Source organism: Alnus glutinosa, chromosome 13 (genome assembly GCF_958979055.1).
Source record: "Alnus glutinosa chromosome 13, dhAlnGlut1.1, whole genome shotgun sequence".
NCBI lineage: Eukaryota > Viridiplantae > Streptophyta > Magnoliopsida > Fagales > Betulaceae > Alnus > Alnus glutinosa.
In genome coordinates, this window is record NC_084898.1 from 6,623,377 (window position 1) to 6,767,555 (window position 144,179).

At 35.3% G+C, this 144,179-nt stretch overlaps 8 protein-coding genes and 1 non-coding gene across 12 annotated transcripts in view; 3 read left to right on the plus strand and 6 right to left on the minus strand.

The window, feature by feature from the left end:
- Nucleotides 1–11,717: 11,717 nt before the first annotated feature.
- On the minus strand, nucleotides 11,718–13,753 carry LOC133854980 (probable membrane-associated kinase regulator 2). Its single transcript, XM_062291269.1, has 2 exons — nucleotides 12,214–13,753; nucleotides 11,718–12,051 (listed from the first exon to the last, which is right to left on the minus strand). Exons 1-2 carry the CDS (start codon nucleotides 13,733–13,735, stop codon nucleotides 11,996–11,998), a joined length of 1,578 nt encoding a protein of 525 aa, XP_062147253.1. The 5' UTR covers nucleotides 13,736–13,753; the 3' UTR covers nucleotides 11,718–11,995.
- Nucleotides 13,754–31,778: 18,025 nt separating this feature from the next.
- Nucleotides 31,779–34,287, plus strand: LOC133854251 (reticulon-like protein B1). The gene is made up of 5 exons (XM_062290348.1): nucleotides 31,779–32,173; nucleotides 32,910–33,090; nucleotides 33,168–33,309; nucleotides 33,695–33,764; nucleotides 33,857–34,287. Exons 1-5 carry the CDS (start codon nucleotides 31,951–31,953, stop codon nucleotides 34,024–34,026), a joined length of 786 nt encoding a protein of 261 aa, XP_062146332.1. The 5' UTR covers nucleotides 31,779–31,950; the 3' UTR covers nucleotides 34,027–34,287.
- Nucleotides 34,288–38,731: 4,444 nt separating this feature from the next.
- Nucleotides 38,732–54,840, minus strand: LOC133854240 (peroxisomal ATPase PEX6-like). The gene is made up of 16 exons (XM_062290335.1): nucleotides 54,081–54,840; nucleotides 47,765–47,886; nucleotides 47,569–47,657; nucleotides 47,458–47,493; nucleotides 47,172–47,265; nucleotides 45,515–45,563; nucleotides 45,319–45,419; nucleotides 43,732–43,796; nucleotides 43,078–43,574; nucleotides 42,897–42,984; nucleotides 42,651–42,791; nucleotides 41,757–42,319; nucleotides 40,197–40,335; nucleotides 40,053–40,121; nucleotides 39,820–39,963; nucleotides 38,732–39,539 (listed from the first exon to the last, which is right to left on the minus strand). Exons 1-16 carry the CDS (start codon nucleotides 54,296–54,298, stop codon nucleotides 39,426–39,428), a joined length of 2,529 nt encoding a protein of 842 aa, XP_062146319.1. The 5' UTR covers nucleotides 54,299–54,840; the 3' UTR covers nucleotides 38,732–39,425.
- A 15,057-nt stretch (nucleotides 54,841–69,897) lies between these two features.
- Nucleotides 69,898–74,402, minus strand: LOC133853715 (ABC transporter G family member STR-like). The gene is made up of 5 exons (XM_062289733.1): nucleotides 74,046–74,402; nucleotides 73,621–73,800; nucleotides 72,259–72,527; nucleotides 71,425–71,830; nucleotides 69,898–71,240 (listed from the first exon to the last, which is right to left on the minus strand). The coding sequence occupies exons 1-5, from the start codon at nucleotides 74,400–74,402 to the stop codon at nucleotides 69,996–69,998; spliced, it is 2,457 nt and encodes an 818-aa protein (XP_062145717.1). The 3' UTR covers nucleotides 69,898–69,995.
- Nucleotides 74,403–77,945: 3,543 nt separating this feature from the next.
- TRNAL-CAA (transfer RNA leucine (anticodon CAA)) lies at nucleotides 77,946–78,029 on the plus strand. The gene has a single exon. It is a non-coding gene; the product is annotated as a tRNA-Leu (tRNA).
- A 441-nt stretch (nucleotides 78,030–78,470) lies between these two features.
- Nucleotides 78,471–82,315, minus strand: LOC133854731 (uncharacterized). Of its 2 annotated transcripts, none has more exons than XM_062290992.1 (3): nucleotides 81,958–82,315; nucleotides 80,977–81,129; nucleotides 78,471–79,558 (listed from the first exon to the last, which is right to left on the minus strand). In XM_062290992.1, the coding sequence occupies exons 1-3, from the start codon at nucleotides 82,108–82,110 to the stop codon at nucleotides 78,818–78,820; spliced, it is 1,047 nt and encodes a 348-aa protein (XP_062146976.1). In that variant the 5' UTR covers nucleotides 82,111–82,315; the 3' UTR covers nucleotides 78,471–78,817. The 2 variants fall into 2 exon arrangements, with proteins under 2 accessions (XP_062146976.1, XP_062146975.1); XM_062290991.1 differs by having other exon boundaries at nucleotides 80,977–81,141; nucleotides 81,958–82,313.
- A 2,138-nt stretch (nucleotides 82,316–84,453) lies between these two features.
- Nucleotides 84,454–99,935, minus strand: LOC133854177 (potassium transporter 3). 3 transcript variants are annotated; one of them, XM_062290249.1, is made up of 9 exons: nucleotides 99,802–99,935; nucleotides 98,923–99,166; nucleotides 98,586–98,834; nucleotides 98,401–98,451; nucleotides 97,474–97,734; nucleotides 97,342–97,394; nucleotides 95,915–96,029; nucleotides 86,621–86,875; nucleotides 84,454–86,037 (listed from the first exon to the last, which is right to left on the minus strand). In XM_062290249.1, exons 1-9 carry the CDS (start codon nucleotides 99,802–99,804, stop codon nucleotides 84,935–84,937), a joined length of 2,334 nt encoding a protein of 777 aa, XP_062146233.1. In that variant the 5' UTR covers nucleotides 99,805–99,935; the 3' UTR covers nucleotides 84,454–84,934. The 3 variants fall into 3 exon arrangements, with proteins under 3 accessions (XP_062146233.1, XP_062146234.1, XP_062146235.1); XM_062290251.1 differs by having other exon boundaries at nucleotides 85,631–85,805; XM_062290250.1 differs by lacking the exon at nucleotides 99,802–99,935 and having other exon boundaries at nucleotides 98,586–98,844; nucleotides 98,923–99,064.
- A 12,257-nt stretch (nucleotides 99,936–112,192) lies between these two features.
- LOC133853672 (uncharacterized) lies at nucleotides 112,193–112,999 on the plus strand. The gene is made up of 2 exons (XM_062289667.1): nucleotides 112,193–112,401; nucleotides 112,489–112,999. Exons 1-2 carry the CDS (start codon nucleotides 112,211–112,213, stop codon nucleotides 112,832–112,834), a joined length of 537 nt encoding a protein of 178 aa, XP_062145651.1. The 5' UTR covers nucleotides 112,193–112,210; the 3' UTR covers nucleotides 112,835–112,999.
- Nucleotides 113,000–141,822: 28,823 nt separating this feature from the next.
- LOC133854033 (calcium-dependent protein kinase 1-like) overlaps nucleotides 141,823–144,179 on the minus strand; it is a 12,132-nt gene continuing 9,775 nt past the window's right edge. Inside the window, exon 8 of the mRNA XM_062290058.1 lies at nucleotides 141,823–142,331. Coding sequence (XP_062146042.1) covers nucleotides 142,248–142,331 — 84 coding nt within the window. The 3' untranslated portion in view covers nucleotides 141,823–142,247. The remainder of the gene's footprint in view (nucleotides 142,332–144,179) is intronic.

Sequence of the window (144,179 nt, forward strand, 5' to 3'; positions counted from 1 at the left end):
GTCATTTTCTGAGTTCCCATCTTATAATTTTTCACAATACTACAAACATTTAAAAGTTGAATTTTTTGTACTATCGAACGAATTGTCGTTGGAATTTTTTATGTACGTACGGCTGATTGAAGTGTTTCCTGAATATCACATCTTGTAAATTAACTGTTGACAATTTATGATGAAAAAAACAATTTGAATGGAGATTCTTTAGTTAAAAAAGTTCTGACCTGATATAAAAGGAAAGGTAATTTTGAGTTTTTGGTGTTTGAAATTGTTTGTTAAAATTTTTATTTTATTCTATTTCGCTTAAAAGTAAAAAACAAACCCAGAAAAATGTTTTCAAAGGAACCCATCTTTTCAACCCCGTGGGGAGATCAAAGACAATTGAGCAAAGACATTCCATCTTTACTGCGCGAAAGAATTGAGGTAAGTTGAGTTTAAAATTCATCTAGAAAACTTGAAAACTTTCTAGAATGATTGATAAAAGTGCATTTTAATAGTGGGCAATTGGCTTGTGAGGGGATGTTAATTAGGACTTAGGACTATAAATCGCTATTATTTTGTGATGTATTCGCACTTTGTTAAGGGCGGATTTTAGTAACCGCACACGGGTAAACGGTTTCTTTGTACTAATCGCTCGTGATGACATCTATTTTGCATTTTGAACTCTTTTTTATACTTTCTTTTGGGCTTTTTGGTTTTCTTTTATAAGTATGGACTTAATTTAAAATAATACTAGAAGTCTCTTTTGTGTCCCTCCAATAATAATGTGGTTTTTAAAATCAACATTGGGCTTATGATTAATCATTGTTGAATTTTGATAAAATTAAATGATGATTTTAAAAGCCACCTCATAATTGAAAAGACTTTGTAAAATTACTCCTTCATTTATATAAGCATGTTGTTTCTTTAAAGCTTTTTATGAGTTTTCTAGATGGGCTTAATCCAATTTTTGAACTAAATGCATTTGTAAATTATAATATGAAAATACAAATTGAATTGTAAACATTAGGCAATACAAATATTGATAAACTGAATTCTAATATAAGAACAAATATTACAGCTTGTGTGTTCTGCAAATCTGAACCGGAAACGGTGCTCCATGCATGTGCTACGGAGATGTTTGGGGGAGATGTGGACGGAAAATTCAGAAGTGCTCTACCGGAGGGAGGTTTTGGAACAACTTTTTGACAGGTTTACACCGGAAGAAGCAGACTTATACGCTGGGGTAGCTCGTCAGTTATGGTTCAGAAGAAATAATGCCGTGCATGGTGGAGTTTTTCTCCCCCGGCCCCCAACGACCTGATCCTTTTAGCAAAGAATCATGTAGCTGATTATAAAGGAGCTCAGGAAACCAATTTTGAGGGGAAGGTGCATGCTGCTTTTTGTCTTTCAATGAATATCTCGGTTGAACCGGTGGTTGGCGAGGCTCTTGAGACTCTTCATATGGTGGAATTCTGTAGAAACCGGAGTTTTACAAGTCTGATATTGGAGGGAGATTCTTTAATTATGGTACAGGCCATTAATCTTACAGGTGAGAATTGGAGAAGATATGGGAACATTATAAGAGATATTCGATAAGTTCTTGTTGGCTTCAATAGTTGGCAAACTTGCCATACAAAAAGATGGGCAAGCTCGATTGCCCATTTACTGGCTCAATTAGGATCCCATCAGGCTAGTTGTCACAAGATGAATTTTTCACTTGACAGCAAGCCTAGCTTTAGCCCCGTGATGGCCTTAGACAAAGCACACAGCAGTGTCTAAGCAGCCCAGCAACACCCTACCGAGGTTAGTTAGCAACAATCACAGCACAGCACGCAACCTTTTACGGGAGCAACACCTCCCAACCTTTATAATTCAACTCAACGAATATACAAGGAATGACAAGGGCCCTTACAACACAATGGCGCCCAAGTCTCACACAGCCACTAAGGCTTACAACAGAAACCCACAGAATACTCACACAGCACTCAGTGTTTCCTCTCAGCAGTAGCTCACACAAGACTAAGTTTGCTCCCTCCTCTCTGGCTATCCAGGAGTTCCCAGCACTCCTTAAATAGCCCAGCAACTTGTCTTTAGCCTTGGCAGTGTGGGGCAGCCACCTGGCCTGCGCCCACACCTTGTTGCAACATCAAACCACCTGCAGCATCTCACTGCCCACAAGTAATCAGCCCCAGCATGTCATGCCACGTGTTTGCAGCCACTAAACTGCACCAACAGCTTCCTCTGCCTTCCTTCCAGCCTTCTGCCATGCACTGTCAGCGCCCATCATTAGAGCTAAAGCCCTAGGCACATTTGAATTCGGCCAACCAGCTGCTGGGCTACTGTCAGGAGCCACAGCCTGTTCAACTTCGCCCATCCAGTGTCAAGGCCATTGTCAGGAGCCACAGCCTGTTCAACTTCGCCCAACCAGTGTCAAGGCCACTGTCAGGAGCCACAGCCTGTTCAACTTCGCCCCCTGCAGCTCATCATTTGTGCCTAGGCAAGGGCAGGGCAGTGCCACCACGTGGCCACTGCCTGCAGCAACTAGAAGGGTCATCCATCAGCAAAGGCACCAGGGTCTGGGCTGGCACCACAGCCCATACAGCATCAAGCCTGCTGGGCCAAGCACCTTGACAGTGTTTGGACCACACCAACCGATTTTGCCAAGCTCCCAATTTCAAACTGTAGCATGCCTCCCTCATGCTTGGGCTTGGTGGTCAGCAAGGGTGCAAGGCAACCCCTTGCTGCCACCAATGCAGCCATGTCACGGCTGTGACACTAGTCCTCATATTTGGATAGAATGCATTCATGTTTGTATTAGAGAGGTTGTGTTATCAAAGTTTCATCTCTGATTTTGTAGAGCTTTTGCTCTGGTTGATTTTCTTGTTATCAATGAAATCAGTAATATTTCTTTCCAAAAAATAAAATAAAATAAAATTGATTTTAATTGCTTTTAAAATAATTTCCATCACTCGATATTAGACACAATGTCAATCTAGTGTTTTAGTAACATTTCAAACCACCAAGCCAAATTAGCCAATACTAAATGCATGAATTACACATAAATAAAGCCCCAATAAAACAAAACTATTTATATATATAGGTAGGCGGAGGTGTATTATTTTGCTATCCACCCGCATATTTGTGGATAATGAATATGGTATATCCGCCTGCTCAAGGTTAAAGGCTGAAAATTCGCTCGTAACCCATCCAGACAAGCAAATAGAGAATGCGGAACGATTTTTAACCGTCCACCCGAACACCCAAAATGTAAATGCTTTTAAAGAAGAGGTTGGTTACAACCCATTTTATGAGATTGTGAGCTATAGAATTGACACTTTTATAATTACTCAAATGTAAAATATTTAGGATACTATAACTATTACATTTTTGTGGCTAAAATGATAAATGTCATGTGGACTATCACGTTAATTTGTAAACATTGTAAGTATTATATAGATTGTCATGTCAGTTTATAAGAAATTTTTAATATGAATTATTTGTAATTATGTTTTTCCAAGTTTTTATTTATTAGGTGTTAAATGGATTTTTTATTTTAAATTGTATGATCATGATCCATAAAACAAGGCTAGGGTCGGGCACGGGCACGGGCTGAGCTTCACAATTAGAGACGTGCTACTTGGGCTAACCTTAGCCCATGGACCTGCTATCTAGAGTGACGACCTATCATAACGTATATCAAAAAGTTGACTTGGATATCTCATATAAAGTTGACTTTCTTTTTCTTTTCTTTTTTTTTTTTTGAAGGAAAAGGAAAAAAAAAAAAGTTGACTTCCTTGCTCCTTTGCCAATGTGGTGTAAATTATAATTCCTAACCATTTTAGTCTAGTACATGGAGCAATATTGTACAATTGACCGTTCATTTTAAATAAATCGTTTAACTAGTGATGGCACGTTAAAAAGAAAAGATGAAAGTATGAATGAGTGATTGTTGGGATAGCCGAACCACCATTTTGGCTATATAGAGGTGCTATGGGAGTGATTGAACCACCTCTTTCACTGCAGGGAGTGGCTCGGCTACCTCCAAATAAATAGCCCAGATTAGGCCAACACATTAAAAAGAAGGAAAAAAATGTTTTGAGGAGTGATTATTAAAGTGATCAAACCATCCTTTTAACCATAAAAGTGATTTGCGGGTGGCCAACCCACCCATGGTCAAAGCATGTTACAACTAATTATTGACGGTTCTATTGGGAGGTGATACCACAATGCATAATTATAAATTGAAAAATGATTGGATAAACTCACATACATGAAGCAAAAAGACATTAATGACATAACAAGTATTTGTATCTAGTGCCCTGTGTGTATTGTTTGCTTCTTCTCTGGTTTGTACCCCTTTTGGGAGTTTTTCTAAGGAATGAAATGGAAGAAGACGGCACTGTGTTAAAAAATAAAATAAAAAATTGGGAATTGAGGCAGTGTTAAAGTGAATGAAACGTCTCTAAATTTCATAACAAATGGAATTGGATTTTCAACAATTTGTTATTTGGATTGCTAGCAATTCAAATAACAAATATAACAAAACTCTTATAAGGCTCACCTGTCCAAATCGGTAGGCGGACAATCTGAAATCTATTTAAAGATGTGGACTTTATAGAAAGTCTTTCAAATTTAGTGTCCAAATTGCTATCATTTTGCTATAAATCCAAATCCATAGTATTAGTAGCAAACCAAGGATCAAGATTCTTTCAAATTATTTATCTGAATTCTCACAAATTCTAGCAGGTAATTATTAAAGACCACTTATAGGACTTATTTGACCGGATAAGTGGTTAGACAGTCAAATTTTTATTTGATCAAGTGAGTCTCATAAATGATTTCTCACAATTACATGTTCAAATTCTCTCAAATTTAAACAAAAATAAAATAAAATTGAGAGAATCATAACCCACAAATCAAACCTCAAAATTGCTTGGAGTTGAAATCCATAATAAACAACTAAATAGTGAGAGAAATCAACGAAGACCAAAAGGCAGAGTTCTATGTTATCAACCCCGGAAACAGAGCCAATTCATTGATCCTGGAATGAGTGGGATAGACGTGTGGGAACCTAGCTTCCCAGGTGTTGGGTTCATGCACCATTCCATTGCAATTTCTCTTCAGCTCATACAATGAATAGCCGATGTTACGTGAATGTTATAAATGAGTATAAATATTGTGCAAAATAATATATTTTTATTTTATTTTATTTTATTTTATGGGTCGGAATCGAAGACTTCAAAACCAAACACCTTGCATTCATTTTAACCACAGAAATTCTAACAGTTTATCCTATGCCTACATGCATTGTGCCTGTTTTTACTCACCACCAAGCCGGCTTTTGATAGGATATTTGTCCCTCAAAGCAGTCACAATTCCCATGATTAGCTCAAACATGCTCCCATAAAATCTCTCTTTTTTAATTCTTTCTTCTTCTTTTTTAATTTTTTATTTAAGTGCTAAGAATATCCACTTAGAACTTCGGGAGGGCCAAAAATTAGGTAATTAGATTAGGTATTATTCACCTCCTTTTACATTACTTATTTATTTTCTTATATCCAAAACCAACCTTAAAAAGTTCTTTTTGGGGTTTTTTTTTTCTTATATCCAAAAAAATGGAAAATATTTTATGCAGAACTTTAGTGTTTCTAAGAATTAATCACACAAAATCTATATAAAAAATTTAAAAAAAAAAAAAAGTTTTAATGACACAAAGACACGCAGTCATTTTAATAAAAATTAATTAATTAATTAATTAATAAATTTTCGTCGTGGGATTGATAAGAAAAAAAAAAAAAAAATCATCTCAATAGTCAAATGAGATAGCATAAACAAAATTATCTCTTTTTATGATTATTTTTGAGAAAACTCTTTACTGTTATGTCGAGTCGTGTTATATATATAATAATACTACTAATACGATAATTATTAGATTAGATTAAATTAAAACATGGGTAATTGGAAGGAGCAACATAACAGTCCGGAGATGCTCTCCCCTCTCTCTGACTCTCTCTCTCTCTCTCTCTCTCTCTCTCTCTCTCTCTGTGTATCTGCCCACGTAGGTTGAGAGCTATTCAGTGCATTATCACAGAACATGACTACATGAGGGGGCAGAGGATATCAAAGAATCTTGAAATTTCTGTCAAAATAAAAGATAACGGATAAAAGGTTGAAAACTAGCCTCAAGGATTGGCTCAAGTGTAAGTCACATGGTCACATCCTCCCGTGCCTTACGAAACATCAGGTCTAAGATTCGATTTTTTTTTAGTGTAAATAATTTTTTGAAACAACGCTCGTGAGCGAAAGCCTGAATCTTAAATGACTCGTGAGGAGAAAACGCTTTGCAAGGTGTCCCGAAAATTTAGTTTGCTCCAGATACCTCGGTTATCAAAAGAAAAAAAAAAAATTGAAAATTTACTCCTATCTAATATACTACATACATTAAGGAAGGTCATTAATTGCACTACCGTTTTTACTACAAGTTTTCTTATAAACAAGTGTGGGATAAAAATGTAATTTTTTACCTTTTAATTTTTTTTCTTTTTTAATAATGATTGATCTAAGAGTTAAGAGGAACTGCTACGTCGACATTGTGAGATAGTTGTATGATAAAAATCTAGTTTCTTGCATTACCCAAGCAAAAAATATGATGACTTGTCAATTTAATTAATTAGTGGCTGACTTATAAAATATGTACTCTTAATTTATGAGATTATAATAAAAGATATACTAGCCCACACATTTTTCCTAATAGATTTGCTTCTAGGAGTACCATAACTTTTACTACGAGGCTCTTACAAACTTGACATGACCGTCCATAATTTGTGAAATAATTAATCAAAAAATTTAACTTGTCAATTTAATTAGTTAGTGGTTGTCTAGTTAACTATAAACTCTTTATTATTTTACCAATTATCAATTGCCATGTCTATCGACTATTTGTAAGGAAATTGCAATAAACACCTTACATAAATTTTCTACAAATGGATTAATAATCAGAATTTTTTTTTTTTTTGGGAGAGGGGTAGAACTAATGTTCCATTTGTTTCGACGTAAAATGTTTTTCATCGAAAAATATTTTCAAAATAATCATTTTTTTGAAAAATAATTTCCCTGAAAATATTTTTTGGTATTTAGCTCATATGAACAAATCACCAATAACAAAAAACAAACAGCGACAAAAAACAAAAAAAACAACTAGCATTGGACAAATTTCTACACGCCCGACTGAATTCCAGCAATACTGGCCAGTGCCACTAGATTCTAGTCAATGTCGTCAAAATCTGGCATAGTGGTCAAATTCAGGTTACTATCACCAGAATATGGCACAGTTGCCAAAATTCGAGGACTTTTGGCGAAGATTTTGGTTACCAACAAAATTAAAGAGACTTCTTTAGGTCAAACTGAAAAACAGTTTTAGTTCACCATCATCTTCAATTGCACGAAATAGGAAAAACCTACTTAATAATCAGTGTCAACGAGAGGAATCATTGCACATGGCTTTGATTAATGGTCCTTTCATTTTGTCAAGAAGCTTAATCATAGTGTATCCCATAAACGAGTTGAACGAAGAGTTTTTTCTTTTTTCTTTTTTTCTTTTAATTAACGCAGAGTTTCTTGATCGTGAAAGACACTATTTTAAGAATCATGTGTTTCTGCTCCCAACATTTTAAATTATGAAAAACCTAGCAATTCAATCATTTACTTATTAGGTACTTCTAATTAGAAATTTGATATTTTTTTTTTTTTAGGAAAAAAAATGATAAGGGCGTTCTCTATCTTTGAAGGATTCTGATCCTCTCCGGTTCAACTGAACTAGAGAGAAGTCGGTTCCTTATATTTGGGGGACATTTTTGTTAAAAAAAATGAAATTAAAAAATACCCTTCAACTATAACGAACCGGTTCCTATCCAATTCGAATGTGGTTGGTCTTGGAAAAGAGAAGAGAAATGATCCATACACTCATTTCTCACAACAGCCCCACAACAAGCTGACGTGGCTGGTAATATTTTATTATTTTTTTTGTTTTGTTTTGTAAAAAAAATAATAAAATATTACCAGCCACGTCAACTTGTTATGGGACTGTTGTGAGAAATGAGTGTAGGGATCATTTCTCAAAAGAGAATGGAGGGGAGAGTGAGAGTGATATATTTGCTCTTTTTGGTCAAAGTTGTTCAGGAAAAATAAAAACGAAAATTGATTGAGGTGCTATAATAGCTCTAATGTAAAAAAAATTATTTTAAATAAACGATTTTGAAAATAGAGAATTTTGAGGGTTTTTTTTTTTGTTTTTAATTATTTTTTCTAAAGAAAAAATATTTTGACCAGACATAAAGTTAAAAATTATTTTTGTGTTTGGATTGTTTGTTATTGTGAGGCCCACTCTATTTTGCCTTGTGGTAGTGCATTTGTTGTGCACCATGAGTAATTTGAGCATTTCTCTTTTATTTTTGAGAAGAGAACAAAAAACATAGAGTAATGTTTTTTGCACAACTCTTACACAACTTTTGCACAACTCTAACTACTTTTTTATACGATCAACTATTGGATTTGTATTCCTACATGTGAGCCCTAAATATTCAATAGTTGATCTTAAAAAAAAAAAAAAGGATTTGATTCCTGCAATACACCATCACAACAAATGTACAACAACCCCTTACATGAGGGTGGGTCCCAGTGTGTGGAGCCCACTCTCATGTGAGAGGTTGTTGTGCACTTGTTGTGTTGGTGTTGTAAATCTAACATTTTCCAAAAAAAATTGTTAGAGTTGTGCAAAAGTTGTGTAAGATTTATGCGAAAAAAAAAAAAAAAATTACACAAAAACATAAACCAAAAAGAAAAATGTTAGATTTACAACACCAACATAACAACTGCACAACAACCCCTCACATGAGGATGGGCCCCACATACTGGGGCCCACCCTCATGTGAGAAGTTATTGTGATGGTGTAATACAAGAATCAAATCTCAACGAAAAATCTTAACAGACGATCGTTACATTTTAAACCGAATCAGAATTTGAACGGTTTATTTAAAATAAACTACCCAAGTTATTGCACAACATACAATACCTAAAATATTGCAGGCGACAAGCACAAGAAATTTCCCATGCTCAATGAAATTGGGCAGTGAATGTGAACCCCTCTGCTGATGCAGTTCACATTGGCTCTTATGCTAACCGATTCAGTATGGTGTAGTGGGTAATAGAATTAACAAACACAACTTGCAATTCTTCCACAAAATCAAGAAAATTCAAGGATTTGTAGGTAAATAGAAGAAAATTCATCCTTAGGGAGTTTTTTTTATTATTTTATTTTTATTTTCATCGAAAAAACTAAGAATAATAACATCAACTTTGTGATCAAGCCATCTTTATTAGGCTTAAGTAGAAATAGGGTCACAACCATAAAGAAACAATTACAAAACTGTCATGTCGCAATCTCGTTTGAACTAAACAGAATATCGTTCGACATAAACCCTTCTGGAACAATTTCTTCAACTGAGACATCGATCAATGCTCTCGAGAATTAGTATTGGTGGCCCTCATCAACTCGGTTGAGCGAACTTCGTCCAAGTTATCGACTAAACTTCCTTAAATAGACTTTCTTGTATATTTGGACAGACAATTTTGACTTAGCGTGCATTTAGAATTTCGATTTCGTAGGTAAAAAGTGTAATTTTAAACTAAATTGAAAATAAATCGTTCGAAAATTGCGTTTTTAAAAAATTGCGATTTGAAAACATAGAAAACTGTTTTTTCAAATCACAGGCAAAATTGTGTTTTTTTAAAAATACAGAATTTTAAAAGCTAACTTGCGATTTTATTAAATATTTAACTGCATTTTTAAAAATTAATTTTTCAAATTGCACAATTTGAAATCGTAAATCCAAATAAACCATTAGTAAACATTAAAAATTAAAAAATTCTCATAAAATATGAATTTATAGCCCTTAAATAAAATTCCTAATGCCACCAAGATTGTTTTCAAGCAACATTAAAATCACAGAATATGGTTATTATAAAAGATTTTTTTTTTAAAAAAAAAAAACTATCATGAAAAATTCTGTACATACAACGTGGCAATTATATTTCAAACACTCAAATAAATAAATCAGTCAACAGATGGAATCTGTCCCCAACAAATCCATAATGCTGAAGACATGTTTAGGAAAAAAATAATAAATAATCGTGATAAAATAAACACGTGGCAGTGGGTGGAGAGGGAAGTACGCTATTGTGGGACCAAGAAAAATGCCACAAGGGACAGATTTGAATTGAATCTTTAATCTACGACACGAAAATGAGGTGCATCGACATCAATGACTTCGTGATTTCCAAGGAGAAAGAGTGATTGTTGTAAGTGTGTGTTGGAAGTAGAGAGAGAAGTAGAGAATCTCTCTCTCTCTCTCTCTCTCTCTCTCTCTCTCATCTGATCCTGACTCCCCTTTTTTACTCTGCGCTCTGCCTCTCCTTTAACATAAAGAAAAATACTTTTTACTGTTCTGGGCTTCCCACTTTTCCCACTTCTCTGACCAATAAAAGACACCATTTACCCCCCTTCACACAACAAATGATCCACTGCCCCATGCACCTTTCAATGGATTAACCCACATTTTATTATGCTTAACAAAATAAATAATTACCACTCACAAGTCACAAACCATTCCTAAACACTATACAAATTAAAAAAGTTTAACCTACCGGACCACTCACAATATATTTTTCTTTACAACTTCTTCCCATTTTTAAATGTATAAAAAAAAAATCATTTATAACCTACTATTTTTTATTATTTTTACAATTAAGTAATCAAACTTTTGAAATTGTCAATTTATGATATTTATCCTTACAATTTTTTTTAAAAAATTCAAGAATAAATATTTTTATAAATTCCGTTAAATTTTAACCAACGATTCAATCTTTGCAATTTTTTTTCTTAAAAAAAGGAGGAAGATTGAAAATTTTAAAAAGATTTAACGAAAAATTCTAACGAATGCTTGAAATTAAAAAAAGGATACCGAAAATTAACACTTTCTAAAGTTTTTGAGTACTTAATTATAAGTAAAGTTTTCTAAAAAAAAAATCTGAAAAAAAAACAAATCACAAATAGTGGGCATACAACAACCTTCCCATTGCTTCTTTAAACATTGGATATGATATCATGTATGATATCATGCTTTAGTGCTCCACAATGCATTGGAAAAAACTTTAGCTTCTAACTTCCTTATCCATTAACACAAAATATTTCTTTCACAACTTCACTTTTTGTGTTGAGATTTTGTAAACAATATAAGATAAAGAGTTTGTATTTGTAAAGAAATAATATTTTAATAACATAGAAAAAAAAAATTCATCAAAGAGGTTGTAAAACTGACCATATAGGTTACCATATTTTGCTGCGACCCAAAACTTCACAAAATTTGAAAAAAAACCCTAAAATTCGATACGAATCTAACACAAAATTTGCGAATTAAGATTTCAAAGCCTTACCCATTTAATTAAACAGATTGAATTGAAATTGACCTATATAATCTTATTACCGACAACCGTCAAGGATCGTCACTCTTTACCCAAAAAAAAAAAAGAAAAGAAAGTTGATTATAATGCTCATCATCATAGTATCAACGAATAGTAAATAAACACAATGAAAGCCATATGACTGGTGTTTCAGGAAGTGGGCTAAGTGCTGCTGCTACTGATGACTACAAAGTTATATATATATATATATAGAGAGAGAGAGATAGATACAAAGATTTGATTCTGCTTTCACTTTCAAGGAAAGATGAGCTTTACACATCTGCTCTACCACTCACTCGGTCGTCTTTCAATAGACATGAGACAACTCTTTTCCTCCACCAAATTTTCTTCTTTTTCGGGGAGTTTTATAAAAAGCATTTACAAAGAACAAAGCAGATATATATATATATATATAATATCTCATTTTCTTGACTTCAAAGATCGAACCGATCGTGACAGCAACTCACCACTTTAGACCAACCCGCTTCCTTCCTCTGCCCCACTATTTCTCATGCGAGGGATCGCTCACAGACCGTGACAGTAGAGAAGACTCCGAATCTAAGTAAAAACAATACAGAACAAAATATCACGTTTTACGATAATTGTTAATTAATTAATTAATTAATCAAGGTTTTTACTTTAAAGGGCCAATAATAAAGAAGTTTAAGAACACCAAAACAAAAGAATAAAAAAATAAAGGGTGGGATTTGATATGATTACCTCTCGAGGCATTGAAGGACCGCTTGCAATGCAGAATGGCGCTCTGGATCCCGTCTTGTTGCTGCAACAGCGAATCGTCTCTCCTTTTCGACGCAATAGGTCCCGTCGGCGCTGCGGCCACTGCCGCTGACGAAGCGGACCGGCTCTTCCCCAAGTGCTTGCACACCACTCTCAGCTTTTGACTGATCTTCACATTGTTGGCCAAGCCCTGATCAGAAGAAGCCTCCGGCTCAGCTTGGCCCTTCTCGGCCGCCGGCTTCACAGGAGCCGGCGTGGGACCCGGCGGCGCAGCCTTGGTTCCGGCGCCGAGGTTTAGCTGCCCCGAAAACCTCAGCTTCTCGCCGTACCTTCTGGAGACCCGAACGTAGAGAGGCTTAACCTTCTTCAAGTACTTGTGCATTACGTCCTTTGAGAAGCGCTTCTCGTCAGAAGCCGACTCTTCCACGCTGGCCTGCTTATTCTGCGCCTTGTTGTTCCCGGAAGCGCTTCTCGAGCTGTCTCTGGTGAACAGGGACACGATCGGAACCTCCTCCACCTTGAACTTCACAGTGAAAGACTTGCTCTGCGGCTGTTCTTGCTTTTGTTGCGTTTCTTGTTGTTGCTGTTTCTGTTGTTGCGGTTTGGGAGCAGTGCTGGCAACGGACCCATTTGTTGGCTCTGTTTTCTGGCCGGCTGCATTTGCAGTTGTTTTCGATTTCTTGAGGCCCAGCATGGAGACGCGGAACTTGGTGGCGGATTTCAACAACGAGACAGGGAATAACTGCGGCTGTTTGGAGTTGGGTTCGGAGGGGTTGAAAACAAGCGAGGAAGGCTCAATCGGCACGAGCCTTCCCTTGAAAAACAGGTCATCGGAAGGAGACAAAGACAGATTCGGATCCGCTCGGTCGTTGCTGGAACCAGAGGAAAGCGTGAAGTTGAACTCTCTCTCCTCTTCTTCTTCTTCTTCCTCTTCTTCATCGCTTTCGTTCTCGCAGTTGGTTCCCTCCTGTTCTCTGTTCTGGGTTTCGTCTCCACCTTCCGCATCGTCTTCTTCGTCAGGAACAGCGAACTCCAAGTCGAAGAACGGCCCATCGTCGTCGTCGTCCTCCTCGTCAGTCTCCGCCGTATTATGAGTCACCGCGGCGACGATTGTTGTCGCACCGGCAGTTCTCGCGGAGTCTCCGCCACCTCCACCACCGCCTCCGCTATTAATACCGCCGCTACCTCTCCAGTACTTGAGCAGGCTGAAAGCTTCCATGGTAGGGAGAGCCAGTATACAAGTGGGGGAAATAGAATCAGCTACTTGCTTTTTAGAAGAGAAAGAGGGAATGGGAACAGTGAAAGGTAAGGAGGGAAAAGGAGGGTTTACGACGGGGTTAGCTATAATGGGTTTGCAGGAGAGGTACTGAAACTTTGGGGTGGCAGAGTGAACAGAGTGGGTAAAGCTTTTACCAGAGAGAGAGAGAGAGAGAGAGAGAGAGAGGTGGAGCGATTTCTTGCTTTTTGGTTTTGTCTGTTTCGTAGAGGTAATTGCAGGGCTCATGTGAGACCAGTCCTCGGGTCAGATATAGAGACAGAGATAGTCAGAGTAATAAGAGAGATATCATAGATATACGAATACGAGTACGTACGGCTTATTGAAATACGTTTCTACTTTTTTACACCACCCAATTGCTCCTCCTTTTTCTTTTTCTTTTTTACTGATAATAAATACAAAATCAAAATTCATTAGATTTACCTGATTTATAAATAGTTTTTGTGTATGTCATCACACTATCAAATTATCATGCTTGTATGGCAAAGAATATAATCGAGTAGTGAGTTGTTAGTTTTGAAATTTGTAAAAAGTGATAATGTGATATAAAATAAAATAAAAATTATATAAAAAAGTAAAAAAGTTTTGTATTGTATTGAATTTTTTTATTTAAATAGTAATAAAAAATTATTGATGTGATATACAAAGTAAAAAAAGTGGGAATGTTTTGATGTTGATTGTTATTGAAAAATGTAAAAAAAAATTAAAATTAAAAAAAAAAAAAAAAAAAAAAAAAAAAAAAAAACAGTAACCAACTACTATTTTGTAATGTCCCGGAGCTTAACAAACAAGCCCATCATCTTTACTTATTTAACAGATTTCGTTACTGTAATATTAATTTAAATAAATTTTGTGTTATAATGTTATTGGCTCTTGCATGTTGACAATAAGGAGAAAATAGTATTTTTTATTTTTTTTTTGAATATTTCAAGGACCTATGAATTTATTTAATACCACATTCAACTATTTGTAAATCAAATAAACCACATGAATTGATTTTGTATTTTTTTTTTTTTCAAAAATTAGTTTGGGGCATCACTAAATCTAACTCTTTTTTGTTTTTTTCTTTTTTTAATTCGTGTTTGGGTCGATAAACTCAAAATTTATGGCGGGTTTGGATTTGCAATTGTTTTTATTTATTTTTTTAAAATTGTGAATATTCGAAAAAAAAAATAGTTTAGAAATTGCGTTTGGATTATATAAAAAAAAAATGCAAAATTGGTTTCAAAAAGGCAAAATAATACAAAATTCATGTTTGGATAGTAATAGTTTTCTGTAGTTGTTTTCAACTCTTTTCATTTTAAGTTTTATTTTTTTGAATTTATGTTTGGTTTGCAACCCAACTCATATTGAAATTCACATTCAGTTCGGTTGAAAAATTGAAAATAGTTGAAAAATATAATACATCCAAACAAGTGATAATATTATTCTCTCAACTCAACTAAATTCAATTCACTTTAGCTGAATTTGTTTTAAAAATGAATTCACACATGAAAACCAAGAAGAGATTAATACATGAATTATATTCAATTTAATTCAAATTCTCAATTTTATTTATTTATTTATTTGGTTTTATAGACCATTCAAACATAATTTCAAAACTTTTTTTTTTTTTTTGTATTTACAATTTTAAAAACAATAAAAAAGAATACAAAAGAATCCCATACCCAAAAGAGCCCACTATTTCTTAATGTTGTTGTTTAAATTATCATTGAATTTTGATATTAACTTAATTATTAAGCCTTCAATTATTGTATAAAGATGATAGAGGACGGACATTGACTTTCCTAAATTTTTTCCTAAATTTATGGTGCTTTTTTCTATTTTAGTTAAAGCTTTACAAATGTATCTTATATCTATTTATTCTTTTTTTTTTCTTTATATCATTTAAATTTTCCTTTTTTATCTCTTTTTTTTTAAGTCTTTTTTTTATCCTTTTTATTTAAAAAAAAAAACTATTAAAAATAGGAAAGGAAAAATAAATGAATTTTTTTGGGGTGAGCTACAATGCTTCTCAAATTTTTGGAAAAGCATTTTAGCTTAATATTAATTTCAAAATTGCTAAATATTACATCCTCATTTCATTTTAGTGAGATAAATGTACTAGTGCCTAGCCTATTTGTCAAACTTTATTTTTTATTTTTTTACCAAAAGATGATATAATAATTAATAATTAATAGACATTGCAACGTTAACCCAATAAGATAGGACTATGATATTTAGCATTACTTTGTTAGTTTAAATTTATAATAGATGAGCCAATACATGTAAGTTTTTGTGAATTCTATCAAAAATTTAGATAAAAATAAAGAATAGAAAAGTCAATGCAAGTTTCCTTTGGATATTAATTTATCTAAGAACTTATATAGATAAATACGGATATGATAATATTCTTTTTATCTATTCAATCATAATTTCATCTGAGAGCATCTCCAGTAATAATAGTTATAGTAGCTATTAAAAAAGTATAATTCTTTAATTTAACTATTATTTTTTTCTATACTCTCTCCAACAAATTTTCTATTATACTTTTATTTTTTAAAAATATTACTTTTTACGGAAGATAATGTAAAAGAATAAAAGAAAGAGAGAGAAAATAATAAAAAATTATTTGTAGGTTGAATAGTGAGAGCATCTCCAACAGAATAGGCAAATTGTGACTATTATGAGCCATTTTTTGTCTACAACAGAATACGCAGAATATAATTTTTCCTTATAGAGTAAATAGGCAAAAGAAATTCAAATATTATAAAACTATCAAATGTTATTTACATTAACAGAGCTATTACATCGTTTATCTGTTTAATGCTTAATTAAAAGTATTAATGACACATCAAAATAATAGCTTTACAAAAGAATACGTGTCACAATAGACACAAGCCATATACAAAAAGTTTACAAAATATGAACTACCCTCGAGTTCGTGACATACAACCTTCGCGATGTGATTCAATCGCAATACCTCAAATACATAGCCACAGAGTCCTCATCGACGTCTGCGGTACCTACAGCCAAAGCATTAAGTATCTACACGATCGTGGTAGTAGCCATATTCGCATAAGTGAAAGTATGAGTTCACCTTTATTATTTACACAACAAGCAATTTTTTATTGTTTTTTCTCTCTTTATTTCATTATTTCACACCGTCTCTCTCCCTCTTTCTTTCACGCTCTCTTTAACACAAAATAATATTATATTATTTTTTTTAAAAAAAAAAAAAAAGCAAAATAGAGAATCCGCTGAAGAAAGTATAGAAAAAACAATAGTTAAAGTAGAGAATTATTTTTTCAATATCTACTTTGACTGTTATTGCTAGAGATGCTCTGAATACGCTATTCTGCCTATTTACTATTAATACTAGAAGGGAAAAAATTATATTCTGCCTATTTTGAGACGAAAAATGGCTCGTAATAGTCAAATTTTACTATTAGAGCATCATTATTGAAGATATTGTAAATAAGTTCTTCTGCCTATTCTCTATTTACACTATAAAGAGTTTTTTAATATTTTATCTCTCTCCCTTTCTTTCACTATCTCTCTCCCTCTTTCTTTCGCACTATCTCCAACATAAAGAATATAATAAAGAATTTGTTGAAGTGTATATAAAAAATGAATAGTTAAAATAGAAATCAATTTTTATTTTTTTATTTTTAGTAGTTATTTTGGCTACTCTTATTAGAGATGACTTAAGCTTTCGTTAATTGTATCAAAAATTTAGATAATATATATATATATATAAAAAAAAAAAAAAAAAAATTCAATGCAAGTGTACTTAGGAAATTAATTTATCTAGAAACTTATATAGATAAATATGGATATGATAATATTATTTTCATCTTTTCAATCATAATTTCGTGTACGAAGAGGGTAAGCAGAGCATGGGTATTGGGACATTGGGTGGAGCTCTGTCCCTTTGGGTGAAAAGCTCTCCGGATTCACCGCTTTACCCGGATTACTTTTACATACGAAAATGACTGCTTTTTACCCACCAACTCCTCCAAAGGTCGAACCTAAAATTGGGTTAAATTCCTGATTAAAAGTCACGTGGCGCGCATGCAGAGGAGTGGGACCCAAAATTTTGTTGGACATGTCTCGTCTAGTCGTCTGATCTTAGATAATAATAATAATAAAAAAAAAAAAAACAAAATTTTTTTACTGCTTTGACCTCTATACCGGATTCAACGGGAATATGGCGTAATCTGAGCCATTGGATTGCGAGCTGTTTCCTCGAACGAAGAAACGGTCCGTAGACCATACAGGAGGGATAAAGAGAAAAGAGTGACGGAACAGAAGTATCGTGATGGAGGTATGATAGGTGATAGCAAGTAGCAACCGTTCGATATGTTGACCTTACTCTCTTTGGATGTACTTAAAAAGGGCACCCCCACGAAAGTGACAATTCAACTCCTTAAATGGGTCTAACAATCTGTACAGACTGTCCCTGTGACTCTGTGAACCCATGTGTTATTTGCCTCAATCAAGAACGTACCCTTTTATTTATTTATTTTTATTCCCTTTCCAAAACATGAAGAAAAGGAATTAAAGTTAAAAGAAAAAAAAAAGGGGAATCCAATTAGATGAAAATCTAGTCGCGGTTCAATTTACTGCGTTATGAACATAGAAATTTACATTTTGATTGACAATACTAGCTGACCAGCAAAGAGTGGAGAGAATGGTGAAAAGAATATGGGAGACTGTAGATGAAATTCTCTAATCTTGTGTGATCTCTAGATTATTAAGTGTCAAAGTAACAATACGCGAGTCTCCTTCTAAGATAATCGAAGACAGATTCATCTTGTTGCAGCCTCATGTAGTCTTGTTCCCTTAGAAACCCACAAATTTAATAAGCACAACATATATTATGGTTGTTGATGGAGTAATGACGCTCTAAATTATATATTTATCTAATAATTATCTTATAATGATAATATGTTAGTTTTAATAAGTAATTAGGGGTGAATTCGTGATTTTTTATGCAGAGGTTTGAACTTACATAAATAAATAAATAGATAAAAAAAGACAAAAAGGTGTAGAGTAGAAAGCTAAATTATCTAGCCATCTATGGGTGAAAAAATCATAACTGATGGGCCATAATATAGAATATAATATTTTTTATAAGGATATATTTTTTTTAAAAATAAAATAAAATTGGAGTTGCCAAAGACATCCAACCTTAGAGGTAGGTCTGCCCTTGGTCCTAATTAATATTTGGATCAATCATTGTTAAAAAAGAATTCAGGAGTTGGTTCGGACAGCTAAATATGAGATAAATTAAAAAAATAAAAAAATAAATAAAAAAACCCGAGTATTTTCTAGCATTTCTGATGTTGATGGGCATCCCTTTCATTGCCCATTCGATGTTTTGCAATGGGGTAATACTTGGCTGAAGCAAAGTTTTCGAATTTTTATTATTTACAAAATTGCCATGCTCAAGCAAAATTTTCGGATGAAATCCGGAAACTTTGCTTCAGTGTAGCACTGCTCCTTGCAATGTGCTCATTAGGGATGGAAGTAAAAAATTTCATTTTAAAAGGTCAATAAAGTGTCAAGCCTATTTTTTTTAAAATAAAATTTAAAATATAATAGGACCATTGCCCCGTTGGTCTTAATGTGGTTCCGCATTAAAGAACTTTTTTTTTTTTTTTTCCGAACAAATAGCATGTGCTATTATAAATGCTGCAAATAGTACATCTTGAGAAATAAGGGACTGGACCCTTAAACTCTAAGCCAGAAGGATCTGACTTAAAAACAGATGACTGAGCAGAGACATCAAACCTTACTAGAATTACATTTGAGCCTCTTTTACATTAACGCTCATTCTCAAATAAAAGAGGGCTGATCTAGCATCTAGTCAACACAAATTCCAGTAAAATCTTAGCAGTACACAAGCAAATTGTATAGAAAAAACAAGAGAATACACAACACAAAGCAGAAAACCAAAAAACAAAGCTGCCGGCAGAAATGCATGGGCAGACTCCGTCAGCTATAGCGGCGCGTGAATGACACACGTCACCATCACCACCCAGCCGTAGATCAGCCACCGTAGTCCCCATCCCCATTGAGCACAGCCAGAAAATGGTGGAGCGTGGCCATCACACGCGTCAAAAAGCAATAGGCTCTCCGGCGCATGTAGGCCACGCGCCGGACTCCGACCACCGACATGACCGATGCTTCAGGCAGCGGGAGAAAACGACGTAGGAGAACACGGCTGAGGGGCGCGTGTCTTGAAAAAAGCAACGGGGTTGAGTAGATCTAGTTCCGAAAATCCAAGAAAAAACAGATAAAGAACTGGCCAAAACCACCGTTAAATGACACGAACGGCCACCACTTTCACAAGCTGGAAACCTTGATTTTAGCTTTACTAACTGAGACAAAAAGCAAGAAATAAAAAACAAACACAAATACAAACCACCATAGCCTCAAAGGCTAGGGGAAAGTCAACCACCACCGATTCAACCGGAGAGAACAAAAAACTCCACAGCCTTAATGGTTGAGAGAAAAACTAGCTTCCACTGAGAGAACTAAGGGAGGAAAACAAAAAGACACCTTAGTCCAAGAGAACTAAGGGACACAGGGAACCGGAGGGAGGGAGGCCAGCCTCCCTCCCCCGGCAAGCAAACTCTTTCGAAGGTTTTCTCTAGAGAGAGAGAGAGAGAGAGAAAGAGTTCCAAAGGGAAAGGACTTGGTTGTATACTTGTATATGCAACGTGAGCTAAACACTAGGTTTAGGGTTTGGCCATAAGCACAAAAATTATCGCTTGTCTAAGCTTGAAGGCTTAAAAATGGAAAGAAATCTTAATTAACATTTTTGTATATTGTGAAAATTTTCCTAGCAGGAACTATCTGATCATAGGCCTAGTTGGAGTCAACGAAGATTTTATGTTATTAGACTGTTCGAATTTTATGTTATAAACTATTTAATAGGAAATTCAAATCGAAACCAATCGGGTTGGGAAAAGATGTTGAACCGAAAAGCAAAAGAACACTATATTACTTAAAAGAGAAATGCTATTTTGCATTCTCCCACTATTTTCTCAGCATACTCGGCTGATGTAACGTGCTTAATTCTTCCGCATAACTCGTTAGATGAGTATGTTGGAAGAATATAAAATAGGAAAAAGTCCACATACTCTTCCTCAAACTACCACCCAATTGACAATGTCCTTTCCAACCTATCAAAAAATTGTTAATGTCCCACAATGCCAGCAAAAAGACAAAAAATGAGCTTACAATTTTTTCAATAAACCAAGAATACCCTATAAATTCAAAATAATAATAATAATAATAATTCCTTTTTTTTTTTACAAAAAAAATTAATTAAAAAAAAAACCAAAAACTTCTTAACTTTTAATTTTGGCCGCCCTTAATTTTTATGTATTTTAATTTATTTATTTTTTAAAAAAATTATTAAGGATATTTTCGTTATTCGGGAAAATATTGATAATTTTTAGTAATTTAGGAAGGACTTTATCCAAATTAAAAATTTGAAAAAGACATGATCAATTAAGTAATAATTTGAGGGCTAAGTATAAAATATAATTTTTCATACTTAAAACATGTAAAAGGTAGCATGTATTTCTATATATTTTGGTCTGACGAAAAAGATATTGGGAAAATGCATTTTTAAACATAAAGGTAAGGCTTCTGGCTTTCCTTGTGCAGGGATATACAAAAGTAGGAAGGGGTTCGGGCCGGGCATCCCAAGCTTTCAAAAGGGCACTGCTCTTTCAAGTTTCAAAAGTCGGTCAAAGCCCTAAAGTTGGAAAGGGACGCCTGAACTTCAGCTCAAGTGCGTTCTAGGATGCAACCAATTAAGCTAACTCCTTTGCTTTTTTTAATCTAAAACTCTTACTTTATTTTCTATTATTATAATTTTTTTTTATTGTTTTTCGTGTTAATATTATTTGTTAGATTACGTTTAAATTAGGAAAAAAAATTAATTTTTATTGAAAATAAAAGAATGGGCAGTGAAAATGACTATTTCAAGTGTTAAATCCTTATCATATGCTATAACACCAAAGCTATTTTATTCCACATTCTTCAATTCCTAATAAAAGCTTTTTTTTTTTCTTTTTCTAATGAAAGTACCAAATGTAACCTTAGGTCTCGTTTGGTTTGCAGAATAGACTCTTGGAATGGAATGATTATTTATATGAAATAACTATTCTTTTATTTAGTAGAGACCTATTCCTAGGAATAGTTATTCTTATCAAACTAAGGAATAAGAATAACTATTTCATTCTACACTCCTTCATTCTCAGTAATATTTTATCAATGGTATAATCATTCCGCAAACTAAATGAAACCTTAATATTTTGGATGAGTCAATGCAACTATATGCATATTGTTATTATTGGGGAAATAATCAACTTTTAAGATACTTGGATCCAAAGTCGAATCGGGGGCCTAGCTCGACAGGCCAACCTGACTAGGTCATTTCGGTCATAGACCACCTCGGATGTTATCAGGACCTTATATGGCAAAACTAACTCAGATTATAGAAACTCGGATGAAAGCTCGTCTCGGGGCTGGAGCATCTCGGATCTAAAACTCCACAGGACACAAAACATCTCGGTATCCCAGATCTCGAGGTAGGACCATTTCGAATATTTCGAGATGACCCAAGATTTCAGATATCTCGGAACCACCCAAGGTTCAAGATATAAAGATCTTGGGTATTTCGTTCCCAGACGTGCAACTAGAGCTGCACCACGAATCCCGAAAAGATCCGCATATCCAAGCCCACATCGCAACCAATTGTAGATCCCTGGAAATTCGGGATTTGCAAAGTTATTCAGTTACATCCAAAACTTCTATAAGTACAGAGGTTTTCTAGGTATTAAACACAAATTGTCTCCTTAAAATTACTCTGAACATTTTCTGTCAAATTATATACCGACTTAAGTATTGAAGCAGGATTGTCCACATCCCCATATGCAGTTTTTTCGCATATCCCAAGAAAAGAGTGAACTCAGACGAATTGTAGAGAGACACGTCATCAGTTGGAAATAATAAGGCCAAAGACCTATCCCCCGACCCCCCCCCCCCCCCCCCTTTTCCTGTACAAGGGCCGAGCTAATTATATATGCATTTAGCTATCTATATAGTATAATAATAATAATAAAAAGAAAAAAATGAAGAAGTTTCATGGAATCATGGCCCATACCGGCCCTCTCCTCTCTCGGCCTATGCATTTAAGGGTAAAATGCCAAAGGCAAGCACTAGTGTCTAGTAAGGTAGAATGCCAAAATTTAGTGCAAATAATTAATGGGATTCTCAAAGTGACAAATATAGATGCCCTTTTTTCTCATCAAAATCAGGAAGATCTCATGATCCGGAACTCTTTTGTCTCTTGCTTACACAAATCCAATACAAGTTTGAAATAAGCCCCACATAATCATGCCGATCCATCACTCTCTCTCTCTTTTCTTTTCTTTTTTGTTTAGAGTGGCCCATCATTCTTTTTATTTTCCTTCTCTTTTTCTTCTTTTTCAGTTTTGTTGTTCGGCGCTGCGGCTCCTTTTTTTTTTTTTTTTTTTACTTTCGATAAGGTGGTTGCTCTTCTGGCCCCCCTCCTCAGTTTAGATATTTTGCGGGGTAAAGTTGGCTAAAAAAATAATAATTAAATAATCATTTTATCCCTCTAAATACAATAACAGGCTCCGATTTATTGCATTTGGATCCTCTCCGGTTCAAGGAAACCGGAGAGGAGCCTGGTTAATGTAAATGAGAGGGCAAAATAGTCTAAAAAATATGAAATGACAATTTTACCCTCATATTTGTAATAACTGTTTCTACTCCGGTCCAACTAAACCGGAAAGGATCCTTGTCCTGAGTTTTTGGCCATCCCCTTTAACATTTTGGAGAAAGAGTGTGTGAGCCATATTAATATTGTGGAGTCACCCACATTAAGTGGTTGACAATCCTTTTTCTTCTTTTATGCAAGTCCTTGGAGCTACAATATAAGGAAAAGGGCCTAGAGAATCTTTTTCAGTGTCAATGATAAATTGGACAAAGTTTTATTTTATTTTATTTTTTTTTAAAAATTTGTGTTGAAATAAATTCTTTCATTTTTTATATTCCTATTCAAATATGGGGAACAGGGAAGGGAGAAATTGCAACAAATAAAAACAGAAAATAGGTGAACAACTTAAACAACAACTTCGAAACCAGGGACGGAGCCAGGAGTTCTTATGGGCAGGGGCCGGTGGTAAAAAAAAATTATTGGTAGGGGCTAATAGGCTAAATTTTTAGTTTTTTAGCTTATATATATTTTTTTTTTGAGATTTTTTTTTTTTAACCTAAGAAATTTTTTTTTTCAAGAAAATTGGGGGGGGGGGGGCATGGCCCCTGCCAGCCCCCCCCTCCCTCCGTCTCTGTTCGAAACAAACAGAGAACGATACTAAAAACAAGTAACAAAGTAACTGGCGGGAATAGGACAATCAGCTTTGCGGAATATTTGTGTGGTAGCATTACTCTTTTAATAAAATGTGACTCTCTCATGCTTTTGAAAAAGAAACATATCAATTTAAAAACCGAATTAGAAGAATTTTTTCTAAACCATTTTAGATGGAAACTTTGCCCATAATAATGGATTGCCGCAAAGTCGTATAAATAATCAGAATCCCTTATAACTAAGCTGGTCAGATTGTGTGCAACTCAGACAGCCCCTAAAGATGAAAGTTACGAATCCACTCCTTTTGAATAACTTAAAGTGTAGTCAGGTACACTCTTTGCTTTCACCGCCTATTCTACAAATGATTTGGTTTAGGTGCTGAAAAAAAAAAGAAAAAAAAAAAAAAGGTTACCGCACCTATGTTGTAGTTTTTTAAGAGTCCATATTTAATTTTATTCTCTTTTTCTTTTCTCATCAAATACTTGAAATTAAATATAAACTCTTAAAAAAAATCCGAATTACATGTCATTCCAAAAAGACAATTATTAAGTAATTCTCCTTCATAAATGAGACTTTTATCTTTAGGGACCCAAAAAATAAATGATGGTACAACTTCTAAATCTTAAATGGGCCAGATTCAACAGGAAAATGGGCCCTATTCAACAGGCATTACCAACCAATGTGTCACATCGAATTAAAGAGAGGTGGGCTCAAATCTTAGGTGACGTGGTGTTCCCTCAACTGGAAAAAGCCCATTTTCTTACTACAATTCTACAACGCAGTCACAGGTCCAGGCCTTTTCTATGTAGTCCGGGTCGACCCAGGCCTATCAGAAATTTAATACATACAAAATAATATGAAAAAATGTTTGGGAGGATTATGAGATTTGATTTTTGTTTTTTTAATTTGTTTTTATTTATCAAACCATACCTTACGGTTTAAATTTTGTCGTTTTATTTCCTCGGGTCCAATTGTTATCAAATAGATAATTTTGTCTATATTCCATTAAATTTTTAACGTTATTATCATGTTATACCCGATCAAAAGGCAATACGCGTCCATTTTAATAAAAAAATTAAAAATTATGAATATAAATATAGAAAAAAAAAATAAAAATCAAGAATTACTACCCTCATATTGGCAAGAAGGGTCGTCAAACCACTTCAAAATTTTGGTGGTGGTTTAGGCTAAGACTTGTAATTTTTAACTCGACTCAAGAATTCGATATAAATTCAACACAAAATTAGAAGTTTTGAGGGGTTTGACCTGGATCACGTTTAATTAAATGGGTCGGGTTAGAATTTATTTATATAATATTATACCTATGTCTCGGGACGACCCTAAACGACACGCTACATTTAGAGCTGACAATTTTTTATACGGTACGTAAACACGACAAGAAATTGGCTAGTTAAGGTTGAGAGATCTAATTTGTTTAATTAAAATAGATCGAATTAGGGTTGATATATGTAGTCTTATAAACATGCTTCGACAAAACCTGAACTCAACATGCGAACATGAATTGCCACTCCAATTTTCGGTCACCCTTAAATTCGGCTGAGGGGGTGGCCAAACCACTTTTTTTTTTTTTTTTTTTTTTTTTTTTTTTTCCTTTTTTAAATTTTTGATATTTTATATTTTTAGTGAAAAGATGTGACATTGTGTTATTCATAAAAAAAAAAAGAAAAAAGATGTCACATTGTGACCGAGTATGACGTGATAATACCGTTAAAAATTTAACAAAGGTTGAATGAAAAGATTTATTTGATATGATTAGGTATGACATGATGGAGACCGAACAGAAAGATTTATTTGACAACAATTAGAATCTTAAAGATTGAGTAAATCCTCAGAATTTATAACTTAGAAAGTAATTTAATAATAATAATAAAAAAAATCATTACATTTTCTGAATCATTTTTCCAAAAATAATATTAAGGCCTGGACCATGGTACCCACAGCATATTCGTGGAAATGTTCTCAAACCAAACCATAGGCAATGGCCGCCTTAAGCTGAATGACCGAAATGGCCGTGTTGGATGAAACCAGACACCTCAAACGCCTCGAAGTTGAGGTGTTTACAACAGGGGTTATAGGGGTCAATAAAACAACGTAAGAAACTTTCATCATCGTCCTCGAGTTGGTTTTTTTGGTCGTTGAAGCTGTGCTCAACAGCACAAGTCTTAAATTAGAAGAGCTCGCTATGGCCTATGCTTCACATGATCGCCATTTCTGCTTCTCTTTGAGCTCCAAATAAGGTAATTAATCTAACTGCTATTCCACCACCTTTTTTTTTTTTTTTGTTCTTTCTTTCTCTTGTTCATTCTAGTTCATAGCTGATAATTTTTGTACGTACGTAGTGTTTGAATTATAGGAAAAGAAGAAACACAAAGGAATTTTTTTTATCTATTCCCAGATATAGTGCTAATTCTTATGTGTGAGGGGCAAATTTTGTGGCCATGAAAAGGCTATCATATCAATTTTTGTGCATGAAATGTTTGGATTATTGATATGCACCATAAAACAAGAATTTACAATGTTTTGTCCCAAAAGGGCCACGACCATTGAAGAAGAGGGATATGTTTAATGCAGAAATATAACTACATAGTAATTGCAACAAGCAGCTGCACACTGGTATACGTATGGGGGTGGCCGGCGGGAGGGAGCGGAATGAGATTCCGAGAAATTTGGGCAGCGCATTGTGAAATAGTTCATATGGGACCACCTGTCCAAATGATTTTGGGCTATCCGACCACGTACTCGGACAAGTGTCTCATATAAGCTCTTTCACATGTGCTTCCCTAACAATTGGGGCAGCAAATTGCTAGAGATCCCAATCGAGAGCCGGGGACGCATGGAAAACCTTGGAAAGGATTAAAATTTGGATGTTGTATGGAAAGAGCCACTCCCATGTTTATTTGTAGGCAGTTGGATTCATGAATATACGAGCATGTTAGCTCAGAAATGTTAAAATCCCACTTTCCAAATCGCTGTGTATTCTGTTTTATTCCTTGTCCCAGCTATTCATTAGGGTAAAAATCTTTCTGCAATATGGCCATGAAAGCTGCTGCAGACCTTTGATTGTTGTGTTGCATCATATCTTAGCCTTGTGAGGTAAAAATGTCAATATCCAATGGAGTGCTCTTGTCTGGAATACACCGGCAAGTATTTCTAGTTTTTACAGCCACTTTGTACTTTCCTTTATAATGTCTTTATTGGAGTTCTATCTTCAGCATCCATATATAAGAGCCTTATGACATAAAATGTTGTACATGATAGGAATTAGACAAATTACAGATCCCCAGTTGACGATTTGGAAAAATGAGTACATGAAATGATGTGGGAATGGGATACAATACGAGTTTAGGACGGATTAAAATGTGTTAGTATAACGTATGGGCATTGTGTTAAGTTAATGTATACTGCTAAGTGAGTGAAGCCACCAAAAGAAAAAAAAAAAAAAAAGAGGCTACCATCAGTGTCAATAGAGTGGGTCGCCATGGATGTCGGAGTCTGAAGCGTTGTGGAATATTATAATCTTGTTAGAGCTTTTGGATCAATGGTAAGCCCTTAACACAAATCTACGCATTGAGTAAAGAGAATGGGCATATTTACCACTCATCCCCATCTGCTGCAGTGACATTTGGGACTATTAGTTTTTCCATTTTTCTCTCATGATGCAGTTTTTGACTTCCTCTGCTTTCCAAGGATGAGTGGTTTGCAATTCTTAATTTTAGGTGAAATGGCAGAAACTATAGTATAAAAATGGTAGTTGGCATTTACTGGTTTATGAGTAAAGAGAATGGGCATATTTACCACTCATCCCCAGCTGCTGCAGTGACATTTGGGACTATTAGTTTTTCCATTTTTCTCTCATGATGCAGTTTTTGACTTCCTCTGCTTTCCAAGGATGAGTGGTTTGCAATTCTTAATTTTAGATGGAAGGGCAGAAACTATAGTATAAAAATGGTAGTTTTTTTTTCTTTTTCTTTTTTGGATGAATAAAAAAAATGGTAGTTGCCATTTACTGGTTTATGATAAATTAATTCTTCCTTAGCTATTGCATATTCAGCATCTTATCTGTTCCTTTTTTCATATTCCAATCTTTAGTACTGTTTTAATCCTTTGAACCACTGGATCCTAGTTCAATAGTTCCACTTGCTTATCCTAGCATATTACACCATCCAGATTCTAGTGTTGTGCACCTTAAGCTGCTTTTACAACAAATCAGAAAGCGATTTTATCTATTTTATAGTCATAAGGCAAATTCTAATTCTTAGGTTTTCTTATGCTTCACTTCTAAGAAACCACTGGCCACTTCCATTGGTTAAGCCTTCTCGCTTGGCATTGTCATGGTGGTTGAGTAGCAAAAACTGACATGCCCATGCCCACTAAATGTGATCAAAAGTTATACATACCCATTTCATTTGATAGAGAAAATGAGCAATTTAGCCTCAGCCTTCATCTGTTAATTTTTTTCCATCATTCCTCTTATTCTCCTGACTTCTCCTCCCCACCTTCTCTTTTCCCTGCCTACCTCCTTCTAGTTGAGGCAAATACTTTGGTAAGGTATAAGGTGAAAAGGTTACGAGGTGACTTGATCTCATGATTTGCTGCATAGGAGCAAAGTGTGGATACAAAGGGCAGATGAATTTGCCAAGTGTATGATATTGTTACTGTACATAAATTCCACCCCTCCCACATCTTCTATGCTTATACTTTGCTTTCTCCCAATTTAATAATTAATTTCCCATCCTTTTGGTTCTGAGAACTGAAACTTAGTAATTTCTTCCTTCACTTTCTGGGTGTTCAGGGTTACTTTCTGCATATTCTTTAATTCAATTAGCTGCCACCAATTTACAGAACTTTCAACTGAATTTACTATACTTATATCTGCATTTTTTATGTTAAGTATGCATAGATCTCAAAATTTAAGGGGTGAAAGTAGCTGCTTTGTGCTTTTTGTTGCTGAATTTTATCTGGCTAAATGTGTAAATCTTGTGGGGTTGTTTCCATACCCATGTGTATGCTTTTTGACCAGTGCTTTTCTCTCACAGAAATGGGATGTAGGTCCATCTAGATCATGCCCAAGTTTCTGAATCTGCTTTTGAATTTAGGTCTATTTTGTTGGTTAATGTTTAGAACATTCAGAAATTTGTTCTCTTTGCTGGCCCATGAGAAGAAACCTCTTCTGGATCTTAGCATTGACAGAATGGATGCTTTTTGGTGTTTGCATGTGCTTTGATTAAGAAGTCTACAATGATGGATGGGGCTATTCACACAGGCTTTTAGGCTGTTACAGTGTGGGAGTGATTGGCAATGGCACAGGCTGTTAAAGTGCAGTGCCTCTGTCTTTGAATTAGGCAGCATTCTCACTAACCACAATCAATTAGTCAAAACCATGTCTTCCACATGAACACTGTTGCAGTTCTAAAAGATTATTACTAGTTAGGTGGCGGCTGATAAATATCTGTAGAGTATGGTGAATATTGAGTAAATTACTATACCTTTTATAAACGACAATCTTGAAGATTAGCCGTCTCAGTTTATTGAACTGACACGTGTCTAGTCTCACATGCCTTTTTTTTTTTTTTTTTTATAAAGTATTACATATATTTTAGACATATATTAGTTTAATAAATTAAATTAGAAGAAATTACTCAATTTTGATAGAAAACTTTGTCCGCCCCTGCAATATGTTTGTTAGGCCATTTGAATTGTGATCTTTCTATGCTAATAGTATTATATTACAATCAAAGAACATGCTCATCTCAGCCATTTTTAAGCTCTTTCCTGATCATATTCCTAGACTTCCAGAAAAGACACCACTCATATATATATATATATATATATATAAACTTTTTGAGCTATTATTATTATTATTTTTTTTATTATTATTATTTATTTATTATTTTTCTCCTTTGATTGTGTGGCTCTGAAACCTTCAAGTCAATCAAGCGGGACCCAGTTCACACTATGGAAGCAGGTGATATGACGGACGGTCCAGACTCTATTGGTGCAATGAAAGTTAGGTAATCCTCTATCTAATTTTAATCTATAGCCTGATAGCCCATTTAGGGGGTTGAATTAGAATTAGGTGTAGGGGCAAAACTAAAAATATTTTTTTTAAGGGCAAAAATAGATTTTAGAGGGTCTATTTTATAAAAAAAAAAAAATAAATCAAATTAAAGATATTTTTAAAATTTGTAGGGACATAATGAAACCGGTGGGGAGCATAGATGCCTATCACATCTTGGAGGTGGTTCTAGGCCTATCACACCATGCAAATAGTAGAGGGATGAGATCCTTTACAATTTGGCATTTGGGTCTTTTAATTTAATTATTTAAGTGAAATTTGTATAGTTTAAGAGAGGGTTTTGGGGTTCAATTAAGTAGACCCTATAACCTCCTTTCTGTGGGTTTTACTAATTCATGCCTAATCATTTTTACATGATTTTATGAATAGTCAACATAGGTTGACATTTGATTATGACATTCTCTTTGATTATTATTTATTTGTTATTTAAATCTTATATGAGATTTAGATGTTTCTCTACAATTCTTAAGATATTTAGATGTTTCTCTACAATTCTTAAGATATTTAGATGTATAAATATATTTAAATTAATATAAATATATATAAATTTAAATTATTAAGATTTTATCGTATTAAGATTTATTATTTTTGAAACAAAACAAAATATAATAAGTATTGAATTCATAAAGATGATAAATGTTTATATGATAAATTTCTAACCTATAACTTCGAAATAAAATAATTAAAATTTCAACAAATTTACATAATGATACCCTAAAAATTCTGTAAAATCATGATTTATAAGTTTTTATTAAATTATTAATGAAACACTCCAAGATCATCATCTCATAGAGTCCCTTTGCCCATTTACACATAAAACCATAGGCTAAATAAACAGTAGTTTTCAATTTGATAAAACCATTGGCTAATTAAATGGTAGTATTAAGTAAAAAAAAAAGAAAAACAAAGGTGGTAGTATTGAATTTGCTCACTATTAAGCTATTAAAAAGAAGAGTAATGCTATTTAGTAGACTGTTATATGACTGTCAATATAATTTGATAATATCACAGTAAAAATCAACACTTGTAATAAAAAATAATCAAGGGTTGATTTTCATTGTCGTGTCATCCCAATTGTATAGTAGTCGTATAACAGTCTATCAAATAAAATTACTTTAAAAATAAAGGAATTATAAAAAAGAAAAGAAAAAGAAACTACATTTATTCCTTTTTAACTACTTTTTTTTTTTTTCTTTTTTTTTTTTTTTTGTGGGTTATGTCCTTCAATATTTCAATTTTGTTGTAATCTCTGCCCGATCAATTATTTGTATTATAAAAATACTCTTCTTATTCTTAAGATAAAATATTTTTTTAAAAAAAAGTAAGTCTTTTTTTATTTTTATTTTTTATTTTTTATTTTTTATCATATGAGGGTATTTTTATCACTTTAAATAGTGAAAAAGGAACATTGAACCACAACGATAAATTAGGGAGAATATTGCAAAAATTGAAACATTAAGGAGAACATTGTAAAAATAATGATAATTAAAGGGGGTTTAGTTAAAACTTAAATGTATTTAATTAAAAAATAATAATTTCCTTAATAGTTAAGGCTTCCTGGGCCAAGTAGTCCACGTGTTGGAAGATCAAACGCGTCTGATTATGTCATTTCACACTTGCCTTAACTATCACACAATGCGACCTTCCTCTTATCTGCTACCGCGATTTCAAACCCACCGCTGAATTTCCTCTCGCCACGTGTACCCCTGGCGGAGCCGTCAAATCTAACGGCTGTTTACCTCGGCCCTATAAAGTTAGCTAACGTCCTCTTCGTTATTTCGGATCCACACTGTACGACGGTCCAGATTTAATCAATCGCAAAGCTGTCTTGGCCACTATATAAAGCCCGCACCGAGAGAGTGAAGAGTTTCTTGCAGCTTCGAGACGTTTCGAAACGACAGCGTTAGGGGATTTTGGATCGCCGGCTAGAGTTTTGGTGAGAGAAAAGCTATGGCGGAGGAGCATAAGCACGATGAGCCGAAGGCGGAGCATTTGGTGGAGGAGAAGGTAACGGAGAAGATCCACAGCCACGGTGATGCGTCGTCTTCGTCGTCGTCGTCCGATTCGGAGGACGAGAAGAAGAGCCGCGCTTCTCCTTCGTCGATGGAGTCGAAGGTGTACAGGCTCTTTGGGAGAGAAAAGCCTGTGCACAAGGTTTTAGGTGGTGGCAAACGTAGGTCAAATTAACTTTTTATTTTATTTTGGGAAATGAAATTGTGCTTGAATAATAATTTTTTGTGTGTTTAATTTAATTTGCGGTGAAGAAATTTGGTTGAATTTGCTTCAGATGTTTTTTTGCTTTTAATTTCATATTTGATTTGTACATATTTTGCGATTTGTTTGGTTGCTGAGAAAGTGTAGTAGTATTATGAGATCCGAATCTGTCTTTATTAGCAATTTTTGGCTAATATTAGTGTGTCGGTCTAAGCAAATGGTACGTTTTAGAGTTAAAGCTAAGCTTATGTTTTAATTTTTGGAAAATTCTGCACTAATTTATGCTTTTTCGTGGCGATTGCGATTAGTTCTGCATCTATTGTTGTTATTAGTTGCTGAGATTTCCTTTTGAGATTTTGATGCGATCATTTTGGATCTAGATCTGGTTTTGTTTCGGAGTGGAGCTTGTGGTATTGATCAATCTATGTTGTTGAAAGTTAGAAAGGTTGTGAGGAATATAGTTTGATTGGCTTTCAAATGTTTTTGATGTCATTGGTTCTCTCAGAAGGTTCCCTCTTTTTAGTTTTGCAAACCCTTTTTGAGGGTTCATAAACTTCTTCAATTGTATTTTATGAATAATTATCATTGAAGCATTAGTTTAAACTATGATTATCAAAACTAGCTCTTACTGGAAATATGTAAATACCATTTTAAGGCTTGACGATGTTGATTTGATCGATCTTTTTATGCGACAGCTGCCGATGTTTTCTTGTGGAGGAACAAGAAGATATCAGGAGGAGTGCTTGTTGGCGCAACTGCTCTATGGGTTCTGTTTGAATTGTTTGAATACCACTTGCTTACTCTGGTTTGCCACATCTTGATTCTGGTTCTTGCGGTTCTGTTTTTGTGGTCCAATGCATCCACCTTCATCAATAAGTAAGGCTGCTGTGGTTTGATTGTTTCAATTTTTCCCCTTTTGGTTAGTTTGTTCTTACTTCCGTTTGATCATTTAGGAGGCCACCACGTATTCCGGAATTTCATATCCCCGAAGAACCAGTTCTACAGATTGCTGCTGCACTGAGGGCAGAGATCAATTGTGCTTTTTCTGTTTTGCGTGATATTGCATCGGGAAGAGAATTGAAGAAGTTCCTATCTGTATGTTTATATCTGTATTTGGTTTACTCTGTTGTTGATAGTTTGCATTGTAGCTCATATCACTTGGAGAACTTAAAGAGTGACCAAACAGTTCCACGTACATAACGGTTTGCCATACAATAACTGAGATGACGTAAAAAGTGAAAATCAGTCTTTCGATTAGAAAGGGCAGGCAGGCTTGTAAAAAGAAAAATTAAGGGTTAATTTCATTGTTGCGACTGTCGTATAGTGTACTAAATAGCATTTCTTTTGTTTTATTCAAGTATATGACTCAAGCTCTTGAGCTCCATAAACTGCGATCTTTGTTTGTATAGTAGTTTTGAGCTATGTTTTCTTATTTATTGTTTATGTTGACCCGCTATTTGGGAATGATATGACGAATTAGGTGATTGCTGGCTTGTGGATTTTGTCTGTTGTGGGGAAATGGTGCAACTTCTTGACCTTGTTCTACATAGGTAATCTAATGGGGTTGATATTATATGCATGCATTAGTTAAAAACATGAATAGATTAGCTCTTAACACACTGGTTTCTTGATTTTATTGCAGCATTTGTTTTGCTAAACACATTGCCGGTGCTCTATGAGAAGTATGAGCGTCAGGTGGACTCATTTGCTGAGAAGGCCCATGGTGAGATCAAGAAGCAGTACGTAGTTTTCGATGGAAAGGTTCTGAGCAAGATTCCTATGGGGCCATTGAAGGATAGGAAGAAGGATTAGAGTGGCAGACTTCATGGCCATTTTCAATTAGCTGACAGTGTGTTGTCAAAGGTGGTGTGAATATCCATGAATGATTGTCTAGAACCCTGTTTTCTTTTTGTTGTTCTAGGATCTTCGGGTTCACAACGTGGATTGATATGGGTTTTTTTTTTTGGTACTTGTTTTTGCTACATATATATGGCTCATTTTTAAATGGGTCTTGTTTGCTGTCGGTTACTTGGTTATATGATACTTTTATATATTGCATACTAATTAGTGCCATGTACATGCATTGGGTTAATTCTATTTCAAAATTGTGTTGGATTTGGCCCTTTGGGTGCAGTCTGTCAATCTTTTCCTTTCCAATTCTTGCTACTGGACAGTGGATTTTAGGTTAAAAGTAATTAGACTGCAAGTCCCTTGTTAAAGTCCTAGGCTTATTTGTTATTGTTGGGGGGATTTTAGTTGGATCCTAAACTCATACAAATTAATCTCTAAAAGTGTCATGTGGGGCATATATCACTATTAGATCTATAGACCAGTTTGTAAAAAATTTCTGTTTATTTTAGTAGAAGGTAGCTTCTTATTGTGTTTAGTATTATGAATTGATCCAGAAGACTAACATTATGGTCACATAATCTGGTTGTTTTACTTTCCTTCAAATTGTTGAATTATTTATTTTTTATTATGAAAAAAAATTTAAAAATGTGTATAGCTCACATACATACAAATTAACACATGACATTTTTATATATTAACCCAATTTCAAAAAAAAAAAAAAGTCGTCTTTATTTTTTATTTATATATATATATATATATATATATATATATATATATAGGGTATTTTTTTAAACGACACTTGGGAGATGCTCTTGGATAGGAATTGCTATATAAAGGAAAATGTTTGGATATTGCAACTTTTATAAAGAAACTTTTATAAATGTAGGTAATGGTATTGGTGAAAAAATTATGTAATAAAGTTTGATAAATAAATTTAATGGTTAAAAAAATAAAGATATTAAATTTGACAAGTAAATTTAATCGTTTAATAATTAATTTTGATAATTGTCATTTGATTATTATGCTCCTCGCAAGTAATTTGTGTACGATTGTTGGAAGAGCTTGGAAGTTTAGATCTGATTTAAATGAGTAATGCTATACATCATCCCCTTGTCCTTCTAAATTTGATGTGGCTCTTAAAATCACCATTGAATTTATGATAGATTATTATTAAATTTTGATTCAATGGTGATTTTAAGAGCCACATCAATTTTGAGAGGATAAAAGAAGGACAAGAGGATGATGTGTAGCATTACTCGATTTAAATAGCAAATTTTCAGGTTATATTTGGAGCTTTTAAAAATGCGATTTAAAAAGAATCATACCGACTTCCACCGACTTCCACTGGTGAATATAAAATTGTCAAGATATTCCTCTTTCAAACGTTGAAGATTTGACAAAAATGTTGTGGCGATTTTCGAAAAGGTTCACGTGTCCTTCTCGTTAGATTCACTTTGTTTTGTTTTGTTTTTATTTATTATTATTATTTTTATTCACTGGACGGCGATCGTTCTCTTTGTTAAATCCACCACTTTTTTTCTGTCCATCAATTAAGAGAAAGACAAAAAGAAAAAGACAAAAAAAGAAAAAGAAAAAGAACAACTCGTTTGAATGAAACAAGCGGAAGGCCGTAAAAGACGGTTTCCTATGTTCGTGTCAAGAAAGAGGACACATCTAAATCGAATCAGATTAGCACGTACTGTAGTAGCACTAGCAGCATGAATTTAATTTTAGGGGAAAGTACAGGCTATCATCTCAAGTTATTATCCCATTATCAATGATTTTTTCAAATTATTAATTGTGTTAATCTTTTCTTTAAATTATTAAAAAATGTTAATATTTTTTCTAATAACAAAAATACACTTCATAAAAATATTAATATTTAAAAAAAAAAACTAAAAAAATTATTAAAAAAATATAAAATAACAAAAAGTTAAAAAAAATAAATAAAAAATAAAAAGGTTTTTTTTTTAATTATTATTTCTATATAATTTTCAGTTATTTTTTTGTTTGTTATTTTTTTAAAATTTTTTTTGTTCTTTTCCGTTTTTTTAATTATAAAAAAAAAAATCGCTTTATCTTTAATTTTATTTTTTTTTAATTTGTTTTTTAAAAAATTATTTTTTTAGTTTTAGTATTTTTTTTTATTTTTTTTTTTTTGTTGAGAAAAATACATATATCCCCTCAAACTACCACTCAATTGTCAATGTATCCCCCAAACTACCAATTGTGTCAATGTCATCCTCAAATTACTAAAACAATGTTAATATCCTCCCTAAGACATCCTATCCTATCCTATCCTATCCTATCTTATCTTATCCTATCATATTATATCCTATCTTATTTTATTTTATCTTATCTTATCTCTTCTTTAGATATTATTTTGTTATCTCATCCTCTATATATATGAGGCATGGGTGAGAGAGATAGTCATGCATCTTTTGGGAGCTTCGATTGTCTCAGGTGTATCTTAGTTAATTTTAATGCTTTTCATTTTCTTTTGTAATCCGAATTGTCTTAAATTAATATAATGTTCTTAGTTTATTTAAATATTGTTTTCTTTATTGCTTTTCTTTGATTTCATGTTTAAATTAGTTTAAATAAGACAAAAATGTTCTTATAAATTTGAGGAAAAAAAAACTAAACAAAAAAAAAAAAATTTAAAAAGAAAAAAAGAAAAAAGGAAAAAAGAATATATATATTTAAAAAAAAAAACAAACGAAAAAGAAAAAAGAAAAACCATATTTTTTTTAAATGTTTAAAAAAAACCAAAAAATAAATGAAAATTATAAAAACAATTTTTTTTTTTTAAAAAAAAACAAAAACTAGTTTTTATTATTATTATTATTATTCTTTTTGTATAAATTTTTGTTATTTTATATTTTTTTAATATTTTTTTTTTTTTTTTTAAATAATTTTATGAAGGATATTTTTGTCATTAGGGAGACATTTGACATTTTTTGATAGTTTAAGGAGGGACATTGACACAATTGGTAATTTGAGGAGGACATTGACAGTGAAGTGGTAGTTTAAGGGGATTACATGTACTTTAATTTTATTTTTTATTTTTTTTGAATTTATAAGGTTATTTTTGTCTTTTTTGTTGGTCTTAAGAGGGGCATTGACTTTTTTTGATAGTTTGAAGGAGAACATTAACACAATTGATAGCTTGAAAAAATATTGACAATTAAATAGTAGTTTAAAAGAGACATATGGGTACTTATTTCCATTATTATAAAATTTGCCGACACATGTCAACATTTGATTAGAAAGTGTTAAAATTTTCTTTTAACGATTGACCTGCCTCCGGGGGCAGAGTTACCATATAAAGTAGGAGTCCGTGGCAACCCCAAAGATTTTAAATAGCCTTGTAAATTTTATTTTATTTTTTTAATTTTTTAATTATGGTCTTATAGGGCCGGGCCCGTCAAGACGTTTTGGGAAAAAAAAGCTCCGACAAGCTAAATTTTTAATATTAACATCAATTACTGCTTATTACTTTTATTTTTTAAAAATAATCACATTAAAATTTTTATCAAACAAACCCTAGAACATTTTGTCAATTGTCTGAAGATAAAGTCATAAAAGACAACTAGAGAAAAAAACAAAAAAGAATTAAGAACTATGTAGAAAGTTTGAGACTAAATATTTATTAATTATAATAGTTTTTTTTTTTTAATACTCACTCGTAGATGAATATGATACAATTCTCCAGAAACTAGATATTTATTGATGGAGACAAAAACAAAAAGACAAATAAAAGATTTTTTTTTTTTCATAGTTTCTCTATAGGTTGCAATGACATTAATAATCAATTTATATTCTGACTTTTATTTTAAGTTATTTTATTTGACATATATTATGCCCAGATTAAGATAGTAGGAAATTTATTTTGGGAGTGTGAGAACTAGGCGTGCCTTTTTTAGTTGAAGTACTAATTCACCTTGATTTTAGATATAAAATTCCTCCAAAATTTTTACATTGATTTTTTTTTTTAAATTTTTTTTTATATTAAATTGATATTTGTCTTTAAAAAGACAATTTGAAAGATAAATTCTTTTTATTGTGTTCACTACAAAGATGATAGTGAATGCATTTTATTCTATAAAAGATCGTCGTCGAGCATAATTCAAAGGAAATGTCAAGTTCTTTCTTGATTTTTTTAATGATGATGATAAAACCCCCAAGGTAAGGCCACTTCGTGTACCCACTCACCCACTCATAAAGAATAAAACTTCAGGTCCATGTAACACACTTCCACCACACCAATCAGTTAAATTTAGCTTTCACAAGGCACAAGGGGTGTGGCCATAAGAAGTTATTTGCATCTAAAGGGATTCAAACTTTAGACCCGATGGTTATGCCCTAAAAGTTCAGGTATTTACCACAAGCCAACCCAATTGTTTATATATATACACACACGCGTTCGGACACATGCAAAAAATCCTAGACCCTCCCCCGTCTCCGAATGCCTAAATGGTGTGATGTATTCAACCAAAAAATCAATCTCCATGCAACACATAAGCATTGGAGAAGGAATGAGAGGGTGATGACTGATGATTACTCGTTGTAAAAAGGTTATTACTCAATTTATAAACCTCAGAGCAAAACCTTAATAAAACTATCGATTAATTTCACCATCACACAAGTCCTTCTGAAAGAGAAGTGCTAAAGGAGCATTGTCGGTAATGCCATACATAAATTCCATTCAAAAGTTACACAATTTGAAAACAAAATTCCATTCACAATGAAGTTTACTAGTATTTTAATATACATATGACAAACTAAGAAAGACATTAGAAAAAGAAAAAAGAAAAAAAAAAAAGACATCATATAAAAGAAGTCCATACCTAAGTGTTGTTTGGCTTCTTTGGAATAATCTAAATACACAATACATTAACGGGAATCATTGCTACTTTGGATACTCAAAAGTCAAATCCCATCTTCTAAGTCCACAACATAGCACTATGTCCAAGCATGCATGCCTAAGAGCCCAAGTATCTCCTAATGCTTTCATTAGGATTCTCTCAACCTTTGGGGACTAGGAAATCTATTTCCTAACAGGCTGTTTCTTATTCTCAGAATCAAGCAGCAAAATGCAAAACAAGATCCATCTAAAGCATTATACAAGCATAACCCTAGCAGTATATAACTATAGGAAGTAACAGGTCCATGTTTGCAATTACCTGCAGTAATTAGGGCGTGGTCGACTGGACAAGCTTCTGTTTGTTTGTTGATTGCTTCAACTCCCTCCTCCCTATTACCAATGAGAGGAACTTTCTGGTCCAAGGAAAAAGGGTTGGCTAAAAAAGCGAATGCTGCTCGCATTAGTAAAGATCATTCTTCCGGCACTCTTCCGATCATAAGAAATAAGATAACTGCTGCTTCTTCCTCGAGCCCCCTTCCCCATACAAATCGTTCCACTGGTTCAACTCACCCATTATAGATCCTTCAGAAGCAAAGCTTGCAGCAACCTTCATTCCAAACAGCAGATGGTATAGATCACAAAAAATCTTCAATTGGCTAGGACACATAATCATTCTCAATCCTATTCCTCAGCATAAACATTAACCCTGAATCTATAATCCAGGACCATATCAAATTCAGGGCTACACAGCTAACAAAATCAATACCAAGGAGCCCAAGGGAAGATAACCAAAGTGGAACTTAGAAAATAAGTAACCGTGATGTGGCAACCACATAGCATTCACAAGCCAGTTTGATAATAGAGAGAGAAAGAGAGAGAGATTTTACCTGATTCTTTGCCTGCCTCAAGTCTTCCATATTCAATGGCCTAAGGGTAATTCCCCTTTCCTCCTGACGTTCTTTTATGCCTGAATCACCTCCTGAATTCTTAGATTGGACTTCTTTCCCTTCTGCAGCTCTCTGCTTTTTCTCCTGCAAAGAAGATTCCACAAGTATAATCTACATTGAAATTACTCTATGAAGCATTTAGGTAACAGACTTAAAACGGATACTACACGTACCAAATCCTTCAGTCTCTCTTGCTGTATTAGCTCTCTAACTGGCCAATAAGCAGCTGTCGTACACAAGTTCTGTTTCAGACAGTTACACCTAGTTAACAACACCTGATTACACATAAAAAATCAAAGCTTTTATCAAATGCAAACCTTCAGATCACTTCCTGTATATCCTTCTGTCATACTTGCTAGCTCCTTAAAGTCTAGTTCTTCTTCCACCTTTTCCTTTACCAAGAGAGTTCTAAATATCATTTCCCTATTCTCCATGGACGGCAATCCCACCATAATTCTGTTCATCGAAGTAAACATCATTTTAGGCAGAAATAAGTCTCACAGAAATTGTAGATTCATTAGTATATATCTGTTGGGTCCATATTCTCCAGTAAAATCTTATGAAGATAAGTTGAAGTATTGTTTAAGTCTTGATAGTACTACTTCATTGGAAAATCAAATGTGGAGATTTTCCTATTGGCTTTCATGCCAATAACAAGTAACATGCTGAGAAGACTCTCGAAAGGTGAGCTAAAAGACTTGTGGCAGGTAGGGGTGTACATGTGGGCCGTTATTAACTGCCTAATAACAGTTAACCACTTTTGTAGGCGGTTGGAGAAAACCTTTAACCGCCTATGGTGGTGAGGTTAGCAATTTTAGGGGTAAACAGAGACAGTTAATAACTGTTAACCGCCTACCTTATATATATATATATAAAATTATAATAATATACCAAAATGATGTCTTTTTGGTATTTAATACCAAAACAACGTTGTTTGATATAGAGTTTCCAGTTTCGTTTTGATATAGGGCTCGCATAAAGTTAGTGTTTAGATAATAGGTGAGTTTTGATATTATTGTTTTTAAACCCCCAGTTTTCTTGCGACGATTAGATTTAAGATAAAGATTTTGGGTGTATGTTGAACAATGATCTTAAGTTCACCATTCGTAATTAAGATCTTAAGTTGCTTAAAGATTCAACATGACCTAGAAATTTCAGTTTTCTTAAGTGCAGAACAAACTTTCTTGATCATGTTACAGTTGTTGAATGAGAATTCGGTAAAATGGTTAGAAGAAATTACTGTATGATTGATCAAGAATAGAATGTTCAAAATATATATACAGTGCCAAAATTGATTTGTTCATCTAAAGCACTAAACCTTTTTTTATTTTTTTTAAAAGGCCCAAAATAGTCCAAAAACCATTTTAAATAGGCCATAAAAGAGTCTCACGATAGGCCCAAAATATTAAAATAGGCCCATACCTAAAAAGCGGTTATGCAGTGCGGTTTTAGGTTTCACTAACTACTAATTGGCAGTTATTTCAAACTTGCTAACCGCCTAAGGCAGTACAGTTGCAGTTACTAAAATTTGATAACCGCCTAAGGCGGTTGCGGTTAAAGGCAATAACACCGCTCATACATCCCTAGTGACAGATTAAAGTAAAAGAATGAAAACGTTAACAAAGGCAGGTGATTTTAGTTTTTTGTTTTTCAAAACAGATAGCACTTGAAAAGGTGTTAACAAATGATCCCACTATGTTTAACAATGCAATCATCAGAGTAATGAGATTGTTCTCACAGAGTAGTAACATTGCAGTCTTCAGATTAAAATTGCATTCTTAAAGCAAATTTAGAATGGTAATGCAAAAATGTGAGTTGATATTGCATGGTAATGAGTCTACCGGCAAAACTAAAAGTCACCAAGTATGTAGAAGTACCTCCGTTCAAAGCGTCGAATAATTGCTTCATCAAGGTCAAATGGCCTGTTAGTTGCAGCAAGAACAAGAATGCGCTCACCAGGTTTTGTCAAGAGCCCATCCCAGTGAGTCATGAACTCATTCTTTATCTTCCGCATGGCTTCATGCTCTCCAACTCTGGTTCGCTGCCCAAGCATGCTATCAACCTCATCTACAAATATAATAGTCGGAGAGACCTTGGCTGCCAGTGTGAATAAAGCTCGAACATTCTTCTCATCTTCACCAAACCATTTAGAAGTGATGGTAGACATGGATACGTTTATGAAGCTTGCTCCGGCCTCCTTGGCAATGGCCTTCGCCATCATTGTCTTCCCAGTGCCAGGGGGACCAAATAGCAATATTCCCCTGCAAGGTTTTAGAAGGCCTCCGACGAAGAGGTCTGGTCTTTGTAAAGGGAGCATTACTAGTTCTTGAAGGGACTCTTTGATCTCGTCTAAGGCACCAATATCAGCAAAGGTTACATCAATCTCATTTGCTGGGATAACCTCTGGTCTAATGCGTTTCTCAAATTCATTGTCAGGTTCCTGTTAGGAAGTGATATTCAGAAAAACTTCAACATAAATATTCCCAGAAAGTAGTCAATGTGAAAATTATACACTACAGAAATTGGTGACTTCAGAAACTATGTAAAATTGATTACTATTATACAACAAAACGTATTCTCTCCAAATACCTTTTGTTTTTAAGATAAGTATTTGGGGTTTCACCAATTTTGTCCAAATTAGAGTCTCTGATATGTGTACACATGCACAGATGTGTAGGTTTTCTATAAATCAGCCACAATATCTAAATTTTTTTTTTTAAAAAAAAAAACAGAACAAAGAAAAATGGGAAAAAAGAAAAGAAAATCCTTACTGGAGCTTTTGAAGATGGAACTGAATTATTGCCATCTGTCTTTGGTACTGAAGCTGATGCTACTTCACTTTTGTGTTCAGGAGCTGTGCTTTCAGCCTTTGTTTCTGGCTTCATGCCTACGGCCTCTTCCCCTACTGCATTCTGTAATTGGTGGAAAAGAAGCAGAAACGGATCATACCGGTTAGTCTGGTTTTATACCATGTATGTTATTCTAAACTTCACATATAAACATAAAGTCTAACAGACCTTAGATGTTTCAGCTTGTGCTTCCAACTTTAACGTATCTTTGCCACTGGATTTCCCTTCGTGGAAGATACTCAATCCATGGGACAAACTGTTCCAGAGCAACAATGTGAAATTACATAGAGGCTAAATCATTGGGACACCATAAGAAATGCTAATCTACCATTAGAAATGCTAATCTTACCTATCAGATGATATAACAAGTTTTCCATTCCTGTAATCAGGATCCTTGTTATTCATTAAATGATAAGAAATTGCTGATACAACAATCTCTTCTATATAGTTACTGAGAACCATAGTGTCTGCCATACAGATTGTATCCAGATCTTCACAATCAAGATCATTTGATGAAAGTACTTCCGTGATGTGGTTTCTGTTATCCTGAACCTGGATCATCTTCATATCCTCCTCCAGTTGAGATTTCCAGCTGACAAGATGGGATTCATCTTCCGGAGGCCTGATCTCAATATTGTAAGGGAAGACAGCAGTAACTCTCTCATCCACATCTCCATAGTCATTGTCAGGATTCACAATTCGTGAACCAAGGATCAGCACTGATCCAGACAGTTTCTTCAACATTTTCTGGAACAAGTTATATGTCCTTTGCGATCTAAACAAGAAGTTATCAACATCCCTAAGATATAGCACAATGGGACTGGTTTTTGACACAAAAACCAAAACCTGCAAAAAGAATTCAACATGGATTTCCACCTATCAATATATTCACTAAGTAATGAGTGGGATTCAAACCAAAGGCCTAACTAAATAATCACTGGCAAGTACATGGTAGCAGGAGGCCCTTGACTTGCTGCTGGAATTCACAACAAAAAGACAGTACCTTGTAGAGAGACTGTATAAGAAGCTTCTCATCAAAGGACCAGCTGCTTGTGCGCTTGAGAGGAGCTAGAAAATTAAAGAAGAAAAAAAAGGCAAAGAAGTCAAAAGAAGTAGAAAGCATAAGAACCAATTATGAAAGAAACAAAGAGTATCTTCAACATCTTGTCCTCTAAATTTGATCAACTCGAAGTTCATAATTATTTTGAAAGATGAGCATGATTGACAGAGAAAAGACATGGTTACCTAAATCCATATTAATTAATATCTTTTTTGATAAGTAAGAAAATTTTATTAAAAAAGCGTAAGGCGCCCCTAAGTACACAGAAAGTATACACATATTAATTAATATCTTATCCATAGCATATCATGGATCATGCAGTGCGTCAATCTTTATCAGTTACATGAAATCTCAAGAGCATGTCATCGGTATCCCTTAAACAAACATACCAGATGACTTGTTTGAATCACCATCAGAGTGCTCCTTGATAGTGGTGGAGAATTTTTCTCTTGGAGTGGCAAGATTAATAAAATAATATTACTAGAAATAAAGTAAAAATATTATATGAAAGAAAAAGTTTCAAATGGGATTTTTTGTATATTAAAATTACCATTGAACTAAGAGGGAATATATGGAAAGTATGTCAATTTGGATATAGATATATACAAAAAAGAATACAAAAAATTCACGAATTTCCTATCACAATGGACTCGACAATGTTTTAGAGAAAAGAAATAATTTATCATGTGTTAAAATTTTCAACTATTCTTTCTTAATATAAATAACTAAATAATTTGCAAGAAAGTTATCATCTATCTTGTTGCAAGATATTACAGATGCACAAGCAAAAGAATGAAGAGAAAGTAAAGAACTATAAACTCCTAAATATTCCAACAAATAATTAGCATATTGTGTCTAGTCCTATGAAAAAAATTCTTTTTGATGAATATGTTCCTATGAAAATAATTCCAGCACTAAATTTAAATCCTAATACACTTCATCGAACTACACACTCACTAGCATTAATGTAATCATGAAAATGTTTAAATGATTATAAACATCTACCTTTTCAACAATCCTCTACCACACAAGGAAATGAATTATGTAATTATAAGGAAATGCATTTACAAGAAGCCTCCTTATAATACTACTTATTAATAGTTAAGTAGGAATTATAAGGAAATGCATTTACAAGAAGCCTCAACCACATAACACATGGGCCACGGGTCATGGCATGTTTACTGCCAAAGTGAAGAAAAAAGAATAATAAGAAGACTAGAAGAGGAGGAAGAAGAATTTACAACAATACCTTAATAGATTTTTTTTAGGAGATATTTTTTCCTTTTTTTCTTTTTTTTTTTTGGGGGGGGCGCAAGGAGTGGCGTCTCCGGTGCACAAAGTTATTAAACATTGCACATTCAAGGATTAAAATATGCATCATAGAGCATGACTTTGTATTAATACATTGCATCAATAGTTCAATACAATGTTTGTTTCATAAATGACAAACTACATTGTTCCTTTCACTTTCTTATATAACCACATAATGATCAGGAATCTTAAACAAATAATTCTCTTTGTTTAGAAAACCTGGATTTGCAGGAGTGCTTTGCGAAGTGAGGTTGCTAATATTAGCTGAAGCAGAGGCATTCCTACGAAGTTTAGGAGGATAAGAAGAACCTTCTGTTGGCCTGTGCAAGTAGTGAACAAGATAATAATTAAAAATACAAACCAATACAAAAAGAGGGAACTTAGTCATCCATTAAGAACATCTACCCTAGAATACCTTGATCCGATATCCACCCCACCGCCACTGCTTTGCCTCCGTAATGTACCTGATAATAAACTTCTTGGTCAGAGCTACAACATAAGATGAGAATCATAGAATATATGAAACATTCTCATCATATAATATATGGAATATATACCACTGATTGAGTCAAGTACGATAATACCAATATACATGTTATAGACTTCCTAAATATTGTAACAAATATATCCTAGCAACTAAACTTATCAGATTTTTCCATTCTGCGTGTTTGCAGAAAGCACAATTGACACTATTAAACAATCATTTGTCATGCGTGGAACCCAAAACTTCTCAGGCGAAGTATGGCATTTGTGATGTGATTGCAGAAATTGTACCAATGTGAGCCACACACGTGGCAGACCTAGGATTATTCTCTCTGGTGAAAGAGGTGGAATTAATAAAATAACATCATATTTTTTCTCATTAAATTGTTTTATCTCATGCAATTGATATAACTTATTCTTCCACTAAATTGACTGAAGTCTGTGCACACTTTGAGAAAAAAAAATACGAACTTACTTAGATGTCAGAATTTTTTCTTTGACAAAAAATTAAATAAGTAATCAATTCTTTATTTTGTTAAAATAAAAAATAAAAAACTGAATAAGTAACAGGAAAAAAAGAAAAGAAAAAACAACAAAACCACTACAACAACAAATGTAATATGCTTAGACAAAAAATCACATCGTGTTGCCCAAAGAAAAAAATAAACAATCAACATCATGAACGGGGCTAGGTATTTGCTTTCACTTAATTATATGCCTACACGCAAATAATAAAGCACCTAGGCAGCGTAACAATGTAGCAAGTTTTGTATTGTCAGTCAATGTGTGTGTGGCCTATATGGGGACCTAACACCATAGGCTAACAATTAAAGTAGTTAACTCTATCTATAACTTGGCCAAAATAACACAATACAATGAGATTAGCTAAGAGAAGGAGGAGGAGGATGAAGAGGAAGATTAGAGCTAGAAGAGGAAGAGAATTTATCGAATTCTTTGCTCCAGGCTTTTTAGTCCATTGTAATATGTATGTTTCAGGCTTTTGAATTCTTTGCTTGTAGAGAAGAGAAAGAAAGAAAAGGAAGAAAGTGGAGTCACGAAGAGAGAAAACTGACACGAATAGGAAGAGTTGAATTGCCAAAGAAGGAAGCCCTGAAAAACAGTAATGGGCAGGCAAAAAAAGTGTAAAAACAAGTCATGTCATGTTTTGTGTCATTCTATATAATTTTATTTTTTCAAGAGGCCAGGCCATCGTAAGGATTTTTTATTTTTATTTGTGGAAATTTTGTTTATTTCAAGAATTATGTTGTGCGAGGCCTTTTTTATATAATTTTTTTTGGAGTTTTTTTTTTTTTTTGTTGTTGGTGGTTGGGGGGGGGGGGGGGGTGGAGGGGTGGCTGGGGGGGTGTCATGGCTACACATGGATCCACATGTTGCTGTATGGGTTGGTTATTGCATTACAGGATTGTGGGCACAAAAGGTAATACGCAATAGCACAGAAAATATAGCTTCAACTAGAACTAATTATATGTAACAATGGTTGTATAGAACCAAATCTGTGAGGTTGATAAGAAAGCATTCACTACCCTTTGATTCACCAGAATAAAAAGAAACTCTCTTTTTCATTATACCTTTAGGTTCCTCCCTCTGCGGAAGGATTGAAAATGATCCAAATAAGCCAGACAGTCGCTCCAGTGTTGACTCTGAAGTAGACCTTTTAAAAGACTACAAACCAAGATCACCAATTGCAGAAAATAAAGACAGTCAAATATTGAACTCGTCATGCATCATGCATGCAAATCATTTCAGAACAAATTGTCATAGTTCAATCGTAGAGGATCATGACAGTATTGAGAACTTAAACATAATTCATACACCACACAAGATCACACTCAGAATCAATTAGGGAAATCTTACAGATTCTTTGTTGGCACTACCATATTTGCTCTGAATCTGTATAAACCCCAGCCATTAGAACTATTTGTAAAAAAGTTAAATTCAAACACAACCGCAGCTGTAGATACTCACCTTCAGGGAAAAGTCAGTTACATCTAACAGTAGTAACTTTGCATCAAAGAAATGGGCTAAAGCCTTGGCAAGCATTTGTTGGTAAAGCTCTTCAAAAAAAAGAAAAAACCAATCATGAATACTGGTTGTCTGAAAATTTTAAATGCATCATATATTCAAGCAAGATCAGGGAAATTTTCTAGTCCAGATAACCAACCTGCAGGTCCTGAGAGCAAAATAGCCCGACTTGCAGGAGAAAGATTTCGTATGTACTTAGAAACATCAGCATGCTTCAAATGGACATAGGCAGCACTTGTTAGCAAGACCCGTGTCTGCTCACTGTCATTGCAATTGGCCAAATAAGGACATAAGAATTTGCATAATTGATTAAAGGACAATAGTCTTAACAGTAAGCAAGTGTATTTCAGCATCAAGGATTTATGTGTTCATCCGGTAAGGACACAGACAACATTGTGAAGCTTCTATATGAGTTCAAACACTTGCCTACACGCAGCTGATGCTCTTGTAATACATTCACTTTTATTTTTACCATACAAGATTACATCATAATAGTAAACTTAGTGATCACTTTAGTAGGATCATCTTAAGATTGGATAATGGGGCCAAGCAAAGAAAGTACTTGATGCATCCGAATCATCTGATATTTACCCTTATATTTAATCTGTAAAACACGAAGTATATGTAATGCAATACCAAGGTTGGGAAACCGAGATCAGGTGTTTGGTATCAACTGTCACATATCAGTGTATAAGTTAATGTTGACAAGACAAAATCTAAACCACTTGTTTAACAAAAATGATAAGAATTTTAAATAAAATCCTGATATGCCATGTTATACATCCATCATGTTACTTTAATACAAAAGAAAATGAAGACTACTATTAGTTTGAGGGAGAGGAATCCTTTCCCTTCCTTATGACTTGCCTAATATCACAGTTGTTTGACCATATGATCAAAAAGTCATGCATGCTCCAAAAAACGTATAAAGAGATGAATAATTAAAATGTTGCATATCTTGTATAAGTCCAACCATTTAATCAATTATTAAAACGTGAGATACTTTAAATGATCTCAAGCTTAAAATAAATAAATAGAGAGAATTCCATTCCTAAAAGAATTATGGATCCAGATTCCCAGCAAATGTGAATGTCTCTATGGGACTTGCCTGTCCAAACATATGAGTGGGCAACCAAAAACTTATTTAAACAGGTGAGCTTCATATCAACTATCTCACATATGCTGTTTTTGAATTGCTAGCAAATTCAAGTAGCAAAATTGTAAGAGATATCTATCCTAGAATTATGGGCTTAACTGGTTAATTAAGTTGGGAATAAATACAAAGTAAAAAGAAAAAAAATCTCAATAGTTATAAGACCCATGGATCGTAGAGAACACAACAATAGCTTCTAAAAATAGAATAATTCATTGCTACCGCACCATTTTGGCAGCAGAGCAATTACTATATCGGGAAGGCAAACTATCCAAGTTCCAAAGCCCACTTCTTCATAAGTTCCAAAGCCCAGACACAATATAATAATAGAAGAATAAATATATCGAACAAAAGCAAGGCAGAAAGAAATTCAATTCGAAGACCAAAGAAAGTGGTGCTGCATGTGACCGTCAGGTTCTCGATCAGATTTAAAAAGTAGGGTTAAATACGTTTTGGGTATTTAGAGTTTTGAAAACTTTATTTTTTTGTACCTGAGTTTTAATTCGCATCACAAATGGTACCTTCGTTTTGAGAAAAGACCAAATTAGTACCTTAGCCAAGTTTTCCGTCAAAAAACTAATGGCTCGTCAAGTGTCAATCCTTAGTTTTAGTATAAAAAAATAAAAAATAAAAATCTTCAACATTAATTAAAAAATTAAAAACTTAAAAAAAAATTGAAAAAAAAAAGAAAATGAAGAGGAGCTACCCTCTTGACCTGTATGGGTGGTGGTTCGGCCACCCCATGGCAGAAAAAAAAAAAAAATAAAATAAAAATTCAAGGATTTTGGCCCCTGAGGGTGGCCGAACCACTCCCTTCGGCCTCCTCAGGCCGGTCAAAGGGGTGGCTCAGCCACCCCTTGACCAAAATGAGGGTGGCCGGCCACCCCCATGGTGGCCAAGGTTCTTTTTTTTTTTTTAAAGATTGTGATTCAAACTCAAGTACCAAAATATAAAGTTTTCAAAACTAAAGTCCCAAAATCATATTTAACCCTAAAAAGTATTACAACGCTACAAGATTGTGATTCAAGTACGGCCCACATAATCCTTACAGGGCCCATTATTATACTCCTTTAACATGGGACAAGGATCCTCTCCATGGCTCTCCACGAAAAAGCAAAATGCACTCAAAGCACGTAGAAAAATATCTATAATATTTTATTCTTTATACTAGGATTTGCACAAAACTCGTGCATCAATTTATTTCCATCGCTATGATGAAATTTTAATTTTCACTTATGGTGCCATTAGTGCGTGTTTGGAATTGTAATTTGAAAATGTAAAATATTATTTTTTCATATTGGAGAAAGGGTGTATTTTTTTTAAAAACGCAAAATTTTAAAAATTAAATTGCAATTTTAAAGGTTAAAACTGCATTTTTAAAAATCAGTTTTTTCAAATCGCACATTTTAAAATTATTATTTTCAAATCGCACTTTTTGAATTCACAAATCTAAACAAACCCTTATAAACAGACCCTTAGACTCGTTTCCGAATTCAATTAATAAAATTAATGCTAAAGAAGATTAAACAAAGTCCATAGATTGAATGCCTCATTAATTTACAGTAGATCAAACTGCCGGTGTGTACCTCTGATCACAAACCACTATGGGTTCGTTTAGCTACCACTGCTGGAGTTGGTAGGCAAAAACCTTCTTTCAAGTTTGAGGCTTGCTGGAACATGGATGCAGAATGTGCAGATGTTATAAGGAAAGCTTGGAAGGGAAGGGGGCAGGGGAGTGCAACGAACTTGTCCACCTCAATAGAAAAGTTGCACCAATGCAGGCGTGCCTTAACTGACTGGAGCTGGAAGAAGATTGGAGATGTGCCAAACCGCTTAAAGTCAAAATGTCTAAGAGGTTAGATCTCCTGCAACAGAACGAGCACCCAGGGATCTTGGAAGAGATAGAGCAGTTGCAAAAGGAGATAGAGCACTTTCTTGAGATGGAGGATATCAAATGGTAGCAAAGAGCTAAAAGAACTTGGTTCAAACAGGGGGACAGGAATACAAGCTATTTCCATGCCTGGGCTTCTCACCGTCGCAGGACAAATTTTATTGCTGCCATTCGGGACTCAACAAGGGCCCAGTGGTCTTCACCTGAAGACATTGGTAGAATTTCCATGCAGCATTTCCAGAATATTTTTTCCACTTCTGGGGTGCAGGGAGTTGGTGAGGTACTGGAACTGTTTCTGTTAAAGTAACTCCAGCTATGAATGAAGCACTTGTGCGGCCTTTCCAGTTGGAGGAGATAAAAGCGGTTGTGTTCCAAATGCAGCCATTAACGGCCCCTGGTCCGGATGGATTCGGTGTGTGTTTTTTTCAACAGCACTGGGAGTTGGTGGGGGGGGAGATCGGAGAAGCAGCCTTACAGTTCTTGAATAACGGTATTTTTGACCCCTCCATAAATCTCACTTACCTAGCTTTAATTCCTAAAAAGCTTAATGCAGATTCTGAGTGATTTCAGGCCAATTAGTCTTTGCAATGTCTTGTATAAGATCATTGCAAAGGCCATTGCCAATAGACTAAAGCTAGTGTTGGATGAGATCATTTCGCCATTTCAAAGTGCTTTTGTGCCAGGGAGATTGATCACGGACAACATTTTGGTGGCGTATGAGGCTCTTCACACTATGAGCAAGCGGATGAAAGGAAAGAAGGTATACATGACCATCAAACTGGATATGTCAAAAGCATATGATCGGGTGGAATGGGGCTTCTTGGAAGCGATGATGCTTAGATTGGGCTTTGCCGAGCAATGGGTGAAACTCATTATGAGGTGTGTTTGCTCGGTCTCATATGCAATTCTTCTTAATGGTTCCCCCCTTGAAGTATTCTATCCATCTCGAGGTTTAAGACAAGGGGACCCCCTTTCCCCGTATCTCTTTTTAATGTGTGCCGAAGGTATAAGCTCATTGTTATCTAGAGCTAGCCAAGATGGATCCAATCTCAGCAAGGGGCGTGAAACTTAGTTATCTCTTCTTTGCGGATGACAGTCTGTTATTTTGCCGGGCGAATTTCAATGAGTGGGGGGTTGTACTCAAAATTTTGCAGAGGTATGAATTGGCATCTGGACAAAAATTGAACAGTGAGAAAACCTCCATTTATTACAGCAGAAATACGAGACGAGCTTTTCAGGAGTTCATCCAGGACTCAGCTAGAATTCATGCCTCAACCTCCTATGAGAAATATTTGGGCCTCCCGGCTATGGTGGGCCGATCAAAGACGAGAACTTTCGCTGGAATTTTGTCCAGGGTAAGAAAGAAGCTAGAAGACTGGAAAGACAAATTCCTGTCGCAGGCGGGCAAAGAGATACTCCTCAAAGCAATGGTACAAGCTATCCCGGCATACTGCATGAGCATTTTCCAGCTCCCTAAGTCACTATGCTCGCAAATCCATTCCCTCATGAACCGGTTCTGGTGGGGAAGCAACTCGAATACAAAAGGGGAGCATTGGATGAACTGGTCGCGGTTGGGACTCTCTAAACAGCGGGGTGGCCTTGGCTTTCGGGATTTGGAGGCCTTTAACTTAGCTCTTCTCGCAAAACAAGGTTGGAGGCTAATCCAGCAACCCAACTCTTTGCTGGCCCAAGTTCTAAAAGGGAAGTATTTCCCTAAGGACTCTTTGCTGCAGGCAAAGTTAGGAGTAAACCCTTCCTTTACCTGGCGTAGCTTGATTAATGCTAGATCTCTATTGGAGAAAGGGCTGATGTGGAGGATTGGCAATGGACAGCAGGTACGCATCTGGGGAGATAAGTGGCTTCCATCTTCCACAGATCATCGTGTTCACTCCCCGGTCCAGCTCCTGTCTCATGATGCAAAGGTGGCTGAACTGTTGGACCCAGAAACGGGCTGGTGGAACTACAATTTAATCAATGCTCTCTTCTCCCCCACAGAGGCAGCTAAGGTGTGTAGTGTGGTGCCAAGCCCCATGAGTCAAGAAGATAAACTGGTCTGGCCAGGGTCTAAGAATGGGTGCTTTGCAGTGAGGAGTGCCTACCATCTTGAAATGGACATGAGGGTCCAGGTCACAGGGGAGGCTTCAAACTCGGGCGAAATTCAACATTTCTGGAAGATCATGTGGAGTTGGAAGTTTCCGCCAACGCTGAAAAATTTCTTATGGAAACTGGGCAGCAATATTCTTGCTACAAGGGAGAACTTATTCCGGAAAGGTATAGTTCACGACCCTTTTTGTCCATTCTACCTTACGACTGTAGAATCGGCTTTTCATGCATTATGGAGTTGCCCTGCTTCTGAAGCAGTTCGGCAAGAATGTGGACGCAGATTGCAAAAAAGGGTCCTTGCTGAGTGTGACGGGATGCAACTCATCCAATTGCTCAAGGTGAGGTTGGACACTGATGAGTTTATAGAAGCTATGTTGGTGTTGCGTTCGATATGGCTTCAAAGGAACGACTATGTGTTCCAAGGGAAGTTTACTCCGCCCAGTCAGGTCATCTTGAAGGCTAAGTCCTTGGCTGCTATTTGTTCAGAGACTCAACAGGAGGCCCTTCCAGAAAAGTTGGCAGTGGAAAAAACCCCTTCTCGGTGGCGGGCTCCAGGGGATGGATGGCTCAAAGTAAATTGGGATGTGACTTTGCAAAGTCAAACAAAGAAAATGGGCATTGGAGTAGTGGTCAGGAATGGAACAGGAGAGGTGAAAGCAGCATTAGCAAACGTTCTTCCATTGGTAGATGACCCCACCGCGGCTGAAGCTATAGCAGCTTGGTTTGCAGTGAAATTATGCGTGGATTGTGGGTTTCAGCTGGTGGTGTTGGAGGGGGATTCTATGACTGTAGTTTCGGCAATTAATCAGGCCTCACCTAACTGGAGCTCCTATGGTCATTTGGTCGAAGATATAAAAGTGCTGGCTCAAAGTGTGCATTGGGTGGAAATAAACTACGCTAGCCGAGTTGTAAACTCTGCAGCACATACCTTAGCCAAATGTGCTATTTTGCATTCTTTAGATGAATTGTGGATGGAGGAATGTCCTTCTTACCTCCAGTCTATTGTACTTGCTTTCATCTTTATCATTAATGAGAATCTTTATTCCCTCAAAAAAACCAACTTCAAACAAGCAAAACAAAACCTTAAGTAAAAAAAATAAAATAAAGAGAAATGCTATTTTTACCTCTCCCGTACATAAAAATCTTTAGGAAAAAATAAAAAAATAAAAAAATAAAAAATCGTTGAATTGGAAGAGTCGAAAACACTTCCATAATTTATGCAATTCCTTTTTTTTTTTTTTTCCTTTTTAAATCAAAGACGAAAATGGAAACAGATAGAATGTGAAATAAGGAGGAATGAATATTCACCTTAGATAGTACGGAAACTTTTCGAAGGTGACCTTGCTTTCTCTGCCGTCAACTATCTGCCGGAGCATCTCCTGCTCCATCCTCTCCAGAGTAACGCCACTAGAAACCGAACCGGCTCCGGTCCAGTTGGTCACGGTCTGACCCGAAGCCAACCCGAGCCCCAATCCCACTCCCACCCCCACACTCAACGCCGATAACCATACGCTCTTCTGCTCCATTTATAACCCGAATTCCACAGCCAAATGAAAAAACCAGATCTTGTAATCAAACGGCTATACAGAGTTCTAGGCTCACAAGTCACAACAATACGCTTTTCTTTTCCATTCGAACACCGAATTCACAGCCAGACACAGGAAAACTTTTGAGATCATGTAACCAAAACGGAGCACAAAAACGATCCAAAAGGTAAGAAAGATTAAAAAAAAAAAAAAAAAGAATTCAAACTCAGAAAGCAGAAATTTTGGTTTTCGTGTTATTGATTCAGACAAGGAATTGAAGAATCTCCGATCTAACCGCTTTTGCTCAACCTATTCTCTCTCCTCCTCTGATTGAAATTCTTTCTTTGTATTTTCTCTTTTGGTTTTTTAAGTGGTGGAGTATTAATAGGGAGCGAAAGAAGCGGATCTTTGGGTATTTATAGGAGTCGCCGGACGGCCGGAGAGTGGCCGGTTGAGTAAGTGAGCGAGAGAGGAGAGAGAGAGAGAGATGGCGGTGGAGTTTTGTTCCCGCTTTTTCAGGTCTCTCCCTCGGGGTTTGAGTTTTTAAAGACAGCAGAGAGAGAGAGAGAGAGAGAGAGAGATTCCAAAGCTTATTACGTGTCATGATTTTGAGGGTTTATGTTTCGGTTTGACAGTTTACAGATTGTGCTCTTGACGTATCCCTGAAGGTTTTTTTTTTTTTTTTTAAATAAAAAAATAAAAACTACACAGCATTCCTAGTAGCCTAACCAAATTTTACTCACCAAAATAACTAAAAATTACTTTTTTCTATTCTGATGAGCCACTTTATTAAAATTCCCCCAGCAGCCTCACCATTTTAACTAGTCAATATTCACTATTCCATTTAAATAATAATTTTTTCATATTTCTTTATTTTTTCTCTATATAATATTTTTATAAAAAATCATTTATATCCATGAAATAAGGACATTATCGTGTGAGAGATGGGAGATGAGAGAAGAAAATGAGAGAAAAAAGGAAAAAGTGTGCTAATCATGTGAGAGAGAAATGTGAAACAAAATTTGGTGAGTGGGTTGTTGAGTGAAAATACCTGGTCTAATTTGACTAGTAATTTCAGTCATCAAATTTTTTTGGTTAAAATGGTGAGGCTGCTGGGAGTGGTTTTTAAGAGTTTTCATCAAATTGGCTCACCAAAATAGCTAAAAAACTAATTTGGTGAGGCTACTAAAAATGCTAACCATCCCTGCAATTTTATTATTATTTTTTTAAATACTAGTATTTCTTTAAATTAGAGTAATTCTATTAATACATTACGTATCCATCAAAAAATAAAGTGACTTTTAAAATCATAATTTGATCAAAATCATAATTTGATCAATTACATGCAAAATGGTAATTTTAAAAGCCACCTCATTTTTTAATGAACACTTGATAGACACTTAATGTACTAAGAATTACTTTTCGAATTATCAACACTTTTTTGTTTGTCTCATTTAGCATCTTTTCTTAATTTGGACAAAAAAATAAGAGTTTGTTTGGATTTGCAATTTAAAATAATGATTTTAAAATGTGTGATTTGAAATAGTGGTTTAAAAATGCAATTAAGCATTTGGCAAAATCGAAGTTTAACCTTTAAAATTTTGCGTATTCAAAAAAACACCATCTTACATGCGATTTGAAAAAGCATATTTTCTACATTTTCAAATCGTAATTTTTAAAAACGCAGTTCTCAAACAATTTATGTTCTACTATTTGGTTTAAAATCGCACTTATTAGTTTTTGTTTTGTTTTTCATTTTTTTTTAAAAAAAAAAAAAATAGAATTGTAAACATATTTAAAATCCAAGACAAAGAGGAGAAGGAATGAAGAGAGTAATAAGAAGAAAGAAATTAAGATAATATAAATAGAAAGAAAAAAAAAATTATCATTTAAAATTGATGAAAATGTTAACCAAAGTTTTGGACTGAAAACAGATTAAAAAGTTGAGTTTAATTTATTTTTTATTTATTTTTTTTTAAAAAAAAAGTTTAAAAACTTGGGTCTTACAATTGAAATGAAAAAAATACACAATAAATGTCAAATACTCTCTTTAATAAATTGTGAGATAATAAATTTTTAATAACTATTTAAAAATAATAACTATCCTGATTTTTATATAGGATTGTGTAGAAAACTCTTGCTTATATATGCAGAGTGATATAGATAAACCTGTTGTTTTGTGTCAAAATTAAAATGAAATGAAAAAGAAATCAAGAACGAAGGTTGTATTAGAGTAATGTATTGAGTTGTCAAAATTTGAATTTTTTTAATTAAAGTTTTAAGAATTTTATTATTGAATTACCCTTTTAAAAAAAGGATTTGGGCATCTTTGAGTAACACATTTATTTTTATTATATTTTATTATTTTTGAAATGTTGCGTTGTTAAATTTGAATTCTATTCAAGTTTTATTTTATTTTATTTTTTTTATTTCAAAGGTGATACTCTACCTTAATTTATTTTTTTAAAAAAAAATTTCAGAAAATAGTAAGGGACCACCTTGCTAATGTGGCAAGGTAGTGAAAAGTTATATCTTTCGATGGTATTTAATCATTACTCTAAATTTAATATTAAACCATTGTCTGCGCCGAAATGATAAGCTTTAACTGTACCGTCGACAGTGGGACCCACAGAGATGCTGACGTTGGACGACACAGATGCAAGTGGACTGGAAAGCCGACAATGCAAATAGTCCCAGGTTTTTTTTTTTTTTGCAATTTTTTGGAAAATGAAAGAAGAAAGCCAACGTTGTGTTCAAACTTCAAACCGTCTAACATATTTTTCTGCCTTAAAATATTAAGTAAATAATTAAATTTATTATTTTTATTGTCTTAAATTTTCAATATTATTATTAATTTAACATATTATTAAAATAAATGTCCTAAAATTAAATTTTATTTTCATATATAATTTACCTCATATTTCAATTAAATATTTTAATACTTGACATACTTTAACATGCAACAAAGCGGTTACAAACGGGCCAAAACTAAAATTAAAAACACCTTCAAAGAGTAATCAAATAGGAATGCACCAATCATTGTGCTTGCGATTGTAGTTGTACTTTAATTATTTGATTGTAAAGCTTTATGTGCTTAAGAGTCGGATTTGTGCATAGTATTGATGCTAATGACATGACAGTAAAAATAAGTATTTGAATCAGCACTTATAAAAATAAATAAATAATAAGAAATGATTTTTACTGTTACGTCATCTCAGTTATATGTCAGTCATGTTGGTAACAAATATCAATCAAGAATAGCTATGCATTGGTGAGCACTTACAAGAAACTCTCTCTTTTTGGGTTGGTTGATGTTGGATTTTGATATTGGCTATATTTCGGTGACAAAAAGTTAATTATTGAAGAATTTGGAACTCAGATCACTTAGAAGACCTTCAGAAGAATATTGCAAGAATATTATTCAAACAAGCAAATAACTGAATAAGAAGAATTTTGCAAGAATATTAATCAAGAAAGGAAAGAGTTGTGATTTGAAAAATATTCTGCATAATTAATTGTTCCTAAATTTTTGAATTTTCTGTATAAAGTCCGGACAGCCAGAAGCCGTGTCTAGACACGATTGGCAGTAAGTTCCTGTTCTCAAGCATGTCCGGATAGCCTAGCGTAAGCAAGTCACAATAAGGTCATGTTCTCTAAGATGTCCGGACAGCCCGGCGGACGCAACTTCTAGTACAGCCCTGTTCTCCAACATGTCTGGACAACCCAGCGGACACATCTTCTAGAAAGTCCCTATTTTACAAGATGTTCGGACTCTCCTGCGGGCACAAAAGTATTTTCCATGCAAGTGTTCGGACACTAGGACTATCTGTCCGGACACCCTTCACATAAAAGTTTTTCTTTCTGATATGTGTCCGAACACGCGTTAGCCTGTCCGGGCACCGCCGCCTAGAAATCTGTTCCAGACTAATTTTAGGGTTTCTAAAGCCTATTTAAAGGGGCTTCTAAGAAGTCTTTGTTTAAGAATTCCGGTAGAGGATTCCATTGTGATAAGAGAAGGTTTATTAGGCTTAAATAGATTTATATATCTCTCTTAGAGTGTTATTGTATTTGTTCAACTATTGAAGTGTAACTAGAGAAGAGTTCCAGTTAAGGAAGATTAATTGAAGCACTCTCTAAAAGCACTCTCAAGAGAGTGACTACTGCAAAGGGTTGTGAGTACGAACTTCTTGTAATTAGCTATTTTTTTTTTTTTTTTTTTTTTTTTATAATTGGTTTCTTAGGTTTGGTTGCTCCGGAGTGATTTTTCTCTTTGGTGTAAAGAGTTTCCACTTCGTAACCAAATATCTGTGTTATTTATCTTTACTGCTTTATATATTTAGTTATCTATTTGGTTGAAGTCGTTAGAAGTCTATATTTATTTTTAGTTGACTTTATAAATAATTTTAGAAAGCTCCAATTGTAACTTAACTAGCCATTTTAACATGGATGGAATCAGGATATCTTTAGAAGGAGGGCCAAAATATGAACAAGAAATATATTAAAATTTAACATTTAATTAATATATAGAATATAAAACTAGTATCTATTTAGTTTTTAACAACTTATAAACAAAATAAAGACATAAAATAATTGATTCTTAATATATTTCATTTTTTAACTAAATCTCTTATCAAAATGAAACTGATGTTCTTTTAGATCCCGAAAATTATCCATCATTGAATATGTACCGAATCCTCTACTGTTGTATTATTGCATTTGATTTGGAGAATGGGAACCCTACTAAACACTGTGACCCTTAACCCTTTGGCATGGAAGTCTGCCCTGTGGGTGATAATAGTCCAAACTTTGTAGCATCATCTCTCCAATAACAATTCATAGGAAACAATTGCCACATATTGGCCAAAGTGGGGTTTGGTGCTTCTTCCCATCCCTCTTCTTTTCTTAAATGCTTATGAGTGTACATACAATTGCAATTTTATTTATTTATTTATTTATTTTGTTTTTTCTTAGGAGTCTATTATTGCCATTTACACTAGATATTTTCATGTTGTCTGTGCTTTCTCACAAATAAGTAAAGCAACTTTGCGAAAGAACATTTGGAAAAGACACTTTATATATATATATATGTTGAGCTTTTGCAGAAATGGTTGAACCTAGTAGGACTATGTTGTCAAAAGATGAAGCATTTTCCTTTAGACCAAGTGTAGTACTTTTTATTTATTTCGGGGTTTTTTTTTTTTAATTTTTTTTTTTAAAATTACTACTTATCCAAAAAGAATGAATTTAATCATTTTATTAATACTTTAACCCCCTCTCAATAGGTGAGACCCAACACATGGAATATTTAACTAAAATGAGAGTAAACCGTAGAGTCAGAGTTGAAACTAAGCACCTATACTCTGATGCCATGTTAAATTACTATTTATCCCAAAAGTTTAAATCGATAAAAAAAGAAAGATAAATTTAGCTATTTAATCAATACAATAATGTTAGTCTTAATACTCATTTATCACATTTATCTCACACCGGCTAACGTGACATGTTTTAAATGACTTTTCATATCAATCATTTAAAAAAATAAAAAGCATAAAATACTTAAAACACGTCATATTGACTGATACGACATTATGCATGAGTGTGATAAATAAGTGTGAAGTAGCATTACTCAAACGCACCATTTCATGGCGGCAAAACTTTTTTTTATTTTATTTTTTTGCCAATTTGTGTTTGTTTTTATTCTTTCCCAGATAAGTTCTGTACGTACGTGTCATTCATCAAATTGATATGTGGGATACACGCAGGGGCACAATATGTGTTAGTGCATCGCCGATGCATGTAAAGGCATTTCAAGAATCTTTTCAAAAATCCCTTCGCACCGATGAAATTGAATAGGAATAAAAAGTTTTTTTGGTATTTTCTGGCCACCCTTGTTTAAGAAATGAAAGTTAATATCTACTAAGATAATGACTTTTTCGCTAAAGCTTATTTGATGCACATGCTTTCAGTGTTGAAATAGTGGGAGAGAGTGTGGACATAATTAACTAAGAAGATGTGGACAGAAACCAAATGCTCTCGACAAATAAATCATGCCAATGTTTAGTATGATCACTTTGGGGATACTTGCAAAATTGCGTTGTCCCCGGATAGGAAATTTGACGATTCAAGAAAAAAACGTTAGTTATATTTGCGTTATCGGTTTAAATAAGGAACCAATTTGAGACGTTACGCTTATGAGTATTTTTATAATTCACCTATTCAATGTGAGTAATCCATCTTTTCAATATGAGATTAACTTTTTGGAGTTATGTTATTTAGTAGATTGAATGTCATACAACTAGGATGACGTGGTAGTGAAAATCAACCTTTGATTTTTTATTTTTTATTTTTTTATTTTTATTTTTATTTTTTTAATTTTACAAGTGCTGATCCCAAATGGCTGATTTTCACTGCCACATTATTGGACAAGCTAGATCCTTTCCGGTTCAAATAAACTTGAGAGTATCCAATTAGTGTAATGTAAAAGGCAAAATTGTCTATTCACATTTTTGTGAACAATCTTGCCATTCACATTGCAGTAATTGGATACTTTTTTGTTCATTTGAACTTGAGAAGATCCAAATCCCACATTATCAAGTTGTATAGCATATAACAGTCAATTAAATAACATATCCTAAACGGATTAGGATCCTATACAATTATTTGTTCAAATTTGAGAGAATTTGGGCAGGTAATTGCGTGAGACCACTTATGGGATCCATCTGACCAGATAAGTGGTTGTGCAACCCAATTTTTATTTGGTCAGGTGGATTCCATTGGTGATTTCTCACAATCACCTGCCTGAATTCTCTCAAATTCGAGTAAATAATTGTAGATGATCCTTATCCATTCCAAATGCTAGAGCTCATAGTTTTTGGGAGATGTATGGTGTTTACTGATTAGACCACGGCATAGTTCCAAGATGGTTTTGATTTGGCCAGCATATAAACAATTGAGAAGTGATTGGTGCACAACAAAAGATACATAGGGTGGGATCCATATGGTGAGACCACCACATGGATTCCACTCCATGTGTATTGTGTTGTGTAAGAATATTTTCACTAAACAATTATCCCTCCAACTCCACCACTATCTACAAGGTCATAAAAAATAGTTTTATTATCAATAGTAAAGAAAGATGAGTGCAGAACCATGCAGCGGTATTAATTTAATAAGTGTTTTTTTTAATAATTAAACTCAAATTAAGGGTATTTTTTTTTAAATAAGAAAATTATTTATAAATTTTAATTGGAATCAAGTTTTAGTTCTTGATGAAAGAAATAAAAAAAGGTAGTATTTTAATGGAAAATGCTAAAAATACTACTAGTGCATGAATCATTCCCCTATTTTAATTGTGGGTAAGGGGCAGAACCACACCCAAAATTACTTGAACAAACATGACTAAAAGTATGCATGTCTAAATTATTTTTTTGGTGCATACTCTAATGAATTTATGTTGTAAAATCAAAGAAAATAACAAGACAAGATAAATAGATTACAATATGTGAAACTAGTTCTTCAGTAACTATGGTTCTTCTTTATTATTATGTGTATTACGTACAGACTACTCAATACTCCATTTTATATGAATGATAATAATAAAAAAATACTCCATTTTATAGACATAGAATTATAATGGGAGGTTAAGGAATAGGAAATGATAGAACATGAATTAAAAGGCTACATCAATGTATTACATGAAAGTTATAGGAATTCTAAAATGTGACATGAAGAGTAATGTTTCTTGCACAACTCTAACAACTTTTTTTTAGATCAACTATTGAATATTTAGGGTCCACATATAGAAAAACAAATCTAATAGTTGATCATATATATATATAAAATAGTTAAAGTTATGCAAAAGTTGTGTAAGAGCTGTGCAAAAAACATTACTCAACAAGCAAATACGATTCTCTTTCTTTCTGGAATAAGAGTAATGTTTATTGCATAACTCTTACATAACTCTAACAATTTTTTTTTTTTGTTTTTTTAAGATCAACCATTGAATATTAAGGGCCCACATGTTGGAAAACAAATTCAATGGTTGATCATAAAAAAAATAGTTAGAATTGTGTAAAAGTTGTACACGAATCATTACTCATGGAATAAATAGTTACACAACATATACGTGGCATATATCTCTGAAGAGGGGCAGACCTACGTTTATTTTGGGGTTTTTTTTTTTGGCAACCCCAAAAAATTTTAAAGTCCTTACAAAAATAGAATTTTCTATATTATGGTTCAACAATGATGAATTTTTAATACTCGTTAGAATATACAGAAAATATAATATATTTTTCTAAAGGAAAAAAAAATGTCTTCCATGGATAATATTATTCGCCCCTAATTATAATGAGATGGTTCTAATTTTTATTAGCTCTATTATATTTTATGTATATTCTAACAATACCCATATATGCAGCTTTCTAAAGAAATCGCTAAAGATTGAGAAAGAAATTGCTAAAAATTTCACTTCAAAAATGATAATGGATGAATTTTATTCCATGAAAGATCGTCGTTGAGTATAATTCGAAGGAGATGCCAAGTTTTTTTATTTTTTTTATTTTTTTATACATGTTTATAGCAAACTAGAAAAGTTTTGTATTTGAAAGGGAAGTTATTTTTAAAGATGATTTTATAAGCACATAACTTTTGTATACAACTATGACTTATGACTTAGTATGAAATTAAATTTAAAACTTGTCTACTTGCGGCACATATAGAATGGCTATAGCTATATATTTATTTATTTGCGTATGTTCGAACCAAAAAAAAAAGAAAAAAAGAAAAAAACCCTAATTTCGCCCTTATTATTATTGTTAAAGCATTTTCAAAATTAATAAGTATATATATTTATTTTGTGTTTTGGGAATGTTTTAAATTGAAGGTATTAAAGAGCATTAAATGAAGCGAGTCTCATATGAGAAAAAGAGAAAGTGTCGTTGGCATTTATAAGGCCAAACACAGTTTAAGCATTTAAAGTAATGCTTGCGTGTATGCACTCATGTGAATACACTAGTATTGTGTAAAGCATTGGACACACTCATGCGTGTGGCAGTGGGTTGTAGGGCGCTAGTGGCACACATGACACTTGGCACCAAAGCTCGGAGCGATATAATCATAACCCTTCAATTTTGACAGTCAAGATCATTCGATCTAATGGTTTAATCTAGACTGTAGGATGCTTTTTGGGTAGATCTAGTGGTTGGATTTACTGGACCATTATTAAAGTAATCTATAAGATCAAATCAACTTTGATCTAATGGTTGAGATTAAATGATTACAATCTAATGGTTATTATTAAATAATCATTAATAGTTATTTGATCTGATGGTCAAAATTAAGTGTACGTTAAAATAACATTTTATGACGGTTGGATTAGCAATTATTAAATAACTTCTATTCAACACAATATAAAAGTAATTGCAGTCCAATTATTAAATATACATAACTATTTTCTCTCATTTACTGTTTTATTTTCTAATGCCTTCTACACTTTAAAATTTAGAGTTGTTGTCTCTTGCTACAATAGTAAATCTAAGGGTATTCGAGTTTAGTTTCGTTCATGCAAAACGCAACTAAACAACGTAGAATTTTTAGGCTCTATTGTATCCCGGAGAAATATTTGCCGTAACGTCCCATTGCATACAATTTCTAATGGAGGCAAATAATTTCCTAAGGAAAACGACATTGTAACGCACCTTAAGAGCATTTCGTCTTTAATGCTTTCTTTTACTTTTATCAGACAATTATGCCATTTGAACGTCCATTGAAGCTGATCTCAAATGAGAATTAATCAAGAGAAAAAAGAAGAAATATTCATTGAGTTTCAAGATTCTTTTGATTTTACTGTGGCCCACTGGCCCGTGGGGGAGAATTAACCATCAGTGCATGCAGAAGCTAACATGTCTTTTTGTGAGACGAGCAGCCTCACATACATGCACTCTCATCGGTGACGGCAAATCCTCGACCTCAGGTGTGCCCACAAGAACGAGCGTGATGGTTGCGACGGGGAACAGTGACACAAAAAACAAAGGTGATGATAGTATGCGAGAAATTGAGAAATATATATTTGTGATCGCAACAACTTGCCCACATCGGTTTGTAAGCGACAAGACGTGGGTGATATTGGACTGATGGCTGATGGGGGTGCATTGGGTAAAGGAGGATATGGAAAGAGACAGCGACTCGAAAGGAGCACACATGAGTGTTTTTATGTGTTAATTCAGATCAAAAAAGACCATGTTGGCATGGCCCAGTGAATTTATTTGTATGTGTATTTATTTGTCCTATCTCAACTCTGACTCAGCAAAAGGATATAAAGTACGAGGAATGGCAAGGGCCATGTTGGCCCAGTGGGAAGAAGCAGCAAGTGATCTGCATGTAGCATCAAAGTTGGACTATGATGAGGAGATCAGTACGTTTGGTGCTTTGAGATATGGGTTTTTAGTACAGTTTTCGATATGGTGATGTGTCAGCTCCTGATTGATCTTTTGAGGGCTGGTATAGGGGTTAGTTTCTATTTGGTCCACAGAGCAAGGAAGGACCTGTAAAACAGCAAAGCCACGCTAGGGGTTGGTCGACAGAGTCTCCTCCAATGACTAAGTCAGTTGGGGAATTGATGAGAGTGAGTAAATGTGATTAGAGTTAGGTATACCTATCTTTACTTTTATTTATAGTTCTACTCTTCTTCACACGTGTGTAAACATACACCCAAATCACCGTAGTAATGGCCACCTGACATGGCCAATGATGTACACAGTGACTTGATATGATACGGAGGCACCTGGTACGACGTTCTGAGTCAGGCGAGCCGCTTGACCTCAACGACATGTTAGGCATTTAATTTGATTTGATATTCTGAGTATGCGATTCCATTAAATATTGAAGATACTAATAAATACTAGATACTTCAATAAATGCGGGGAGCCCTTTGTCTTGGGTTCCCAACAGCCTCACTGATTCTGGAAGTTGAGATTAAGCCTGGGCGCTCAAACGAGTCCTTCTGCCAGGAGAGTTGATTCGCCATTCGGGTGCGGCTGAGTACACTGGATAATATCTAGCTGGGTGGCCCGTATAACCGGTGGGCCTAGTAGAGCCCAACTCGCTTGTGGATTCCATTTGAGCTTTGGGGATGATTATTCCCTAACAGGGTTGTTGTCATGTTCTTAATTCATTTATATCTATTCTCTTATTAATTAGGTTGAAAGGGACCTAGCTAGCTAACACTATAGTTAAGCCTATTGGCAATGTTGGTCTCAGTGAGATGGTATAAATATATATGAAGCGTATACTTAGGCCTTGGATCAAATGTATGGTATCAGAATTTGTTTTTCCTTGTTTACTTTTTGGCGCTGCTGAGTGCTAACGAGATGGTTAGGACTTATGGTTTAGGGTGGGTGTTGAATGATCACTTCTCTGTTTATCCCCATGCTTGCTGAATGTCTCTGTATTTCAGAGATTGATGACGACCTTTATTCTGAATCTTCAACTTTATGCAGGATTAAATGTGTCTTTAATTGCTTTCCCTCGCGCGCCATTTATCCCTTTGATTGTCATAAGAAGGTCCTGACAGTAACAACTATTTTCCCAGAAGAAATTGTTTCCCTAGAACCTCATCCTATATTTATACTATTTATCCTTGAAAAACTAAGCTTGGATTACAAACATGGTCTGAGTTTTACCAATTATTGACCAAAAGTAGGAAGAATAACGAAGAATCTGCATAGCTCATTTATGGGTTGTGCATATTTAGGTAATTATATCATTGTTAATGCTATGTTTGTTTTGACATAAAATAATTTTCGACGTAAAATGGTTTAGAAATTAGTTTTTAGAAAAAAATGATTTTTCTCAAAATATTTTCCGGTATTTGGCTCGTACGAAAAAATTACAACGGAAAAAAATCACCAACAACCATTTGTGTCAGATTCCGGCCAGATTCACTGGAATCTGGGTTGGTCAGATTCCGGGAGTATTGGCCAGATTCTAGCTAAATTCGTTAGATTCTGGCCAGTTTCGATGGAATTTGGCCAGCGAAAGTGGCTGAAACCTGGTAGCCGGAATTCGGCGACGGTGGCCATACGTCGCTGGAGTTCGGTAAATGGGAACCTTCCGTGGTAGATTCGGACTACCATCAAACTCCAATGCCCAGCGGTGGAGGATTCCTACAAACATGCCTGCAATAATGAAGAGTTTAATTTCGAAAAATGATTTACGGTTTTCAAAACCATAAATTGTTTTCCAAAAATTAAAGAGACTTTTACAATCAAATTGAAAATAATTTTGTTGACCATTATTTTCACCCTTACCGAACATTGAAAAATGCTGAAATCATTTTCCAGGAAATATTTTATACCGAAACAAACGAAGCATAAGTTGTAATTTCTATTTGTTGTGCATATCAATAAGATAAGAAAATGATTTTCTCTCTCTCTCTCTCTCTTTTGTGAGATTTCTTATTCATTGCTTTTCCAAAATCATTTATTTATTTTTTTTTTTGGGTTAAACACCTTATTGGTACATGTGGTTTTGCAACTTTATTTTTTGCCTCATGTGCTTTTATTTGTATCACAGATGGTGCTTGTGTTATGGGAAAAGACGGAAATGGTACATTCGTCTATTTTTTCATCCAAAACTAACGTCTGGCCAGGTCATCGGACAAGTGTCGGTGTAATAATGAGACACCTGTCCCCAGATGCAACGTCAGCGCTTACTTGGCTACCAATTTTTTTTTTAAATTTTTTTTTAAGGATTTTTTTAACAAAAAATAAAATAAAATTGTAGAGCCACCCCTTTGGGCCACATGGGGGTGGCCGAAACCACCCCCATTTGGCTTGGGGTGGTTCGGCCGCCCCCAGACCGGCCGGTATGGGGGTGGCTGAACCACCTCCGTGGCCCTTGGTGGCGGAGGTGTAGCATTATTACACTGACACTTGCCCGACGATATGGCTAGACGTTAGATTTAATTGGATGGAAAAATAGACGGAGGTACCATCTCTGTCTTTTCCCATAGCACAAGTATCATCTATGATACAAATGAAAGCACATGAAACAAAAAATAAAGTTGTCAAACCACATGTACCAATAAAGTGTTTAACCCTTATTTATTTTTATTTATTTTTATAGATATTATTACTATCAACAGTTTAACCCCTACCCTTATTCTCCCTTTTAGATGCCCCGCCCGCACTTGAATGCCTCAATAGCTTCGAGAATTGTTTCATAATCACCTAGGCTGTGGGCACAAGCATTTTATTAATATAAAACTACATGCGTGATTGTTTTGTTTTTATAACTAAACCTTGATGTTTTGTTTTGGGGCAACTCTGTTTGTTCTTATTAAAGTCTGTTACCTCCCAAATTTCCATAACATAAGCTTGCTGTCCAAAAATCTTCCTACAGATATTCTGCTGCCTGTAATAGTTTATTGGTGTTCACAAATGGCTTATTCTAACCTTTTTTTTCCTGACAGAAAAACCCAGCATTTTTACATTTTCCCCTGTAAATTCAGATGCTAACTTCTCAGTAATTAATAACTTTAGTTATTGTTGTCATGTCGATCATTTTTATGGATGTTGTTCTCAAATGCGAAGCCCCTGGAGATTAGATTAGATTACAAACCACACCAATGTGTTTCTTTGATATGCAGTCTCCTTCTTGAACACTTGCCTTTTCTGTTGCAGAAGAACATACTATAGGGAAGATTTCTTGGAAAGAATTGCTTGCAACTTAGGTGAAAGCTATCAGATCTAGGTGGAAGGTTACTGTATATATTAATTAATATTATCTTTTATTTGAAAATTAATTTTCTCACTTTTTGGGATGTAAAATTGTTGTCTTTTTAAATTTTGATTGGATTTTTTGTTGTTCAATGCTTATCACAAGGTCCAAAAAATCTCTACCTACACCATAATTGAATATTATTATTATTATTTTCATTCCCTCCATTATTTCCAATAATAGAACATTTAAAGTTGGAAAATGGATTTTATTTAAGAATGTCTTTACTATTATTTAATTCTCTTATTTAATACTATCAATTTTTTAAGACTTATTTCAAGAATAAAATGTTAGAGAATTAAATGATATTAATGCATTTTTAATTACTTATTACTATAATTAGCAGGGCCGTAATTAAAGAATGTTAACTACAATTAAGCTTTAAATTTTTTTTTTTCATAAATTTTTTTTTACTAATATTCATTAATTAGGGACCTTAGGCGACCGCCTAATTTTTTCCTATATAGAGCCGGCCCTAGTAGTAATAAGTTTGCTTATGTTTGCCGTGACTAATGTGTTTGAGGATATTTTTTGTTTTTGGTTTGTAAAATTATTATGATATGATATAAATGTGGAACTTATTTTTTTGTTTTGATGAGTATTTTTGTGTATTGAGTTCTCTTATAACTTTATGACTTTTATTTCTCAAGGGGTAGCTCAAACAGCTGGAGATCGACCACGTCTCATGAAGCGGAGGTCATTAGTTCGAATTCCTCTCCCCTTTTGTGTGAATATGTCAAAAAAAAAAAAAAAAAATTAGGACTTTTATATTTTTTGGTTTCCCTAAAAACTTTAGGATTTTTTTTTTATTACTATTATTCTCTCGAGGACTTTTAGACTTATAGTATCCTTAGGATTTGTAGTCCATGTAATGGATTTTATTAATTAAACCTTATTTTTTAATAATTAGGCTATTCATCTTCCTCGTGTCTTCAATGATTTAATTATTCTATATTATACAGATTAGTATCAACTATCAAAGTCTTGGTTTTCCTTGGCTTGATAGCTAATCCTTGGAATGTGACAACCTCTTAATTTGGCCATGATATTCGCGAGAGAGAGAGAGAGGCTGCTATAAGAGGCAAAGTCCACAAAATGTGGATTTGCTTGTGAATAGTGGAAATGAAAGGATTAGCCACCTTCCTCTTCCCTTTTGCCGCGAAGCCTACGGCGCCTATGGCCCCTTTTAGTGCTCCGGGCAAATAGCTTCACTTTGAAGCCCATGCCTTCCTCATCACTCTAAAAGCCCACACTGTCCACGTTGTTTAATTTTTTTTTTTCCTAATTAAAAAGTCTGGCAGGAGAGACCAATTGTAACTATTCTATCTGAGCGTGATCATAGTAGCACTTGCTTGCTGGGAGCTGCACAAGAGGAATCTAGACTGTTAAAACTGTATGCATTCATTCAAGTCTAACTGAACCATAGTATGACCCAATCCCATTAAGGTATTAGTGAAACTAAAGACGACTAATACTAATAGGATTGATGATTTCAATTTCGAGAGTTGAACTCTCACTCTAGTACGTGCCAAACCAGTTGAGAACTTTCCTTTAAGCCATTTAACCATCACCACCATCAAAGCTTTTGAAATAGTTGACTACACGCTGGCAGTTCACAAATAAATGTGCAAAAGAGACTTGTCGGGTGTGCTGTCGTGTTTTTTTTTTTTTGGGCTGTGAGTGTGAGTGAGTAGGAGGGTTTTAGAGGTTTTTATTTATGTTTGTTTGTATTTATAGTCGAGATAGCCATCGGGGAAAAAAAGTAACAAGCTTTATTATTCATATTCAAAAGAAATATTTTGAAATATACGGTATGCTTCCATAAATATATGGTTGAATAATGTATTAGCTACTCTCCAACTTTGGAGACAAACATAAAATTAAGATAGTAGCAAATGCAAAGAGATAACAGATTACTTCATTTTCTCTCATTCTTGGAGTAAAATCTGAGAACCAAGTAGAAGAAGAGACGATAAAGAACTCCCCAAGCCAGCAAGATTGCTATGTTAAACCAAATACTATCCTTCTCCCCTATATCCATCGAGAACAACACGTCTTGTCCTATCAGCATGCAATCTTTTCGCAGTGGTGAAATAGTTGTGTTGTGGAGATTGCTGAACCTCACCTCTCCTAGAGGACCTGGTGAAAGATCCTGTGGTTGCCCATTGTAGCATCTGTTTCCTTTGAATTCATTTGTCAACAATGCCTCAAAAGGGTATTTGATTGCTGAAATGTAATGCAGCCACCTCCAGTATATTGGTATTTGAGTTCTCTTCAGGAAGAAGCCACAAGTCAGGAAGAAGAGAGCTGTGGTGGCAATCACAACGGCATATCCTGTAATGTAGCTTGGAACAAGTGCACTGACAAGCATCACATAAGCATTGGTTGTAATGAGTGAGGCATAGAGGATTAGCCAGAAGTAGAGGATTTTGCCTTTGAGATGAAGGATGAATTTGGTGATGGCTGCAAATGTAAGACCTTGTATTGCAAAGAATGGGAGGTACACGATGAGCGAGGAGACGACGTAAGAAGAAGCGCGATAAGCGTTGTGGGATGTCTCTCTCATGAAGATGAATCTTTCCTGGATAAACGTCGGCACGGCATCGTTGGAGGAAAAGAAAACAAGGCAGACTGTAAAGATGTAGAAGTTGAGAAGGCGGTTGATGTCTTTGAAGGTACGGTGGTTGAGCTTTTCGAAAAGGGATGATAGAATGAGTGCCATTACTCCCAACACAATCTCCCGTGAAAGGAAGAGTTCTGGAGTTCGAACCACGTTGAGTGCCGTCCGCCATGAGAGAACCACAACCTCACGGATCCATGGGTTTGCATATTTGGGGCCGTGATACTGCTGCTCGTCAAGCACTTCTCCCACCTCAAATTGTTCATAAGAACTTGGTGCATAAGAGTCCATGGACGGGCTAAAGGCTACTGCAGGAGTTCTAGTAGGATTGTGTTGAGGTGTTGGATATTGGCTTGAAACTAGGCTTCTTGGTCCTCCCGGAGTGAGTGCACCAGGGGTCTGTCCGGGTGTTCTCGCCGGAGTCCATGACGGTCGATGATGAGGGGTTCCCTTGACACCATGGTAGATCCAGGCCGAGAAATCTTTGTAGAAATGAGAAGCTAGGCGAGGATTATAGACACCACTGTGCATTGGCGTGTGTACCTGTTATAATATAAATAAAATATGATTCAATTAATATTAGAGCCAGAGGTCGAACCCTGCTCAACACTTCACCGCTTATTTAAATTAAATATCCCATTTGTGGAGCCTCTTCCATTATAAGAAGTATGAGCTCACACGTGAGTGAGGGGAAGAGTTATAATATAAATTAATTTATTAGCAGTACCATTTTCCTTTCAAGTGAGTTGTCAAAATCCTCATCCTCTTCCTCATCATCCTCGTCGTCATCATTGTCGTAATCATCCCGTCCGGATGAGTCCGGTCGAGGTGTCATGTTCCCAGAAGAGAATGCATTATTACTACGGAGGCTGATCATGTGCCTAGATACAGCAGGGCTCTTTTTGTAAGGTGTCCGAGGTGTTTTTGGAATGGGGGTTTGGGCCACTTGATCAGGTTTGATGCCATCTTGTTGGTACTTCACTAGCGGGTCTAGCCCTACGGTTGATTCATCATACTCTTTGATCACATCGAGGAGATACTCGAGGCTGTTCTCTCCTTCTGGTAATGGCCTTCCAAATCCTGTTAGGTGAGCAGAAAGGGCAAGTGGGCTTCCCAAATATATCAGTCTTCCCCTATAATTACATGCGGTGGCTTAATAAGCATCGAGTCAACTTCCAAATCACAAAGAGTAATGCTATTTAATATACTGATATACGACGGCTATACAATTAAAATAACGTAATAGCCTATTAAAATAGTATTTACTCATAAGGTTTTGGTAGAAGCCAATAGTTTCTAAATGAGTAATGATGTTTGGTAAATTGTTATACGACTGTAGTATGATTGCGATAACGTAAAGGTGAAAATTAGCATTTGAATTAGCAATGGCTCGTAAAAAGAAAAATCAAATGCTGGTTTTCACTGTCATGTCATTCCGATCGTATAGCAGTCTACTAAATATCATTTCTCTTTCAAAATTCTCCTAAATTCTAGATTGTGCAGATCATGAACAAAATGGATTTTCCCAAAGTGTAAAATACTTGGTGTTTAATTTGTTTACCTGGCAAGGACAGTGATGCGGTCGAGGAGCATTTGAATGCGATAGGAAGGCTGGTGGATGGTCATGAGGACGATGCTGCCACCTTTAGCTATGTCCTTCACCTTTTCCACCACACTGTAAGCACTTGTAGAATCCAGACCTGAGGTGGGTTCGTCGAGGAACAGCAACGATGGCTTATGGATGATGTCGATTCCTATGGAGACCCTCCGTCGTTCCCCTCCTGACACCCCTCTTGTCTCCCCATCACCAATATATGTATGTGTTGCACTCTGCAAATATTGTATATTTTTCCTTTGAGAGAGAGATAGTTTTCCATTTTCAATTGGGATCATGTTTTTCTTTTCTTATGAGGATTTGTTTAGTTTTTCATTTTCTTTGTTAGATTAGGAGTATATCTTAATTAGCCTATATAAGGGATACACATACACACACTCAATAGAACAATTTAGTTTTGAAGTATCAATTAAATATTAGACTGTTAGTGTTTTGGAGTTATTAATCTGTTTGCTTATTTAAAGCTATTAAATCACAACTTTAATCATTTAATCAATACTTAAGCAACACCCTCACGTGTGAGCTCAAACTCTCTTTTAATATGTGATGTCCAACACGTAGAATATTTAATTGAAATGATGAGTAAATGATGAAGTCAATGTTTGAACTTAAGACTTTTGTCTTTGATACCATATTAAATCACCACTTGCCAAAAAACTTTAGCTAATAGGAAGAGGTAAAGTTAACCATTTAATTAAGGACAGAAATTTCCTACAAACTGGTCTGTAGGAAATTTCATACAACACACATATAAGAGTGACATGTGTTTTTTAAACATGTGAGAAACACATGTGTTTTTATTAATGCTATTAAAAAAGAGTAATGATTGAATACCACCCAAAGATACAACTTTTCACCACCTTGTCTATGTGGCAAGGTGGTCCCCTACCTTAATTTATTTTTAAAAAATAAAAAAACTCAAAAAGTAGTGGGGGACCACCTTGCCACATAAGCAATGTGGTGAAAAGTTGTATTTTTAGGTGGTATTCAATCATTACTCATTAAAAAAAGCATGTGAGAAGCTATTGCTATTGATATTGAAACATGTGCATGTGCTTCTCATATGTCAAGGGACACATGTCAATCTTATATGTAGGTTGTATGAAATTTCCTACAAACCAATTTTTGTCCTTTAATCAATACTTAAACAGGGACAACTATGGTCTTTCTTTTCCCTAATTGTTATTTTCTCTTTTCCTGAATTCAATTTTCAATCTTCAATCTTCAATTTTTAATTTTTGTTGCTATCATACATTGTCAGTACAATCTTAGTTCTGCTCGGTGTCAGAGAGAGAATTATATACATACCTGCAAGCCGAGTTGATCAAGGAGCTCATAGACTCTCTTTTTCTTCTCAGCCCTTGAAATGGAAGGAGGAAGCCTGACCTCGGCTGCAAACATGAATGTCTCAAACACTGTCAACATGGGGAAGAGCTGATCGTCTTGCATCACATATGAAGATACCATTTTCATGTAGCTAGTAGTAACCTGTATCACCCACCCACAAATATCTCCACCATTAATTCTTATTCAAGAATGACTAATGATATTTAACATACTGATATATAACTGCTATACAACTTAAATGACGTGATAGTAAAAATTAGTTTTTGGATCAACAAAAGCTTGTAATAAAGAAAAATTAATGATTGATTTTCACTTTCATTCATTTTATCTCAATTGTATCGTAGTGTACAGCGGATCAAGAGTAAATAAAAAAGAAGGATTAGTACCGGCTTCCCGTCGATTTGAACAGAGCCTTGTAGACTCCCTTGTGCAATCCGGCCAGCCAGAGCATCAAGAAAAGTGGATTTTCCAGCACCACTAGGCCCCATGATGGCCATAATTTCACCTTTAACGGCCTGGCCAGAGATGTCATTAAGAAGATACGCTTCTTTCTTGATCCAATGGCCATCCTTCTTCTGCTTCTTTATGACACTGTATGAGAGGCTGCTGAATTCAAGGCCGTGGCCGGGAACCGTCTTCCGGGGTGCCAGAGGCACAGCGTTTTTACCTGCAGCACCTAATTTGTCCATGTCCAAAAGGCTCTCAAGGCTTCTATTGCTTTCCAGCCGGCCGACCTTCGCCATTGCGATAATTTCCGTCGACTGCGGGCAGGCTTGGCCAACAACCGGTGTCAATGGACCTTTTAAGAGCTGATCAGATTGTGGTGTGAAAGGGTATAAAAGGAGGGAGACGCATACAAATGTGGACAAGAAGTGAGGAGGTTAAAATGAAATAAATAAAGAGGATTGGAATTTGGAGGGTTGTGAATATGTTTGAGAAGAAAAGGAAAGGGACGGCAAGGCTTAAGGACTTTCCCTTTGGGCTTCACTCTCATCTGCTTTGATATTGCCGGAATGTGTGTGGTCTGGTTTTGTTTCATTGTGCACTAGAGACAACTCAGCTGCTTTGATATTGCCGGAAGGTTTGTGGTCTGGTTTTGTTTCATTGTGGACTAGAGACAACCTACGGATTCAGGGGTGGCGGGAAATGAAGAGAGAGGGAACGTAGTGGGAAATGAAATGAGAGAGGAGGTTGTTGATCAAAATGGGTGCAGCCTCCATTTCCAGAACACTGACTAGGAGGCTCTGTAATGGCGGTGGGTCGCTTGTTGCTCTGGGCAGCCCTGGGTCCCTCTGCCACCACAACCACAAGCATTCTTCTCTTCTTCTTGTTCCTTCTCTAGCTCCGCCATCTCCGATCCTCCTCCGTGCCTGAGTCCCAATCAGCGTCCTCTTCCCAAGTTCACGGTATGTGCTATGTGGTTTTATGTTTTCTATTATCTTGAATTTCCCATGGTTCGTTGATCTGAGTTGGTGAGGGTTGGTTTTAGGGAATGAAAGAAGGTGGGAGTCCCACATTTTTTCAATAAATTTAGGATCGTCAAAACATGTTATCGTGTCGGGTTCGAGTCAATTTGGTGGACCCGTCAACTTGTTTAGGCCAACCTAAACCCTAAACGATTAGTTAAACTGGTTGGACGGGTTAACCCGCATAGCTAATCGGGTTATAAATGGGTTGAACATATTTGTGTCGGATATGATTTTGGCAACCCTATAACTTCGTGTTATGTTCGTGTCGAATTTACAAGTCGTGTCAAAAATTGCCACCCTTAATAGGGATGGTCAAAATTATTGTTGTTCCTCCATGGAGCTACCACTTTTGGCCTTGGAACTTGGCAGATTTTCTGAATTTGCTTCTAAATTATTTTCAATTGAAGTAGAATAATTTTGATTACAACTATTATTGTGATGGGTGGCTTCACAGCTTGAAAGTTTCTAAAACTTGAAGTCAGCAAATTTCATTTTTTTGTCAACCTTAGAGTGGCTCAAAAATTGTGCGTTTGGTTCGTAGTGAGATTCAATATTCGAACCGGGTTTTTATTCAAAAACCCATACCCGGATCCAAGTTGAATAAAACCCATGGGTCACTTGAATAAAGTTTGAATAGTTTGAATAAATCCATCATATATTTTTTTTAATTATTTTTTACCATACCAATCATTATACACAACTTTTCATACAATCCAATCATTTCCAATCATTTTATACTATTATAAAACACTTTTTTAAAACCCATCATATATTTTTTATTATTATTTTTTACCATACCAATCATTATACACAACTTTTCATACAATCCAATCATTTCCAATCACTTTATACTATTATAAAACACTTTTTTTCAATCTTCCAAATTCAACACCCAAACACATATTCAAAAGAATCTAAATTATATTCAACATCCAAACACATTTTCATTGCCTTGAAATCCGTGATCAGATTCTGAATATTATTCATATTCGAAATATTCGATACCCAAACGCACCATTAATTCTTCATGAACTGATTTACTTTTACATAAGTTCGACAGATTAGGATACTTATAGTTAGGATTGTAAATGAACCGAGCCATTCATAAATAGCTTGAGTTCGACTCAAATAAATTCGACTTGAGTTCGGTTCGTTTATTTAATAGAACCGAACTTGAACAAAAATTCAGTAAACAAACCAAACTCATATAAACTCGGCTCAACTCATATAAATTTGTATAAACTCGTGTAAATTCATTTTTTTTTAAAAAAAAAAATTTTAGAGATTGGATTGTTTAATAATTTAGGTAAGGTTATAACTTATAAGATATAATATAAATAGTCAATTTTAGGATAAAAGACTATGTATGATTTATTACACATACAAAATTAGTGAAGTTAATTTTTATAAGTTTATAAATGAAAATTAATTTATCTAATTAACTAGAATTATAAAAATCTTAACAATAACCAAACAACTAATGGATTACGATGAAATTACGAGAACATATAAACAAAAGAATGAATAAGTTAATTGAGTAAACAAGTTCGAGTTCGTTTAAAAAATAAATGAACCAAGTTTGAACATATCATCTAACTCGCTATATACGCTCGAACTCAGCTCATATTCAAAACAAAATTAAATGAACGAACTTTGAATGTACAATATTCTTAATGTGTCAAATTTGTTTTTGTCTTTGTAGCCATTTCCGTAACGATGAAACTTAAGAGTTATTGTATAGTATCTTAAGTTGACTACTATCTTTGACAATATATATCTTATATGTTGCAGATTAAAATGCTAGAATATAGACAGAAAAGGCTGGAAATGGAACCCCTTATGTTTAAGGCAAACCTTTCTGAAAAGGACTTGTTATTTGCATTTCAAGTTTACTGGGACCCACCCCATGTGAGGGGGTGTTGTACCCATGTTGTGCACCTGAAGTATAAATAGCATTTTCTTCCCCGAAAACACCCAAAAAGCATAGCACAAGAATGAGCGACAAGACATGGGTGATGGACTGATCATGGTTGCATTGGGTATAGGCCCAAAGCTGCCCTTGCCAAATGATTAAGAAAATTGAAGAGAATCCCCATGCTGATATATTTCATGTCAGATCATGCTGCTATAATGCAGTTACTAATGATATCTGTATTTATATAGTGCAGTTATTACTTATAGGTATTCATATTCACGCATTTATTGTGGTTATTAAATGCGGTTGTTATTCGTTATTCGTATATGCAGTAATGATCATTTTGAATTACTATCTAATTGTATATGCAAATTTAAATAATGCGGTTATTACCATATGCAAATTTAAATAAATTAAGATTTCACTTGTTACACAATTCATGATTATCAGCAAAAAATGATCATTGTTTTATAGAGTAATCAAGATTTGGATTACTCAAAAAAAAGAAAAAAATAAATAAATGTAATGAGGTATGACTTTGAGATGATGTTGAAAAAAATTTAACATAACTTAAAGAATATAAACTTACCGAATCATAAATGACGTCGTTTTAGTGTATATATATAAGGAGTACGCATGCGGTTATTAACTGCATTTATATGCTTAAAACCGCATCTATACATACAAATAACAAATAACAAATAACAAATAACAGTTATTATCCGCTTGTATTTTCACCCTTATTAACTATAACAGCCTAACGAGGCTACAATTATATGGGGATGAAGATTCCTGCCCAAAATTGCAGTCTAAGAGAGTAATTGGTGGGTCTCGTAATCTAAGCTGCCTGTCGATTTAAAAGTTTCTATAATTAATTAGTACTTGCAAAGAAGTACACGACAGTCAGGATGGCCGAGTGGTCTAAGGCGCCAGACTCAAGTTCTGGTCCTCGTGAGAGGGCGTGGGTTCAAATCCCACTTCTGACATACTTTTTTTTATTAACTGCCATAGAATTTTAGAACTTGTTTTTTCTTTTTAAATGTGTTGAATTCATATTTGGAGGTTGAACTTGAGTCAATTAATCTGGCTGGACTAATGTTCTCTCTTTGTACTAAATAATCTCCCCGTAAAGTTCGGAATATGGTCTAGATTTTATTTTGCTTCATAATTTAAATATTTTAAATGGTGTAATATTATATACACTATTAGATAAAACAAAATAAAATCTTAAAACCCGCTTGATGTTGTCTTGCCGGTGGGGGAATATATGGGCTTGTTCCTCATCAGGTTGGATGAGCTTATATGGAATTTAACGCGATTGTTTGCCAAAGAGGAAAGGGACCATCTCCAAGGCATTTCCCCCACATTTTGGTGCTAGATACCCAAAATGTAAACCACCACACACACACACACACATAGAGATCATCATCAAGAAATTTACAACCAAGTTTCACATTGCTGGAAATGCAAGACCCTTTGTGGAAAATGATTGTTCACATTCTCTCTTTTTGACCTCATAGCCTGTATATCATCAGAGACATGAACAAAGTAGTGAATTGATGCTCTCAAAATACAAGATTTGATGGAATAGCTCGTCACCACAATTCCTGATACTCTCTTGCATTCGGCTTGTGGAAGAATTACATCCATCCTTGTAAGGGGCGTAGTCCGGTCCTCGGAAGAATTGCAGCCCCACGGGTCAGCCTGAAGTTGTGCTCCATTGATAATGGATTGACCCATCATTGAACTATATATTAAGTACAACTTTATGAAGCTATTTCATTAAATCTAAGAACACAAATCCATTCCAAAGGCTATGCAAGAGCATTGATGGTAATAGATTCCTTGACCGTGTGAAAATAACACCCATTACCATCCCAAGAAAAATAAGCGGTAGCATCCTCTGTACATTAAAATGTGCTAGAGCAAAGACGACTGAGCTCACCAGTATTGCACAACATACAGGCATGTACTTGGTCAAGGAAGGAAGAAGGAAACCGCGGAAGACTATTTCCTCCCAGACTGGAGCACAAATAGAAACTACTACAGCATACAATGCCATCGCCACAGGATCCCGAGCCAAAATTGACTGCTCGACGCTTGAGAGGGTGACAGGTGTAGAAGGCAAAAGAGGTAGTAGGTTAAGGTTGAACTGTGAGACCCGGTTGACCAACGGAAACATGAAGCATCCCAGAATGACATCAATATGCCAGTTCCCTTTCAGACTAAACTTAAACCAATCAGGTGGAAGAGGCCGAAACCTAGACAGGCATCGATGAAGGATTGCAATTCCAGCGAGGCCTTCAGTTACATCGGTTATGAGACTGAATAAGGCTTGTCCTCTATATGTCAGAGATTCCTTGTTGAAACCTGCTACATGGGCCACAAATGGTATCATCCATGAGCCTATAAACCAAAACGCAGCAATCCAAAGAAGCATAACCTGCAGTATGGTCTCTGCCGTCCAAGGTACAGTCCACTGGCTCCCAATCACCCTAAACACTGCATTTGCAGCCTGCAAATTAATCAAGCCAGTTAGTGAACTCCTTGGTGTATCCTAACAAATATGTCATATGTTTACAAATAGGTTATTGCAGCATAACCAAAACTATTTTTTTTTTGATAAGTAAGAAAAATTCATTAAAAAAGCGTAAGGCGCCCATAAGTACATATAGAGTATACATAGGAGCAACTCAGCTAGCCCACATGAAAAATCCAAGAAAACCCATAAGAAATTACATACCCACAACACCCAAAACCCACATGAAACCCAAAATACAAAAGAAGCCCCCAACAAACACCCAAGATACAATAGAAACCCCCCATCAAACACCCAAGATACAAAGTAACCCCCATAATACAATAAAACCCAAGATACAATAGTAACCCCCCATCAAACACCCAAGATACAATAGAACCCCCCATCAAACACCTAAGATACAAAGTAACCCCTATAATACAATAAAACCCAAGATACAATAGTAGCCCCCCATCAAACACCCAAGATACAATAGAACCCCCCATAATACAATAAAAGCCAAGATACAAAGTAACCCCCCATCATTCAATAAAACCCCCAAACAAGAAAACCCCCTAAACCAAAGAAAACCCCCAAACAATACTCCCAAAACCCACACAACAACCCGAACAACCAACCAAAAAAACCCACAGACCCATAACTCCCAAACTGCATAACCAAAACTATTTCCCAGTCAAAAGTAAAAAAATGTGCCCCTTTCCCCGGATATAAGGCGAAAGCTCTCCATCAAATTACTTTGAAAGTGGAGGCAAAAGGGAAAAAAAATAAAAAGTTCATTTTAGGAACAACTTGGGGGTTACAATGGAAATATGACAAACAACCTCTTCTTTTCATTTCCTTCAATTTCTAGGTAACCATACAAAGTATATCTGTCATACAAATCCACTTATAAAAAATTTTGTATCAAAATTCCAATCCCGTACACAACTATTTCCTGTAGCCTATGTGGTCGAATTTGTTCAGGGTTTAGTATTCCACATGGAGGTATATATTGTACCAAGAATGGTTGGTCTAGAAGTCAATTAACTTACAGACCGTAGGTAAAACTCTACACCTTCAGATCTAAGGTCAACACAAACACCAACTGCCTCACAAATTCATGGAACAATGAACCAAACCACACAAAGGTCCCACTCCACTTGGATTAGTTAAACTGGAACTGTAGTTCTATAGATCTCCTCAATATTAAAATAAGACAACATTGCTATAAACCTAACAACTCTTAGATTTACTTTCTAATAAAAATCTCTGTCCAATTAGCCAGTCAATATTTAGTTCTTTTACATATCTCAAACACAAAACGATTCAAAGCACATACATAAGCCAGAAAATAAAGAATGGCATCAGACAGACAGACACCATAATATAGGATGAATCTTAAGAGAAAGTATTACCTCTCGAAGACTCGACGCCCAATCTCTTTTACCAGCACTTGACTTATCATTTTCTAAATTCACCAACTCCTCAGGCAGATAATGTTCTACAAATTCAGTCTTTGGAGTTTCTGAAGCAACATCTTCATGCCTAAAGCATGATATTTTCAACCTCTGCAAAATAATCTGGCAAAAAGAAAATCCTAAGCAACCCATTACTCTCACTAAATATAAACAAAACAAAAAAAAAGTTAACAAAAATGAACTCTGAGTTAACTAATTCACATCCAAAATATCTATAACAAGTAATCCCAATGTTCCACAACTAATGTTTCGAAACAGTAACTAAAGCTTACCTCAACCAATCCCTACACAAGTCTTTGACAAGACATAAAATTTAGCTTTTGTGTGTGTGTTTTCTCAGCAACCAAATAGGGATAAACACGAATTAGACATTCTTTCACCAAAAACTTAACAAAACTAACCCTAAACTCAACGAAGCCATATATAAGTCTTTAGCAAAACTTGAAATTTAGCATTTCTTTTCCAGTATTTTCTGAGCAACCAAACAGCTAAACGGTAATCATCATTCAATTCACCAAAAATCACACAGAAATTGAAAAAAAAAAAAAAAAAAAACAAAACAAAAGGGTGTCTAACTTCATAGAAAAAAAATAAAATTACAACTTTACAATTGCTATGTTTTTTGAGTGGGTCGAATGAGATTTAAAGCTCCGGAAAGTTTTGGTATTCGGGCATAGAGTTCAAGTCACCAAAACTTAAAACAATAACCAAACCTATATTCAACCAAGCCATATTCAAGTCTTTGGGAATACTTGAAATTTAGCATTTTTTTTTCCCTTTTCCAGTATTTTCTCAGCAGCCAAACAGAGCTAAACGCTAATCAGGCATTCAATTCACCAAAACCCAAACAGATACTGAAAAATAAACAAAAGGGTACGTAAATTTATTTAGAAAAACAACAACTTTACAATTGCTTACGTTCTTTGAGAGGTTGGAATGAGATTGAAAGCTCCGCAGAGTTCGGGTATTGGGGCACAGAGTTCCGGGTCGGTTGGAAACCCTAATCCGAGAGAGAGAGGGGAGAAGGAAGGGGCGGTGGGTGAGAGAGTGAGAGCACGGAGAGCTCAACATAGCGAGCGGGTGCGAATCAAAGAGAAGCTCCGAACACTTGCATCAAGAAGAAAGACAGATAGAGGAGGAGTTTCGGGGTTTGGGATTTGGGTTTTTCAAGGGGAGGGCCGAGGGGGGTTTTGAAATGCCGTTGTGAGATGGGAATGCGAAATATTTTTCTGGTTGAGAAAATTTTGGTTGCTTGGGAATTGGGGAATTTGGGAAATGGCGTTTAACTCGTGAATTATTGTTGTTATTTTATTATTTTTATTTATTTTTTTGGCCTGACCAAGATTATAGCTCCTGATTTTGACCCAATTTATTTTATTTTATTTATTTCATTTCATTTCATTTTAGAAGACGTAAGAACTGACCTCATTTAATTGGTGCTTATCCTTCCTTCTACTGTTGGTGATAATTCTATTCAAGTTTCGAATTTTTGAGTTGTGTCCGAACGTAATTATAAAATAATTATAAAATAATATAAATGAGCTCATCGACTTTATCTCACTAATTTCGTATTATATTTAAGAGTTGCCGGCCTAACATCACGTATTAGATTTGAATTGTTTCGAGGCAGGGGCGGAGGCACCTTTAAGGGTGTGGGGTCCATGGCATCATATGATGGTTTCGATAAAAATGAAATTCAATCACCCAAAAAAAAATTATTCTACTAAAAAAAACTGGATTATATAGTAGAATGAAAGATGTGTTTCTAGAAAATTATTTGCTAATTTATATTGAGAAAGAAATTGCTAAGGATTTCACTATATAAATGATAATAGATGAATTTTATTCCATGAAAGACCGTCGTTGAGCACAATTCGAAGGAGATACAAAGTTTTTTTTTAGATTTTTTTATGTATGTGTCTATAGCAAACTAGAACACTTTTATGTTCGAAAGAAAATTTATTTTTAAAGATGATTTTATGGACATGTAATTTTTGCATATAGTACTTATGACTTATGACTTAGTACGAAGTTAAGTTTAAGACTTGATTTGTTTTTACTTTATACGCGCGCACACATATAGAGGGACTATATATATTTTGTTATTTAGGTTCGGACCCCCACCAATTTCTTTTTGGCTCCGCCCCTGTTTCGAGGCATGTATCTTAACTATATAAGTTAAGCTAATTTGACACATTTAATTAAATATGTCAGACCTTTCAACTTTAACTTACTAATTTCATGTCGGGTTTGTAAATTGTGTAGAAAAATGTTTGTCTGTCCTCTACCTCTACCTCTAACTATTTTTTATTTTTTATTTATTAAAAAAGATATGATCTTTAAGAAAAATAATTTGGAAAGGTGGAAGGTAGGAAAATTATTTGTAATTTTGGGAAAGGGAGTATTTAGGTCTATTTCTTTCTTTTTATTCTCTTGTTAGGTGTAAGCCCTTTTTTTTAGGTAGTCAAAGCGATATCTTTTTGTTTAGGTGTTAGCGTATTAGGTAGTAATTAGCTCCCACGTCCGTATTGGAGAATTATTTTTGACTAACAATTACACCGCACATTAATTGGAAGAGGTCTAAAGTGAGATGAATTTTACACCATTTTTTAAAACCTTCAATTGACAAATTGTATGAATGTAATTTAATTAGGTATTGGAGGCATTGAAAACAATTGGTTCTCTAATTTTAAACGCGTGCTTTAACCTAATATAAGTTGACGGGTACATTTTGCCAGTTACCTATTAAAATAGTGGCAAATGGAGAAGGCAAGAATCTAGGAGCCCTTGTTGAAAAACTCTAAAAAAATTAACTCGTAAGGACCACGTTTCCACAACCGCTTTTCTCACCGTGAATTGCAGCAGATTTTAGTGGCTCCAACATCTCCTACTGGCAAGAGGCTTTCCTTTGGCAGCGCGTGGCCCTCACATGCCACTAGAGGCGGCTCCCACTCCCCTTTTCCCATCCGAGCCTTTGTTGTTGATTATCTTATTGTTTTTGTGTTGCTTTTGTTGTGTTTTGTATTGGGCGTTTCTGTTGTAACTTCTCTTTGTTTATTTTTGGTGTCCTGGTTTCTTGACATCCGTGCCACGAATCAAAAGGCGGATCTTCAGAAGCATTGCCTTCATGTACTTTCGTTTTTAATTTAAATTTCGAGTTGCCCAGCTATTGTTATTGTATTTTTCTTTCCTGAAGTATTTCTATTCATGAATCTAAAAAAAATCCTAATATATTAAACTGAAACGTGTCTAAAAGGAGTGTTTTTTAAAATCGCGCGCATTTTGAACATAGGTTAATTTATGAAAAACTTTCAGTTTACAGTCACGTATGTTATATGCTCACACCTTCGTTTTTAGAATTGGGTCCCATTCCCAGAGAAAGAGGAAGAACATGTGTAGACTGCCTGAAAACCCTAGTCAAACTCCAATGAAAATGAATTCCTTTAAGGTGAAGACCACTCTTGTAGCTGAAGCAAAATAGTTTTGCGTAAAGGCCATTTTTTATGAGTTCACGGACCCAACAATGGCTCCTAGATTCTTGCCTTCGTATGCAAGGAAAAATCCACTCAGAATAAATAAATTCATTTAACATTATAACAAAAAAAAAAAAAAAGAAGATTTGAGCATGTTTGACAAACCCAATTACCAGGAGATCTACATTTAGTACTAAAAAAAAAAAAGAGAAAATAATAATAATAATAATAATTGAACAAAATCTGGAATTCAACAGCAGCCTTTCACCTTCTACCATTTTGCCAAGTGAAGATTGCAGAGCGAAGTCTGTCAAACACCACAATTATAACATATAGCAACTGCCCACGGTGTCGGAAAAAGAAACTCCATGCAACTTTGGCCACCAAAAAACACGTGAGGCAAATAACAGCTGTAGATTCTGCTACACATGGTAGGTCATACCAACCTCAATCAAACAAATATGAGGGATGTTCAAGGCAACGGAAGGGGCGCGGCAGTTTTTACGCAAGAAAGAGTACATCATATTGACTGCAAACTTTTTCAAGAATGATGAATTCCATTTTGCTTTGATGTGGGAGTGACCTACAACATATGCTACCTCAGCATGCTTAGCTTCCACAAGCTCCAAGAGCTCTTCCTTGACATGTATATCCTTGTATTTTGTATTCAGCAACTCAAAACGAACCGTCCGCCTTTTGTTTAGATTGGTTGATTCCTGTCTGTTCATAGACTTCAAATTCAGCAGTAAAGCTGACTTGCTGCTACTTACAGTCGCAGAGGCCGAAGGGCTTGAGCTGCTGCTTTCTCCAAAGAATGCAGATTCTGACTTTCGCAATCTAGTTCCGAACTTTTCAGATGTCCTCACAACCGCCATCCGACCATCCACAGAGCCTTCAACAGTTCGGGGCCCTTCGGCTTCCAGTTGGATGAATTCTGCTATGCTCATCACCAGCTCATTTTCGAAATCATCTTCGCTGTTATTAACATCTTTGTAACCATTTCGGACAATGCAGCGGTAGATCCGGTGAGATTTGGGACCAATCCGGCCAATGAGATACCGTTCTTTATGGGGTACATAGGGAACAGGAACAGTTTTAACACAGACGAAGACAACCACTTGATAAAAGGCTGGTAAGTTGGTTAAGAAATGAGTAAACATGGATGGGATTCCAGTTGCCAATTCAGTGTATATAATGCCAATCCCAGGAACCTTAATGATCCCAAGACTAGGACCCTGTGTTAGTATCCATTTCATGGAAACCTTGTTATGTGCGTCATATAAATACTTCTTCCTGCACCCATAATGCCACACATACATAATGAGCAAGAAGAGTGCAGCAATCACAAAAGGAACCCATCCACCTTTGGGGATTCTCATGCAAGAAGACGAAAGGAAGATAATCTCAATAGATCCAAAGAAGAGGATAAATAAAAGGGACAACAGGAGCGTTTTATGCCATACAAGGTTAATGATCAGTGCCATCAACCAGGTTGTCACGAATGTTGCAGTCAGATATGCAATACCTGGTAATATCGTAGGAATTATTAGCTCTTCTTGCAGAAGAAGGGGGCAAGGAAAAGTCACAATGCAGAGCATATGATCAACAACAAATTATTATTCACACACAGGCTGATATCATAACCAAATGACTTTTCATTCATAAAGAAAATATTAGCCTAATACCTACTATAATATTTGGCTCATATCACAGATTTTAACAACTACCAAAAAAAAGGCAAGATCACATTAAAGTTGTCTAACTCCAAAGTCACCATATGTACAATTCAGCTAACTTTGGACAGAAAAAACCCAATATACTCTTAGAGAAAGCTCAAATATTCCTATCATGAATTATTTCAGTCATGTAGTTCCCTACTGTATACTACTTGACACTATCCCATCATATGCACAAGAGCATGTATGTAAATCAACTGGAAATATCTGATCTATATATATTTATCACAATATCTAGAGGATAACTCCAAAGTCAAACACAAAAAGAATGCAGACATTTGTTCGTTGGTAGACTTACCAAGAATACCCATGACAGAGGATAAATATATTAAAAAGAAGATTCTAACAAATGTGATGAAAAAAACAACTTACCATAAGCATTTGCAATGCCATTCGCATCACGGAAACCAATTGTTACAGCCAGATTGAGAATCATAAGGATCCAGTTTATCTCAGGGATGTATATCTGACCACGGATCCATCTCCTTGTCTGAACAACCTTGACGCGAGGGAAACATCCTAATGCGTGGCATTGTTTGACAATTGAGATTGTTCCAGATATAACAGCCTGACTGGCAACTATTGAGGCAAATATTGCCACCACAAAAGTTGGCCAAAACAGAAGATCTACAAACATGGCAAGAACATTGCAAAAACAACATAATTAAATATGGAATTCAATCTTGTTCAACATTGATTCAGTACAATAAACTGAAATCAATTAATGCAGACAGTAATAGCATTATGATATCCCTTTTCGATAAATAAATATTTGTCAGGCAATGAGAATATTTAATACAAAATAACTTGGATCTAGTAAAATATTATAAGGTATTGAGGATCTTTTTGACATTTTTAGGACTTCCCAAGTGATATCATGGTTGGACTCGTCTGAACAAATAGAATTACTTAGCAAAGCCTCATGCGCAAAATATGGTGAAATAAACGGAATTTCAATATGGCAAGCCCACTTGTTCAACAATTTTTCCATTATATAGCTTTCTTATATCATGGCAGAAAAATTATAACTGCTCTAGTCAGTCCATTTACATCATTTAGTGCTATGGGTGTAAAGAAGCTTAGGCAAGTTTGGTTATTTGTGTTTGGCTTAATTAATGGGTATTAAGCTGACTGAGCTAGGTCAGAATGACCATGTCAAACTCAGTTTGACATGGTTTGGTAGGGACAAGTGAATATTGTCAATAGCAGAACACAAGCTCTACTGATATAGACCAGGCTGCGTTCGAGTTTATGAAGAAAATGGGTGCTGACACTGGCATTCGGACGAGTTCATCAATTTTCTCTAAGAAACACTCTAGGAGTGGTTTTCTATCTATTTTACCTCAAATCCTTTATTTGTTCTTGGTTTTGGGAAGAATTGTTAATTTAGTATTGTTTGTTTTCCAATCCACTACACCTGCGTTGCATCAGTCGGTATCAAAGCCAATGTTTTCTTTCCATGGCACGATGGGGACATAGAAGGACAAACTGTTTTGCAAACATTGGTGATGTGCACGAGTGCAAAGAAGCAATGCGTGATGATCAATTGATGGTACATTTGCAACGCATGGAGGAGCAATGTTCTGATCAATTTGAGCTAAGTGACGCTAAAATTGGAGCACTTGATGAGCAATTTGCTGCCATGGATGGTCCAAACGGTCATCATCGTCGACCAAATCTGTGTTATGTGGAGGATGAAGACGAGTATAGTGTTGAGGGTGAAGCTGCCAATCTATTTGTGGAGTGTAGAGCGCGGAGGGAGTGTCCCATGGCACAAAGTAACCCTAGCATATGGGAGTCAGGATTCAAACTCGACATCCTGGAATTCCAAGGTTGTTTGCAATGAATTCCCTGATTGGGTAAGCGTTGTAGATGAGATCTTAGACTTCCAGGAGGTGCTTGATGATCGAAGAGTTCCTTTGGTGTCGACCAAGTTCCGGGGAAGAGCTATTGCATGGTAGTTGCAACTAAAGCAAACTAGAGTGCGGCGAGGAAAGGAGAAGATCAATACTTGGGAGAAACTATTTAAGCACATAAGGGTCGCATTCTTGCCCCAAAAGTAGGTGAGAACCATGTATCAACAATTGCAAAACCTTAGGCAGGGAGCAAGATCCGTGGATGATTATACGGCCCAGTTCTACAAATTGCTGGCTCGTGTGGATTTGGTGGAGTCGAATGATCAGTTGATGTCTCAGTATATTGAAGGTATGAGGCAACAATTCCAGGAATCTTTGAATTTCTTTGACCCTCTTAATGTGTCCAAAGTACACCAAAGGGCCTTGCACCTTGAGAAGACATTATTTAGGAGGCCTTTGGGATTGGTTGGAGGAGGAGGTAGTGGGGGTAGTAGTCGATGTAATCCCACATCGTCTACACATAGTGTAAATCCACCATCCACACAAGCTAGAGGGTAGTCAAATCCATAGCCTAACAAGGCAGCTTTGAGTAGCAATCCAAAGTGCTTTAAATGTGGTGAACCAAGACGTAGGATGGTGGATTGTTGCAAGGGAGAAAGTATGGTAAAGGGTTGTTCATTGAATTCGAGGAGGCAACAGACAATACGGTAGCTGATTTTGAGTAAGAACCTAAATTCAATGGTGAAGATGAAGTTGATGAGGAGATTGTAATTGGAGATGAGGGTCCTTTGTTGGTGGTTAGGAGAGCATGCTTTACACCCCGTAAGGCTAAAGGTGAAGATTGGAGGCGCAACAATATCTTCCAATCTACATGTAAAGGTAAGGTGTGTAAACTTGTCATTGATTCGGGCAGCTGCGAGTAGGGGTGTAAAACAGTTGATCCTGAGCGGGTATTAGCTGTTCGGGCTAGACTCATTTATGTAATAGTGAAGCTCGAGCTCAACACGAGCCTAAAATTTGTGTGCGAGCTCAGCTCGCTTAGGAAAATTTACTGACCAAGCTCGAGCTTGGTCATTTTGGTCGATCCTGAGCTCGAGCTTGGCCTGTATCATACAATTCAAATTATTTATTTTAGCAATAAAAAATAATTAAACCACATTTAAAAAAAATTAAAATTAAAAATATATATAAATTTTTTTTATATAATTAGACACTTAATAATAAATTAAAGTGAAGTTTATTATTTGCACACATATTGACATATTATACACAAATTGTACACATAATGCCTTTTATTAGAATCTTAAATTGTCTTTTCCTTTTGGTTTTATCTTGAAAGTTTAAAAATTCAAGAGTTAGAGTCTTACAGAGATCATGCAACTAATACTCTAGGAAAAAAAAGAAATATTGGTTTATTATGAAAATTTGGTCAAGTGACTCAAGTCCATTCCCATGTCCCATATAATATTTGCATTTTTCAAGATCTTTTATAATTATAAGACTCTAATTTAATATTTAATCTTAATACTTCATGAATTATGATTCAACAATTCATAATCTTAATAATTACATACTTAATAATTAAGTTAATATAGATATAAATATAATGATTGTATATTAGTATCATATAATCTAAATATTATCATATGATCTCAAACAAAAAAAATATTATCATTTGATCTTTGATATTAAACCATGTGAATCATGTTATATAACTTATAAGTATATTATATATAACGATTCTATTGATTCATAAGTATTTAATTATAAATTTTTTTTTAACAATAGTCAATATAAATATTAAGTTAAAACATTAATAATGATAATTATTATATTTTTCATATGGTTCTATATATCTAATGATAATAATACTTTGTTTTTAGATCTAATGATAATTCTTAGATTATATGATTCATATCTAATGACAATGTAATTCATATAATCCCAAATTAAGTTATTAGGATTGGTCGGTTGGTCCGATTTGAATTACCAATGTGTTAATTATAATCACAATTTAAGTGTTATCATTAGAATTTCGATCATATGATCTAACATTGTGCATTTGTGCTACGTAACCATTATATATGAATAATATGATTAAGTTTCAAAAGTGTCATTATATCATATGATTAATGTGAATTCATACTTATGTATGTAATCTATATACCTAATCATTGTATCTAAGGCTCTAGGTATGATTAATAGTGATTAGATACTTAAAATCTTACATCATACTTAATCAGTGTATCTAAGTATCTAAATATAAAATACTTAATCATTGTATTTGTATACTTATATGACATTATGTATTATAATTTATACTTATAGCTTGATTGATATATATATATATACAATTTATGATTATGAATTATGAATTATGAATCATATCATATCACTTGACTTATGTGATTATAATTTATCTATGATAACATTAATAAGTATAATCATTATAAGTCATAATTATCATAATTCCTAAAAATCTTTTAATAATACGAATATCATTTGATCCTATGATATAAGTATTATTGTATGAATGTATGATCATATGATTCATACAATCTAACAATTCACATGATCTTAGATCTTGGATCACGTGATGACAGTGATGTAATAATTCATAAGTATCGAATAACAATACTTATAAGTTATAACATTAGATATAGTGGATCAGTGATTACATGTTATATGCCACAATGTTATATTATTATATGATCATATAGTCCTATTATATTACATGAATAATATAATATGATTCATATTATATGAATCATATGACTAAGTATCTGAATTGTCATTGTATCATATGATTAAGTGATTAACAATTAAGTATTTATATTATTCACTTTTATTATTTTATATACACATTTGTATAACCAAACAAGTATAACCAATTAATATTTATGGACCATTTTTATTTGTTACTTAATATATATATACACGAGTCGAGCCTTAATAAACGAGTCGATCCTTATACGAGCGGGTTCACGAGTTTTAATCGAGTTGAGCCGAGTTTATATTGTTTAATAATCGAGTTTGATTTCGTGTTCATGAGTAACTCATTTAATAATCGATTCGAGCATGAATCAAGTTTATTCGAGCTGATCTTGAGTAAGCTCACGAGTAGCTCAGCTCGTTTGCATCCCCAGCTGCGAGAATGTACTTTCGAAGGAGGTTGTTCAAAAACTGAGCTTGGAGACGGAGAAGCACCCTAGTCAATAGTCACTATCGGTTGGAGTAGCTCAAGAAAGGAAACAAGGTAACAGTCTCTAAGCGTTGTCTAGAGTCCTTTTCTATTGGGGCTAATTATAAGGATAAGGTATGGTGTGATGTGGTTGCCATGGATGCTTGTCATCTCTTGTTGGGTAGACCATGACAATATGATAGGACTATTGTCCACGATGGGAGGAAGAACACTTACGTCTCCATGTTTGACAACGTGAAGAGTGTACTCATACCTAGCAAAAAGGTTGAGCCAAAACTCTCAAAGGGGGATGGTAAGAAACTCCTAGCAAGGAAGGAATTTGCAGATAAGATGCTAGCTTCCGGAGTTGTATGTGTGCTATTGAAAAAAGAGTAATAAGGGAGGAGAAGTACTAGAGCTAGTGAAGGGATTGTTGCAAGATTTTACTAACACGTGTTTCCGGAGGGATTACCACCTTTGAGAGGCATTCAACATCAAATTGATTTGACGGCGGGATCTAATCTCCCAAATCACCCGCACTACCACGAGTCCTAATGAACATGTGGAGTTGAGGTGGCAAGTGAAAGATCTATTGGTTAAAGCCAATATCTGGGAAAGCGCCCATGTGCAGTTCCAACATTACTTACACCCAAGAAAGATGGGTCTTGGCGGATGTGTGTAGACAGCTGGGCAATCAACAAGATCACCGTGAGGGATAGGTTTCCTATTTCACGGCCGGATGATTTGTTGGACCAATTGAGTAAGGCCACGGTGTTCACAAAGAAGGACTTGAAGAATGGATATCATCATATCCAGATTTGACCGGGTGATGAGTGGAAGATTGTGTTCAAGACGCGTGAGGGGCTGTATGAATGGTTGGTGATGCCATTCGGGTTATTGAATGCCCAGAGTAAATTTATGAGGGTGACAAACCAGATTTTCCACCATTTCATAGGCAAGTTTGTTGTGGTGTATTTTGATGATATCCTTATTTATAGTTCTAATGTTGATGTGCATCTTTTGCACTTGCAAGAGGTACTTCTTGTGTTGTGTAGGGAGTTCTTTGTTGCCACAGCCAAGTGTTCATCCATGACGGATTCTATCCTTTTCCTTGGTTATGTGGTGTCAAAAAATGGACTTCAGTGGATGAGTCGAAGGTTGCAGCCATAAGGCAATGACTGACCCCTACTACCTTAAATGAGGTACGGAGTTTCCATGAGTTGGTTTCCTTTTATTGCCGCTTCATTAACAACTTCAACTTCATTATGGCACCTATTACGGATTGCATGAAGGCTGGAAAGTTTTCATGGAATGAAGGGGCATCTGCAGCATTTGAGGTGATTAAGAAGTTTACTTTTTAAGACTTTTCTTACTTATCAAAAAAAAAAAAGAATGGAGAAGTTTACTACAACTCCTGTTCTTGCATTGCCGGATTTCACACAAGCCTTGAAGTTGCATTGTGATGCATCAAAGGTGGGCATTGGAGCAGTACTTAGTCAAGGAGGAAGATCAGTGGCGTATTTTAGTGCGAAGTTGAGCAGGTCCAAGCTTAACTATAGCACCTATGACTTGGAGTTTTATGCACTGGTGCAAGCTTTAAAGCATTAGAGTTCTTATCTTGCTTACAATGAGTTTGTCTTGTATTCTGATCATGAAGCCTTGAAGCATCTTAATAGTCAAGACAAGCTTTCAAGGCATCTTGGTTGGGTGGCATATGTACAACTGTTCTCCTTTGTAATAAAGCATAAATCTGGGGCATTGAACAAGGTGGCAGATGCATTCAGTTGGAAGGTGCTTCTATTGACTACAATTAGGACAAAGGTACTTGGATTCGATCTTTTAAAAGATTTGTTACTAACTTATCCATTATTGGTCCTATTATTAGTAACGAGGCAGCAGAATAAAGGATGATTTCCTATTACTTGACGGATTCCTTTTCAAAGGAAACCAGCTTTGTATTCCAGAGGGTAGCTTGAGATTTAAGATCATATAAGAGCTGCACAATGAAAGTCACATGAGGCGTGACAAGACATTTAAATTGGTGGCAGATCAATTTTATAGGCCGAGCATGCGAAAAGAAGTTGCTAAGTTTGTGGAGGGTTGTCAGATTTGTCAAGTGTCTAAGGGTACAACTATAAATGCGGGTTTGTACATGCCACTTCCAATTCCGGAGCAACCCTAGATGAATGTAAGCATGGATTTTGTGTTGGGCTTGCCGAGGACACAACGAAGTAATGATTCCATCTTTGTTTTGTTTGATTGGTTCTCTAAGATAACTCATTTCATTGCTTGTAAGAAGAATTCCGATGCTGTAAATGTGGCACAACTGTATTTCTGGGAAGTTTATAGGCTACATGGGTTGCCATTGTCTATAGTTTCTGATCAGGACACACAATTCCTTAGTCACTTTTGGAGGTGCTCGTGGAGATTGTCTAACACCAAGCTAGATTTTAGTAGTGCCTATCATCCTCAAACCGGCGGAAAAACGGAGGTGGTCAATCGGTCTTTGGGAGGCTTGCTTAGAAGTTTGGTGGGTGATCATTTGAAGTCGTGGGATCGAAAGTTGTATCAAGCGGAGTTTGCCTACAATCAGTCTACTAATCGGAGTACCGGGTTTAGTCCATTCTTCATTGTGTATGGAATTAATCCTTGGGCACCATTGGACCTATCACCGGTTCTTGATTTGGCAGGTGAATGCAAAGTTTGAAGATTGAATTGGTCAACTTCAGGACGTTCACAAGGCGAAAATTCAGAACTTGTAAGATTCAGTGACAAAATACAAGGCAAGTGCCAATAAGAAGAGGCAAGTTGTGGAGTTTGAGGAAGGTGATTTTGTATGTGCTATCTTGACAAAAAGATAGGTTTTCAGTTGGGGAATATAACAAGTTGGTTTCTTGCAAGATTGGAACAGTGAAAGTCATTGAGAAGATCAATTGAAATGCATACCGGTTGAAGCTACTGAGCCACATCAAGACATCCGATGTATTCAATGTCAAACATCTTGTTGCTTTCACAGGAGATACTTTTGATGAGGATGTGAATTCGAGGGCTAATTCTCTCCAACCTAGGGAGGATGATATAGACCAGGATGCGATCGAGTTTATGAAGAAAACAGGTGCTAACACTGGTGTCCAGACGAGGCCTAAGACTCGTCGGAACGAGCTTGTTAGGAAGGCTTTTGGAAGGGGTCCAAAGAGCCTCGTTCGGAACATGTTCGGACAAGCAGAGTCTAGAGAGCCTCGTTAGGAGTGGCATTTGGAACAGGTCTGGGCGAGCTGATCAACGTGAGTATCAAGAGAGCTCATTCGGTAGTTTGTTCGCTACACGTATGGACAAGTAATCAACTAGTAGCATTCATTTGCTGGTTCAGGCAGAGCCCCGTCCGACCGAGGATCGATTTTAGGGTTTCCATTAATTTTATCCCATTGTTGTCCGAACGAGTAAGTAGGCCCGTTTAGAGGAGATCGCGCCAGTTCGACAAACCGACTTTATTTCAGTGTTATAGCAGGTTTAGGACTAGTCACTATAAATACTTGTTATAGGCAATTACAGCTGCAATTTATTATTATTATTCATCAATTTTCTCTAAGAAATACTCAATGAGTGGTTTTCTATCTATTTGACCTAAAATCCTTGATTTGTTCTTGGTTTTGGGAAGAATTGTTAATCTAGTATTGTCTGTTTTGCGATTCACTACACCTACGTTGCATAATCTACCCACCTCCCTCTCTCTCTCTTCCTTTCCCCACCCCAAAATAAAAATAAATAAATAAATAAATAAAAACTCTTGGGGAGCTGCAGAACTATGAAAGCAAAATGAGTAGTAGAAAAACCAGAACCACACAAATGACTCCATCAAAGCAAGGTGTAGAGAATGAACCATTTTCCAGAGAGCCAGATTGTTAGAAATAGAAATATGCACAGACAACCATGCAAACGCACGTGCAAATGTTAGCAAATATTTGCCACAACAGAAACATTTTTTGTTTTGTTTTTTGTTTTTTTTTTTTTTTCTCAAATTTTAATAACTTTGGTTATGCTATTTGTTTATGCAAGCTAAGAAACTGTCATGATTCCAACATGTCAGCATGACCAACAAAATAAACAAACAAAATTATATATATTTGCAGATGACTTCTAATCATTTTGTTGTATCTCTGTTCACTAGCCCAAGTGCAACTGTCCAACCATGTCAAACCTGGTGTTCCTCACACTTAGCTGATCTAGCAACAGAATCCAGCTCAAGCTCTAGCTCACTTCTATAGCCCACAAAATAACTTGCAATGGACACTAGTTTGCAACCAGTTTGGTTTATCTACTAGCAATTGCTTTCGATTTAAAAAAAAAAATTAAGGTCAACCCAAAAAAAAGGTAAGAAAAAAGAAAGTGCATGCACTTTCTATTCTGAATGCTCAGCTGTTCGGGTGACCAAGACCATCAGATGTACTGAATCTGGTCAGGAACCTAACTAATTATTATTGAAGTGTAAATGAAAGAGAGAGGATAAACAATCAGGAATTAACTATCCATGGTGTAGCCTAAGGGATGCACTAAGTGGCATTCATCAGGGAAAATATATCCCTTTCCCTGAATGTGCGGAACTCTCATTTACTCCTTCAAGAAACTAACCTGGAATGGAAGCATAAAAGCTTCTAGACACTGCAGAAAAATTCTTTGTAAGAAAAGCAGCCTGGCCCATGTATTGAAGTATTAGACATGGGTAAATAACACTAGAAAATGCACCCTGCACAAAGTGAAAGCTCCTCAGAGTTTTACTTGTAGCAATGTTAACAAATTAAAGAGACAAATGATGAAATCGATATAAACAACAACAACAAAAAACAAACAAACAAACAAACAAAAATTCTGACATAAGCCACAATAATAACAAGCACAACCTTTATGAGGTATGTAAAGTGGCAACATAAAATTTAAGCATAAGCTACATTAATACTGTTAAATCCATTTGTTCCAAAAGCTTAAGTTGATAGAATATGGTGAATTTATTTATTTAATTAATACTTTAACACTTCCTATCACGTGTGGGCTTAAGCTCTCCCTTAACAAGTGAGGCTCAAATACTTGGAATATTTAACTGAAATGGTAGGTAAGCTGTGGAATCAGAGTTCGAACTCAAGACTTTTGCTTTGATACCATGTTAAATCAACACTTATCTTAACAGCTTAAACTGATAGAAAATGGTGAATTTAACAAGATATATTTCAAATAAATAGAAAAAGGTAGGGTAGACCAACTCAAGGTATCTTCAATAACTTCAATGATATTCTACCATGACTTAAATCAACAAGATCTTTCCATTTTGATCTGAATTTCCAAGATTGTAACACTTTGAGAGTCTGATATGCTTAATCCTGTGCGGAATTATTGTAAAGTCCATGGTTCTAATGCTTGAGTGATATGCGCTATCATTTACCTCGACTCCTAAGTACTTATGTGAACCATGGATGAGGAGGCAAAAGAAAAACTGACTGGTAAGCTAGCTAGAAAAATTTATTATCTAAGAGAAAGTAAACACAGGCCTGTACCAAGAGCAGTAGAAGTCGCATGTTTGGATTAACTGGTACTCCTAAAAGTCCAGGGAACCAATAACATCTAAAACTCCTGAATACAAGTTTTAAGTAATTGCTCGATTAAATCATTCAGTATAATTGGCGTCACTACAGTTTTTTTTTTTTTTTGGCATCAGGCTCCTAATTTTCTATCAATATCAGTTATTGTCCAAACAAATAGGTCCATCAAAACGTTTAAAGAGGAACAATGCCTCCTAAGCTAGAGGCTAAGTAGTTTAAATGTTTAATGCCAGCACATTTCCATACTGGAAATGAATTATTCCAAAATGTTTTCTTTTAGACAAAACTGGAAAACCCAAAGCCTCAATCAGAACTAAGCTTCAGAAGCTCTTAACAAAATTATCCATTTAAAGCACTGAAATGCATAAATGGTCATAAGTTCTTTCTCATGGCTTCAACAATGTCACCTAAAAAGGTTAAGCATGGAAAACAGAACCCTATTCTGCAATCAATCAAATTGCATACCCTTATTGATCCTGCAGTGAAGTAGCCAAGGTCTGCAAACATAGCTTCTGTTCCTGCAGTTGACAAAAAGCCTAGATGAATTAACAAGTTCAAATCTTAGAGAACCAGAACAGATTCCAAATGCCCTTTTACCAGTAATGCATAGTATTATTCCTCCAAGAGAAATCCAACCATCTTTTCCTGTGTCCTTAAAGAACTTGTAGATATAATATGGAGAAAGAGCCTGGTATATCCTTGGATTCCACTTAATGACATTGTAGATGCCAATAATGGTGATCAATAGTAACCATAGAATTATAATGGGAGAAAACATAAATGCCACCTTGTGCCCACCCCGGTGTTGCAAGACAGAAAGCCCAACCAATAAGACACAGGCAATAACAATTACCACACCTGTGTAATTATGTAATTATTAGTAAATTGAATGGGAGTTTAAAATAATAATAAAAAAATTACAGTAAATTGAAAGGAAATAAATTAATGCAAAGAAGGAAGAATGTTATATATTCATAAAATAAAATATTTTTCGTGCAAGAAACAGTCTACTCGGGAAAATCCCCTTCCCCCTCTTTTTCTCTCTTCTAGTTGTGCTCCATTTTCAGTATTGATGCTGAATGGACCTGAAAAGAGATTTATGCAAACTCAAGCTCCCCTTGCCAACAAGTCTTCACTCACTTATGCGAGAAACATAACCATCACAGAGACCATGTTTTCATATTGTATGCATCCCATGCATTATATTGGGAGCTCGAAATAGTTGGGCTCCAACAAGTTTATAGCTCTCCCTTATAGTCATCTTTGGTTCTAATCATAACATTTCTTCTAGCATTTTACTTCATAACTTTTGAATACAATCTTCCTTGTAATAGATGAGCTCAGTACTTATAATAAGACAATACCATTACTCAAGTTGATGAGCCCCTTTTCTTTTTTCTTTTTTTAAAATAACCATTGAGTTTCAAAATTCATTGAGAAAATACTAGCATATTAAAATCTATGCAGACATTTATGTGTGTGAGTGTGTGCATTATTTCTTTCTTTTCTGAGAGTCATACTCACTATTATTCATATCTGTCACTCGAACTTTCAGCCCTTCAACGGATGAAAGAACTGCCAAAACCAGATATCTATTAGCACAGGTATCTAATAAAAGGTATGCAACCATGTAGTGATTGCAAACTCATCCAGTAAAAGTCCCGGTGGAAAACTCTAAGAGAAAATGAGGAGAGAGAAAGCGCGTTTACCAGAAATTGCAGGTGTGAGGACACCAATGCTAATTACCATGCAAGCACCAAATAAAGCAACAAGCAGTAAGCTGGTTTTTGCTTTTTTATGCTTCTCAATAAATCTTTTGATTGGAGAGGAAGGCATATTCCTATTTGAGTAACCCAGGTTAGGATACGCAAAAAGCTCCTCATCGGCTGCTTGATAATTAGGAAGCAAAGAGCATTTTGTGTTTCGGCAAAGGAGTGAGTATAGCACCATAATTCCTCCTGCAAAAGACTAAGCAGTCATAGATAATAAAAATGGAAAACAATGAAAAAAACTTGTAGCATCTTTGAAAAAGCTATAAGCTTTTACCTTCACCATTATCATTTGCACTTAACATGATAATGACATACTTCAACAGCGAAAGAAGAGTGAAAGTCCAAAAAATCAAGGAAAACACCCCGAATACTGCATCCTCTGTTTGATAATGAAGCACGCCCCCAGAAAATGTACTCTTATAAACATAAAGTGGGGAGATGGTCAAGTCACCAAACACTAGACCAAAACTACGATATACCAGAACGAGAGCTTCTTTATGTCGACCTCTACCATCAACCTGTTTGAGCATAAAACCCAAAAAGAAAAGAAAAGAGTTGAACATAAATGTTAAGTACCAAACTCCACATTGCAACTTGCAACGCGGGTTTGACAATTATTAATTCGAGCAATGCCATAACGATTAAGATCAACACATATCACCAGTTTCCAATACTATCTTTTCGATATGAGTAACTAATCCTATCATACTGCAAGATTCCATGAATCCCTAAAAGCATACTAAATATTTATTTTCCTAATTCGAAAATACTAGATAAACACCAAATCAATCTTTGTTTCGTGGTTGTCAATCACCATATTTTGAAAAGGAATACCTAAAAGATCGACATCTAACCCAAATTTCACAACGTTATTGGTCAATAGCCTCATCAAACTCCAAGCAATAATTGTGCTTAAATCTCATTCCAAATTGCTCAGGCTCAGAAAGAATTGAACGCTATTCTTGCACTTGGCTTAAACTCGTTAGATATAATAAAAACTTAATTAGATGATAAATACTACATGAAGCAGCCAAAAAAAGAAGAAAGAATAAATTAAAAAAAAAAAACGAATTAAGCTCTGTGATTACTCGAAACAAGGGACAAAGAAAATGGCAAGAATGAACTGGTTTTGAAGAGAAAGTTGAACACGTACCATGGCTGCTTTGCTCCTCCTTTCTGAATTCTGTGTCTCTGAAAAGCTGAAAGCGAAATGCTCGAAACGAAGGCGTTTTGGGTGTTAATACAATATATAAATATCTGCGTAGAAAGTTTCTGCAACGAACAGATCGGAATCTCGCGGGTTAAAAGGACGGTTTTTGTTTTGTTTGAAGGGAAAAATATAAAAAATCCCCTCAACAAACACCCCATTTTAGAATGGGAAATGATTGTTGGGGGACGGTCATCCGTCCCCCAACAACCCATTAATAATAAAAAATTAGTTTTTTATTAAAAAATTGCTTCTGATAATAAAAAATTAGTTTTTTATTAAAAAATTGCCTCTGATGTCAAAATTAATTTTTTAATATTAATGGGATGACAGGGGACGGATGACCGTCCCCTGTGTAGAACGGCTCTTTTAGAATACTTCTATAAATTTTCAAGTGGACTACTATAACCTAATAAACTATTAAAGTATTAAGTATGTCAAAAATATTACTTTTGTCGAAATATTTTTATAATACCCTTATTCTCTGATACCATACTGTCACGATCCGCCTTTTACAAAAAGACGAAAGTAAAAAATTTCAATTTTTGCACGTGCTGTTAAAAAAATTACTAGAGTTATAAAATAGTAGTAGAATATATTTAATTATTTACAAGATTTAAACATAGCTAACGCATCAGAGCTTCTAATGAAAATACATCATATTATAAAGGAAGTGTAATTAGGTAATTACACATATAATAGCACTTGTACCACGCATGACACAAATAAAATACAACCAAGATAGCAAAAGTATTATCATTACAATTCAACTGAAATATAAATATAATATATATCCGAATAATAACGCAATAGACTACTACATAGTAATCCACAAAATGGAGACGACACATTCTCAAAACCCAATATCAAGATCTGTCTAACCCTCTGGGAAATCCTGATACTCCTCATCCTCGTAACATGTATTAATATTTAACATAGGGAAAATAATAATACAAAAGAAAATGCATAAATGAGTCAACTGTTTCCAATAATATAATGAATGCAGATATGTTTATAATATGCAATACAATGTATAACTTCATAATCACATACATATGCAATATATAGTCCACGTCGCGAATCATAGACATAAATTGAATATAAATATAATCATAAAGCAGTAATGTGACAGTTTTATATGCAGTGTCTTAATTAATCATCTTTTGCACTCCACTCGTGATGAATCCATAGGTCCGGTATAGTGTGTTCGTTCGGGATTATTGTCCCCTCACTTAACTTTTATTGATTTGTTATTGGAAACCAAAGGTCCAAGCGTCCGTTATTTATTAAGTTAACTCGGGATCCAACATTTCCACCACTGGCCTATAACTCCCTTTGTCTACCAGCTCTGTTATTAAGCAGTTTAATTAAAATAGAAAATATGTAAATTCACATGCATAACCAAATAAACAAAACAGTAAACACAATATTAAGGAAAAGTCCACCAACATCACCCTCAGTAAGTATAAAGATACTTACAGTTTCGTTCACAAGATAATTCCAAGTAACTGCATAATTACATTTATGCATTAATAAATTAATTAAAATAACACTTAATGAACCTACTTACTTATTGTCTTATTTGAACATCATTATAAATATAATTTTATCTAATATTTATAAAACATCTTATACACAAATAAACATAATGGTATAAAATATTTTTATTTTGTTCATTTAAGTTGAACAGAATAACGACATTAATATATCAAATGTCAAATATTAAAATAGCATATCAGTGCTATAAAAATATTCATTTTTCTAATAAAACCTATTTCCCATTGTTTTTAAAATATCATTATATATTTATATACATATAAAATCCATACATATTGATATCCATTAAATACATAAATATATACATAAATAATCATATCTCTTAATAATAAATATCTTAAAACATCATTTTTCTCTTTTTCCTTCAACACACACACAGTTACACATTTAAACACACACATACATACACATTTTAAACACAAACACCCACTGTTCTGTCTCTACCCGAAGCGCACACACAGCACTTCCCTCCTTTCTCTTCTCATTTAACACCAAAACTCCCCCCTCACTCACTGCTATACCACAAAACACACACAACACTTATCTCCTTCACTGCCGACTCACACACATACACAAAACACTAACACATTCATTTCATATCCAACACACACGTTTCCCTCTTCATATACCCCTACTGTCAACACTAAAAAAAACACACACCAACCTTCACAAAAATCTCTCCTCCATTCACACACTCACTGCCCGACATATCCATACACATACACACTTCTGTTCCATCAACACCCACTCTCATTTCTGGTTGGCCGAACCTCACAGCACACGTACACATGAGTTTTCCCTCACGTCCAGCACACACATGCAACATCCAATTTCTTCTCTCTATTCTCTCTTTTCTTCTCTTTAAACCACCTACTGCCCTCTCTGGCCGAACACACACGCACTCTTACACATTCTTTTCTTTTCTTTAACACACATACAGTCCACCATATACCCAACACAGCAGGTTTTATATATATATATATATATATATATATATATATATATATATATATATATAAACATACATATATTTACATAAACATATACATATACACTATATCATAAACAGAAGTCATTCTTATGATTTATTCTTCAAGTATAAACATAAATCAAAGATCATTACCTACTGGCTTGCTGTTCTACTGATCAGAAGATCCTTGAAATCACTCCAGAACTGATCCACACCAAAGAAGAGAGTTGCTATCCAAAAATTTTCTGTTTTTGGATTCAAAAACAGGGGCTGTTTGGTGGTTCCAAATACTGAGTTTGCTGGAATTTGAGAATGATTTAAGGCTTCAATTTTAGTTCTAGGATTACTGGAAACGAAAGAGAAGTAATGAAACTTTAAACCAAAGTTTTAGCACTTCAAAAAAGGAAGAAGAATAGGGAGAAAAACAGCATCGTTTCTTCACTAAAATTTTGGTTTCTCCTTCGCATCCGATTGCACCCATGCATGGCTTATATAAGAACTTGGATGGTCAAGATTAATCCAGCACTTCACGTCCTCGAGGGTCAGATTAAGCAGCAAACTGTCCTTTGAAATGATTAAGAGAATAAAAATCTAATCTTTAAGATTTTATTTATCTTATCTTAAACAAACTAAGTTATGTATGAACTAAACATTGCTAATTGAATTAAGTAAACACGTTTTTTAATCCCTTGAACTCATCTACACAGAGTGGGTTCAAAGATATTTGTGAATTAAATCATGATTTGTTGCTTATAGGAACACTGCGTTACACTGCAATAGAAGGTTGCTTGATCGACTTTTTAGTCCCTCGATCGACTTTGATTCAAAACGAAATCGCTCGATCCATTATTAAATTGATCGATCGACTACAATCTAATATTGCTCGATCAAATGTAGAATCAATCGATCGACATCGATTGGTTTTGAATCCTCGAGTTCAATTCTCCACCCGATATATATATATATATATATATATATATATATATATATATATATATATATATATATATATATAAAGATCTTTTGTTAAAAAGCCAAGGGATAGATTAAAAAAATTATCATTAAGCATGTGATTTTCTCGGTTATTACATCCCACCCCCTTACCGAAATTTGGTCTTCGAAATTTACAATCCTAATAAACATGTTACTAACCAAATAACAGTTTAAGATATATGTATATTTCTCGTTACCTATTTGTCTTCAATATTGCTGAAGACACTCTCCAGTGGGGATGCATGAATCTCCATTGCTAGCTCAACAAATAACTCAGGCTGATCCTCGTCATCTGGTGCAGGGGCTATACCCTCAAGAGGAAAATCTCTACCCATAGTTACAAAAATCTGAGTCATACGCTACAGAATCATCTCGTTCATCGCCTGATTATTATACAAAGTTTGCTGTAGAAAAACCAACTCTCCTATCGGATCAAATACACTCATAGGGATGGGTCCTAACATCATAGGTTGTGGCACTTGTGGTAACACAGGAATATAATCAGTTAGAAATGGGTCCTCAGGAATAGGGTTGTCGAGCGGATCCATCCTGAAATATATGCACACACAATTGTATATCACTCATACAAACCAGATATTTCAATCACACACTGCAAAGAGTTTTCCAAACCTTAAAACAAATGTGGGTATTTGTTCCTTATTTCATTCTCAAGTTCCCAAGAAACTTCCTCTACATCGTGATTACGCCAGAGGACTTTAACTAAAGGTATAGTCTTAGTCCTTAGTTGTTGCTCCTTGCGATCAAGAATTTGAACTGGCAGTTCTTCATATCTGAGGTCGTCTTGAACTTGCAAAGGCTCAAAATCCACAACATGTAGTGGGTCATGGAGATGTTTTCTTAGTGTTGACACATAAAGACGTCGTGTATTCCAGATTAGGCTGGTGGTAGTTCGACTTTGTATGCCACAGGGCCAACAACTTCTTTAATTTCAAATGGGCCTACAAACCTTGGGCTCAGCTTCCCCTTTTTGTTAAATTGCATAACTCATTTTATTGGTGATACCTTTAAATACACAAGGTCACCAACATCAAATTCCAATTGGCGACAGTGTTTGTCTGCATAACTCTTCTGTCTACTCTGAGCTGTTAACATTCTTTCTCATATAATAGAGACTTTGTTCTTCATGTCTTGTATCATCTTGTGACCAATAAGGTTTTTTCTCCAACTTCATCCCAATACAAAGGAAATCTACATTTGTGTCCATATAGTGCCTCATATGATGCCATACCAATAGTTGCCTGAAAACTATTGTTATAAGCAAATTCGACTAAAGGTTAGGTGTTGAATCCAATTATCCTTAAAGTCGAGTACGCATAATCTCAGCATGTCTAATAAAATCTGGATAGTTCTCTCTGACTGACTGTCGGTTTGAGGATGATAAGCAGCACTTATATTCAGCTTCGTTCCTAAGGCATTTTGTAAACATTTCTAAAATTGCGAAGTGAAACGAGCGTCTCTGTCTGATACAATGTAAATGGGCACTCCATGTAATCTAACGATGTCTCTAACATACATCTCAGCTAGCTTCAGCATTGGATCGGTGATATGAAATGGAAGGAAATGCACACTTTTTGTAAGTTTGTCAACGACAACCCAAATGGAATCTTGACCACCGGGTGCCTTTGGCAAACCTACCACGAAGTCCATAGCAATTTGATCCCACTTCCATTCAGGAACACTAAGAGGTTGAAGGGTCCCTGCAGGTCTCTGATGTTCAGCTTTTACCTGTTGACATTTATGGCATTGAGCCATGTATTCAGCAACGTCATGCTTCATGCCATGCCACCAGAACTTCTTCTTCAAATCTTGATACATCTTGGTGTTCCTTGGATGAATTGTATATCTGGATTTGTGGGCTTCATCTAGAATGTCCCTTCTTAATTCTACGGGATAATTGCATCGTTGGTCCCTGTGGTATGCCATAATTATTTTTTACTCCCTATGGTTTAAAAAGTTCATGAGAGTAAGCAATAATTACAAATCGATCCCTGGCGTCAAATTCCGTTAAATTTTTTAACAGATTCCGTCAAATGTCATGTCAGCGCCACGTGTCTCCAATAAGATAGCGACACGTGTCCATCTTAATAAAAAATAAATAAATAAACTTATTTTTTTAAAAAATTAAAATTCAAAAAAAAAAACAAAAAAAAAACAGCAAGGGGTGGCTGGGCCACCCTTTTGGGGGTGGCGCGCGGTCACCCCCAGTGGCCGGGGGTGGCTCGCAGCCACCCCCAGTTGCTTGGGGGTGGCCGTGGGCGACCCATGCCACCCCTGGATCTTAAAGGGGTGGCTGCGCGCCCACCCCATTGGCTGGAGGCGGCCAGGCCACCCCTTGCTTCCCGTTTTTCTTTTTTTCTTTTTCGTTTTTTTTTTTAAAAAAAAAATAAGTATTTTTATTTATTTTTTAATAAATTTATATTTTTTTATTATTAAGATGGACACGTGTCGCCATCTTATTGGCGACACGTGGCGCTGACGTGTAGAGTTAACAGATTTCGTCAAAATGGTGGACGAAAAATCGACCCAGGGAGTAAAACATAATTATTGCATAGGACAGGGACCTCCCTTGAACTTTTTAAACCATAGGGAGTGAAAAAATAATTATGGCATACCACAGGGACCAACGGTGCAATTATCCATAATTCCACATCGTTTGGTATTATCATTCTAGCATCGCCAGTCCTCAATAAATCATCATCTATAAATAGAAGTTAGGGACGTCGCCTCGCTTAGCCTTTTCCATGAGTTCTTGTAACTTGAGGTCATTCTCTTGAGCTTCTTTGATTCTATTGGAAATCAGGGGTCGAATAACCAGAGTTGCTAGGGCAGCTTACTCCTCCTTTGGCGTAACATCTAATTGGATCATCCCCATTTGTTGAGCAAGTTGATCTAGAGTAGATAAAGAGTTCAAAACTTCACTTCGTGACTTCCTGCTTAACGCGTCAGCAACAACATTTGCTTTTCCCGAGTGAAGCAATTGTAATCTTTAATGAGCTCCAACCATCTACGTTATCTCATGTTTAGCTCCTTCTGCGTAAAGATATACTTGAGACTCTTATGATCCGTATAGATTTCAATTATCTCACGGAATAAGTAATGTCTCAAAATCATCAAGGCATAGACTATTGCTGCAAGCTCGAGATCGTGAGTGGGGTAGTTCTTCTCATGGTCCTTCAATTGCCTAGATGCATAACCAATTACCTTACCACGTTGTATAAGTACGCAACCCAGTCTTTGGAGAGATGCATCGCTATAAATAACAAATTTCTCTGACCCCATGGGAATTGTGAGGACAGGTGTAGACACTAACTTCCGCTTTAGCTCTTGGAAGTTCTCTTTACATTCATCGCTCCAAGTGAAATGAGCATTCTTCTTGGTCAGAGTAGCTAAAGGACCCGAAAGCTTGGCAAAGCCATCAACAAATCTTCGGTAATATCCAGCGAGTCCGAGGGAACTCTGAATCTCCGGCACATTAGTTGGTCGTTCCCAATCCATCACTGCTTCGATCTTGCTTGGGTCAATCGCTACTCCATCTTTAGAAATCACATGACCTAAGAATGTGACTTTCTCTAGCAAAAACTCACATTTCTTGAGTTTGGCAAAAAGCTTATTTTCTCTCAGAATTCCTAACATCGTTTTCAAGTGCTCTCCATGATCTTCACGATTAATGGAATAAACCAAATGTCATCTATGAACACAACTACGAACCAATCAAGGTACACGTGAAATACCTGGTTCATTAGGTCCATGAATACGGATGGCGCATTGGTCATTCCAAATGGCATAACTAGAAATTCATAATGGCCATAACGAGTATGTATTGACCTTTTTGGAATGTCTGCTTCCTTCTCTTTGAGTTGATGATATCCGGATCGCAAATTGATCTTAGAAAAGACCGTAGCTTCCTTAAGTTGATCAAAAAGATCGTCAATCCTTGGTAATGGGTATTTATTCTTGATTGTCACCCGATTCAGTTTGCGGTAGTCTATGCACAAACGCAAAGATCCATCATTTTTTCTGATAAACAACATTGGTGCTCCCCATGGTGAGACACTAGGGCGAATAAAACCTAGGTCTTCCAAGTTTTCAAGTTGTATCTTCAACTCTTTTAATTCAGATGGCACCATATGGTAGGAGGTTTATGAATGGGTTGGTTCCCGACATCAGATCGATAGTGAATTCAATCTCACGGTCAGGCGGTAACCCTGATGTAACTTCTGCAAATACGTCTGGATAGCTGCTCACTATGGTATATCTTCTAGTTTGCGCTCTCCTCCATATTCAGCTTTGATGTAGGCTAGAAATGCCGGCACACCATTTCTAATACTTCGCCTTGCTTGAATTGCAGATAGAATAGGTGGTGTGGCTCCTAGACAAGTCCCATAGAATTTAAACTCTACATCACTAGGCAAATGAAATACAACTTCTTTCTGTCTACAATCAATTTGAGCATAGTATTTTGACAACCAATCCATCCCTAGAATAATGTCAAAACCTAACATGTTTTAAGAGAAGAAATTCCAAATGTTAACTTTAGAAAGGAATGTTGCATTAAAAACAATTTTATCTACATATGAACTGTACATAGTCACATACTAAAATCAGCTTACTTGCTTACTAAGTGGTGGAATTACGTTTACTTTCTCCACCTATAAAACATCTATGTTGTTAAATATCTAGGTTTTACAGATATGCGAGTTAGGTTTTTGAGTAAGAAAGACCTTGAGGTAGACGCGGCCAATTAGAGTAATGATATTGATCTTGTTACGCTTGAGGACATATTACAGAAGATCAGAGGTTGCTTGTGGTAAATAGTACTGTTGAGTGATGATGAGTGCCAAATATTGTGTATTTGGACCCCTTGATTTGCACTAGTTAGACCTTTAGCCTTGTTATTTTCTAATGTTTTGGTTAGTTTTTGTGTTTTCTGTTTCTGTAGGACAATAAGAGAGGAATGACAAATTTCATAAGGAAATGACTGGAAATTCAGAGGTCCTGAAAAGTCGATCGATCAAAACTTTACCCGAAGTCGATCGATCGAAATTTCCTAGAACCTGCTTTTGCAGAGCGCGCCAGAACACCCAATCAGAAGCCAAAAAGCGGCTCTCCTTCTGATTTTTGTAGCAGAACACGCTGGTTTCGTGTTTTTGGTTGTCTCTAGCAAGAGAGAAACCCTAGAGGAGGGTAGAGGAGTCATTTTACATGGGTTTCTAGCCCTAGTTTTCTTCTATAAAAGCCATAGCCATGCCTCCTTGTTGGGAGAGTAGAGAACAGTAGATAGGTTTAATTTCGTGCATTTTGTAGTGTATTTTAGTAGTTTTTGTTCTCAGACACTTTATCTTTGTAAAGCTTTTCTTTTATTTCCATGGTTGTTCATAATGTTCTTGTGGTGTTCTTAGTCATGGAAGGCTAGTAACCTCAACTAAGGTTGAGGATGAAACCTTTCCACTGATGACACTCACACTCTTGATGTACCACTTGCACATTTAATGATATATATCATATTAGTTGTTCATGTTCCATTCATTTAATGCTTTATCTTTTGCAATTAATGTGGTTAGTGGTGGAAATAGGACATTTGATGTGTTTCAACCGATGGATACATTGTTTTATCGGTTTGAATGATGATATCCATTGTGATTGAATGATACATTGGATGATTTGATTTCAAATTGGTACTCTTTGTGATTTGTCTTTGTGTTGGATTCATTTAATGGTTCTAGGGTTTATGGTTGAGAAACTTGAATGACACCCTAAGCTTAATGTTCTTTGGGTGTTCAAGTGGAAACTAAGAGTGTGAGTTGTTGGATTTGGTTAGGTGGACTCCTTAGCCTTAGTTCCTTTTAATTTGCGTATTTCATTCCATCTCTTTTATTTAGTCTTTTGTTCTTGAATCAATCTTCAAACCTTTGGAACTAGGTTAAAATGAGGTTGATTAAACAAGACACCAATATTTGACCATTTCCCTGTGGATACGATCTCGTACTTGCACATACACTATATTGCAAACGATTCGTGCGCTTGCGAGTATTAAAATTTGCACAGCAAGTGACACTGTAGACTTAATGTTTTGAGATATGTTTGTGTATTAAAAGTTTAGCATAGAATTATTTAATAGTGATGATGTGTATATTGTAAGAATTTCAATTAATGTAATGATTCTTAGTAAATGCTCTTGTTATAATTATTAATGTTGGTAGAAATATCATATGCTAGCTCTCGCTATTTAGTATTCGCTTTGAAGAGTAGAAATCACTTGGTTCTTTTTTTGGGGGAATTAGACGGGGAGGCGTACCATGAATTTAATAATCAGTTAATTAATTTTTCGGACCATTACACTCTCTCCACTCGTTACACACGCCTCAACTTCAGTTCACATGCTCACGTGCTTCACAGGTATCATTCACTCACGCACATATGTTGGATCTACTGACCCTATCCAACCCGGATAGAGCACTTGGCCCAGCCTACTGATCCAGATTCACTCGACCCGTACAACTTTCGGTCCAAGTGGCCTAGTGAACCGCCCATTGTTGGCCAGGTCAATGGCCCTTATCGTCCCACTTTAGTGGCCTTGTTGGTCCAATATGAACAGCTCTTTGTTGGCCTAGTAATCCGACCACCGAGTCGATGCTAGCCACCATGCCAATGTTATCGCTTTTTTGTCATTTGCCACCGCACGTTTGGGCTTATCACTGGCCACCCTCCATCACAGTTCACTACCTGTAACCGCCTGGCCCATAGTTGACCGCCCTTAGCCCAGATCTTTGACCACTGTTTAGCCCAACTTACCAACCAACACTCTGCCCGGGTTCGGCTAGTTCTCCTACGTCGAGTTTCATGCCCAAATTTCCTTTGGCATCGTACCTAATTCTGACCCTTAATACAAATTGATGCCCAAATTTCCACTAGTACTCCTACCACACAGGAGCCCGATCTGATTCATCTAAAAATTTGAGAATCAAACTCACGCTGAGATTTCTATCCTATATATATATATATATATATATATATATAAACCTGCCTTAACACATAAAATGACAATTATTTATCTTTCCAAACTCAAGCTTTCACCTGGAATTTGAAGAAGATGTTAGAATATACATGATATTTTCCATGTTTGCCTTGATATATTTTTCCTTATAAGTGGTGATAATAATTATTTGTATGTAATTAAATCTCTAGCATTTTATCACATTTTCTAGTCTACCTGATCACCGTACCTACCACATTTTTTTTTTTTTAATTTTTAATTTTTAATTTTTAATTTTTAATTTTTTTTATAAATAGACTATGTAACATAATTGTATAATCAAGTTATAAATTCAATAAAGATGTAGTTCTATTGCACTCTTCTCGGTAGTAGACGTATATAGGCCTCTACGGATGAACCACTTCAAATTTCTGTGTTTTATTTTTCTCTCTGCTTCCGCTTTTCTCACTCATCTTATTTTAAGGATAATTGTACCGTTGGTCCCTGTGGTATGCCATAATTATTTTTCACTCTCTATGGTTTAAAAAGTTCGTGGGAGGTCCCTGTGATATGCAATAATTACGTTTTACTCCATGGGTCGATTTTCCGTCCACCATTTTGACGGAATCTGTTAGCCCTACACGTCAGCGCCACGTGTCGCCAATAAGATGGCGACACGTGTCCATTTTAATAAAAAAAATATAAATTTATTTAAAAATATATAAATAAACTTATTTTTTTTAAAACAAAACAAAAAAAAAAAAAAAAAAAGGGGCAGGCCAGCCACCCCCAGCCATGGGGGTGGCTGCGCGCCACCCCTAGTGGCCGCCGAGGGTGGTGCGCGGCTACCCCCAGCCCATCACGCCACCCCCATTGGCCGAGGGTGGCTGGCCTGGCCTTTTTTTTTTTTTTAAAGTTTATTTATTTATTTTTTATTAAGATGGACACGTGTCGCCATCTTATTAGTGACACGTGGCGCTGACGTGTTGGGTTAACAGATTTCGTCAAAATAGTGGACGAAAAATCGATCCAGGGAGTAAAACATAATTATTGCATACCACAGGGACTTCCCATGAGCTTTTTAAATCATAGAGAGTAAAAAATAATTATAGCATACCACAGGGACCAACGGTACAAATTATCCTTTTATTTTATTATTTGATTAGGTCTGTTGCCCTTAACAAGGTTTTGAATTATTCATTTTGAAAACCAACCACTTGAATCACCCCAATTATACGGCATGCATGCAAAATTGCAGTACGTTCACTCGGTTTGGTCTTAGTCATATTCGGGACTTGGACTCGATCAGCGTGCAGAGCTAGCTTGTGTTTAGACTTTAGACTTGAGACCAGCAACACGACATAATTACACGTGAGACGACAATACAAAGAAATTAAGCATTATGGTTTCAAATTTTCTGCTTCTTGAGCTCGAGATATTCCAGAAATAAATTCATGATATATATATATATATATATACACACACACACAAACAGGTATGTCCAACGACATTGAACAGTACTACATTATTAAATTGACATAGACTTCCCAGTCCCATGGGTACTCAAGAATGTTCCAATCCTTGGACTTAGTCCCACGCGATATATGGGAAGAATATGGCTGGATTTGACATGGTTTGAATGATTAGATTAATTTCCTGGGAAATTTCAGAGAACTTCTTATTTTATTATGTTCAATTTCTTTTCCTGGCAAAAGATGGTGAAACTCATTGGTACTTGCCTTGAATTAAATAAACAATCATAAGTTCTGCTATAAAAATAACCCCCAAGGCTAGCTAGCTCTCTACAGAGTGTACCCTTTCGAGTTTATGAGCAAGTGTCAATGGCTGATGAACCTCCTGTGACTCGTGTCCAAAATGACATAGACAAACTAATTGATATCAACAAGAAACAAGAAGAGCAAATCCGGAGCACAGAAACAAAAGCTATTCAGCTCACCAACTTGTATTTTGTGTTCCAAGGAGTCATCCTCACATCAATATCTTCTGCCTCACCAGTGAAATGTCATAACAGGTGGATTCCCTTTTGCCTCTCCCTCATTGCGGCCCTTCTCAACTTAGTTTCTGTTTACGGCACCATCTCTAATTTCTTGAAATATAGCAAAGAATTAGACCAAAACTATGAAGACCTTCAAGTGATGAGAGATACTGGGAAGACAAGAGCTGAAGTAAATGCGGTAGTTCCCGGAAGCTCCCCAAGTCATCAAGGTGGCGTCAGACGAACAAACTCCAGATCACCTAGAGTAAATGATCTACCGCTCCCAAGTTCTCAAAGTCCACAGGAAGGCGTCACACGACCAAAGCCAGACAGTTATAAACAGTGGAAGCGCTGCGTTCTTTGTTATGCAGCCATGGCCTTGCTTGCAGGATTCAGTGGCATTATACTTTACGGTTGCCATGCACTTCTCTGTGACACTCCCAAGGATAAATGCGTCAAACTTTGTTGATGCTCTCTGTCTAAAGGACACGTCTTTGTATTGTTAGTGATTGTCAACTTCAACTTCCATGCATCCTCTCTGTCTAAACGACACGTCTTCTTTGTATTGTTAGTGATTGTCAACTGGGCTTCCATGGCCCTCTGTCTAAACGTTGCTGTTTCCATGCATGTCCTTGTATTGTTTAGTGATTGTCAATTGGGGTTCTGCAGTTGCTTGAGGCGTTTTGTGTGACGGCGTTTTTGAATCAAAATAATAAGCAAATTTTTGTTTGCAGTCAGGTTCTGAGATCTGATCACTTGTTCTTTTGGTCTTGATTGAATAAGCTAGTCTCAATTAATGTCCAAAGAATTAATTAGTGATTTTTTTTAATGGTTTAATTTCATACCTTTAACTCGAAATAGGTAGTTGAAGTCCAACATTTTGTCCTTTTTGACTTTAGGGAGCCTTCAAATAACATTCAATAATGCTAGTTCCTTCATATATATGGTCTGCAATAATTGGCCGGTGTCTTAATAAACTTCCCATGCATAACATAAATAATAGTGAAAAGACATGTTTAGCTGGTAGATGTTTTACAAGCACGATGTAAAAAAACGGTCCCATCATAGGGTTATAAGTAGATCATTTGTACGATCACGCTCAATATTAATATAATTTTCATTCGATGTCTCTGATTGTTACGTTGTATGCTTGACTCTTCTTGTGCTTCATATATAGTTTCCTATGCTTTCAGGAGGTAGCAAATCCTCATAATCATCATATGGTTGGAAATCAGAATCCTTCACTACATGCTTCCTAATAAAGTTAGGAAGAGCCATAGAAACCAACTCAATTTTCACTTGTTTATTATGTGATTTATAAAACCAACAGGAGAGTTATCAATGTTTAACTCATCCTTCAAAGTGGCTTTTGTGGCTTTTCTTTTGGACTTTAAATAACTTGGGCAATCAGCTCAATATGTTTGATTAGAGCCAAGACACTCATGAAACTTGCTGCATTGAGTACTCTTCTCTTTCTTATCCCAAAGATTTTTCTTAACTTGAGAACTCATGGTAAGGGAATAAGAAGTATTCATAACAAAGGGGTCAAGGACCTTACTCAAGAATTAATCCAAACATAGTGGACCTACTCTGATACCAATTGAAAAACAATATTTAGACCCCAAACAATCACCTAGAGAAGATGACTAGGTGATGTGCAACAATAATATCAAAATAAAAATATGTAGCACAATTGCCACGTGCATTTTGACACGTGTACGGCACTGTACACGTGTCAAAATGTTTGCCACGAGTATTTTGACACGCGTCTTACGCGTGTCAGATGTGCAAGACTCTAATTGCACATTTTGACACGTGTATTGAAATACACGTGTCAAATTTGACACGTGTATTGAAATACACGTGTCAAATTTGACACGTGTCTTGCAAATACACGTGTCAAACCGTTTGACACGTGTATTTGCAATATTCGTGTCAAAACGGTTTGACACGTGTATTTAAATACACGTGTTAAAACGTTTTTTTTTTTAAAAAAAAAAAATCCAAATTGAATTTTTAAAACTTAAATTTGGGATTTTTTTTCAATTTAATTTTGTTATTGTTTATTTAAATTTATTTGGGTTAATAAATTTTTGTTTTTTTTTTTCCAAATTTTATTATTTTCGACCACAAAAATACAAAAAAAACAAACGGTACATTATTAGAGAGAGAGAGACGTAGAGATCCAGAGAGAGAGAGGGAGGCAGAGAGAGATAGGGAGAGAGAGTAGAGAGAGAGACATAGAGATACTGAGAGAGAGGCAGAGAGAGATAGGGAGAGATACAGAGAGAGAGAGAGAGAGAGAGAGAGAGGTAGAGAGAGAGAGAAAGAGATAGAGAGGAAGAGAGAGAGAAAGAGATAGAGAGGAAGAGAGCGATAGAGAGAGAGACCGAGAACACTGTACCGAGCAGAGAGGTGGAGAGAGGGCGGTTCACCGGCAGGAAGGGCGGATGCGCGGTGGCCGGAAGCTGGCCGCTGCGGCTGTGACGGAGAGGGAGAGAGAGAGAGAGAGAGAGAGAGAGAGAGAGAGAGAGAGAGGGAGAGAGAGAGAGGTAGAGAGAGAGAGACCGAGAACACTGTACCGAGCAGAGAGAGGTGGAGAGAGGGCGGCTCACCGGCGGGAAGGGCGGATGCGCGGTGGCCGGACGCTGGCCGGCGCGGCTGTGACGGAGAGGGAGAGAGAGAGAGAGAGAGAGGGAGAGAGAGAGAGAGAGAATTCAGATCGGAAATGGGTTTCTGAAACCCATTTCCGATCTGTATATATATATATATATATATATATATATATATATATATATATATATATATATATATATATATATATATATATATATATATATATATATATATATATATATATATATATTTAATCTATTATTATATTATTATATTATTTGAATTTTAAAAATTATATATATATATATATATACACACACACACATATATATATAAGCGGGAAAAAACACATATAACCGGGAGAAACCAAACAATTGGGCACGTGTACTCAGTACACGTGCCCAATCTGGGACGTGTATTTAAATACACGTCCCTAATTGTTAAAATTCTATTTAATTAAAAAAAAATAACAGTTTGACACGCGTATTAAATATGCGTGTCCAATTGTTTAAATTATATTTAATTTTAAAAAAATTATATTTGGAAAAAAATAACAGTTTGACACGTGTATTAAATATGCGTGTCCAATTGTTGAAATTCTATTTAATTAAAAAAAAATTATATTTGGAAAAAAATGACAGTTTGACACGTGTATTTAATACACGTGTCCAATTGGACACGCGTATTAAATACACGCGTCCAATTGGACACGCGTATTAAATACACGCGTCCAATTGGACACGCGTATTAAATACGCGTGTCTAATTGTTGAAATTCTATTTAATTAAAAAAATTATATTTAGAAAAAAATAACATTTTGACACGCGTATTAAATACGCGTGTCTAATTGTGGACACGGTACAATTAGACACGTGTATTAAGATATCGGTACTGTAGACACGCGTCCAATTGTTGTGATTTTTGTAGTGACAATTAACAAAACAATTATGCAACAAATTGAACAAAGAAAACTTTGTTGAAGGAAAATATAGCAAACCACAAAATAAAGATCAACACAAGGATTTTGTTGACAAAGTGGAAACCCTTTGATCAACATATCAAAAGTAGAATTACTACGGGGAAGCCAAATCTAGAAAACCAATCACTAAAGAATATTCAGAGTGTAGGCATAATAAACTTAAAAACTCCCTTGTAAAATACTAAGACCATATGTACGTAAACAAACTCCTCGCCCTCCCTGTCCACGTACGGCAACTCCAGCTCATCATTGGCCAATCTTCTTCATATGATTTCCTTATCAACCCACCGATAGACTTCAAACAGTTGAAAGTATGATGAAGGTTGATTTGGAAAAAAAAAATAAAAAATCCAAGAGAGGTAAAGCAATAGAAGCTCTTAACAATGACTTTCTTGGCACACAACAAAGGTGAATCTACGCAATGTATCCAAACGTTCTAGAGTCTTAGGCTTCATCTACAATAGAATATCAACATCTTTATAAATAGAAAGGATGGAATATACCTCCTGCCTGTAAAAACCTCTTCAATATTATGCAGGAAATAACACGGTGTCAGGATTTGTAAATGCATCGATAGGATGCCTTTAGAGTTTCTTCATTGGGAATAACTTCAGTTCGGACTTGGCAGAAACCAAGCCCTTTATGCCCTCTAACAGAAAACAGACACATCAGCATATTACACCAAATGAAATTATGAAGAACACACACGAGCAAAACCTCCCTTTCTCAAATCAATCGACAAGCAAAGCTCTCATTACTGTTCAATCTCCAAAGTCTGGTGAGGCAGGGACGGTCCGGCAGTTCCTGTGGAGCGCGGTTGGCGCCGATCGGAGTTGAGAACGCCGGAGATGCGCTGAATGGGTTCGAGGGGGGGAGATCGGGAGAGTGAGATTGGGGGAGAGAGTGAAACAGAGAGAGAGATGCTGTCGAAGAGAGAAAGAGAGATACCGAGAGAGAGAAAGGATCCGATCTACGGTGGGCCAGCGTCGGAGAAGCAGGAGGCGACGTCCGGTTATGGGTCGTCGACCGGTGGCTTGAGGCGCGATTTTCGGTGGAGATGCACTGAATGGGTTTGAAGGGGGGAGATCGGGAGAGTGAGATCGGGGGAGAGAGTGAAACAGAGAGAGAGAGAGAGATGCTGTCGGAAAGAGAGAGAGAGAGAGAGAGAGAGAGAGAGAGAGAGAGAGAGAGGAACAGAGAGAGGATCCGATTATGGGTCGTCGACCGGTGGCCGGAGGTACGATTTTCGGTGGCCAGAACCGACTTCTGGTGAGGCAGGGACGGTCCGGCAGTTACTGTGGAGCGGGGTGCTCCTCCGACGCTGGCCCACCGTCGATCGGATCTCAGAATCTCTCTTTCTCTCTTCGACAGCATCTCTCTCTGTTTCACTTTCTCCCCCGATCTCACTCTCCCGATCTCCCCCACTCTCTCCCTCTGCCTCACCGTGTCCCGATGAAAGGAAAGAAAAAGAACAGAAGAAGAAAGAACGAAGAGAAGGGAGTAATCGATTCAGTACATCAGCAGCATTTCAGTTTTTTGGTTTTTATTGTTTTTAGCTGACGTGTCGACTGGTTATTGGTGGGCAAAAAACCCATGTTTTCTGCCATGACCGGATAGAAGGGGCTCTCTTCTTCATTATAAGCTTTGAAATTTGACAGTATTCTCAACGATGCTGTCAAGTAGGCTCTGAAAATCACATTTTATAAGCAGCTTCAGGACATCTATTTGACTATCCTTTTGACGGTCTTCTCATGTAGGCTCTTGAAGTCTTTTATTACACATCTCGTTAGGACAATGTCTGACGGTCTTCTAAAAGTAGTTCAAAAAAATCCCATTTCTAAGCCTTAACTTTACACACTAAAACACTTAGGTATTAAAAGGTTTACAATCCTAATTTTGATCTTTGAAATGAGCCAATATTACTTAGTAAATGCTCTGGTTGTAGTCAATTGTATTGATAGTTGCAAAAAAAAGTAGAAGAAGAGAGAGATATATTTCCAATGCTTTGTAGTTTGATTATGAGAAGTAGAGGTAACTCTTTGGGTTAGTTTCTTATTAAATAAGCTTGAGGAGGTTACGGTGATACTTTAAGTTAATTGCCAGTTAATTAATTTTGGGGTCGTTTAATGATTGATTATGATATATATTGAACCATGTTGTTGGGATTATGTTCATATATGCATTGTATGTTACAAATGTGTTTTACATTCAAAAGAAAAATACATTTTAGGGAAAATGAGGTTTTGAAAGAAAGGATTTTCGAAAGGTATGTGGTTTGAAAAGAAAAGTGTGCTTTTACAAAATAGTTTGTAAAAGTATGACTTTTGAAAATGGAAAGGCTTTGTGATGATGTTTGTCTATTTTTTATTCAATGATGAGAGTGAGTTAAACTATTATTCTACTGCATCGAGTGATGAGAGAGAGTTCAACTCTTATAAATTTTGAATCCAATGATGAGGGGGATTTAAACCCTTATCCTTTTGGATCCAATGATGAGGAAGAGTTAAACCCTAATTTTACTACAAGCCTATTGGGGATTGCTTTAAGGAGGTTAAAAAGTACTTTTAGTACATAGAAACCTGTGAGAAGAAAAAATGGGTCTATTTGGTAAAAACCTCAAAAATTACTTCTTTGACTTTTTTGCTCTAAAAAAAAAAAAAAAAAAAAAAAAAAAAGGCCAAAATGCATTTTTGAAAAAAGCTTGAAAATGAAACTTTTTCTAAAAAGCTTTTTTTTAAAAAAAAAAAATTTATTATTATTATTATTATTATTATTATAAAAGCTCTACTTCCCAACACAATTCCAAACTGGGTTTACATCCAGTGATGTGAGGGAATTAAACTCTTATCAATTTTGCATCTAGTAATGATAGAGAGCTAAACTCTTATTAATTCTGATTAATTTTCTTAATAAGTGGGAGTTAAGCAATTATCCTTTTGGTTTAAGCGGTTAAACACCTTAGTATATGTATTTGAGCTTATGCTATTTATGTTTGATTAATATTTTTTTTTTTTTACATTATTACATGATATCAAATGTTTTACATGCTTCAATTTACGGGGTATAAAGTTATATGTATGTAGAAAGAAAATGAAAAGGAAAACAGAGTTTGTTTTACTAAGATGTAAAAACCCTTTATAATACGCATGACTTGCAAAACATATATGACACTATATATAAACAACTTTTATGAAAACTATGTATTGCAATAGCTTGTGACACCTCATAAAGTTAGTTCCACATTGGATAGGTGAATTGCCCACTTTTTGTTGGTGGATTTAGAGGTGCTCATGGGAACTTAGTTCAGCATTGGTTCCTTATTATGTGAGACAATGTTTTATAAGTGATTCTAGGTAGTTTCAATTGCAACTTCGGTAGTCCTTTGAAGCAATAGCGCAAATATGGTTAGCATTTTTCTTGGGTCATTATACGCATGTGCTACCATGTCTCTTTATAATACCCCAAACATCAACTTAATGATGCTAAGGTTGGTTCTTAGTTGGTAAGGTGTGAGATTTTAGACTTTTTTTTTTTTTTTTTTATGAATTTCCTGCTTGGCCAAAAGTTCAAAGTTGGATTAAAAAAATCGGTGAAGAACATTCAAAGTTTCCATCGAACGTTCGATGCATGTCTGGCAACACTTAAAAGATAGACACCTCAACCCTTTTGTGTGACCTTGGAGCCAATTTATACCCCGTATTTTCACCCATAGCCTTATTTTTGCCCCTTCAGTTCAAAAAAACCTAGAGAGAGAGAGAGAGAGAGAGAGAGAGAGAGAGGGAGGGAGCGAGAGAGGGAGCAAGAAGGTGCACTATTATGGCTTATTCTTCAAATGAGGCAACTTTCTTAACCTAACCTTTTTTTAGTAGTGTTATTAGACTACCATCTCGTTATTTATCTGCCGGTTGGTTTCATTACCTTAGCATCTTAACTTGTGGATTTAAGCTTCTAGGTGTGTTATTAAAGGAATGATGGTTAGATAATGCATGGGTAGTTTATGTTTATAGTTAGGTATATGATATCTTGTTAGTATTGCATTATTTAGTTACTGTTTGAAAGGTTAGATGTAAACCTATGAGTTATTATGATGATTTATGATGGATCTAAAGATGAGTTGGGTATTTGATGAAGTTGGATGAACTTTAATGTGTGTAGAGATCAGATTTATGCTTTAAATAGTGTTAGGAGCCATATTAGGACCTTGGATCGTGAGAATCTAGGACCTTTATTGGAAATGGAGGTTCTTCAGGCTAACGAACATTCGGTAGGGTTGCCAAACGATTGACACGATAACCGAACGTTTAATGGTCTACCAGAATGACCATTCTGCCCCTCATTTAGATTTAAGGATATTTCATTTAGATCAGGGACTGATATAAGATCCTTTCATAGATTTTGGTGTTGGAGAATCCAGAGACGGTTTCCAAGGAGAATTAAGTGATGGATGTAAGCAAGCTACCCTTGTGTTGGTATTTTTAAAAATATTGACTCGGTGCATTTTATGTACAATGCTTTTAAGGAAAAACATGGATTACCTTTTCAGTATTTTGAAATGTATGAAAAGATTCTTATAAAGGAAATGTGTGATGTATATTGCTTTTAAAAATATTGTCTCAAATGATGCATGAAATGTTTTATTACGTTAATATGTGATGAAATGCTTATGCGGTTTATGTGTAAAAGTTATGAGATAGAGATGAAATGTGAAATGATTAATAAATGAGGCACTGGTACCGTGTGTCTGTTTTAATAATTTTACGGTAGTGCAACGCACCATTAGTTAGGGTGTGGTCACATTGCTCGATAGCCCTAAGTAAAGGGGGTTAGGCTGATAGGGTTCCGGAAAGAGGGGTTGAACAAACCAATCCTTGTCGAAATGTAATGTGCAGGACAAGGGATACTCTAAGAATGAAATGATGATGCTTACAAAGGGAATGTTTTCAATAAAATGTTTTAAGAGAATAAATTCCAAATGTTAACTTTAGAAAGGAATGTTGAATTAAAAATAACTTTATCTACATATGAACTGTTCACAGTCACATACTAGCACCAGCTTACTTGCTTACTAAGTGGTGGAATTACGTTTACTTCCTCCACCTATAAAACATCTATATATGTTGTTAAACATCTAGGTTTTACAGATATGCAAGTTAGGTTTTTGAGTAAGAAAGACCTTGAGGTAGACGCGGCCGATTGGAGTAATGATATTGATCTTGTTACGCTTTGAGGACATATTACAAAATATCGAAGGTTGCTTGTGGTAAATAGCATTGTTGAGTGATACTGTAGACTTAATGTTTTGAGATATGTTTGTGTATTAAAAGTTTAGCATAGAAATATTTAATAGTGATGATGTGTATATTGTAAGGATTTCAGTTAATGTAATGATTCTTAGTAAATGCTCTTGTTATAATTATTAATGTCAGTAGAAATATCATATATTCTCGCTATTTAGTATTCTCTTTGAGGAGTAGAGATCACTTGGTTCTTTTCTTTGGGGAAATTAGACGAGGAGGCGTACCATGAATTTAATAATCAGTTAATTAATTTTTTGGACCATTCCACTCATTACACACGCCTCAACTTCAGTTCACATGCTCACACACTTCACAGGTATCATTCACTCACGCACATATGTTGGATCTGCTGATCCTATCCAACCCGGATAGACCACTCGGCCCAGTCTACTGATCCAGATTCACTCGACCCGTACAACTTTCGGTCTAAGTGGCCTATTGAACCGCCCATTGTCGGCCCAGTCAATGGCCCTTATTGTCCCACTTTAGTGGCCTTGTTGGCCCAATATGAACAGCTCTTTGTTGGCCTAGTAATTCAACCGCCGAGTCGTTGCTAGCCACCATGCCAATGTTATCGCTTTGTTGTCATTCGCCACTGCATGTTTGGGCATATCATTGGCCACCCTCCATCCTAGTTCACTACTTGTAACCGCCTGGCCCATCGCCGACAACCCTTATCCTAGATCTCCGACCAGTACTGTTTAGCCCAACTTGCCAGCCAACACTCTGCCCGCGGGGTTCGGCTAGTTCTCCTACTTCGAGTTTCATGCCCCAATTTCCTTTGGCATCGTACCTAATTCTGACCGTTAATACAAATTGATGTCCAAATTTCCACTAGTACTCCTACCACACAGGAGCCCAACCTGATTCATCTGAAAATTTGAGAATCAAACTCACGCTGAGATTTCTATCCTTCCGCACCATAACCATTTCAGCCTATATATATATATATATATATATAAACCTGCCTTAACACATAAAATGACAATTATTTATCTTTCCAAACTCAAGCTTTCACCTGGAATTTGAGGAAGATGTTAGAATATACATGATATTTTCCATGTTTGCCTTGATATATTTTTCCTTATAAGTGGTGACAATAATTATTTGAATGTAATTAAATCTCTAGCATTTTATTACATATTCTAGTCTACCTGATCACCTACCACATTTTTTTTTCTTTTTCTTTTTTTTAATAAATAGACCATGTAATATAATTGTATAATCAAGTTATATATTCAATAAAGATGTAGTCCTATCGTACTCTTCTCAGTGGTAGACGTACGTAGGCCTCTACGAATGAACCACTTCAAATTTTTGTGTTTTATTTTTCTCTCTGCTTCCGCTTTTCTCACTCATCTTATTTTATTTTATTATTTGATTAGGTCTGTTGCCCTTAACAAGGTTTTGAATTATTCATTTTGAAAACCAACCACTTGAATGATCACCCCAATTATACGGCATGCATGCAAAATTGCAATATGCTCACTCGGTTTGGTCTTAGTCATAATTGGAACTTGGACTCGATCAGCATGCAGAGCTAGCTTGTGTATCTGCAATATTATAGATCTAGAACATTTAGACTTAGACCTCAGCAACACGACAAAATTACACGAGCATTCTCTGTCCACTAGCTAGTTAGTTCTTGATTCCAAACCTTTTTGGTGCATTTACGAAGTTACCTTGGAATTCTCATGATTGAGACGACAATACAAAGAAATTAAGGATTTTGGTTTCAAATTTTCTGCTTCTTGAGCTCGAGATATTCTGGAAATAAATTCATTATATATATATATATATATATATATATATATATATATATACATACACACACACAAACAGGTCTGTACGTATATATGTACCTACAATATTTGGCATATATGTCCAACGACATTGAACAGTACTACATTATTAAACTGACATGCATTGAAAGACATCCCGGCCGGTCCCATGAGTACCCAAGAATGTCCCAATCCTTGGACTTTTAGTCCCCCGCGATATATGGGAAGAAGGTGAAACTCATTGGTACGTACTTTCCTGGAGTTTGTCGAGAGCTTTCTGTCTGAATTAAACAAACAATAATAAGTTCGGCTATAAAAATAACCCCCATGGCTAGCTAGCTCTCTACAGATCGAGTCTACCCTCTGGAGTTTGTGCTTGTAGCGAGAGAGCAAGTGTTAATGGCTGCCCAAACTGACATAGAAAAACTAGAAGCTTCCAACAAAAAACAAGAAGAGCGAATCCAGTCCACAGAAACAAAAGCTATTCAGCTCATCAACTTGTATTTTGTGTTCCAAGGAGTCATCCTCACATCAATATCTTCGGCCTCACCAGTAAAGTGTCATAACTGGTGGATTCCCTTTTGCCTCTCCCTCACTGGGGCCCTTCTCAACTTAGTTTCTGTTCACGGCACCATCTCTAATTTCTTGAAATATAGCGAAGAATTAGACAAAAACTATGAAGACCTTCAAGTACTGATGATGGATAGAGAGATGACAGGAGCTGAAGGAAATGCAGTAGTTCCCGTAAATTCTTCAAGTCATCAAGAAAATGATGCGCAGCTCACAAGTTCTCAAAGTTTACGAGAAGGCGCCACACGACCAAAGCCAGACACTTATAAACAGAGGAAGCGCTATGTTCTTTGTTATGCAGGCATGGTCTTGCTTTCAGGATGCAGTTGCATCATACTTTACGGTTGCCGTACACTTCTCTGTGACACTCCCTAGGACAAATGCCTCAAACTTTGTTGATGGTGGCTATAGAATTTGATGTTTATTGTACTCTATTTTCTCTGTCTAAACGTTCCTGTTTCCATGCACGTCTTTGTATTGTTAGTATTGTCTTGGGTTCTTGTTGGAAATTAATATGTGAACTACTGAAATTGAATAAAGCAAAAAATAAAAATGGTATGAAATATTACTTTTAGAAAAGTAGTTATACACATCAGACGATGCGTAAGTGCGTGCGACGACCGGTGCAAAATACAACTAGCACATGTGTACGTACTCAAAATCCTATCTAGTATAAGAACAAGATAAATACTTATAAAGCACAGAAAAAAACTTATAGTTTTTTAATGTGAAACAAAGGGTAATTGAAAAAATAGAGGAAAAGTTGAAATATTCAAATTAAAAAAAAAACTTAAATTTTCGTGAAATAATTTTCAACAGTTTTTGTAGCACTTCTTTTTGTCTCTTATCATCTTGTGGTCTTGATTGAATAAGGCAGAATGTCCAACGAATTAGTCAGTTAGTCTTTTTCATGTCTGCTTCCAGTTCTTCCGCGTGTTATTCATGCTATAATAGCAATTCGTGTTTTTTTTCTTTTTTGATTCAAATTAGCTATTCGTGTTGACGGGGGGGAGGAATAGTAGTACTTTTTTTTTTTTTTTTGAAGAGAATGTCAATTAATCCATTCAAGGGGGTAAACAAAGTTACAATCATACTGAGAAAAACTCAGAACATTACAGGACTCAAAACAATACAGAGATCCCAAGCCAAATACCCCATAAAGCTATGACTAATTGCTACAGATAAACCTAGCCAACAGAAAGGTGCCTATGCGTTGACGGAGGACCCAACATTACTTGCACTATGGAATCGGTCACAAACAGTCTGTGCAGAAAAGCTATGACTAGATTAGATTAAGCACAGAGCAATAGCCAAATACAAGCAGAGATTAAGAACAGGTAAAAACACCCAAAACCAGAAGCTGACGTCGGAAGGAGCACCGTCGGCGGCGCGTGGAGCACACGCGCCGTCACCGGCGCCGGCGCGTGAGAAACACGCGGCAAAGACAGGAGAGCCGCAACAGTGGAAGAAACGCCAGAAGTCCTCGGCTCCAACCAGAACCGGCAAAAGATGCAGCTGTGGCACACACGCGCAGTCGAAGGGAGGAAAACCCCAGGCGAGTGCATACCACGCGCCGGTGACCAGTGAGCGTCTCGGCCGGAGAAAACGGTGAAAGGAACAGAGGACGACGACGGGAGCGACTGGGGGGCGCGTGTCGTCAGCACATAAGCGGAACAGAGCAGATCTGGCACCAAAGAATATTGAAAAGTAAAGCCCCTACCAGATCTACCCACCGGCGGCACCGACGGAGGCTCCACCGCTTCAGGGGCCTCAGAAAGGGTGTACCTGCCAAGCAAAGCAAAAACAAGAAAACAGAAAAAGAAAACAACCACCATAGACCAAACGGCTAGGGGACTAAAACCACCACCGGAACAAGTCCGTGGGACAAAACTCCACAACCCTATTGGTTGGGAGACTCTAGCCTCCACTGGACCAACCCAGGGAGGAAACAAAACCTCTAGAGCCCCAAGGGGCGAAGAGGACAAAGCAAAGGCCGGGAGGAGGGGGCGCTATGGCCCCCTCCCCCGGCAAACAGACTGACTCTGGAGAGGTTTTTTGGAGAGCTCTGAGAGAAAGAGAATTAGGCACTTTCGGTCACTCTCCCGAGAGGCCAAAACCACAATAGTAGTACTTTGTTGTATTAGTAGTTATTCGTGTTGACCGGGAAACATGCAAGGCGACTCAATATAAATTTTTATGTGACAAAACTTCATTTATAATCCTTAATATTTTATCAATTTAAAAAAAAAAAAATGAATCTAAATTTTAAAAAGTGTCAATTTAAAATATCTATCTTTTAAATTTTTTCAATTTTAATTATCCGTTTAAATTAATTTTCCGTTAAATCCTATCAAAATTCTCAAAATATCCATGTATTTATTTTTTAAAAAAAATTATAAAATACATATTAAAGTGCAGTCACATTTGTTTAGTGGAATCAATTCTGATTGATAGTATCGTGTAATATTGTCACGTACCCTATGCCCACTACTTAAGCATGGGCTTGGATTTTAACCCTAGCCCTAGGCGTTCTCCCCATGGCTGTGTGGTGCAAAGGTAAGAAGAGTAATTTTCTCCCGTTGGTTGTGCACCCTATAGGATAAGATTGGGAGTCTTTGTTCTTCTATGACTCCAGTCCGAGTTTAACTGTGGCTCCAGTCTTGGTTCATCCATGACTCCAGTCCTAGTTATACTACAACTCTAGTTTTTCTCCTAAGCCAATCATGATTGTAAATTTGTAAATCCAAGTCTATAAATAGAGGGCCATAATGAAACAAGATTTATCAATTCACTGATTGATAAAATTCATTGATTCATAAGTTGAAAAACTTCGAGACTTAAGTTTCACAAATATTTTTGTGAAAGGCACAATAACGTGCAAACGGGATTGTGAGAAATATTCAAGTGAGAATATTTGTTTTTCTCAAGGTTATGCTTCTACCTATTCTATTGATTTGAGAATAGTTTGTGAGTACATACTCACGGTCATAATTAGTCATGAAAGAGAAGACCTAGAGGTTTAATCAAGAACAACAAGAACGTGTTCTTGATCATTCAACATGCAAGGAGAATCTCAGCCAGAGAAACATAACCCTACTTGCCTAGGAGAGGTCGAATTCAATTTTAAGTACCACAAACTTGTGTAATTGTGTTATCTAGCCTTATTTATCTAGAAGCAAAATTCTTCCTGGGATCGGTTTTCGCTACGCTTACTCTGTATGTGCATGATCCCTAAAGTTTTGCAAGTTTTGGTTTGAGATTGTGCATGGTGATTTACTCATGATGTATTTTTGTGTTCTTTGAGCATTTGTGATGTCTTCTTTGAGAAATTTGTTTTCTTTTGCATTGCAAATCTGGTTTGACAAATGTCTCAAATATGTTACTGTCCAATATGGTTATAATCTTGATTGCATTCACATTTTCATATTCTCTAAATTTGGGATTTAAGACCTTTGATGCCTTTGGTGGAATTGAGAATGGATTTTTTATGCAAAGAGGATTAGAATCATGGTTTTCATGCTATTTTCATGTAATGACCCGCCTTTTATAAAAAGGAGTAAGTGGTTATATCTAATCAACCACGTGACATTACTACACCAAAGACGATAAAATCTCACAGCGGAATATATGCGTTTTTTTTTTTTTTTAAGAAGAGAACGATAATTCTCACATGACACATTAGAGCTTGTCTAAAATATGTCAAAGATAAATAAATATGAACATGATGTTCTTATATATTAAATACACACCAAAACAATAACATATGGGTCACAGGCGGCACTTGTACTACGCAACCATAGTATTAATATAATACAAACCATAAAGAAAAATACTACATATTGAAGGAAAATGCATAAGGGATAAGTCTGACTTACACAAAAGATAGATTAAACAAGGCAATCTATCTCGCTAAAGAGGCAATAGATAGCCTCATCCATATATATCAGGGTTGACATAAAGATCCTAACCATCTTGACCTTCTTCCTCCAATCCTGCAAATTATTTATGTGATTGTGGTCATTACCACAATCCTATATCCAATTAAGTGAGTCAACCGTTTCAATAATATAATAGTCACTAATTTCTTTAGAAGCATATAATAAGAAAATATATAATATAACCTTATATATATATATATATATATACACATCTATAAAACAATGATATGATGCATGTAATGACAGTTTTGTATGCAAAATCTTATTTATTTTCTTTCACTCCACTCGTTTAGAGCCGACACTCGCTTAACGGATATTTTGGAAGCCAACACTTCCACCATATAAAGCTTATTTGTTTGCTGCTGAAAGCCTATGGTTCCAGACGACTAAAAGCCTAAGGTTCCAGTCTTGTTTATTATTAGAATTTTTATGAGAACCTAAGGTCCTACTGGAAGTCATCTCACCCCCTGCTACTCACTAGCTTTGTTATTAATATATTCATTAGTCACAACAGTATACACAATATGCAATGTTCCATTCACACACATATATTTAAACAAATTTACAATCATTATATTATGAAAATCAATATCATATCTCAGTAAGTAATTTATACTTACACTTTTCCACTTTCAGAGAATATCCACACAAGTGATTATTGCAACACAGTTTTGTACATGTGATAGTGAATTAGTATGAATTGCTAAAAAGATTATTTTATCGTTTTCGCCACTTTTGACTTTTAAATAAATTATTATAGCTCCTAATGTTATTTTAGACATTATGTTGGTGTATGAAAATAGGTAGAGAGCATTACCACATATTTTCATATGGGTATTACTACGACATTTATATAGTTATTGCTTAAAACACTCTTAAACTAAAGCAGGCATCATATATAATAGCATTAGTATGCTTAAAAGTTTAATAATTTTTTTTGTATAAAAATGGACATAGTATCCCATTAGTATAATTAATAGGTACAATATTTAAAAACACACGGGGGGTATAACGACATAATTATGGATAGTTCCTATTATATATATTATTTGTAAAATTTTGGCAAAATAATGGCATAAGTGTAACTAATGCTTAAAAATATTTTAAAACTTTAGACAACGTAATGGCACATTTATAGAATACTCAAATGATTTTGAGCATTATAATAGTATTTTTGGTAAACAATTATACTACTTTTTGAATATAAATCTAGAAATACTCTTTTAAGCCTACATTAAACTTAAAACAACATTATAACCTTATAGTTATAAAAATTAAAAAAATATGCTTTTGAGAACTCACCACAATGCTCCTAAAAAGAGATTGAAATAATATACCAAAGTATCCCAAGACTGTTGACCGAGAGAGAGAGTTTTGAGAGTTTCTATTAATTAATTTGTTAAAAAGAGAAGTGAAATGGACATGAGAGCTCTTCCTTTTATAAAGGTTTGAGAGGCTAGGATTAGTTTGCTTAATTGTGATCAACGGCTGGGGAGGAACTTCACATGGGCGTTGGGTTTATTAAAGAGAAGGAATAAAAAGTAATCATTGCTTTGTTAATATCCCTTATCTCTAAGATTATAATAGTTAGGTTCTAACTTAAAGAAAATCAATTATTACTTCTATATCCAAGACTCTTAGTAATTAGTTTGTTTTTATCTTCATAGTGGTTAAGGGTTGGAATCAAACGGACAGGGCTTTAAATGAAATATCAAGTAAGTCATGATTGCTTTTAATAAAAATATCTGAAGACCATTAATTTTAACTGCCGCTATGTGAATACTCTCCTTGCAGTTCTAAGTGGATCGATCGCTATCTCCAGACCAGTTATTTTTATTTTTATTGTATTATGTATGTATTGCTTAGTATATGTTTGGTCGTAATATAACTTTTAAATAATTATTTTCTTGAGCGTTACTTTTCATGCAGTTTAAATTCTAGGATTGCATTCATCAACTTTGTGTGCACTTAAGGTTTGGTTTTTTGAATTGAGGGGTTTCGTGTTTTTTTTTATGTTTCCATGCATTTTGGACTTGACTCTCTCTTTGTTGTAGGCATATGAGTCAGAGTTTTATACTCATTGGGTCTCATTTACCCAACGTACTCTTTTGTCATTCAAACACTTGCTTTGCATTATGCATAACTTGTCACCATCTAACAGTGTTGATTTGTTCATGACATCATTCTCAAAGTCCTACATATTTGTTCATGGTCCACTGCATCATCTTGTCCTCCATTGCATTCTGCTTGGACATTGTGTACGACTTGGGAGAGTCCAAGATTGTCAAATTGTTTTGCAAGTAAACTATGTTTAAGGCTTAATTTTTCGTGTGCATTGCTTCACACATTTTGACCCAACTCATAATGTTGATCTTTTTGATATTTATGCATGTGTGTTGTTTTTGTTGGAAATAATTTTAGATGGTGCACAAAATTCTTATTGAAATAAAATAATATCAATCTGAAAATTAACAATTAAATAAATTATTTTTACATAAATAATTAGTTGAAAATGTTATTGTTGATACTACACCATATTAATCTGAAATAATAATTAAAAAAAAAAAAGAGTAAATACAGTACAAGGAATTAAAATTAAAGCAATGAGAGATCTCACAATGCTATTGAATCACGCAAGAGCGTTGTCTTTAAAGGTTGATTCGTGCCTCCCAGAGTATATAAGTCAACACCAATAAAATGATAACATATGTCACTCTTACTAAAAATTATATTAAAAATATACATTTATAAAACTAAATTACTCTCTGCAGTCAAATTTTGCCAAAACACTTTATGGATTCCGTTAGTATGTGTGTATATATATATATAGAACTAAAAATTTAAAGAAACTAAAAAATTAGAAAATTTTTATTGGGATGGCTGCTGAGCCACCTCTTTTCTTGTTTTTTTTTTTAATTTTTTTTAATTCCTTTAAATTTTTAGTTTTATATTTATAGTTTTTTAAAATTTGTCTTTTTAAAAATATATATATATATATATATATATATATATATATATATATATATATATATATATATATATATATATATATATATATATATAGTTTTTTATTAATTTTTTTTTTAGATTTTAAGATAATAATTGTATTATAGGAATATTTCAACAAAAGTGACATTTTTGACACACTTTGATAGTTTGATGGGCCACATTAGTGCACTTGAAAATTCAGGGGGCTATTCTAATATCGGCTGTTAATTCATGAGACTTTTTTTTATATTTTCTCATCTATTTATTAATGATATTATCTATTTATGTTCGTTGGATAATTGATTTGACACCATTTCATTGTGATGACTACATATGTTGCTAATTTTATTATAATGAAATTCATGCCAATGTATATTTGTCAATAAGAATATGTGAACTCATATGTTGCGATTGATATTTGTTGATATATGGATGATATATTTTATTTCTAAATCAAAATGCAAATAATGAGTTTGTCTTCAACGTTTTCAGAGAACAAGTACAATGACACGTTCCATAAATCAAAGTTTATTAGTGATTTATTAGGCTGGTTTGTGGCTGTAAGTTGTTATTTACCTGCATTTGTTTTTTCTGAAGTTTTTGGTTGTAACCGAATGACTGAAGGGGGAGATTATTAGGTCTTAGATATTGCCATTATCCGGTGTCCAAAACATATGCCTTTTTATTTTGTGGCATTGGGTAGTTTTGGCTTTAAGTTTAGGGTTAAAGACAGGAAAAATTCAAGATTGTAAATGTTTTCTAAGAATGATTCAAACGGAGTAAAATTGTCATCAATTTTTATTCTGACATCCGACGAAGACAAAGATGGTGGAGTTCGAAAGCCGATTCAAAATGAGTCAACTTTGTATTTCACAAACATTTTCCAATTCGGACGTTTACTCAATCATAATAAGCTATCAACAGAAGTGTGACGAGCTTAAGGAAGAGCTCTGTGACCTAGACCATAACGTGACCTTCCTTACGCTTCCTGTGGAAGATGACTCTTGAGAGAACATTGTACACAGACAAACAGCCCCACTAGCCTCCTGCTGCAGCACCTCCAGCTTCTCATTGGACAATGTTCTATATGTGATCCCAACCTTACCAAATGTTCTAGGGCTTAAGCTCATCAAAAGACACAATGGACACCCTATTCTATTTATAGTATTGGAGAAAAACCAGCTGCAATGCATAAAAAGGAGTGATTTTTATTGTAGGAATTCTCGTGGTGTAAGGACGGCCAGAAATGCGTAAGAATGGATTCTAAAGTTTCATATATGAGAGCTTCTACACATCCTCCCCTCATCCCCCCCTTATCACCCTTTTATAATAAAAATCAATTTTTTTAAGGAAAAGAGGGTGATAAGGGGAGGATGAGGGGAGGATCTTTAGCATTTCAATTCCCTTCATATATTGCTAACTTTTAATGATAGCACAAAGCATAAGCACAACCAAGTGAATAATTTGGTAATGGTGCTCTTATACACCATATGCACAACGAACTATCCTAAAGATTGACTTTTAAAAGAACATGGAAAGATCATGCTTAAAAAAATAAACAAGAGAGGCATCTTACTTTTGATTCGGACACTCCTTAGCTATTGGGCAAAAGTTATTTTTCTTCTTGCTTCTCCAAATGCACAGCTGCCTCTAAGATTCTTGGAACCTTCAAGTCTTCTCCTCAATGACTGAATATGATCAAGAGAGTGGGCTCTTAAAATAGTATTAAGTGATATGCATATAATGCATGCAAGCTCCTCTATTTATAGGCTTGGGATTACTTAAGGAGGTGGGAATCCTATTCCCTTTAGTAGAAGACCAAAGGGGGGTTGCAAGGCTAGGGATAAAACCCTAGCCTCTTGCCTCCATGCAAGACGCATAGGGTTAGGTTTTTATCCCTAGTCAATTCCAATGCCAAATAGCACAAGCTAGAAAACACAATATGTGCGCCCTCTGCCTATGGATTGTGCTAGATGTTATTTCAAGCACAATCCCTTACTTACACACCCCATGATAGTGTCCCATACTAGATCATGTTTTAAAAATAAAACACAACCCAAATAAATAAATATAAGTCTATCACCATGGTCAAATTACATCAACTTAAAGAGAGACCCAAATGGAAAGATAAAAACTAGCACAAATAGGCTTGCGACACTTGTCATCTAATAACTTGCCACAAGTACTTTCTATTAATTACAATTGAATCCACTAAATAATAGTAGTTGCACTCTCATTTATATTTTTTATTTAATCAATTAATTCCTTAGAATATTCTTAAATCTATCTCAAGGATAAAGAATTATTCCATTAAATTTATGTCAAGGAGAAATTACTTATCTCTTTTCAAACAAAAGACTTGGATTACTTCTTAAGAATAGTGTACCCATAATGCTAAATATAATCACCTAACACACCGATGATTTTTACTCGTAAATGCATCAAAGTGACCTACACTTCACATTTGAGTTCACAATTCTCTCAAGATTTAGAATCAATGTCATAAGAAGTCTTGGAATTTCACATCATCCTTTTGACAATGTTTTAAGAGAATGACAACTTTGGTTTGTTCAGTGCATTGTATCTGCACCAACAGATCAATCCGAAATCACCACTTCACTTGATCAAGATAGATCATTATGATTTATGTGCTACAGCCCTAACAAATGGAATGTCCAATTCCATTACTGAATGCGAACATTAATTTATAAATAGCAGGATTTATGGTTTTAGATCATCTCTGTGATAATTTCATTAATCACGCTATAAATTATATTCAATGCAATCTACGAATCAATTACATGACATACTAAATAATAAACATAAAAGAAACGCATCTACATAGATTATATGTCCAATGCTTTTTTAAATAAATCAATGAATAAACAACTTTATTTAATTTAAATAAAAAAGTCTTACAAAATAATCGGAGTTTATGACACTATCATGAACTAGTATTTTACAAGGGTTTGTAAGTTTACTATGCCTATACTTTGAATCTTTTATAATGCGTGATTTCTTGAGCTTGGCTGTTACGAAGTGGTTTTACCTTTGATGTGTTCAAAGGATTTCTACTTTGTCAACAAAATCTTTGTGTTGATTATGTGTATGTTTATCTTTGTGGTTTGCCATTGTAAATATCTTGAGTTGCTACTGCTAAGCCAAAGCTATGATGTTGAAATACCCTTTTAGCTCTTACCTATTAATTACTTGGGTTGCTTGTTCTTTTGTGCTCCCACATGCTCGCTTTTTGTAAAACAACATTTTACAAATAGAACTATGAGCCAACGATTCAATAAGTAAAAACTCCAACAAACCAGTATGTGATGTGAGCTCTTTTTGTTTTGGTAAAATCTTCATTCTCTTTTGTTGTACTGAAAAACATTAGGACTCATTTGGGTATTGGATTTTTTTGTATTATATTCTATTACATTCTACTACATTCAAAATTATGAATACCGAAGAAATTTGTTTCTAAAAATTATGTTTAGATGGTTTATAGAATTTGAAACAAAATTTAAAAAAGATGTTTGGGAGTGTGAATTTAATTTAATTTATTTGGAAAATACATATATGTAAATTATTTATTGTTATTATTATAAAACTAAAAAACTGATTTTTTTTTTTTTTTTTTAAAAAAAAAAAAAAACAAAACAAAATGAGGGTGGTTTTCGAACCACTCCCAAAAGTGGCTTCAGCCACCTTCGGGGTTGGCTCTAACATGGGTGGTTGAGCCACCCCCGAAAATCACTAGAGCCACATTAATTGCAAGGGTGGCCAATCCACCCCCGGACACTTAAGGGTGTTTCAACCACCACCCCCATACGCCTAAGGGGGCCTTGGCCACCCCTGGCTTTTTTTTATTATTATTTTTCGATTTTTATTATTTTATTATAATTTTTGAGTTTGGTTAAATTTTTTTGAGTTGGATTAAAAACGTGTCAAGTAAAACCCGAGTACAATTTTAACTTAGAAAACCACGTCAAACAACTTTTTCAAATATAGTAAAATATAATTCAATATAATACTACACCCAAACATGCCCTAAAATGCTAAACTTCATTTTTCTAAAGTCAAGCTACAAACTCATTTAAGTAAAAATACTTCTTTCCTTTGAAAACTCAATAAGGTTATTTGCTTTTACTAAAACTACCAGTGAAAAATCATTTTCTTGAAACACAACGAGAGAGAATTTTTTGCCTACTAAATAACTAAATCATTTGAGTAAATCATCAAATGATGCATTAGGTATGTAAAACATGGGCTCATACCGCAGTAAAACTATTCCATATATTTCTAATACATATATACGCATGGTAAAACACATTTCATGCAATAAATTTTTAAATAGTTTTGAAGGGGGTTTATGTACCTATCTAGCTTAAATCATTTGTCACTGCACCTACGTACCCTTTCCTTTGCTAATTAGTCGAGGCTTATCAACACCATAGGTTTTACTATGCTCCTAAGTCTCTATGAACCTCCTTGTGAAACCTACCTCACTAAAATCCCTAAAACTTCATCTCTTCTAAGGAGAAACCCTATTTTTCAACTCTGGGTCATCTCGGTTGAACATGTTTCAAAAGAAGGTTTGAACGGGAAACTCTGTACCAATTTTGTTTGAACAAGATTCAATCGCAGTTGCGATTGTGGCATTCTGCGACAATCTTTTTTGAATGGAAACCCTACTGTTCAAATGGGATTATACTGCCTAGCATTTTTTGACATGAAAACATACAAAAGCCAAATTTGTTATGTATTAATCCCTTCCTCCACATTATACAACATATTTCTAACCAAATATACAACCTCAAAACATTAACCATGATATTAAAAATCCAAGTTTTTCTAACAAACCCTAAAAATCACATATTTTATCAAAGACTAGCTTTTATTTTTCTCATTTTTCTCACCAAATCACAACACAATAACAATCAATACCATTATCGCTTACCCCATAAACATAAACACAACCCAAATAATCAATTCTAAATCACAATCACAAACCTCATCTAAAATGACGGACCCTAGTATCAATAAAACAACAATAATCAAACGTTTAACTTCAAACTTTGTATTAAAACGCCAAACAAAAACAAAACCACATTAAACTTTACTAACAGCATTAGTCCAACGAACTATAACAACAAACTCCAAAAACATGAAATTAAAACGAAGAGAAAGTTGGGAAAACTTACCTCCTCAACAATTTCTTCAAGCTCTCTCTCTCTCTCTCTCTCTCTCCCTTTTCTCTCTTTCTCTCTCCCTTACTCGAGATGTCTCTCCCTCTTAGTCTAGACGAATAAAAGGTAAGAAAATATTTGCCCCTTCAAGCTTTTGCATTTTAAACTTCTCGGATTCATGCTGTTAAAAGTGATCTCATTCAAACGTGATTTTAACGCATTCGAAGGCGATGCGCTAGTCCACATTAAATTCACGTCAAATCTCACCTACTCTACATGTGTGATCAATCCTAACTGTTGATCTACACCTACCACTCCCACACGTGATAACACGTGGAGATGCAATCTCATTCGAATACGATCAATCAAGATTCAATCCTAGCAATTCAATTCTTGTAAACACACAATCCATATTGACACATAGAGATTCATTCTCATTCGAACACGACACCACAGAACCAAAGTTTCTTAAGCTTTTAACTTAAAAACTTTACCCTTTTTTTATCAATTACCTATGAGTTTTTTTGTGCTTTATTTATTTTCACTAAAATACAATTCCATTGAACTATTTTATTTATTTACTCTTAATTCTCCATTTTCTGTTAGCATTTAAACCACATCGGGTTATACAACCCTAATGGCTGCCACCCCATAATCGGCCAAAGGGGGTGGCGACCCAAACCAAGGGCTTAGGTGCAGTTTGACCTGTAGTGTCCAAGACATATTGTAGTAATTAAAATATGAAAACTAAGTAAATAATTGATTAAAGTTAATTTAGTGTCATTAAAATGCAAGAGAATAGTTTTAAGTCTAAAGAAAAAAAAATTACAAACAAAAATAGAAAATAGAAAATAATAAAAAAGTAAAGAAGTAAAAAAAAATAGAAAATAAAGAAAAATAGGAAATAGAAATAGTATAAATGAAATAAGAAATTAAATAAAGAAAAAAGAGAGCTAAGGCATGTCGGCCATTAGAAGGAGGGAGAGAGAGAGAGAGAGAGAGAGAGAGAGAATAGTTAAAGCCTAGAAAAGTCAAAGACAAACAAAATATAAAATAGGAAAGATTCAGATACATGAAGAATTAAAAATAAAAAATTAAACTAATTAAGTGATGTGAGGCGACCTACACCCCACACCACTTTGAGGGGCAACAAGTGAGGTAGTGAGGCGCATCCCGCTTAAAAGAAATGAGGCATACTGCATCTTTTCTAACAGACCGAGAAGCAACGAAAAAAAGAAAGAGAAAGGGGTTCCTCATTTCTTCTCTTCGAAAAAGCACGATCTACAAAAATCTAATGGTCCGAAAACGTGATCCTTGCATTCGGATCTAAGTTTTTACCGATTGTTTTGAGATAAAACACTAAACTCGTGTTCTTGAGATTTTGGGTTAAAATCTTAAAATGTGAGTTTAATCTAGTGTTTTCTTTAGGTAATGAGTTACTTGGAACTTGCTTGAGGCTACCCAAACCATGGGTTTTGGTTTTGTGAAATTTTGGTAAGTTCCCTAAAATCTAACTTTCGGGTATTTAATTTTAGTGGTGCTTTTATGTGATTAACCTTTAGTAAATGCTATTGGGTTAATAATATTGGGTTTGGGGTAGTGTTTTATAATTTTGGATTTAATTTTGGAAACTCTAATTTGATGGATTAAATTAATTTATGGTTTTTAAAGTGTTTAAAATCTAAATTGTTAATTTGTGGATTAATTGTGGTTATAATGATGATTAATCCCAAATTAGCTATGGATTTTGTAAAAATAAGTATTTATGGGTTATGTTCTAATGTTAGTAAAAATAAATAATTATGGATATTTAGTTTAAATAGTATTTACGAGGTTAACCCTAAGATTTTCTTATGGGTTAATGTTATTTTAAATGTGTTAATGATTTAAGTTAATAAGTTAATAATTATTGTAAAAGATTAATGAAAATAATATTAGAGTTAATGATATTGAGAAAATGTTAGTGAGAAATAATTTAGAGATTAGTGAATATAAGTTTAGTGCTAATATTATTATAAAAGTCTTAGTGAAAATAATTTATTGGTTAGTGAAACTAATTGCAGGTTAGTAGTTAATTAAATAGTGATTTTAATATCTAACTCTTAATAAATATTTTGGGTTAGTATTATTTGAGTTTTAGTTAGTGTTTAGGATTTATGGGTAGACATTTAGAACCCTTAAAATATTTTGGGTTTTCCATGGGTTAGCTCTTGAGCAATTTAAGAGATAAATGTGAGTCCAATATTAGAAGTTGTCAATAATGTGCAATGTATTGTTTTTACAGTGATACATTGCAAGGTGGTGTCTAGGACTTAAATCCGTGCAGCCAAGATGAGTATTCTACTCACTGAGAAATATTATTTTCATATATGATGAATTGCAAAATATATATTGTTTTACAAACTTGAACCAACTGTATGTTGATTATGAACTGTTTTGGATGATTTGAGTACTTTTGAGTATATTGAAATTATGATGATGTTTTGAAGAATGGATATGATATATGGAGTTTAAATGAATGGAGTCACTGTATGTTATGGTTGGAAGTTTTGAAAACTATGATTGCAAAGGAACATGGATATGATTTTAGAGTGAGTTAAGTAATGCAAATTGTTTAAGAAATGAAATGTATATTGTTTTAAGGCATGAGGCATAAGCATATGAATGCTAAATGTACATCGAAGTGAGGTTTATAGTCCACGGGAAACTATGCTTGGGTTAATTCCCATGAGGCTTGGATTAATTTCCATAAGGCTTGGATTAATTTCCATGAGGAACTTGGGTTAATTCCCATGAGGCTTGGATTAATTTTCATGAGGAAACCTACATAAGCATGTATAGCATTGTTTTTATGAGTGTGATGTTTTTATACTAAGAGTAGTTTTGCTAGACGTATTAGTATGCATAAAAGTCTTAATGGAAAAGAGCTTACGTATATTTCTATCGGATGGTTGCATGATTTAAATGCTATTGTTTTCTAAGTATCACTGAATCAAAAGTATTATAATAGGTGAGGATGTATGTAGTTGTTTCCAACAATGGAACTTCTACGTATAAGCTTAGCTGCCTAGTATGCTTTAAATGTTTTCTATTAGTCGGTGTTTGCTATATCAGGTATAGGGGCTTTCAAACAAAAGTTTATAAAATTGGTGGCTGTTATAGTGTACGCATGACTAGAAAAGAAAAGTTGGTTCTTTGCGAAAACGTAGTGAATAGTATACCTCTGAGGTCTTATTGTATTTGTTTATGTAGGCTCATAATTCAACCTATGCGGATGCGGCAACCCCCGCAACCGTACAGACGTTTATACTTTGGTTGCAGGTTTTGCGAACATAGATATTGACTCGTCGACCTAGCGTGTGGGACGCTATGATTGGAGCATATCGCGACAGTCATAAGTCACGGACTCATGGGTAGTCAGCATTTTTGGTATTTTATTTATGGCTCGTGTCCTACGTGACATACGTATTACTGAGCTTGTATTTTAGTATGTAATTAATGTAATATGTTTTATAAGCCTTAAATAGATAGACTTGTAAATGGCTTTTGTTAAAATTAACTGTTATGTATTAGATGTATTTCCGCTTATGATATATGTTCCACTGCATATTGATTATTATATTCCGCTGTTAGATGTAATTCTAATTATCAGGTACATGTTATGGGGCATGTAACATATGTTGGCTGAGTGACATGTAGTCGTGCCACTGTGAAGATCCGTTTGTATGTTTTCAAAAAAAAAAAAAAAAGGGGTCGTCACACGACCACTTCCAAATTAAATTGTTAGGGGTGGCAGAACCACACTCATGATTATGAGGTTGGTTTGGCCACCTCCTCTAGCTAGCATGGGATAATGCTTGCCCAAACTTGTGTTTCCTTTTTGGAAAAAATATATTTGAGCCTCCTGAACTATTAGTCATTTTTAAAGTAGCCCTACGAACTGACAAGTGTGACACTTTGATACATCAAACTACCATTGTATCAAAAAGGCCACTCTGTTAGCTTGGTAAGTTATGTTGGATGGTAAAGTGGTCATGTGCAAGCTTCGTCTATTATGTTGAATGGAGGCACGTGATCATTTTGACCCAAAAAAAAAAAAATCCTAAAATACCAATTTTTCTTTTATTAAGAAAAAAAAAAATCGATTAATAAAAAAATTTAAACAAAAAAGAAGAAGAAGAAAAAAAGTCTACGGGTGGTTGAATCCCCTCTCATGGTGTGAGTTTGCCACCCAAAATGAAAAGAGGGGTGGCCTCAAGCCACCCCATGGGTTGGTAGCTAGAGGTGGTGGGGCTCCTAAGTAGGGATGAAAATGCAGATGCAAATGTGGTTATTAGCAATATTCGCATCCGCACAACGCGATTATCACTTTTAGGTATCCAAATCATGCGATTACTATCCACATCCGCATAATTATTACGTTTATTATCAGCTATCCGCATATGAGGTAACGAGCATTTTGATTATTATCCAAATCTATATGCAAAATTAAGTAATGGGTTATTACTACATGCAATCTTAAATAAATTAAAATTTTCATTTGTTACATAATTCACGATTATCAGCCATAGAGGATCATTATCTCATAAAGTAATCGAGATTTGGATTTACCCAATATATATATATGAAATGCGGATGTGATTATTAACCGCATCTGCATTCGCATATGCAAATAACGAATAGACGCGGATAGCGGATGCAGACGTTTATTATCCGCCTGCATTTTCACCCCTATCCTTAGGGGTTCCCCCCTAAACGTTACCCGCATCCGCATATGCAAATAGCAAATAGGTGCGGCTAGCGAATGCAGACGATTATTATCCGCCCGCATTTTCACTAATATTCCAAAGGGGGTTCCCCTCTTTTTTTCCCTTATTATTATATTTTTATTTTTAATAAAAGTATAATTTATTTTTTTTTTTTTTTAATGTGACATGGCACCAACGAACATTGCAAAATTGTCCGGAAATTCAACTGAAAGCCCATTTCCAATTCGGGAAAAACTTATGCAGTTAAAACAGAAGAAAAAACAAAATGTGTCCTTTAAAATGACGCTTTCACTCAATAATTTATCTTAGATTTTCCCAAAAATTGGGGTGGTTCAACCAATCCTATCTTCAGATTTTTTTTTTAGGTCATTTTTTTTTATTGATGAATAATTATAAAGGACAAATCTAGTTTTCTATAGTCAAAGTGAGGGTATTTTCGAAAATTTTTGATCAAATTGAGTATATGACTAGTTTTTCCATCCATTCTAACGGTTAACGCTAATAGAGTGATCCTAAAAACGAAATGATAGTTTAATGTATTCAAGTGTACACTTGTTAATTCGTAGGGCTAGTTTAAAAATGACTAATAATTCAGGGAGCTTATGTATATTTTTTTCCTTATTTTTAGGGTTTTTTTTAAAGGAAAATTTATAATTTTATAATGGTACCGTAACTAAAAAACAACGAAATTTGTACAAGTTATTTGTTACAAAGAGTCAAAGACATACCATAAAGAGAAGTCACTTTTAAAACTCCATAGAGATATTTGTCATAATTTTCCCTTTAGAAATTTAAAATTTATATTGAAACATTTATAAGGTCAGAGTAAAATTTGTTACAAAAGAAATTATGTAATTTTCCCCAAATATTTAGGTTTACTTTCTTTTATCACATTTTTATTTTACAATTATCTCAAAATGTTGATACGGCAATTCTATGCAACCTTAGGATTAGTTTGTTGAGATTGACACGTCCATTGTAAAATAATTGCAACATAAAAATATGATTTCTAGCGTTACTCATATATTAACGGCTGAATTTGCATACATGCTTGAATGATAGTTCAACTAGAGCCCTTCCACGACCAATTTCCTTTCTTTTTTTTTTGGTAAGTAATTCGAAGAAGCCCTTGATTTGAAGGGTGCTTTCCTAAATGATCACTATTTTGTATAGAAAGAGCTATTGAGAAATGATCTGCAAAGTGTATATGCTCATATAAAAGGCATCAATCATGTTATAGGAATTGCACAACCCAGAAAAAAAAAAAAAAAAAAAAAAAAAAAAAAAAAAGAAAAAAAAAAAAAAAAGAAAGAAAGAAAGATGCCAAACCCAAATAAGCATATTCTAGGCTTGGACATTGGTGGACTTGAGATCAACCACCAATTCAGTTGTTACATAAAACGTGGCCAAACATTCGGAAACAAGTATTGAACAGCACACGTGTTCTTTCTCTCTTCTTTTCTTTTCCCTTGTCGGCAATGAGTACCGGAGTTCGTATTTACCGACACATTAAAGCATCTAATCTAGGTAAATCAGTGCAATTATCCCGAAGCCGGTGCCATTCTAGCTGATTTCTTCCAGTGAAGAGCAGCCATGAACAATCCACAAACAATTTCAGATGGCAAGGATTGCCTTGCGATCTGATATTGCTACATTGAGATGGAAAATGTGATCCGGAATCATAACACAACCCACATAAATTAACGTACCAGTCGAGCCAAGAGTGGTAGAGCCCAGCGAAACATGCTAATTGTGTAAAGCTCATTTTCGTCGTCTGTTTGTGACCAATTCTGGATTGCCTTTCCTCATCATGGAGGCAAATTCATCGTAATTAATTCTTCCATCCTGCAAAAGAATTTGGGAGTTGTGAAAAGATCAAGAAATTTTTTTATAAGCAACTGAGATATGATTAAAAGCGAAAAGCAAAACCCAAGTACCCAGGAAATATACAAGAGAAACACTTAACTAGAAAGAGAGAAAAAGAACAAAAAAATCATGAAAACTAAGCACATGAAGAGAGCTAAACATAGTTGTCAAAAAATAAAGATTACTAAACAAAAAACACTTAAGCTCTACTACCGTCCTCGAAACATCTATCATTTCTTTCCTTTCAAAGACATCACAGAATGCAAGAAGACACAATCTTCCACACAGCAGCTGATAAGAAGGAGAAATAGCGATTAAGGTTCCGACATCCTAGCTATCAATTAGGATAATTAGGGTTTCCAGTGATTTAGGATCCACCTAAGGCAGGCGGCTAGAGACAGTTGGCGCCAAGACTGGGTTTCCAAATCCGGCTTTCTCCCCTAACGGCTACTTTCCTTTCTACTTCCTTCTCAGCCTATTTCAATATGGCAAGCCAATAAATCTTATTTCATTCCTTGTAGTGTTATTCCCTTCCTTGTTTACGCATCAAATTATCCTGTAAATGTAACCCTAGTCTACAAACTGGGTATCAATGATTTATCAATAACAAGTTCCTTTTGAGCCCTAATTTTGGGTTCTTATCATTATGGTATCAGAGCTCCTCTGATCCGGTGTATGGTTCATACACGCAAGCAAAAACAGCAAAGGATGGATTCGGATCATCTCACCCGCTTCATGGAGCGAACGGAGCAACACATGAAAGAAATGACGGAAGCCATGGCCGCCATCAACCAGAAGTGTGATCGGCTGTCCACCAGTGTGCAACGAATGGAAGCCGAGTCCAGCAATGGAAGAACCACCGGGGGTGTCCAAGGTGGGGCTCCACCGCCTCCCCCACACAACCATGAGCCCGAATACAACTCCGGTACCGGGCCCAACCATGAGCAGCGACGTGGTGACAACTCCATCCACACCCGGGCCCTACGCCTCGATTTTCCTCGCTTTGATGGTAGCGATCCGGTGGGATGGCTCTACAGGGCAGAGCAATTCTTCGAGTACCACCAAACCCAGGCTCTCCAACAGATTCGTATTGCTTCTTTTCATTTGGAAGGGGACGCCCTGCAGTGGTATCGGTGGGCAACAACCGCCAACCCCATGGCCACATGGCCGGAATTCGCCAAGGCCCTCTTAACCCGTTTCGGGCCAACAGAATATGACGACTCTGCGGAAGCTCTGGCAAAACTGCAACAGATGGGTAGTATTCGAGAGTACCAGACCGAGTTTGAGAAGCTAGCCACTCAGGTCCCGGGCTTGAGCGAGCCGTTCTTGATCAGCTGTTTCATCGGTGGGTTGAAAGAAGACATTCGACTAAACGTTAAAATGTTTAGACCCACGTCCCTCACCTCGACCATCGGCCTCGCCTGGTTACAAGAGGAGAGGCAGAACCGCAAGCCACCACACAAACAATCCATCAAGCCAACCCATTCCGTGGCCCCGGCTGTTCCGAAGAATCCACCGGTCAAACGATTGACCCCTGCGGAAGCTGCTGAAAGGCGGCGCAAGAACCTGTGCTACAATTGTGATGAGCGTTGGGAAGCTGGACACAGGTGCAAACAGAAGGTGTTGTTCCTCATCGAAGGTGATGACACGACGACAGAGGATGCCGAAGACGTGTTTGAGGACGCTGAACCAGCAGAAGTATTGAAGATATCGATGGCAGCCCTGGCGGGGGAAACGACTCCACGAACCATGCGCGTTACGCTGTACATCAAGCGACAACCACTCACAGCATTGATCGACTCAGGGAGCACGCACAACTTCCTGCAT

Coding starts and splice junctions, on each gene's coding strand:
- LOC133854980 (XM_062291269.1), bottom strand. CDS start 13,735: ATGAGCCCTGCAATTACCTCTACGAAACAGACAAAACCAAAAAGCAAG. Junction 12,052..12,213: donor GTCCTTCAATGCCTCGAGAG/GTAATCATATCA, acceptor GTTTTTACTTAG/ATTCGGAGTCTTCTCTACTG.
- LOC133854251 (XM_062290348.1), top strand. CDS start 31,951: ATGGCGGAGGAGCATAAGCACGATGAGCCGAAGGCGGAGCATTTGGTG. Junction 32,174..32,909: donor GGTTTTAGGTGGTGGCAAAC/GTAGGTCAAATT, acceptor TTTATGCGACAG/CTGCCGATGTTTTCTTGTGG. Junction 33,765..33,856: donor CTTGACCTTGTTCTACATAG/GTAATCTAATGG, acceptor ATTTTATTGCAG/CATTTGTTTTGCTAAACACA.
- LOC133854240 (XM_062290335.1), bottom strand. CDS start 54,298: ATGGAGCAGAAGAGCGTATGGTTATCGGCGTTGAGTGTGGGGGTGGGA. Junction 40,122..40,196: donor ATACAGGAAGTGATCTGAAG/GTTTGCATTTGA, acceptor TGTCTGAAACAG/AACTTGTGTACGACAGCTGC. Junction 39,540..39,819: donor TGAGGCAGGCAAAGAATCAG/GTAAAATCTCTC, acceptor TTTGGAATGAAG/GTTGCTGCAAGCTTTGCTTC.
- LOC133853715 (XM_062289733.1), bottom strand. CDS start 74,402: ATGGCGAAGGTCGGCCGGCTGGAAAGCAATAGAAGCCTTGAGAGCCTT. Junction 72,528..73,620: donor TTGATCAACTCGGCTTGCAG/GTATGTATATAA, acceptor CAATATTTGCAG/AGTGCAACACATACATATAT. Junction 71,831..72,258: donor CGCATCACTGTCCTTGCCAG/GTAAACAAATTA, acceptor ATGTAATTATAG/GGGAAGACTGATATATTTGG.
- LOC133854731 (XM_062290991.1), bottom strand. CDS start 82,110: ATGTTGAGCTCTCCGTGCTCTCACTCTCTCACCCACCGCCCCTTCCTT. Junction 81,142..81,957: donor ATTCCAACCTCTCAAAGAAC/GTAAGCAATTGT, acceptor TCTTTTTGCCAG/ATTATTTTGCAGAGGTTGAA. Junction 79,559..80,976: donor GGGCGTCGAGTCTTCGAGAG/GTAATACTTTCT, acceptor ATTAATTTGCAG/GCTGCAAATGCAGTGTTTAG.
- LOC133854177 (XM_062290249.1), bottom strand. Junction 98,452..98,585: donor CCTCACACCTGCAATTTCTG/GTAAACGCGCTT, acceptor TGGTTTTGGCAG/TTCTTTCATCCGTTGAAGGG. Junction 86,876..95,914: donor CTTTTATGCTTCCATTCCAG/GTTAGTTTCTTG, acceptor CCATGTTTGTAG/ATCTTCTGTTTTGGCCAACT.
- LOC133853672 (XM_062289667.1), top strand. CDS start 112,211: ATGGCTGATGAACCTCCTGTGACTCGTGTCCAAAATGACATAGACAAA. Junction 112,402..112,488: donor CCAGTGAAATGTCATAACAG/GTGGATTCCCTT, acceptor CTTGAAATATAG/CAAAGAATTAGACCAAAACT.